Here is a 144179-nt window from a genome sequence, read left to right as displayed (position 1 = left end):
TTAATGTTTGTTGTGTTTAAATATATTTTAAAGTCTGTTTTTATGATGTTTTAAAGTGTTGTTAGTGCTTTTGTTTACCGCCCTGGGCTCCTACTGGGACAAAGGGCAGGATATAAATCAAATAAATAAATAATACAAATCATGAATAACTAACAAATGAGAGAAATCCCCAGAATTACAACAAAGATAAGTAAGATATAAAATAAAGGTGGGTGTTTAGCATTACCATTTTGTAAAGATTTAAAAATTATTATTTTTTTTATAGCTAAGCCACTCAAGCACAGGTGCTCTAAAGTGTTTTTTACAGCAAATACAAGCACTTCATTCTCCCATAACAATGGCCCAGCAAAAAATGAACAATTTTTTTCTTTCCTTTTTTTATTTTGTTTTGATTTTAAAGGACCTGAATTGAAGCACCCATATTCCCTGTTCTTGCACTCGGGTCCTGCTTGCGGGCTTCCCCCAGGCACCTGGTTGGCCACTGTGAGAACAGGATGCTGGACTAGATGGGCCACTGGCCTGATCCAGCAGGCTCTTCTTATGTTCTTATGGAGGAAAGCAGTTGCTTGAGTATAGTCATCCACTGAAACCAGGTCATCCCAATGCAAGGAAATGGTATGTTGCCAGTCACATCGAATCAGAGTAGTCCCATTAAAATTAGAAAGGCTAAAAGTGGAATCTGAAAAGTTCCCACCCAGTCCCTTCCTATTTATCCTTATGCACCTCTTCACAATCCAAATGTTTTGCTACTCTAGATACTCTTTTTAGCTTATTATCTCACGACGTGATTCCACCCTATTTGGAAACTTGAAGTGAGTATGAGGACATCATGGTATCACATAGTTAATGAAACTGAACATTTTGGTCTGGACCTGTGTTCTTGGTTGCTCACCTCATTTTGGTACATTCAAAACAGCGCCTGCTGCCTTCCAACAAAAGACTGTCCTCTTTGGGAGATGAGTGTTGAGGGATCTAGTGGAAGGAGATACACACTGCATTTTCCAAACAGCCACACGTAACAAGGGCACCATGGTGGCTACCCTGGGCTCCTGCTGGGAGGAAGGGTGGGATATAAATCAAATAATAAATAAATACCGCTGTATTAGATAATGGGAATGGGGGGGGCAGAGAGAGAGAGAGAAAGAGAAAGGTTGTTTAATCTCCAATGCCTACTTACATGAAAAGTCTGAGACTCAGAGCTCCAATGTACTGACATTCTCTTTGCCAGACATCTGGCAGCCAAAGGTAAAGTACTACCCTATACATGATTGGAGATGGTCTACTCTGGTACCATGGAATGCCGCCCTGCATGGCTTTATTTATACTGGTGAGGTCTTAATCAACACAGTATCTTAAACAGTGTCTGCTTGTGTGGCCAGTGAAGTATTAAAAATTAAATATAATTTGTAAATTTACATATTGTAATTTCACAGCTCATGGTATCATTTAGCAGAGATTAATTCTGATGCGTTCAACAGGATTATTGCATTATCCTGAGAGCATCACAACTTTTCACAGTAACATATTGATTTGTTTGTCTTCTAGACAGTGGGGTGTTGTTTTTCCCTGGTGGTATTTGCCACTTGACTTACCTAATGCATTTCATGTATTCTGCTACATGACATCCACAGTAACAATAAATAAAATGATAAAAATTTGATTTTCCAAGCATTTCATTACCATATGTAGACAGAAATTATCTAAGATTTATATTATGAACGCATTTCATTAAAGTAATTACACTCTAATAAAGTAATTTATTTGTACGATAGGCCTTATTGTCTCTGTCACACGAAACTATAATATTCTAATTGTTTCTGTATGTCCATCGTTTGCATTCCTGTTATACTGTATGGGTGATATACCCAGTGATGTCCCATCCACTGACAGAAGGCATCAAAAAGCTGAACAGGGGGAGAGATAATTTTTGACAATTCCCCCTCCTTCCTGAAGCTCTCCCCAAATGTACACCCCACATCTACTCCACAGGGTTGGGGCAAATCTCTTAAGCAGATTTGGGGAGGAACAGGGAGATGCAGCGAGGAGGAGAAATCATCAATAATTGCCTCCCTCCCTGTTCCACTGTTGGATGCCTTCCATGATCCATCAGCAGAGGGGACAACAGTGGATATCACCCAATGTGTTTAAAAGCATAAAGATTATCAGTATGCTATTTACATGTGCAGCACTATGATGTTCATCCTCCTGTGAATGATGGCTCAGTGATTGGCAGAGGTCTGCATTCCAGCACCTTTTCTGTCTGCTTTCTTGTTTATATTGAATTTGAGAACAAGTGTTTTGCTCCCAATGAACACAACAAGAAGAGACCCTTCCTGGAGCCAGAAAATCTTAATAATTATAGGCTGGTAGCAAATGTTCCATTCCTGGACAAGGTCCTTGAGTGAGTGGTGGCAGGCCAGCTCCAGACACTCTTGGATGAGACCGATTATCTGGATCTATTTCAGTTGGGTTTCAGGCCTGGTTTTGGCACAGAAACAGCCTTGGTCACCCTATATGATGACCTCTGTCAGGAGAGAGACAGGGAGAGTGTGACTCTGTTGATTCTCCTTGATCTCTCAGCAGCTTTCACTACCATCGACCATAGTATCCTTCTAGGAAGTCTGGCTGAGTTGGGAGTGGGAGGGACTGCATGGCTCCTACTTGGCAGGTCGGCTCCAGAAGGTGGTGCTTGGGGAGCATTGCTCGGCACCCTGGACTCTCCTGTATGGGGTTCCGCAGGGATCAGTTCTGTCCCCCATGCTGTTCAACATCTACATGAAACCATTGGGTGTGGTCATCCAGAGCTTTGGAGTGCATTGCCATCAGTATGCTGATGACACACAGCTCTATTTCTCCTTTTCATCTTCTTCAGGTGAGGCTGTCAATGTGCTGAACCAGTGCCTGGCTGCGACAATGGACTGGATGAGGGCTAATAAACTGAGGCTGAATCCAGACAAGACTGAGATGCTGCTAGTGGGTGGTTCTTCTGACCGGATGGTGGATGTCCAACCTGTCCTGGATGGGGTTGCACTCCCCCTGAAGGAGCAGGTTCATAGCTTGGAGGTTCTCCTAGAACCATCTCTGTCACTTTAGCCTCGGTGGCACGGAGTGCCTTCTACCAACTTCGGTTGGTGGCCCAGCTACACCCCTATCTGGACAGGGATAACCTGGCTTCAGTTGTCCATGCTCTGGTAACCTCCAAGTTAGATTACTGCAATGCGCTGTACCTGGGGCTGCCTTTGAAGATGGTTCAGAAACTGCAGCTTGTGCAAAATGCAGTGGCCAGATTGGTAACAGGGACCAGATGGTTTGAACATATAAAACTGATTCTGGCCCACTTGCATTGGCTGCCTGTATATTTCCGAGCTTGATTCAAGGTGCTGGTTTTAACCTATAAAGCCTTACACAGTTTAGGACAACAATACCCGATGGAATGCCTCTCCCGACACAAACCCACCCATACACTAAGCTCAACATCAAAGGCCCTCCTCTGGGTGCCTATTCTGAGTGAAGTTGGGAGTCTGGCAACAAGGGAGAGGGCCTTCTCAGTGGTGGCCCCCAAATTATGGAATGATCTCCCTGACGAGGTGCACCTGGCGCCAACACTGTTATTTTTTCAGCGCCAGGTCAAGACTTTCCTCTTCTCCCAGGCATTTTAGCATGTGTTTTTCAATTGCTTTTTAAAAATGTGTTTTTAAATTATTATATTTGTTTTTAATGTTTTAAATTGTTGTAAACTGCCCAGAGAGCTTCGGCTATGAGGCGGTATACAAATGCAATAAATAAATAAACAAACAAACAAACAAACAAAGTGGTTTAACCCTGTGCAGCTGGAAAGTGATGTCTGTACAATTTTTTTCTGGAAAAGGAGCAGATTCACACTGATTTGTGTCTGATGACTCATATAACACTCTGATTTACTGGCTGTGAACACCAAAAACAAGACAAAAACGAGCACATATTCTCATGTCATGGGCTGCGAAAAATGTAATGTTAGTGTGAGAAACAACGGTTCTTTCAGAGACCCACAACGAGACTATCAGTGAAGCAGTATTAAAGCTTTATTATACGTTCTTGCAAGAGCGGGTGTCCACAAGGTAGGCACACCCAAGTGACATTGGTACAGTTCTTTTATCCTATAGCCCGACGTTTCATTCCCTCCCCTGTTTCCTCATTGGTCGAGTACTCCAGGGTTACAAGCTATCCGTGCCGCCTATTAGTCTTGCAGGAAGTCTCGCCTTTGTTTACATCTCCCATTACCCATATTTTAATTCCCCCATACTCATATTTATTATTATCCATATTTGGTATATCTTCCTCCCTCCTAGTATCCCCCTCCTGTATCAACAGACAGAGCAGAACTTAACCACAAACTGTCTATGCTGCACCTGTTTCCTGGTGTTAGTATCTATTCTAGTTTGTTTCTTCTTGCCCTACTTAGCTATATTTCTTTACCCTTTTCTAGCAATTAACTGAGATCTATGCAAGGTTACAATGTGTAATATATTCTGTAAAAGCAACACATTTTATACATATCACATTAGCATTTCAGAATGATAAAAGGTGGACTTTGCTGGACTCTTAGTAGATGGAAACACAAGGGGTGGGGGGACAGAATGTGGAGTTGTATCCATATCATCCACAATGTAGATGGACACAATTAAAGTTTCTGAATGGGCAAAGGTCATCCACTCAGAGAAGGAGAAATACTGTGGTATTTCCTGTCCATCTTTGGGATACCTTCCCCACTGAGATATGCCTGATGCAGATATTGCCTACCTTTCCACACTTGTTAAAGTCATCTTTTGTCTTTGCACAGGCTTTTTTAGGAGGCTGATGTAATTAGGCCTGTTGCTTTCTGATTAATCAGAATTAATATTGCAAAGTTGTGTCTGTGTATTTATTTTAGCGGGAAGTGTAATATCCCTATTTAAGGTCTCAGCTAAGTGGAAAGGTTGAACAGTCATGTTAACGAATTCCATTTTTTTTTTCTGGAGAACTTGTGATACTGCCCTGAACCTTATCACAGAGCTTTCTTTTTCTTTCTTTTTTAAAAATGGTGTTTGGTAATTTCTGCACCAAAAGGGCTAGGCTCAAGATAACTATATGCATTTGATAGGGGAGTTATGGATGCTCTACTGTGAGGGCATAATATAGACTGCTCCCCGATAGGTGGGTGCCATAAGCAGAATGCAGCTTTATGGATGTCAGTAAAATGGAAAGCTCCAGATCACTAAAGCAAATGCATTAGATACAACAATACATGGGATGCACACCTGACACCCAACCCTTCCCTGCCAGATCAACCCAAAGGCCTATCTGTCCGAACATTCTGATTCCCACAGTGCCCACCCAGCCAGATGCCTATGAGAAGCCCACAAGCATAACAGGAGCACAATGTGTTTTGAGCTCTGACAAGGCCATTATTTGCACTTGTTAGCAAATTTTTCATCATGTTTATTCAACATTAATTCCTTATGCACTTCACCATTAAACCTGTAGCTAATTTCTATAAAAATCTGAAGGCCCACAATTCCAAAGCCGAAAGTATTCCATGTTAGGGGAAGGGAAGGCTCAATATTTATCATGAGACAGATATGAATAATAAACCATTGTTCTTTTTGTCTCATAAAGACACACATTTCTTGTTTACATTTACATTTTCTTTCTGTGTCCTCATGTTAAGGAAATAAAACATTCTTTCTGGCTCTCATTTATTTTAGATATTGTCCTGATGTACAAGGTAGAAAATGGAATTTCACACCTCTGTGGTTACCTCAGGCATGCTGACAGCCTGATAAACAACGTTCTATTTACATGTAAATATGGTGCATTTAGCAAAATTAAGTTATAGCCTGGTCATACTAGCTTAGGTAAAAGAGTATTTCCAATTACTGGAACAGGAAATAATTAGTACTGGGTCATTGGGGGAGCTGTCTCATTCTTTCCATTTTTAAAAAGACAAATTTGTAATAAGTTAAATGGAATCTTTGCATTTGGACCCACTTCTAGATATATGTTGGATGCTTACACATAAGTAACAGTCATAAAAAACAAAAAAGGCTACCACAGTGACAACAAAATTTTCAACACTATCTTGTCTGTTCAAGGTGGGTCATGACATACAAATGATAAATCAGATTCTGCTTCATGAATAAACCCGTAATCCATAAAACCTGTGATTTTGTGTTCTGAAGTGACAGTCATCACTATTTGTACCTTGGCACAAATCCATCCTTATTTATTCACTAGTCAACATTTGCTTTTGTTTCTACATACTGTGAGGAAAAGGATAACTATATGATTTTATCTGTAATTGTTTCTATCCCAACAACACAACTAGCCCTTTATTAATGCTGTCATATAGTTAATGAAGAGAGAAGCTCTTGTTCAAGCAAACCTTCAATGTACAATCGATGAGGCTGATAGTATTTGGGTCATATACCCTGGTCTTAATTAATATCACCTAGCCAGTGGTGATGCCTTACAAGAGCCAAAGAAAGAGGCAGTTCTTTAAAGTAGGGCGAGAGAGGGAGGGAGGGAGGGAGGGAGGGAGAGAAGCAACTAAGGGACTGAGAGAAGGAAAAGAGGCAAAGATTACATAAAGATGATAAACAAATGCAATTGCAAATACATACCTAGCATGGCTGCTAAATTGAAGACATTGCAGAAGTAGGTTTTGAGGAATGAAGTGGAATCAGAGCTTGGAAACGTTACTTTTTTGAACTACAACTCTCATCACCCCCAGCCAGCATGGCCACTGGATTGGGCTGATGGGAGTTGTAGTTCAAAAAATTAATGTTTCCAAGCTCTGGGTGGAATTTTAGGAAGAAGTAAAACAGCAGTGGTAACTCATCCAGATGTACCATGGCATCCCTTACGTCTTATGGCCTAAGATATACTATTCCTTGATTGGCCAGCTCCATGCCATGTCACTGACCAGGGGAGGAGATGGCCAGAGTGAACCTGAGATGGAACTGGGTAGAAAAGGAATTCTGGGAATAGGGATGCTTAAGGATACCTTTCCATCTGCATCTTTAAGTGAACTGACCTGAATCATATGTTTGGGGAAAATACACAGATTGGAACACAGCTATCCTTTGGTTTTTTCACACTACTTCAAAGTTTGCAATACCGCTGAAATAATGTACTAAAATGCATATAAAATTGTATAAATGTGTGTTTTAGGTCAAAATGCATACAAGCATTTTCTACATTTTTTGTAGAAAATTAAGTACAAAAATAAGCAACTGGTTGCTGAGGCTATGAAGGACCGGGGCTGCCACCATTTGCATGCCTTCGTCCACAGCAAGCAATCCCGGAAGTTCTTCCCTGTTCAGGTATTTGGCCTGTTTTATTTATTGTCTCCATTACCTGGAACAGGATCAGGCATGGTAGGAGAAAATAGTTTATGGCATCCAAGACCTCTAGAGAGTCTTTCCTGCTGAAGTGCTAGAGCTTTGGTTACTTGACCAATGCCTAGTCTTATGACCAAAAAGCTAATAGCTGCATCCCCCTGTGGACAGGGATCAGGGTAGTAGGATCAAGCTGTGTGGAGTGTTATGCTGCTATCCTCTTCCCACTGATCACCCAACTTTCAGCATATGCATAACTCACCTTCTTCCTATCTTTGGCCTCCCAAACTTGTGTATGCTGGTGAAGTAAATGAAGTTGTGGCATTGCTTTCAACCCAACAGGGTATTGGCTCAGTTCTTTCCCCATTTCTCCTTATAAAGGCACAAATCTAACATTTTCAAGGATAATGCAATGTGATGTAATTTGGGGCAATATACCTGCATACAGTTATTTCCTACCATTTTCATGGGGGCATCATGGGGAACAGAAGTTCATATGTGCGGAAACGGTGGGGGAGTAGTGACATGTCCAATGTCGTTCATTGTTGCATCACACCATGCCATTTGTGTGAATGAAATTTAGCACAAGTTGATGGTATATCGATCAAAAGTTGCAGTTCCATAATGCAACAGGAACTGCAGTGTGAAAGGAATGTTAGAAATTGGGAGAGAAGTGCTGACATTACAATCAGGAAAACTAACACAATAAACCCCATGTCTGAATGTAGCCTCAGTCAGATCTGGAGTTTTTCTCCTTCTCTCATAATACTAGAACCCAGGCCTTCCAATGAAGCTCAATGTTGGAAGATTCAGGACAGACAAAAGAAAGTACTTTTTCACACGGTGTATAGTTAAACTATGGAATTTGCTCCCACAGGAGGCATTGATGGCTTTAAGAGACAAATTCATGGATGATAAAGCTATCAGTATGCTTCTGAATACCGGTTGCTGGAAACTGCAGGAGGGGAGAGTGCTATTGCACTCAAGTCCTGCTTGCAGAGTTCTCATAGACATCTCTGGGAACAGAATGCTGGACTAGATGGGCCATTGGCCTGATAGCAGGTCTTAAGAACCGGGGGGGGGGGTTAAGAACACCTGTTCTGTTTCAAAAGAAGAGCATCACACCAAATGAGGATGGGCAAACCTCTAAGAATGTGCTTCTGAAGAAATATGCCATCATTATGGAGAAATATTAGCATATCAAATATACGTTTACTGGAATTTTACATTAGTCTTCTCTAGTCTTCTCCCACACAGTGCCGAAGATATGCCACACATCAGACTGCAGCACTCTGCCTGCCGCTGTCTTTCTAACAAAGATAGCCCCACTTAAAACAGCATTGCTAAAAGCCATATAAATCTCCAGAGGCTTCTTATACTCCTGGAGTGATATGTCCTGTCCAATTATTGGCTTTACTAATAGGTCTAACCGATTATAGCGTCTCTCACAAGACATGATAAGCACTGGAACATAGCTGTCAGGAATGGCAGATAGAGTGCGCACCCTGTCTAGATAAGAAACCACAACTATCTAAAATAGCAAGAGCATTGACAGGTAGTTTCATATCTATATAGGACAACCTTCATGTTTACCTGTGCTGCAAATTGGCTGAAGGGTTGGAGGAGGATTTTGTTTAGGGGCATTTTTACACAAACCACCCTCATTTGCATTTCCCTGACTATTACATGGATCGGAGTATCACTGCACACTTGTCCATGTTTTGTCACATGGTAACGTTTGCAAAACCAAGCATAAGATTGTTCTCCTGTAAGCTTATGTCTGTCACTTGCAAATCTTAATATGGCTTGGTTCCATTAAAAATAATAATTAAGAATTTTTAAAAACCCTGCTTTTCTTATTCATGCTCTTTATCAGCCTGTCTTTCAGCTAGGTGCCCAAATTTTCACATCCATATTGGGACTAGTCTGTTTCTGGGCACAGTTCAAAATTATGCCCTTTCAAGCCTACATGGCTTGGCACCAGATTATCTGAAAGACCATATTTTCCCATACAGATCTTCCTGCGCTTTAAGGCCCCATGTGCACCATACATTTAAAATAGTATTATACCACTTGAAACAGTCATGGCTTCCCCCAGAGAATCCTGACAACTGTCGTTTGTTACGTAAAGGTGCTGCTAGTTGTTAGGAGTCCCTTATTCCCCTCACAGAGCTTATTATTATTATTATTATTTCCATTTATCAATTGCTTTATATAAATAAAGTGTCTCAAAGCAACTTGACAAAAACAAAATACACTGCATAAAAACAATGTAAAACCATTTAAAAACAAACAATACAAAATACATAAAATTCCCCTCCAGCAACACATCCTATCCACCCCACTAAAAGATAAGCATGACCATAGGACACTTAAATGCTAACTGCCTGAGAGAACAAAAAAGTTTTAGCCTGGCACCTAACGACTGTCAACAATGGTGCCACTCGCCACTCTGGGGAGAAACTTCCACAGACTGGAGGCCCTCCAGATGTCATATCAATCCAAGCCAGCATGGTCAGGGAGTAGCTGCAGTCCAACAACATCTGGAGGGCCACAGGTTCCCCTTCACAAAGCAAAACAAATAAGTTATCACATTGAGCACAGCACAATAGTGGCAAAGGCAACAACCCTGGCAGAACTCCAAAACACTTTTGTTAGTTTAGACCCACTGATACTCCATGACCCCATTTGTTAAGTGAGGAGGATTATAGTGCATTTACACTGAGGAATTCAAAGCCAACTCTTAATTCGACTAAACTCAAATTAAAGTGGAGTCTGTGGAGATTCAACAAAAATAAATTTAGCGAGGACATCTATCTCAGACATACATTTTCAGAAGATACGTATTATATTCCACCATAATGAAAGTGAATTTTGTTCATCTGCTCATTTTATAAACCACCCCAACATTGAACTGACAGGCCATATAATGCCTGCCAAGTCTCTTTGTCTGAGCAGTTACCAGACATTCAGGATAGATTATAGCCCTGGAAGAGCAAGACAAGGGATGCTAGCCTGCCTATTTACTGAAACATCAGTGTGGATGTAGATGTTCATTCAATCCAAGTATGAAGATACAGCCAGAGCCATTAATCTTTTTTTTAATTTGTGAGAACATCTTGTGCCACAAAATAACAGTAATAATTTAACTTAGCCTGATTCTCTGAGCAAAATAAAAAGATATACGAGTAATAATGCATACCTAATTGAAATGGAGACAGTTACAGCTTCATCTTAAACATATGCCTGCAATGTTCATGTACTGTCAGACTGTAAGATGTTGTGTTGGCTGTGCAGTAGCCAGCTATACACCTTCCCCCCTCAGGCTGCAATCCTATTTTTGCTGACTTGGGAGTAAGTTCCATTGAACTCTACATGGTGTACTTCATAGAATCATAGAATAGTAGAGTTGGAAAGGGCCTATAAGGCCATTGAGTCCAACCTCCTGCTCAATGCAGGAATCCAAATTAAAGTATACCCAACAGGTGGCTGTCCAGCTGCCTCTTGAATGCCTCCAGGGTTGGAGAGCCCACCACCTCCCTTACTTCCAAGTAAACATGTTATCATAGCTGCTGCTTGTAATCCTATGTTACGCAGGTTATTATTATATTATTATTTATTATTTATTAGATTTGTTAGATGCCCATCTGGCAGAGATTAGTCTGCCACTCTGGGCGACATACAACAAAAGCACAAATACAGTCCATATAAAAACACAGAAAACATTAAAAGATTAAAAAGTTAAAAAAACCCTAGAATTGCACTCTGACAGCTGATTAATAGTTCATGGTGGTTGGTTGACTCATCACTAGAAGCCAATGCTTAGGACATGGTCTCCTGAACTTTATTTATTTATTTATGAATCACTTCCTGTGGAGCATTGCAAAGAGATTTCATAGTAAAGGGCAATAAAATACATATAACACAATTAGAACAATTTCAATTCCAAGTTCACAGATACTAACTGCAAATCTTTTTGTGCCTTTGAACGAGATAACCATCCGAGTTTGGAGAAGGTGACAGGAGAGGGGAGTAATCAAGAGAGCAGGAAAACATGTTGTTAAACATCTACGTGAAGTTACTCAGTGAGGTCATCCAGGGTCTTAGAATGAGGTGTTTTCAATATGGTGATGACACCCAACTCATTTCTCTTTTCATCTGACTCAGATGAAACTGTGCAGTTGCTGAACCATAAGTAATGGACTGGATAGAGGCCAATAAAGTGAAGTTCAAACCAGATATGACAAAGATACAGTTGGTCTGTCTGCCCTAGGAGTAGCATTCAACCCATTCAGGGTGGGATTACAATCCCCTAATCATGTTAGTAATCTGGTGCTGTGGTTTGATCCTTATCTTTGTAAACCCAAGTAACTCCCATGACACAAAGCACAATTTAACCAGCTGAGACTGGTGCACCATACAGCTGGTCAGTTTTCTATTCAATGGTAACATCCTGTTTGGATCATTGCAAAGCATTGTATATAGGACTACTTTTGAAGATAGTTTAGAACCTGTAGTTGGTCCAAACCCTCCTTTGTCTTTAACTTGTACATTTGTATGCACTTTGTTATTTTAAGTCAGTGCTAGTTGCTTTGAGAGGCTTTTTCCTGATGCAGCTGGATGGATGGATAAATATTGTACAACTACTGTCACTTGATCAGCTAACTACATATATGAATCTGCTATTACCAATTCCTCTTTCTCACAATTCAGCCATTTCATACAACACTTTTGAACCAGAAATTGATTTCTGGGAAGGCATTGTTACCCTTACCTGGGCTGCATTCAGACAGCAATTTATTCCATTTTCCTGACATTTCCTTCCCTAATAACTTCTGCATTTTATTTGATTTTTCACATGACATAAAAGCCACTTCTGGATATCTAGTGGAATATAGTGGACATTTAGAACTTATTTCCATATTAATTGCTTCCAGAAAAAAATCCATTTGCAACCCCATTAACCCAGAAAATCATGGGAGTGAAGTGATGAAATCTGGGGCAATATACTGGCATTCAGTTCTTTCCTGCCATTTTTGAGGGTGATTCATGGGGGAACAGAAGTGTGCATATGCAAAAGGCTCGGGTAGTAGTGAGATGCCCAGTGACATTCATTATTGTGTCATACCACACCTATTAGTGTGAATGAAATTTAGTGTGACATGGGAGTTTGTTGTTGTTATATGCCTTCATGTCAATTACGACTTATGGTGACCCTATGAATCAGTGACCTCCAAGAGCATCTGTTATAAACCATCCTGTTCAGATCTTGTAAGTTCAGGTCTGTGGCTTCCTTTATGGAATCAATCCATCTCTTGTTTGGCCTTCCTCTTTTTCTACTACCTTCTGTTTTTCCCAGCATTATTGCCTTTTCTAGTGAATCCTCTCTTCTCATGATGTGTCCAAAGTATGATAACCTCAGTGTCATCATTTTAGCTTCTAGTGATAGTTCTGGTTTAATTTGTTCTAACACCCAATTATTTGTCTTTTTCGCAGTCCATTGTATGCACAAAGTTCTCCTCCAACATCACATTTCAAATGAGTTGATTTTTCTCTTATCTGCTTTTTTCACTGTCCAACTTTCACATCCATACATAGAGATTGGGAATACATGGTCTGAATGATCCTGACTTTAGTGTTCTGTGATACATCTTTGCATTTAAGGACCTTTTCTAGTTTATCAGTCAAAAAGCCACAGTTCCAGTACTGCAGTGTGAAAAGAGTGTTAGAAATTGGTACAGAAATGCTACCATTATAATCAGTAAAGCCAACGCAATAAACTTCATGTCTGAATGTAGCCCTGGTAGTAGATATATACATGACATTTGTTATTAATTAGTTCACAATGTGTCCTGCTACCCACCATCTCAAGCAGATGCATAACAAAGGCATCTTAATATTTGCCATACTTTCATCCCAACTTTGTCACCAAAGAAAGGAGGAAAGCATATTAATTTCTATATCATTCCAATTCTCCTCATCTTCTCCATCTTTAAGGAGACCAAAGGATGGATGCAAGAGTTTCCTTGCATCTCACAAGTCTGGGGATGTATGCAACATTTCAGCTTCTTGGTCAGCATTTACCCAGCTGAATGATCAAGGTGCTGGAGTAACTCCCCTATGAAGAAAGGTTACAATATTTGGGGCTTTAGAAGAAAAATAAAGTAACAGGTGTCATGATGGAAAGGTATAACATTATGGTGTGGAGAAAGTGGATAGAGAAAAGTTTTTCTCCCTCTCAAAAAACGTAAGAACATCTGGCCATACTATGAAACTGAATGTTGGAAGATTCAGAACAGACAAAAGAAAGTACGCCTTCACACAGTGCATAGCTAGATTATGGAATGTTGGTGATGGCCACCAACTTGGATGGCTTGATCAGTGGCTACTAACTCTGATGCCTATGTTGGAGACAGTATGCTTCTGAATACCAGTACCTGGGTCCCACAAGTAGGGAGTGTGCAAGACTTCATTATTGTAAATGCTTATGTGTATTAATGATAACCCTCACAAATTTTCCTTTAAAAAAACAACATGATTTTTATCAGTGTTGAAGAAACTCTGTGAGAGTCTTATGGATTTGCTGTTCATTTTCTTTAGATTGCTAATGCCCTCTTGTGGGCAAAAGCTACTACACAGCCTGTTCTCCAAGATGAAAAGACACAATTGATGTTTTCATTTCAATCATGAAGCATTTTCTGATTTCCATTCCTCCCCCCCCCCCAGTAAGTACACAAATTAGATTGCAGTTTTATGTTCTTACTCTCTTGGCACCTGAGAACATCTCTGTAGATTTTGAAGTGGATATGAGTATCAAAAATTTATTCACAGTCCTATTTTTGGCAAACATTTCAGGAATATCTTACTCATCCTGTCCCAAAGGTTGGTATTTTGTCTCACAGCACCACTCACGGTGAGATCATTTAAATAATTTAAATTATAGTGACTTGCAATATCTTCAGTCAGGCGGAAACCCAAACCGAGGGGTGGTATCTGATTAAATCATTACTCAAAGTACACCCACTGATTTGAATGGGTCTATTCTGAATATGACTTAGATATCACCCATACCCTTTGAAATCAAAACCAGCATTCTAACAATTCATATAGAGAGAGTGATTTTGAGTGATGTGCACATGTATTCAGGGGTTGTTTAATGTTGTAAAGAGCAACCACAACCAAACGTATGCTGTTTATGTACAGCAGTGTAGAATAATTGAGAGCCATGATGGTGTGCCTGTTACCGTACCCTCATGGATAGTACTGCGGTGGCAAACCTGTGACTGGATTATATCACTAGACTTCAAGTAGAGAGCAGTTGTTGTTGTTTTAAAACCCAGTACATAGAAAGCCAGCGTATCAGGAAGAGAACTAGGCCCCCCTGAAAGGCTAGTCTTTCATATGGAGTGAAATATACATTTCAAGGAGCATTCCATTTTGTGAGCCTCCACTTGCAGTTTGAGAGGTAGTACAGCCCTGGATACAAATTTACAAACACTGTGAAAATTAGAACCATATCCTATTGAAGCAAGCTTCTGGTCTGAATCACAGCCATATCAATCAACCACAGCACCATATATGTCCGACTTATTACAAGCATGTTAAATTGTAACATATCTAGGATGTGACCATAAAATATCTAATGTACAAAAAATATTAGGTTGGTGAATTGGCTATTATAGATGGGAATGAAGTCTTTCCAGAATTGTTTTAGAAAATAATGCTTCTGCTAACTTAGTAGTTATTCTTCACAAATCTAATGGTAACGACTTTGGAGACATCAGTGTCTCAGATAGCATTTGGATGTAAGTTCTCTGGTGGCTTTCATTTAAATCCTGTAAGACATACACCATACCCCATAAAAAACTTTTTCTAATGACAACAAAGCCATTTCGGGTTCCTGTGCTCCATCAGTTCCCATTTTTAAAAGTGAGAACAAGGAACTTTTTTGTTGAGCATCATGATTGCTAAGTTGCAGTTTGCTGTGTGAAAATGCTCAAAGTCTGTAGCCTGGTTTCATCTCAAGATTAAAGTCATTTATTTTCAATGAGCTCTTCATATTCATCACAGAAGCCATCATTTGTCTGCTTTTTAAAATATATCTTAGAAGTAGTATGCATTCTCTTGAGATTTATGTGGGACAAATGTTGCTGTGGGAACACTGTTCCTTTATGCAATTACTTTTGGAGCTATTTCACCTCCAACAGTCACCTTGGAATGGAAAATACATCCCCCCCCCCAACATAAGCATTGGCAATCACATGCACACACCCTTGCTGTTCTAGCAGCAGTAAGAAGAGTAGGAATGTATAATCATGATGAACTGGATATAATTATTTTCTTAAGTAAACCTGGCCTACTTTGACTAGAAGCCACTTCTAACTTGCTTTCAGGTGATGTGTTTCCCATAAGGATAACCAAGGAGCAACCAAGCTGTTTTGGAATTGCAGCTTGACTGCAGTCTGTAAAGATATTTGCACAACCCTATTACATATGAATCTTGTAAAATGGTCCTTGTACCATCCTTGCACTACCTGAACACAGAAATCTATCATGCTTGAATGTGCTATTATTATTATCATTAACATTAACATTATATATTAATATATACCTGAGGGAGCATTCAAACCAGAGCTTGGAAAAGTTACTTTTTTGAACTACAACTCCCATCAGCCCTAGGCAACATGGCCACTGGATTAGGCTGATGGGAGCTGTAGTTCAAAAAAGTAACTTTTCCAAGCTCTGATTCAAACATGGAATATCCCTAGGACCTGCAGTCTAAAGAGGAGCAAGGCAGAAAGAGCTGAACCCCATGTTTTTGCTGAGGAAGCCGCTCAGTTTGTATCCTGCAAAGAAGGCATTGCCAGGGAGATGGGCAGAGTTGCTTGGTTCTGCTGCAAAATGTGCAGAGTGGTTGCAAAAGCTGAAATAGATTCTCTGCCATCTATATCAGTCATGCACAAAGAGGCATAAGTGTTATCTAATGCAGTGAAGGGTAAGTGAAAACACCCACAGAACCCACCACTCCCATGCTGTGCTGGTGAAAAACACTGATCTCATCTATGCCAAAAGTCTCAGACAGTATCTTAGCTACTTGACCTCCATGCCCCTGTGAGGTTTAGAGTCAAATTGTGCATCAACTGTTTCTTTAGAAGATGTCAGAGTTTACATTAATATCCAGATGCAAATGTACATGTATTCAAAAGGAATACCTTTGAATACACATACATTGATGTTATACTTACAAAAAGCAAAATCTAACTTATACCTATCCACATGAAAAGCCAACGCAGGAGCCTCTCTTCTCTCAGTCTTCAGCTGAAAAAAAATACTTTCTCAAAAGCAAGAGAAAGTCATGGGGTCAATTGAAAACATATGTTGTTGCCTACTTGACACCAAAAGACAGACTTGAATTTTGTTACTTGACATTCATATATTTCCCCAGTGAACTGTTTCCCTCAGGTTGAAGCTCACTGAGGATTCTGAACTGTGCTTTGTTCCTTCTGACTGCACTGCCCTTTGTGCAAGGAAAGTATGTTTGTAACAAAAAAAAAATAGGACAGACTGTCTTTCGAGGACATGGCCTGCGGTTATAGAGAGGTAAGGATTTTAAGCAAAGACTGCTAGCTTATGGGGCTCAGAATCACTTCTCTCATCACTGTTTGTGGGGAGGAACAATTCTCACAGGGCTGGCCCTATCATTAGGCAAAATAAGGTGACCATCTTAGGCAGCAGTGGCAGACCTGAGGCTCTCCTCCTGAGCCACAACCCTATTTTCTTCTTTTGCAAGATAGAGCTGTGTGTGCCACACCCTGCCCTGTGCCCTGTAAGCTAGCCTGCTGCCCTCAAGTGCAATGGTGGATACAGTCCTGTCACTAGTGTTGAAGTAAGATTCAACTGCCAGTCCAGTCATTGTCTATACCTTGAATGGGGAGAAGGGAATGCTATCTTGCCCTTTTCCACAGGCAGCAAAATGTCTTAGGTCACGGGTTTCCAAACTGTGGTCCATGGACCACCAGCGGTCATCCACAAGTTTCATTTAGGTGGTCCACAGTAGGTCTGTGGATTTGTGGTTGAAGATGGGAGACAGCACATCCATCACATTATTCATATTAATTTTAATGGTATTTTATTGTGTTTTTTATTTTTATATTGTATTTTATTGTATTACAATTTGAATTCTATGGAATTACAGTTGCTACAACAGGCAGAAAAATAATTAAGTGGCCCACCAAGACCCTCAGCCATTTTTAAATGCCCCATGGGGGAAAAAGGTTGAGAACCACAGTCTTAGGCTAACCCTGCTATCTCATCTCCTACAAGAACAAGAAGATCTTTAACCATCATTATCATCATCATAATCTATTTATTTATTTATATTGCGCCATCAAATGCACATGGCAAGGTACATAAAATGAAACAATAAAAACGAGTCCCTGCCAAAAAGGCATACAATCTATGTAAAATAAAATAGGGAAAAACAAAGGAAGGGAGGGGAAACAAATAGAAGATAAAGTGAGGACTGCAAATGCACATTTTAATGGGCCAGCCCGGGTAATATGAATATAATATGCTGAAATCATTTACATCCGCTTATATTTGCTTACATATGCTTAAGATTGGCTGAAATAGCCTATAAAGTCTGCTACATGCATATGAGCCAAATAGTAAGAAAGGAGTAGTTTAAAATTGCCTCCCTTTTCCTCCATCTCCTGACTAAAGCTGTACTTTTCCTATGAAAACAACTGAAACAGACATAGAGGTAAAATGTCTGGGCAGACAGCCAATGTGTTATGTTAACTATCAACTTGAAGTAAGAGGTAGCTCATTATATGGCATGGCTGATACTTGCAGACAGGGCAAAGCAGACTTTCCAGGGAGATGAAAATAGGAGACTCACTGGGAGCATCTGATTAATGACTTGTTGGAGTGCCTGATGAGTTTGCATAAAGAGAAGTAGTAAGGAGGCACCTAGTGCTGCTTCTGCCAGGCAATAGCACACCTTCTTTTAGATAAAAAAGTGTATAAAAAGCCAGGTTGTATAGAACTCAGGACCCCTCAGCTCTGCTGACCCCATGGGGCATTAAGAAGGCAGGAGAACCATCCATCTATCCCATCCATGACATCTGATGGGTGATGTATTATGTCATGTATTTCCATGTAACTTTGGCTCTGTGATATGACTTAGAGTTTAACTCAATCCTTCATCTATTGTAACTCATTTTAACGAAGACGTGCCTTCAGGGTCTTTTACTTTGATGTTAAATGGATATCCAGCAACTTCTTTCATGCTGATATATATTTCTATTTTTCTGTTTTTGCAATGATGGCTAAGGCCACATAGAATGCATTTTATTAGTTGTAGTGTACAAGGTATGAATAAATAGCGTATATTATAAAGACTGTTCTGCTGTCTGAACTCCCAAATAGAAAATTTCTGGTACCTCCCAAGACTCAAGAATTCTTGAATGGGGTCTCCTCTATTCTCTGCCTACATTAGATGACTGTTGTTGATAACCTGTGAATGTAGGTGAACTAACATTTGACATACAAGGACTCTATGTAGACACAGAGGAAGGGAGAAAGTAAGAACCCTTGAACCTGTGCATTCACTAGCAAGGGAGACTGGACTTGCTGATATCAGAATGCTCTAAGTATGCAAATTATAAAAATGTAACAACAACAGCCTAAGGCGACATTCCAAATGCTTTGGAAAAAGAAAGGTTCTCCTGTCCTGGCATTTCCAATTACACAGGGTATGAAGGAAAAGCTGCAGATGGCTGAAAAATCTACGGGAGCAGCAAAATATCCCTCTTCTCCAGTGACTGACATTCAGAGGTATGTCACCTCTGGTTCTGGAGCCATCAACCTCCAGAACCTCCAGTTACATGTATCTCAGATTGTAGGCCTGGAAGACTCCTGCGTGAGACCATGGAGAGCTCCTGTCAGAGTAAACAGTATGGAGCACAATGGACCAATGATCTGACACAGTATAACACAACTGTGTCCTATGTCCTATAGCTGGCTCAGTAATGCTGAAATTCATACATTTATTTCAAACACCTTGATTTAATCTCAGCAGTTGTATGTTGAGGCACAATAGCTATTATACACCTCTAAGCAACCCCATTAGAAGTTCCAAACACTAGTTTTGTATTCACTCAGGTTGTGCACAACCCTCAGTGAAGACAAAGAGAAAATAATTTTGTAGTGTTGATATTTTAAATTGGTGCTGGGAAGGACAAGTACTTGCAAGACAGAATACTAGAACTATATATTCACCTCCATCATCAAATGCTACCATTGCCAAAATCCACAGAACTATACAACACATTAAGAACACAATGTCCACTGGTTCAACTACCTTTCAAAGATCCATGCCTTCGCATAATAGCAGTACAAAAGATCTGGCATGCTATCTCACATGCTTAGGTTTGGGGAAAGGAAGGAAGAGCTAGGCTAGCAGCCATGCTCCTGTCTCCAGCCAACTTTGTGGGCTGGCTGAGGTTTGGTTCTGAACTCATATAGTCCTGCCCAACACCTAGGTCCAGTGCTATGGGACCCAAAACCATGATCTACTGTTGATCCCTCTGAACCAGAACTTGAACCTTTCAAGTTTATACACTAGGAATGGGGGATCTGATAGCCTTCCAGATGTTGTTGGACTTCAACTTCCATCTTCCTTCACCACTGGCCATGCTGGCTTGGCTGACGGGACCTGGAATCCAACAACACCTGGAGGGCCACAGGTTCTCCACCTATATTATACACAGTGCATATGTTGCTTGAGATAGTTGAGGAACCCAGGATTGATGATACCTGGGATGTGATAGTGTTTTGACTGTGCCTTGACTGTGCCTTGACTGTGCCTTGACTGTGCCTTCAGTGTCAAGTTGATCTGTTATGTGTTTATGGAGTGACATAAATGAATGGAGGGACGAGAGGTATAAAAAATGAGAAGATCACAAGGCAGAAGGTAAATCAGTAAAGTTTTCTTTCCCTGACCAGAGCATGCAATGCCACCACAAAACATCTTGAAATTTTGGATTCCCACCTTGAGTGGTTCCAGGTGGGTGGCATTTAGGTTTTAGAGGAAGGCAATGACATTTGGCTGGCTGCAGCACCTCCCCTCACCAACATCCACATTCATTTCTCTGCTCCACAGTCTCTTGTCCTTCAAATCTCATTGGACTGTTTAATCCCTAAGTGCATAGAACCTCTCCTGCCCACTAGACTTGGTGTCATTTGTTTATGCCTTCGGCACTTCTTCCCCTTAGTTCTATCTCTTCTTCCCTTCTTTTCCTCATGACTCTGTCTGTCTGTCTGTCTGTCTGTCTGTCCATCCTTCAGGTTCCTATTTCTTTCTCAGAGTACTGCCTGCTGTGCACCCTGTTTTCAGTCATTCCATTTCTGGGGTCTCTATCCTTTAAATTTCCCTGCTTACTGCACCCCCTTCCCACTCCTCTTCCCAAGGCTGCATCTCCTTGGTTATCCACATAACCCTACCTCCGACCATCATGAGAACTTTTGCCAGCCCAAATACAATTCACTTCTCCTCAAAGACCTTACACTGTTGAGATTTCTAGCAATTTCTAATGCCATACTGATTTACTACTAAGAGAAAAAAATTCTATATGAATTGTGTATCTCATAAAATATACAAAACTGAAGCTTTTGATATTTTCATGTTTCTTCCTGAAGCTTTTGTACTACATTGGTGAACATAACATCATTCCAAAGTCTGCCTGTCCCCACTGTTTGCAGTTTTCTTTTTGGACTTCTGTACACTCTTGATATCCTTGATTCAAACATTGTATGCTTTGTTAGACCATTTTGGTCTTAAGTTTCTTTGTGATCAAATATGTATAGAATTCTAGAAGCATGGGAGTGGGCAAAATATTGCACATGTTTGGTACTAATATGAGATTACAGACAATTTAGTCTTTACTACTTTAAGTGTAAGCTCCCCACATAAATTACAGCTCTCATCTGCATAAAGCATATGTTTAGTGGTGCAATCAAGGTGGCAGTGTGCACTTCCTTAAAGTCCTTAAAATCCTGGCATGTCTGTGTGATTGCAAACAAATGTGCCTGTGAAAGAAAAATATGATATAAGCAAATGCCTCTGAAATACTCTTGAGTTCTAGGGGCAACTAAGCACTACCAAGAAAAGTGTATACAACCATTTAAAATAATATATAGCTAAGGCAACCTGTGAAATGTAGACTCCCTGTGCCATTTAAAATCCTGTACGAGCAGGTTTCTAAGGTAGAAACACACTGACTGTCCTGCCGGTTCCAGTGTATCTTCACTGGAATGGGGGTACACTACTCAAGTCAAACCCCACCCCTTGTTACTATGAAACCTGGTGGGATCAGCTGGAGTGCGTTTCTTTTAAATTCAGCTTCAACCCGTTCCCCCTTGTGGCGTGCCTAATGGAAATGCTTTGCTGTAGGTGACTTGTGCGTTCACAACCTAAGGCTGGGTACACTATACATTCCTGTTTACTTTGCATCCAGTGCACTTCCACTTGGGAAGTGGAGTACACATGACATTAGGCCCAATCCATATCTACCCTGTATCCAGCATCTATCCTGTTGTTTCTTATGAAATATTGCATTTTGATGCATTTTTCCCCAAACCAACTTCAATCCAAATTGAGAAAAAGAATGGCCTAAGCTATGTATTAAGCTAGTAATGTAAAAATGTAAATGTACTGCCTTCAAGTCGATTCTGACTTATGGTGGCCCTATGAATAGGGTTTTCATGAGGCTGAGAGGCAGTAACTGGCCCAAGGTCACCCAGTGAGCTTCATGGCTATGTGGGGATTTGAACCCTAGTCTCCCAGGTAATAGTCCAACACCTTAACCACTACACCACACTGGTTCACGCAGCCAAAATCATGCCAGGAGCCTATGTGAACAGAAAAGGCTTTCTGCTGCAGACACTCAATTCCCAACACATGGAGGGATATGGGAGCGGCAACAGAGGTGGGTTGCATGCCCACTCCCTGTGCCCAATTACATGAGGGGGGATGCCTGAAGAGGGCTTCAGTTTATGCAGGGTGCCACCTAAACATGTAAGCCCTTCCTTTTCACTATCCTGTGTAAACAGAGAGGGAGCCCATTATGCTCTTGAAACTAAACTCCAATACCGACATTTCCTTGGGAGTGCACACTGCAAGCAAAGGACTGTAGCTGCAAACAAGCTGTCTTTCATGGAAGCTTGTCCACTATTACTGATCAGTTAATTGAAAAATCCTTCCTAGGTTTCTGAAGAATTTGTCAAAACTATTGTTATTCACCACATCTTCAAAATCTGCCAAGGGTCTATTTAATTAGAAAGATGATAGAACAGAGCTGGGAACCTGTGGCCTTCCAGATGTTATTGGACTGCAGTTCTCATCAACCCCATCTAGCATGGCCAATGGCCAAGGATGATGGGAGCTTGAGCTCAGCAACATCTGGAGGGTCTCCAGGTGCCCATCCCTGCAATAGTATAAGAACTTTAAACTTCAAATTAAACCCTGTTTCTAGGTGTCATGAGGACAAAACAACTAAAATTACAGGCAAACCTTCTCAGAACCCCACAGCCTGATGAGTTCTTGCATGACTAGAATATTTTTAATATGATCTCACTATTTTCTGTCTTATCCAGTATTCTGCTCAGCTGAGTGCTACTTTCCTATTTGTAAAAACTGGGCAGTCTAGTTGATCAAGGACCAGATATGACTGTGAGCCACCTGAACACAGCAATTAATCCCAAACCAAGTCTAAAAACCTTGTAACAATAACCTAATACGGATTCTCATCCTTTCAGACAAACATTAAAGCCACAATCCAATGTAGTTAAGCACTCTTAAACCCATTCATTTCAGTGGCCTTGAACATGCCTAACTTTGTACTGGACTGAGACCAAAGAAATTACATAAATTACCCCCCCCCAAAGAAGTCAGAAGCAGTATTCTCTCTTGGATGTTACATTTGTTCTCTTTCTTGCAATTTCCCATATTTTAAAAATACATTGTTCACCTTGTTCCTCTTGTGATATCAAAGATCTTACACATCATTTTCAAGAAGCTTTCAATCACAAGTGTGTAACAGAAAGTCAGTTTTATAGCATTTAGACATGGATCATGAGTTATGCATAAAAGAGTAATGTTATCTATATGTGAGATACCAACAGATAATTCTTTTTCTAATTAGAAAAAGAATATATCCAAGACAGGAGACATTGGGTTCAACTTTTGCTGTATTCATAAATAACACATTAGGATGGTGTGCACACTTTATTTCACCATCTCCACACCTTAGGCCTGCTACCTGTCACTGTTTCTGCCCCTTGCGTTGCAGTCTGACACTAGGGATAGAAAGATCTGTCTGTTTAGATTCTCTTAGTTTCTCATTTTTTCAATGTTAAATTCAGTTCTGTACATTTCCACAGCAATCTGCAATTTTTTTTAAAAAAATGAAAATTTTCCACCATTTTGGTGTGAATTTCTTCAAACAAACACATTTTTGTAGGCAGTTTTGACAAAGGTACACAGTTTTGCAAGCCATTTCTCATATTTTCATGTCTTTTCCCACATACTTTTCACTCATGCATTCATTTTTATGCACACTTTCCATTAATATATGCATTTTTGCAAATGTTGTGTAATTGGCAAACTGCATCCCAAAATTCTAATAAAAACAAATTTGGACGGATGGTTGTGTTTCAGTTCTCATATTGTTTTGGAAATTGTGAATTTGACACATTCTGCTTGAAATACAAACTGAACCGAAATTCTCACCCATCCCTATGTGACACCAATGAACAAATGGAGCAGGCATTTCTGGGGAGAGGGGGTAATCACATGGTAAATTTCTGCATGCCAGGCCGATGTCAAAAGAACAGAAGCAGGCCTCGTTTAAAATAAAAGTCTGACAACTCTAATCATAGCTAGATAAGCTGGGACCAGTATTAAGGCTGCAATTTAATAGAAAAGACTAGATGGTGAATAAAGGCTGCAATTTTATGGTTCTACAGAGATCGGATGTCAGGTCTCCCCCTCTCGACTGCTGCAGAAACCTCCAGTGCTTGGTCCAATGGACACTGGAGCTCCAATGTTGGTAAGGCCAAAAAGGGACAGGATGGGATGTGTCTGGTGGGGATCCAGAAATGTCTTGTATTTGAAGGGTGCAAAGCTGTCTCATAACTGGGAGGAGAAATCTCTCCCAATTCCTATTCTCCCATTGTTCCCAATGAGTGGGAGAAACTTGTTTGAAGGGGTGGGGTGGAATCTGCAAAACAGATCTTACATGCACCTTACCTGCATGAACCAAGCAGGTCTTTGGATGGGTGGTAAAACTGCCTTCAGATGTTCCACCTACCCTCCAGCTTTAGAACTACACAGCAAAAAAGGTTATAGTTATTTATTTTAAAATATGTTACACCACCTTTCACAGGCGATGCACAGTAAAACATTCAGGATAGAATAAAAACAATGAACACAGCAGCAATAAACTCAAGAAAACTCAACATGCCGGTATTAATGCTCAGTAAATCCTGGGAGAAGAAGTTAATTTTTAGCAAGTGCTGGAAACCAAGAAAATAGGTGCTTGCCTTATCTCAGCAGGGAGCTTGTTCTGTATCTCTTCTTTATTTACATTAAGTAAAAGGGCCAATCAATTCTAGCCCCAACTGAAGGTCAGCTGAGTGAGGGGGTAGGATGAGTGTGGAAGGGTCTCAACTGGCAGGGAGGAGCTCTACTGACTGGATGGTCAGTCCACTCTAGGGGTCCTCAGTATGGCAGTGTTTCCACTAGCAGCAAGGCCAGAGCTGGGTAGCAAGGCTCACACCCCTGACAATCCCCTTAACTATGCTATCCTGATGCTAGCATAGTCAGTTTTCCTCCAATTGGTTTCAATAAGGAGAAAAATGGGGGGCACCACCAATGAGTGGGAAAGGGGGAAGAATTATCCATCACCTCCTGTCCTGGCCAGAGAAAGCCAGCAGGACCTTGGAAGTGGTAGATCATCTGCCACTTAATTCCACCCACTGACTGTATGTAAGATTTCCCTGAGAACAGTCAGTTACTTGCATTAGAGATGGTTGCCTTGTCTATGAAAATTTATCATATATCTCCTCCTGAACATTCACAGATCATAGTCTTTCAACAAACCAAAACAACCCTTAATTTGGAAACTGAAATAAATTGTACAAAGTGTGGGACTAAGCTACATTCAGAGATGACTCTAGACAATTCCATTTTGCTTATAAGGTGGCAATGTTGTATGACCATTTGCTACCCAGATCCTTACATTTATCAGAAGGACTAGAGACAGGCAGTGCTAACTTCTCCCTGTCTCGGAAATCTTGAAATTTAGAATCCCCCCCCCCACACACACACACAATCTGTCTTTAAAACATTCAACTTGTTCATTAATCTTTTAATACAATTCTGATTTCATTTTAGAACTAGCCTTTTTACAAGTGATAGACTGTAATGCATTACAAGAGACTTAATTCTTGTTCATTCTAAAAATTAATGTAATCACTGCATATTCAGTCCTTTGTACAGGTTTCATTGCTAATGCATATCATCTGAACAGAGCATGAATATGCCCTGATTACATCCACTTTTGGAATGAATAGAAAGTGAGTCTTAAGCTTACTTGTAATGCTATTAATTATCATTGATTTATTGGTCCTTCTACACTGGTAATTTTGTTAGAACAACTCAAAAGAATTTACCTGTGAACCCTTTTACTTCCAGCACCATTGTGTCTTCACAGATATTGTTCACATGCTTCACCTGGAGTCTTTCATCAGGCTATTGTCATCAGACACCTGACTTAAATGCTCCTCATACAAGGGGTGCAATTCTCTCATCTATGTTGTCCAAGTGCAGCAGGAAAAAGGAAACAAAGAACCATTTGAGGTCAGGCGTTCGTACTTCTCAGAACAACCATTGATTTCTCAAAATGTTTAAATCTGTCATATATCCTTGGCTTGCACTGATTCCCTTTGGTACCCCCCCTTCCCACATGTGTGAATCATGTAAGAGTCATCATGCAGAGAAAGAGGCTGTGGAACTCCACCTCTGGCCCCATCCCAGAAGTCATCTAGCTCCTTCATTCCATCCTGAAGGTCCAAGCATTAGGCTTAGATATCCGCAAGTGAAAGTCTATGCTAGCTTATACCTACAGATTCTTTTTTTTTTTTAATAATTTTTATTCAAATTTTCATACAACATACAAAACTAAACATTCAAAGACAATACCTACCTACAGATTCTTAACCTCAGCCTGAGGTCCATATGTTAGGTGTGCATAAGCTTCCTCTGCAGACATCAACACCTGACATGTGGACCTTAGGGGTGCAACTGATGAGCCATGTGATCTCAGGGTGGCTCAAGGCACAGTCCCATAGGTCCTTTATATGAGTTATGTTCCTAAACACAATTCATGCATGAAGAGAGATATAGAAGGCTGTCATTGCATGACACCATGTTTTCCTCAAAGCAGCCTTCTCTAGGAAGAACCAGTGAGTCACATCTAATCATGCAAGTATTTATTTTCGTTACACTTGGAGGAGGTTCCCCTTTGTTTAAATCTTTGCCACAGTTTCCCACACTACCGTACAGTTGTCAGAGTGAGGCTCTATGATCTCTTCAGACAGTAAGATGGCTGGCTTGAAAAATAATCCTTCCCAGTATGTTCAGGAAGAGGTTCTCCAGAAGAAGCCAGGTCAGATCACTTTCAAATGAGTCACAAGATCAGCTGCTATGAAAGGCTGCTGGACAAAAGGCACTGGCTTGTTTAGGCTGGTTATTTATTTGGAAAATGTATAATATGTTTCATCAGAGAGCTGTTCAAGTGGGGTACAAATAAAACTGTAGAGAAAACATGGCTTAAACCACAAACCGATTTAAAAAATAGACATAATTCTGCCATCATTAAAATAGAATTCATTAATAGGCAAAAAACTGTGCTGTTTAAGAACATACCTATAGCCCACAGATATTTCTATCAAACTTTAAAAAACAGGGAAATTGGGCAGCTATAGTGAATGCACCAGGGCAGCAGGAGACCTGAACTCCTCTCTGAGATATTATACTGCCCTACAAATTTGTCAAAATGCAAACACAATTTGGGTTGGTCTTTCACAGTCCAATGCACTTCCTGTGTAGCTTGGAAAAATTTGGTGACATGTACCTCTGAGCAGATGGTGAGTGGTGGCAACACCTGCCATCTCCAAAGATGAATTATATTTTTGTATGTTTGTTGGTGTTCTTCTTACTTTGTTTCTTTCATGTGTTACTACTGTTTCTATAGAGAATCTAAACAAGAAAATTTAAAAACACATCTTTAAAAAACAATTTAAAACAATTTATCATGGCTTCTCTCAATGAATCCTGGGAAGTGTAGTTAGTGAAGGGTGCTGAGAGTTGCTAGAAGATGCCCTGTTCCTCTCACAGACCTTCAATCAGAGTGGCTGACTGTTAAACCAGTCTGGCAACTGGAGCTCTGTCAGTGGAATAGGAGTCTTCAGCACCCTTCACAATCTACACTTCCCAGGATTCTCTGAGGGAAGCCATGACTGTCTCAAGTGAAACCAAAATCTGGTGTGGGTGTGGCACCCTGATTAGCCAAGCCAAACAGCTGCGAGTCTGGCTTTTAGAACACTGACAGTTGGTTCTTACTGAGCATGCCCGACACTATCATTCAGTTCAATGCAAAATTTCTTAAATTAATTAAAAATCAGCCAGGCATTTTTTAAACCTTTAAACTGCAGAAGATGAAGGTCAGAGTATGGGGCAAGGTCAGTAATAGGATTACAGGTACTCTGTGAACATGGCTGAGTTTTAATTAATTTCTAAAAATTATGAGAACTCTGACAGAAAAAAGTCCAAAAGGGGTCTGGGTTTTTCCCCCTCTTTTTTTAGATTTTGAACTCTCTATACTCTCTGACTGTTTTGTGTATCGCCATGAAAATTAAGGGGGTTGTTAAGCAAGCGTTTCTGAGTTCAGGACTATACGTTTTGTAAGGTTTTGTTTTGAAATGAGCTTATGGGAAGCATCAGAATGGCATGGGGGTATTTTCAGTTTAACATTACAGAATGTGAAAAATCCATGTTGCCTATAGTATACAGCCACTCTTGTGACTGTATAATAAAATTAATTAAAACAAACATAAGTAACTAAATAACATGTCTGGGTAGGCATGTCTGGGTAGGCATTTTTGCCAAAGCTAAAATGTTTTCAGCAGGGATCTAAAGCAATATAGCAAGATCACCTGCCTGATGTCTGTAGGCAGGGAGTTCCAAAGCACAGACTTAAAGAGTTGATTCCTCGCACATGCAGAATGGACATTATGTGGCTCTTGTGAAAATGCAAGTTCCGCAGACTGAAGTGATCAATAGGCATGTGTGGGGCAAGGTAAGTTGCTTTCTAAGGAGACAAGTAGCCCTGTTCTGCTTCTTGCCACTGGCTCCCCCATCCTTTCTCCACTCTCTGTGCCAGCTACTTTTGAAGCCCTCTACTCTGCCTTCTTATCTCCAAGTAGCCATTTGGGATGAAGACAAGTCTCTAGCAGACTCACTGTGCTCGGTGCCTGGGCATGTTTCCTTGCTATGAAGCTAAGGGACAGCCATGTAACAGCCATAGGCTAGGGATGTAAAAAGGAAGTGATTTCTGTTCCAACCTGTTTTTGTCACAATCTGTGCCAGTTGCGTTCCACTGCAGTTTCCACCAAATAATATGTTATTTGTCTTGCTGTCCATTATTTAATGTAAATTATGTAATTTACATAACTGTTTATGTAACTTACAATTATTTCAATATAAAGGAAACGTCCAAAGAATGTTAAAAAAAACATTGTCATACTGCTCTGGAACCAATTAGCTACAGAGGTGGTGGGCTTTCCAACACTGGAAGCATTCAAGAGGCAGCTGACAGCCACCTGTCAAGAATGCTTTAAGTTGGATTCCTACATTGAACAGGGGATTGGACTAGATGGCTGTTTAGGTCCCTTCCAACTCTACTATTCTATTATTCTATGATTAAGAACATAAGAAGAGTCTACTGGATCAGACCAGTGGCCCGTCTAGTCCAACATCCTGTTCTCACAGTAGACAACCAGATGCCCATGGGAAGCCCACAAGCAGGACCTGAGTGCAAGAGCACTCTCCCCTCCTGCATCCTGACAACTGGCTTTCAGAAGCATCTTGCATCTGACTATGGTGGCAGAGCACAGCCATCATGGCTAATAGTCATTGATAGACTTATCCTCCATGAATTTGTCTAATCTTCTTTTAAAGCCATCCAAGTTGGTGACTATCACTGTCTTTTGTAGGAATGAATTCCATAGTTTAACTATGTGCTGTGTGAAGCACTCTCTTTTGCCTGTCCTGAATCTTCCAAAAAGATTCTATGACATTATAGTAAAGCCAAGACAAATTTCAAAACAAAACAAAATTTTGAATTTCATAGGAAATTTAAAACAGGAGCTTAATGCTGCAATCCCCAACAGGCTTATAAAGCACCAGTAAGAAAAAGCTGAGGATTATTTTTTTTAAAAAGATTGAATTAATGGAGGCTGACTGTGCAATATATAACAAAGAGATATGTAAATGTAAATGTAAATGTAAATTTAATTTTTAGGTCGCCTATCTGGCCGAAGCCACTCTAGGCGACGTACATATTAAATTCCAATAAAATACAATAAAATACAGTAAATACAATAAAATATGATATACTCAGCAATAACAAAAATAACAACATATGCAGTACATAACAACAGGCATTCAATATGTAAATTAGCCCACCCCAGCGGTCCCAAAGGCCTGTCCAAACAGCCAAGTTTTTAAGGCTCGGAGGAAAGTATCCAGGGAAGGGGCATGCCGAAGATCGAATGGGAGGGAATTCCAGAGAGTGGGGGCCGCTACTGAAAAAACCCTCTCTCTAGTCCCCACCAACCTAGCTACTGTTGTTGGTGGGATTGAGAGAAGGCCCTGCGTGGCTGATCTTGTCGGGCGGCATAATTGGTGATGCTGGAGGTGCTCCTTCAGATAAACTGGGCTGAAACCGTATATGGAATAGCTGTGAGTAGAATGAATTATCCATTAATGCAATAATGTAAGGTAACATTAAAAATGTTATTTTAGATGTGGATAAGCTATGAAATACATGTATTTTCTTTTATTTAAATATATCCTGTTTGGGAGATTTACACATGATGCATTTTGAATTTTTAGAATCTATAAGCAATGCACTGATAATATGAAGTCACATTATGCTGTGTATAAATAAACTATATACAATAAAGAGGACATTAAAAAAGAAAGAACAAACTCAGTAACTTGCAATTTGTTTTATTGCTTTACTAAACTGAGAGTATTTTGGGGTGCTAGTAGTATACAGGTGCTTTTTACAGATTTCAAGTGGCTCTCAAAATCAGCACACCATCTACATTGTTTCAGTAATTAGGAAGCTGAAATACGTTAAGCTCCTTCTAAGCTAAATTCATTTATTGACCACATGGTGGCATAACTGATCTCTTTTTGGCCTAGCAAGGAAAACATTCTTTAAAAGAACACAGGTGGTTGTTGTGGAGAGTGGCTGTGTCCAGCAGGTGTCTCTTCCTAACCGTATAATAATCCTTGGAATGCCTGACAGAGAGCCAGCCTTTTCAAAATTTAGGCTATCTTTATGAAGAGTTGCTTACATCAGGAGTTTTACAAAAGACAATATGATGCCGAAAATACAATCTAGCCCGACCCATTGTTCCACACTAAATTCTCCTGTCATTTCATTTGGATTTTCAGCCCAGATTTATGTCAACAAGGATGGACTTAAAGAAAATGTTGTTGGGCTACAAAAACCAATCATCCCTGATCATTGGCAATGCTGGATGGGGCTGATAGGAGTTGGAGTCCAAGCCAACAACATCTGGAAGCCTACAAGTTCCCTTACCCCACTCTAGTGTAAATTAGAGAAGGGGGTTCTGCTGCTGGGCACTAGCTTGAGGTGAGCACAGGAAGCTCCCTTATACTGAGCCACACCATTGATCCCACAGCAAATGGCATGGTGGGGCAGAGGCACTTACCTGACTCCCAGCATATGGGTCACTGCTCTTTATGAGGAAAGGTGGGGCAAGGTGGTGAAGAAGCACCTCCACCCCACCACCCCACCACATCATCTGCTACTGCATTAGTCTATCTAGCTCAGTATTGTCTACACTGACTGGCAACAGTTCTCCAGGGTTTCAGAGTGGGGACATTCCCAGCACCTGAAACCCTTTCATGGGGTAAATGTACAAAATGCATCTGCAGTCTTGAGCTTGCACATCTCCCCATGCAAATTAGTATGACTAAGCTTCCCTTTAGGCATGGAAGTGCTAAAAGCATATGAACATGAATCACTTGACAGCACTGGCCATATTATCGAAAATGGCTCAGCAAGTACATAGAGTTGGGATTTGGACTGGAGCCTACTTCTAAGATTTCACTGCAGGAGGAGTTTATATTTATATGCGATAAAATAATGTCAAAAGGATAGAGGCTGCAATCCTATACACACATACCTTGGAGTAAGCCCCATTGAACACAGTGGGCTTTACTCGAGTAAATATGCACAGACTTATGCTTCAACCATAGGCACACTCACCTGGAAGTAAGCTCAGATGAATACAATGGGACCTACTTCTGAGTAAACTTGCATCAGATTGCATTATATGATAGAAATGAAAGGCAAATCAGTCTGAAACAATCACCATTTGCAATTTAACAAATGGGGGGGCGGGATTCCAATCCAGTTCCTATGGCACTGAAGACTATACCCTGCAACATTTTAGGTATCTCCCTAGAAGATAATTAAACCTCACTGATTTTGCATTTAGGCTGACACTTACAGGAGCAGATCTAGTGTCAATAGTACAATATCCCAATCCACATAACTGACACAGTGAAGTAGCTGTGCTGCAAAGCAAAGGGCAGCATGTCTATGAATTAGCTTTTTTTCTTTTTTCAGGTTAGAAGAAAACATGGGCTGTGGTGCTATAAAGGTGGAGTGCACAACTGTCAAAAAAATTGATCCAATGTGTGACATTCCATCAGCTAAAAACTGAGCAAACCTGAGCAAGGCATATACATTGTCCCACATAATATGTGAAATTATTCATACCAGGGGTGGGGAGAGGGGATGCTGTATGATCTCCATGTGTATAGCTTACATGCAGGAGTGATTGGCAAACCAGCTCAAGAATTCATGCCCATAGCAAATTTCTTGAGAACATGAGGAACATTGCACAGAGCAATGCTCCCCATAGTGTTATGATACAGAGGACATCAGATGGGTTCTGCGAATTATGCTGAAATGAAGAACATGAAACATATGCAAAAATAGATGGCTCTTGAAAAGAAGGGACATTTGGTATGCTAACCGTGCTCAGTGCTATAATTTGGAACTTTTCTGCATGCAAATAAGTATTACCTAAAACCAATCCAATCGGATGGCAACCCAATACTTGGATTCCATTGACCTTAGTACTATCGATTAAACAGGGCTAATAGCCAAATACTCTGGCTTAACTGGTTGGTGAATGTACTAAGAATGTTTCAAAAAAATGACTTTCTCAGACTGCTTGGTTTTCAGAGGCAGGTCTATTCCTATAGTCACACAAAGCTGGGGTAGTCTCCCCCACCCTCCATCCTAGCTCTCATACATTTCTAGTACTTGCTGCTGCCACAGAACTGTTTTTAACCCCACAGCATATATAAATAATGGTGATATAATGGAACTTGAATATAGAACTTGATAGATGCCTTACAGCTTAATTAGCTTTTGAATTTTGATCACATTTAGGTAGCTCAGGTTTCATGAGATTATAGTGCTACATATTTTGAGAATGCGGAAATTTGGAAGGAACAATTAAAATATCTGAGTTCAATCAGAAAACGGTCAATTATATCAGTGTGTTATAATTATTTCCACACACACCTAAGACAATGGCCTAGTCCTTCCTTCCTTCCTTCCTTCCTTCCTTCCTTCCTTTCTTCCTTTCTTTCTTTCTTTCTTTCTTTCTTTCTTTCTTTCTTTCTTTCTTTCTTTCTTTCTTTCTTTCTTTCTTTCTTTCTTTCTTTCTTGTCCATGTCACTGGATTTCTTGCTTTCATTGATATTGTAAATCCTATTATGACTTTAGTGTTGACACCACTAAACGTTTTGGCTCCATCCAGAAACAGTTCTACATATCTCCTATTGAAACCAGGAGGACAAGTTAGTTATGACTAACATCAAATGCCATCATTTCAATTTCCTCTGGACAGGGGTCATTGGATGAATACAAAGCATCAATCCTTGCTCAGCACTGTCAGATATCAGTAATGGTGACTAATTATTATAAGACTGTTTTCATGCCATTGTTAATTACAGTTTTCAAGTAATGATCAATGCTGCTGATAACTGGTGATTGAATAGCAGATGGAATTGTAACTCTGGTGTGTGCACTTATTTCCCTATGTTTGCTTTCCCTGAGTACTGTCACTGGCCCCTTTCCAGAGGTTAACAATCAGAAGCTGTGCAACTTCTAAGAAAAAATAATGATGCATAAATCACCTAAGTACTCAAGATGTATCATGCTGTTACTTCATTCTTATATGAACAATAGACAATTTCCTTTTTCAACCATACTCTCATCTACCTGTTCAATATTACCTGTTCCAGTAATTTGACAGCAAAATAGATACCTAATTATAACCAACCTTCAGGCTGCAATCCTATACATACTTTATTATTAATGAGTAAACATGCACTGGATTGGGTTGCATGAGTCAAATAGTAGTTTGTGATGTTAAACATTTATTTTTCACCTGAATCTTAATTTGTGTCCTGAACAGAGCTTGGAAATAATTAGTTACAAGTAACAAATTACTTGTAATTCATTACTTTTTTGAGGAACGAGTGGGTTCTATATTGATTGTACTAGAACAAGGAGTAACTTTATTACTTTTGTGGAGTAATTGTAATGTTTCCAGCATTACTTACGGGCATTACTTGGGGGGGAGCAGGGAAAGTCTTCTGGCTCCTCTGATTTGTGGATGAAAATCATGTGCCTCAAACTGGGCTTCTGTGCAGCATCAATCCTCCCTCATGATCTGTGGGTGGGTGGGTAGGAGGCGACGAGAGAGGAGGTGGAGAGAGAGACAGGAGTGAAGTGGAGAAAACAATGGATGGTGGTGGAGAAGAATGGAGTGGAGGGAGAAAGGAGCAGGAGGGCAAGAACATGGATGAAGGAGGCAGCAGCAGAATGGAGATAAAGAACTGTGGAGGTGAAAGATGACAATGTACGTGTGTGTGTGTGTGTGTGTGTGTGTATGTGTGTGTGTGTGTGTGTGAGAGAGAGAGAGAGAGAGGGAGAGAGAGAGAGTACTGTGTTTGCACTTGGCACACAAAGTGGCCTCCACCACCCTCTATGGCTACTGTGCTGCATTTGCAGTATTTTAACTTTCTTGCATTCCAAGGGAAAATGTTTGCTTGGGTGAGTATTCCTTAGTGGCAGGGCAGGGTCTGGGAGGTGGTTAAGTGAGAGAGATTATGCTTGCTGGCTGAGGGGAGAGGGTTGCACTTGGTTTGACATGCAAAGATCTGAGTAGTGGCCTCTGCCTCCCTCCCCACCTCCCTTACCAGTGGAGAGACCAACATTGCTATCTTATGGATAAAAAGATTTATTCTACTACCTCTGTATGTGTGTGTTTATTTTTAATGTTGTTTTAGGACACTTAGATGTGCAGCAGCCAAGGCTAGCACCTTGTAGGCGTTTTTTTTAAAAAAATAACTGAAATGTAATTGTAGTGATTACTTTTGAAAAAAGTAATCAGTTACTTTCAGAGCAATTGTAATTGTAACAGTAATTACTACTTTTTTGGGCCATGTAATTGTAACTGTAACTTCTCACTTTTTAAAAGTAATCTTCCAAGCTCTGGCCCTGAAGACAAAACCAGAACAAACTATTTAAGGCCAAGCGTGAGGATGAGGCAGAACTGGATATTCTTTGTTTTAGATAAGATCTCAGGTCCTCAGTTTACCTGCGTTACTTCATCATAACACACACACACACACACACACACCTTATCCTAACAACATCATGCTCTGCCTTTCCCTTCCTCAGCTCCACAGCATTGACTATCACTGGCAGAACAGGGAGTGTAAAACGTGATGGTTTGACAGTGTGAGAGAAGTGATCCTACACATTATGGGAGAAGAACCCATTTTCAGTGGCATCCTCATATTGAACTGCAGCTCTGCACTATGACAACTTCGTTTCCTGAAGATGCTCACCTTCTGGCTATTCTGACCATTCATTATAACGCTTTGGCATTCCTATTCATTTGCATGTTCCATCCTTGTTTGTGCTATAAAAAACACCCCCAATAACGTTATCAGCACATCCGTGTAAACAGGAGAATAAGCAATGTCACTTTGGCCATAAAAATGAAGGTGTGACCTGTTCCCTGCATTCAATTTAAGCAGAACAGTTCAACTCAGTCCTTCAGCCACCCTTCCAAGCTGATGCAGCCAACATGAGTTTCTATATCAGCAGGTAGCAAATGGGGAGGGGATTCTTTCTGCCTGTACAGTTAGGACTGTGTTTGGAGTTTCCTCTTTCCACATTGGAAACTAAGCCTAGGCCCTAAGAGTTAAGCTCAGATTTGTTCTTTTTCTTCATCAGTGGTAAACAGTAGATTGAGAAAAGTCATTGGTCAAGGGTGGAATTCTAAATGTAATGGTGGGTGGAGTGGGTTGTCAGTAGTAATATTCACTAATAGGCAAAAAACCTTGCGGTTTAAGAATGTACCTATAGCCCACAGATATTTCTATCAAACTTTAAAAAGCAGGGAAATTGGGCAGCTATAGTGAATGCACCAGGGGAGCAGGAGACCTGAACTCCTCTCTGAGATATTGTACTGCCCTACAAAGCTGTCAAAATGCAAACACAATTTGGGTTGGTCTTTCACAGTCCAATCCACTTGCTGTGTAGCTTGGAAAAATTTGGTGACATGTACCTCTGAGCAGATGGTGAGTGGTGGCAACACCTGCCATCTCCAAAGATGAATTATATTTTTGTATGTTTGTTGGTGTTCTTCTTACTTTGTTTCTTTCATGTGTTACTACTGTTTCTATAGAGAATCTAAACAAGAAAATTTAAAAACACATCTTTAAAAAACAATTTAAAACAATTTATCATGGCTTCTCTCAATGAATCCTGGGAAGTGTAGTTAGTGAAGGGTGCTGAGAGTTGCTAGAAGATGCCCTGTTCCTCTCACAGACCTTCAATCAGAGTGGCTGACTGTTAAACCAGTCTGGCAACTGGAGCTCTGTCAGTGGAATAGGAGTCTTCAGCACCCTTCACAATCTACACTTCCCAGGATTCTTTGAGGGAAGCCATGACTGTCTCAAGTGAAATTAAGTCTGGTGTGGGTGTGGCCCCCTGATTAGCCAAGCCCAGCAGCTGTGAGGCTTTTAGAACACTGACAGTTGGTCCTTACTGAGCATGCCCCACGTTATAATAGGCTTCCAGCCAAAATTTCTTAAATGAATTAAAAATCAACCAGGCATTTTTTAAAACTTTTAAACTGCAGAAGATGAAGGTCAGAGTATGGGGCAAGGTCATTATTAGGATTACAGGTACTCTGTGAACATGGCTGATTTTTAATGAATTTCAACAGATTATGAGAACTCTGGCAGAAAAAAGTCCAAAAGGGCTCTGAGGTTTTTTTCTCTCTTTTTAGACTTTGAACTCTCTATTCTCTCTGACTGTTTTGTGTATCGTCATGAAAATTTAGAGGGTTGTTAAGCAAGCGTTTCTGAGTTCAGAACTATAAGTTTTGTAAGGTTTTGTTTTGAAATGAGCTTATGGGAAGCATCAGAATGGCATGCGGGGGTCCATTGCAGAATGTGAAAAATCCCCACTGGCTATAGTATACAGCCACTCTTGTGGCTGTAAAATTCTGTGGATACTCTTTTCATTGGTGATTGTACATGCTAAGGTGATGTCTACCAACATCTCAATTTACCGGATTGAAAAGCTGAGACATTTTTATATTGTTCTTTAACCAGGCAATAGCTGTCGTTGTCTAAGATCAAGCCCTTGATAACACAGTGGGGTGGCTTTATCCCAGATTTTCAGGAAGCTGGTGCAATGCTTGGCTTCCGAATTAAAAAGAAGCTGGATAGTCCATACAAAATACTTCTGCCACTAGCTTTCTGAACAAAAAGAGAGGTCTGCTTTTCAGTTTGATTTGCTTTTGACTGTGATCTTGTTCTTCAGCCCACATCTTCCTTTCTGGCATTAAGATATCTCTGGCCATCTTCAGCTAAGCAATCTGTCCCTCTGAATGTGCTGTTTATGCTGACTCAGGTAGACCTCATACAGACTCACCCAGGTTTGTTTGTTTTTTTACAGAAAACCTCAGTCAGTTAGCAACATTCATGTTCATGCCATTTCAAAGCCATGTAATAACATGCCTTGCACCCAGTGCCCGACGCCATTCATTTTAGCCCCACCGCTTGGCTGACATGTCAAAACTATGTGATTTATACTGAAGTCTGAATAGAGGAGCCCAAGGGCCTAACTCACCAAGGTATTACTACACTGCTATACTGGCGTAACTACATCTGGCATGAGACAATGGAAAATGAGAGTATTTATGCCTTTTGTGTCATATGTACAAGCCTATCTCATTGTCATCTGGTATAAATGAACATACTGTCATTTCTCCTGAATGATACCTACAAATAAAAGATTTAGACTAGCTTGATGTAGAGTTATTTTCTGCAGGAGAAGTTCCAGGACTTCTGGAAATTAGTTATAGAAATTCAGCAAAAGGAAACACATTTCAAGTACACCATACAGCAGAAATATTTTCTTAATGTATTTTGGTGTTACTGGTAGTCTGCTGGGGAATTTCACACAATCCATCAAGAAAGGAGTAGGTGACTGGGTTTTACGACCTGGGAGCCCAGGGTTCGAATCCCCACATAGCCATGAAGCTCACTGGGTGACCTTGGGCCAATCACTGCCTCTCAGCCTCATGAAAACCCTATTCATAGGGTCACCATAAGTCAGAATCGACTTGAAGGCAGTACATTTAGACGACTAATCCTACTAATGTATATTTAGCACCAGCTACATGGCAATGCCTGTGCAGAAGACAGATATGACACAATTTTGCCCAGTAATCTAACAGTGACATTCAACAGTTACTTACTTTTGGAAAGGCCTGTAGCTCAGTGGTGGAACATCTGCTTTGCATGCAGAAGGTCCCAGGTTCAATTCCCAGCATCTCCAGATACAGCTGGGAACATGCCCTGTCTGAAACCCTGGAGAGCTAATGCCAGTCAGAGTAGACAGTACTGAGCTAGATAGACCAATGGTCTGACTCAAGCTACCTGTATTCCTATGATCTTTGAATAAGTCCCATTTTATTCTGAACAGATAAATAAGGTTTAGATGACAGTTTCCAGTAACTGCAGCCAGCATGGGCAGTGATCAGGGATGATGGGAATTGTAGTTTGACATCTGGAGGATCAAAGGTTCCCTAGCCCTAGTGTAAAACAAGAGAAACAATGGTGAAGAATGTAAATATAGTTTCATCAAGAAACTCTGAGGTTAGAGCAGAACATGCTGAAGGTCAAAGCAATGGTGAACCAGGAAAAGTGCTCCTGAAGAAGGAGATTTTAAGCTGGGATTTCAGGGATGAGAGAAGTCAGTTGACACCCCAAAGCAATGTAACTCTGCACTCGGATGCATATTTACTTGGGAGTAAACATGCTTAGGGCTGGGCTTTACACTTGCACCCTGTCCTGATCCAGCCACTGTACTGAATAGACCATAGTGAAAAACAAAACATAACACCTATGCACTATGTTACTGGAAAAACACACTCAAGTTTCTTCAGCACAGGTGTTTAAAAAAAATCAGTGTATACCTCTCATGGATAGATACTAGTCTTGGAGTCTGTTAACATTTGAATCTCTACATGAAAGCAGATAACTTTGTTTCTGCACTTGTTTTGGCATCTCCCAGATAAAGAAGTTATGCAGCTTGACAAAGCACTTTGCTCTTACAAGTCTTAACAGAACCGCAGATATTTTTTTTTCCATGTCTCCATTCTAACCACCTGTTGCAGAGAAGGCTGGGGTGGTCTAAATGCAACTTCCCTCCACACTTCCTTCATTCTATACATATATAAAACACTCAGGTTCCAAATGCATTCAAAAGTGAAAATAGCTACCTTGGAATTCATTACAAATGTTAAACAGGATGGATTTGTGCCTCTATTGTTCAGATCCTGTGTATGCCTGTGGGTTTGTCAGTAGTTGACGCTGTTTGACAAAAAAAATAAAAATAACTGAGACTGGTATGGTGTGAACACCACAAACATGTGGTTTATCAAGCTACCCCTACCTAGCACATAAACCAATCCTTAGCATATTGTACACTACTTAAGATCACACAGGAATAATGTTGTCTTTCACAACTGAAGCTAAAGAAAGTGACTTTCTAAACAATCCCTTTAGGAAAGTGGAGCTTGATTCTGCTAGGCTCATATTCTTGCCTATCCTTTGTGGATCCCTCAATCCCACTGAGCTAATTGAAAATACTGGCTGCAAATATTTAAGTCAGTGCTAGAGCATTTCCAGGAGGCTCAACTTCCTTCGGGGAAGGAAACATGTGACATTGCACTAAGAAATGTGAAAATTTTATTCAGCCTCATCCTAATGCATATTTACTCAGAAACATTACTTATTCCTGAGGAAGTGTGCACAGGGTTGCATCCCTTTTGTTCACAACACAGGGATTCTGCAGATCTCAATGACTGCCTTTCTGTTTGACTCTCAGATGCTGTTTTGGTGTTGGGGCGGGTTGCCTTACAAAATGAGCCTGATCCAACTAATAGTGCACTTAAAACCGATTTACACCAATGGGACTTAAGCACAGCAAACTTTAGTTGGATCAGTGCCATTATACCTCATTCCCAGTTTTTCCATGGCAAACATAAGATATTTCCTTAATCTATGAAACCTCTAAGCTAAACTGCTCTTCATTTCCAAAAATAGCAAGTCCCACATGACAAGCCAAAGATTCTCTTGTTAGTGTCTTAAAACTGGTCTGTTTGTCTTGGAATAACTTACCCTCTACCCTCTGCCCCTAAAAATGAACAGTTTGTCCTTTGCATTTTCATTATCACACATCTGGGAAACATGCTTGTTTTGGAAAGAAATAATTTTTACTTGTTGGATGGTCATAGCAAACTCTTGTTCTCCTGAGAGGGATGGGGAAGTACAGTGAAATCTAAACTTCTCTCTTACTGAACCTGCTTGAATTGAATTTGTAGGCAGAAAATCTAAGACATTCACTAGGCTCCCTCTGACAAGACAGTCTTCTTCCTCTGTTCTTCACAGCTATCCCAGTGGGAGGAGTTGAAACCTGACCCAAGTCCTTACCTCCTAGAAAGGATTGGATCCTCCTTGCTAAGAGCAAGGAATACGTATCTTGGCCAAACAGGCTGAGTTTGTAAAAGAACTTCAGCAAATCAGGAGTGATTGGATGAAAAGCAAACCCCTGACCCACCCCTCCTGCACCTGACGAGGGGGTATTTACAGCGCTTTGCGAGGAGTCCCGGCACTACATAATTTTACTGCATGGGGTAAGCGGAGGAGACAATGCTATAGAGGACCAATGTGCAACTAGTGAGTCTGTCTGCAGTTGCCCAAAAGCCGGGGACCGTTATTCTGCAGCTGAAAGGAAGTTCAGGAAGAAGGCAATCCTGCATTTCAAAATGCCACGATCCTTCTTGGTCAAGAAACATTTCAACTCTTCCAAAAAGCCAAATTACGGTGAACTGGATACTCACACAGGTAATTCAAGACTGAAATCTGCCTTCAAGCCGGAAGGGCTGCTCTTGATGTGGGACTTGCCTGCTAGTTTTCATACACTGGTACAAACTTTTAACAAACTTTTTTTTTGCAGCGTCTCTCTCTCTCGCGCTCGCTCGCTCGCGCTCTCTCCCCCCCCCCATATGTCAATGCCAACAGATTTAAAACTTCAACTGTAGGAGTTTGCTTCGCTGCTAAAAATAAGTTTACTCTGTGTTGCAAACAAGTGGTTTTGGAAATGGAGGAGGATATTGTAGGAGGAGATTTTGCTGTGGAATTTCCTCTGGCTACAGCAGAGCTTTGGAGAGGAAAGTTCCTAAACTGTGGCTGAGACAGGACCTCTTAGTTTATGGTGCACAGTAAAAAAAGTTATGTCTACACTACAGCATGCTACAGTATCAGAGACTTACATTCATTCTTTATGTTTCACTGGAGCATGCTTATGTCACTTTGATTTCATCACTTCCAGTCTCTAAGAGTGTTGGTTGGGTTGTATTGTATTGATGTTATACAAAGCAAAATCTCAGTCATCTTAAAATGATTCTCTTTTTTCCCCTTCAGTGATCATTTCCCCATACCTTTATGAGAGCTACCCAATGCCTATCATTCCACAGCCAGAGATCCTGAGCTCAGTCGCTTACAACCCCATCACAGTGTGGACTACAACTGGGCTGCTGCCTTCTCCCTTACCCAGTGACCTCTCACCTCTCTCTGGATACCCGTCCTCGTTGGGAAGAGTCAGTCCACCTCCACATTCTGACACTTCATCCAAGGATCACAGTGGCTCAGAGAGTCCCATTAGTGATGAAGAAGAGAGAATTCAGGCCAAGCTTTCAGATCCCCATGCAATTGAAGCAGAGAAATTTCAGTGCAGCTTATGCAATAAGACCTATTCAACTTTCTCTGGACTGGCTAAACATAAGCAGTTGCACTGTGATGCCCAGTCTAGGAAATCTTTCAGTTGTAAATACTGTGATAAGGAATATGTGAGCCTAGGAGCTCTTAAGATGCACATCAGGACCCACACTCTACCTTGTGTTTGCAAGATCTGTGGCAAGGCTTTCTCGAGACCATGGTTACTTCAAGGACACATCAGAACTCACACTGGTGAGAGAAGAAACCTGATTATGTATACCATGTATTGCTATAATGATTTCATTTTTAATTTGTTTTTCATAGTGCTTTATGATCAATTTCATGTTCTCCAGTTATTAGCATTAGCACAGACAGTTTGCTCTGCTAAATGTTTTCCAGACTTCTTTTCTTTTTACTCTTATATGAGCAGGCCAGATTATGTACTGGTGAGATGTTCTTTGGCTTTACAGAAGTTAAAAGTTTGCTTCGGCAAGCTGTCACAAGACAGGGATCCATCTGACCATAAGAATTCCATGCTTCAACATGAGTGTTGGAACACGTTTTGGAAAGAATGCAGGAGTGAAGTAGAAAGATCAGAAAGCAAACAGAAATGAAATGGGGGGGGGAGAAGCAAACAGAAATACCAGGTTCCCAACAGTAATCTATACAGTCAAGAGTTGTGTCCAGACAATGCCTACAGTAAACCCCCTTAGTCAGCATATAGGCACAGAATCCATTTTATACTCTGATCAAACATGCATTCTTGGAAATGAATTCCATTGAAACCAATGGGGCTCAAATGTAAGAAATGTGTACTGTAGGCAGCCAATTAGAAGAACTGGTACCTTGATCCGAGACACAAAGAGCCTGGTCCCATATTGTCTCTGAAGAAAATCCCAATGAAATAAATGAAATTTAACATAAAGTAAGAATGCGTAGGATTGCAATTTTAAATGGAAGCTTCATTGATAGTGCAGCTGGCTTTCAAGTAAATGGGTGTGGGAGCATAGATGACTGTGGTTAGGTTGCTGCAAGTTGCAGTCCAAAGCTGAAGTTTTATATACACTGTTACCTGGGAGTAAATCCCATTGAACTTAATACAAGATGAATGTAAGTGTGAGAAACAAAAGTCAGTATTAAGACAGAATGCACTGATTCCAATTCTTCGTATAGAAATAAAATCTGACTGTCTTCGAGACACTAAGCACCCTAAAGTTGCAATCCTGTATACAGTTATGTGGGAGGAAGCGCCTCTGAGCATAGCCAGCCTGATTTCCAAATAGGATCTGGCTGCATATCCATGAAGTCTCACTATGTTTAGCAGAACTTACCTCCATGAAAAATACACAGGATCAGAGTACTTTGTGCACTAATTGCAACCTTTTTATTGATCTTGTGCAAGTGATAGATTTGAGTAGTCTTGCAGCTCCTAGTCCTGTACCTGTTCCAAAGAAACAGGGTACAATGCTGAAGCATTCAGTCTGATGGGAGTTCTGCCGTTCACGTCAATGGCATGTAAAGTACAGCCTTAGGCAGCAGTAGGCATTGCACAGGATACAGTAAATGAATGGAAGGAACATATGGAAATACTGGGTGGAGCCCAGCCTTCAGGCTCTGGCTGCACCTGCTGAAGCAGAAAGTGTCAGCAGCTTGTCACTCAATACACCATGATTCCTGCAAACTCTGAGAAGTATGAAGTAATGAATGGTCAGCCTATAGTGCAATGAACAGGACCTTTAATAATATATAAATTCCCATTGCCATGTTTTCGCTTCTGTGCAAACAATTTGCCCCACTATACAGAAGTTCCTGATTTTAGCTTTAAAATGGTTAAATCTCTTTTCTGAATTTCTTTCCAGGAGAGAAGCCTTTTTCGTGCCCTCATTGTAACAGAGCATTTGCAGACAGGTCAAACTTGAGGGCCCACCTGCAGACCCATTCGGATGTGAAGAAATACCAGTGCAAAAATTGTTCCAAAACTTTCTCCCGAATGTCTCTTCTGCACAAACACGAGGAATCTGGCTGCTGTGTAGCTCACTGAGTTTGCCTGAACATTTTTGTACTCCTTTTCAACAAAATAGGAAGAACCTGCCCCCACCACCCCAGAAGTGTTTTATCTTCTACTTCCCAACTTGCCAACTCCTCCGGAAGGTGCAAAAAACAGCAATTTGCTTTTTTGTTCAATTGCTTAAGCATGACAGTTGTGTGATACAAAGGAAACCAAAGCATTTAAAATACAGAAAGAAGTAAATGCCAAACGGACTACCTTTTTTTGCTAAAATTTACATTCCAGCCAAACAGAATCGCCCAAAGAAGTTTTATTTTTACAATAACAATAATCAAAAACTAAGTTTTGCCAAATACCAAATATCACACACAGGTGCTTTTCAGTGTCCTCCATATCAAGTCAGTAAGTGACAAATAGGACTGGTTGATGGTATCGTTTATAGAAAAGCATACTTCTTAATCAGTCACCTGAAATGTCTTCAAATTGCATAATTCAATGAGGAAGAAGAATGTATGTCCAATAGTTTGCCATGACTTAACCGTATGTACCTTTGTAAAACTGTCACAGCAGACATTCCTGAGTGCATACTTGATACATATTTCATTTTTTAAATTTATTGTGGTTGTTAACTTGTGTTGTTTTTTTTAAAAAAACGGGAATAAGTGCAAGAGTGAGGGTTGATGGGATTTTGACAATGGATTTCTTAAGAGCTTTTTTTCCTAAATGCACAAGGGAAATGCAATATCGTGAGCAATACCCTCCAAGTGCCTTTTTTAAAAATTGATAACTTTGTTTAAGTATATGGACATAATGTAAATAGTTCTATTTTTATATGACTGAATGTGTTCTGAAGCAAAATGAAATATTATCTATAGACAAGTCTATAGGTATCTTGAAGAAAGTGTGAAGCCAAATGTCTTATACTGTTTTCTAGAAATAATTTTTTGTACAATAAACATTTTGAAGTAATAGTTGTGTAGTTTGTCCTAAATTAGGCTGATCAAAAGTCCCATCTGCACCTTCCCCCAACACACACAGAGCTCTTGTGCTGATTGTCAGTGGAAAATCCTATGTGGGTGGGGATCTCTGTGTAGAGACTGAATTCACTGTAACCAGGGCTATGGGTTTTAGCCTGCATGGATGAGGACTGATCAAAGAATAACCTCCAAAGTTCTGATGGAAATCTCATTTCTGCAGTTAAACAAATCTGGGCCATGCCAGTAACTAGATATTATACTGCCTTGAAAATTAATGTTTGCTTCTTTGGGTTTCCTGGAGGAAAGGCAGTAGAATATAAGCATAACAGTAAATCCTGAAATCCATTCCCAAAAATTATAGCAAACTGATGAGTACTTTTCAGGAAACAACTTTCATCTTAATTACAAAAGATACATAATTTAAAGATGAGTAAAAATATGTGTTCCAGCTGAACTCTAGTCTCACACATCAAGCAGTCAAAGGATATATCAAGCCAGTTTGATGGCTCCAAATGAGATTTGCATGCAAATGTACATTGAGGCACTACTGCATTTACTGTGATGGGTGCTTCTGCTTTTCACACTTGGATTTCCCTTGTTAGTGCACAGCTCGCTGATCCTCAGACTAATTTCTTGCATGTGAATGCTTGATTTCACATTTGTGAGCAACAACTTCCAACTTTTTTTAATCATATATCCATATTTTTAAAGTAGCCTTTCGAATCAGTAAGTAGAATGCTTTAAATCCAGACTGTTGTAAACAACATGACTTTGCTAGGAATCCTCATGAAAGGGATAGCATTTTTGCAACTCAACATGCCTGAGATATGGTAAGTAAGCCATGTTGAATTGCAGTGGATGCCTAGTAAGTTGGATCTGCTCTGTTTCTTCACAGAGGATGCGGTTGTAACAATGCTGTAGTCACATCTGTAGATGTGGTATGCAGATACCCTCACTTCTACAGATACCTATCGGACTGAGGAGCTTGATCACTTTGTATGCAGGCTCAGTTTCAAGATGCTAGCAACAGCACTATGTTCTAACTTGTACCTTTTATGCTTGAAATGAGACACTCCATTACCATCAAAAGCACTTTGCAAATCATGACATTAATAATAATTCCCATTGTAGTGTCTGGTCTTCCTGTAATCATCAGAAAGATTATAGTGTGGTCCTGCCAAAATTAAGTACTTCGAAGTCTCATTGATTTCCATCGAAGAGATTTAAGCATGTGCCTAATTTTCCCATTTAAATAAGTAAAAAAATGGTTAAATGGTAACCTAAGTCTTTGCATTTCATTCTTTTTTCCTAAATGCAAAAAATGCATTATTTCAGTGATCGTTGCAATGACCTTGTAAGGTAGGCCAATTATCCTTATTATTGCATTTCTATTCCATTCTTCCTCTACAGTGCTCAAGTTGGCATACCTGGTTCTCCCTCTCTCCATTTTATCCTTGCAACAACCTTGTGAGATAGCTTAAGCTGAGACACAGTGACTGGCCCATGGTCACCCTGTGAGCTTCATGGCCAAATGGGGATTTGAACCCTGGTCTCCTAGGTCCTAGTCCAACACTCTAGCCACTTCACCCCACTGACTCTCATAACAACCTAGTAAAATAGGCCAGAATAGTCCCCACATTGCATATGGAGAGATGAGACTAAAAGATAAGCAGCTTGCCTAAGATGATGTAGAGTTGAAAGTGGAGCCCACCTGTCTCATAGCTCATGCTCTTAACTGCTCTGCCCTAGCACTAGTAGAAGGAATGGCAGTAATCAAAGAACTAGCAGTCCCATCCTAACACCAACCACACCCATTGTAAATCATGTAGAGGTTTGTGCTGCATTGCAGCAACTGCTGTGGCATCTTGTGAGAGACAAATGGACAGAGCTTGCCTTCATTTCCAATAAAGTAAGGGGAAAACCCCTGGCCTTAAGTCCCAGAAGGCATGCAGTGCTAGTGGTGGTGCCTACTGCTACTACTGCACAGGCAGGGAGTGGTGGAACCTGCTCAAAGGTCCCAGGGGTTTCCAGGCTCAGGCTCTCAGCAAACCTTTCATTAGAAAGCTTACCAGAAACTCTAAACCACAAATGATTTTTAAAAACATGCCAGTGACTTGACTTGAGTTTTCCAGGATTTGACTTTGTCATTGTGGAACAATGAATGACATGAGCAAATCCTGTATCAGAAGTGTGAACACTTTTATGAGACCTGGATCAAATTACATAGGCATGAGTCAGGGCCACGGCATCTGCTCTACAGTGCTAAGAAGAGTTAAAATGTAGGTCAGTAAAGAAAGGAGATGAGGCTGAACACAAGCATCTGGTTTATTCAGTAAGATGTCATTTCATTACAATCACATTTCTGGTCATGTGGCCTATAAGGGTACCCTGCTGCAGGCAGTTGTGACATCCCCATTTGTTACTATGTTAACAGGTAATTGCGGTTAGAGCAGGGCCTAAGTAGAGATGGGAGAGTACATTTTAATGGGGCATGGAGATCCAGACCCTCCACCCCCAATCCAGGTTGTAATTCCATTACCATGAGGTGGGGAAGTGAGGCTAAATTATAGTCATCATACTTAGAAATATTATTTATGGAAATTTATTTCCCTGCATCTATATATCAGTTGTGCAGATTGTGTGAATTTTGCTAGTGCAAAGGAATGTTAGAGCAAAACAGGACAGACTTGTGATGGGCAGGAAAAGCAGGCAGCTGCCTTCTACTACTCCATGAAGCCAGGCCTGTAGCCAGGAGGGGGCAAAGGGGGCACTGCCCCCCCGAACTGTGCTTTGCCCCCACTAGGATTTTTTTGGGGGAAATTGTCTTCTTAATTTGTGACATGACAGACAATGACAGCCTTCATTTAAAGAATGATAGCTTGTTTTGAGAACAGGAGCAATTTAATAATAGGAGTCTGAAAAAAAATAGTGAATAAGGCAGGGCGAGTGCACAACAAAAGCCTCATCTGGAAGAGCCCCATAAAGTCTGGTCATTCTAGACTTTCCCTGACCAAGGGTGGATTTTTCATGATCACAATCACCCTATAATTGCTTAAGTGATCCTGTAAAAACCAGCCTGTATGACACCTGAAGAGTTAAATATTAGAACTTTGTAATATGGGTGGATATTCCTTGGCATGGCGTTTCAGTTTCAGTTTCAGTTTGTGTGCTCTATCCAGCCAGCAATAAAGTAACATGTTTGGTTGCTGTGAAAAGTTTGTTTATTCTGCAGTTTTGTAAGGAGTAGAACAGTGCTTATTGCTAAACGGTGAAATACCGGGAAGACTTAAAGTGATCTGAAAGTTACCCTTTACTCTTTTAAAGCACTCACTGTGCACTGCTCACAGTTATAATGGCTACTTTGTTTTATTTTTCTTGATGGAAAAGAATGAAAAGAGCCTAAAAAGAATAGGAATATTGCTGTATATATTAAGTTAGCTAGCTGGCTGACCACCTGGGCTATAACTCAGGCCTCATTTCTGATTTTCCCAATTAGTGCAGCTGAGCATTATGTCTTTTCTGGTTTCTAAACAGTAAAATCAATCCAGCAACCAGTAAAAATATCCCAATCACTTTCCACAATTAGTTTCCACTTGCTTAGCTAGACCTTTATGTAATAGCCACTTAAAAAGTTTTTCCTTGATTGTCCAACAGGAAGGAAAATCTAAAGGTCAGAAACAAGACTAGATGGAGGGACTCTCAAGGAGGAGTTAAACACACCCTAAAGTATTTGTTTTCTCTCTGCCCTTCCTAAACTTGAAGTATGGACGAGTTTGATTTTCTAAAACTGGGATAACTAACGTAGCATCAAAGCGAAGCTCAGGAGCTCACTGTCATTACCAAAGTAGTTCAGTTCAAGAAGTAATGGAACACAGAGACATACCACAGGTTAAAGAAGATTGTACCTGTAGGTAAAGTCAAGCTTTTGGGTCTGGTATTCCTTGGGATCTCTCAAGAAAGGGTGAGACAATTCAACAGATTAAAGTTCATTCACGTAAATTAACACAATCTCTAGACAGAGGAGGAGGGGGAAGGTCACTGCCTTTCCCTCCTCCTGGCCTGGATCTCCCGTCTTCTCCATGATCTGGGGGGACTGGCTGGCACTATGAGCTTCTGCCCCTCGAATGCCCCACCTAGAAATGTGGCTGCCCCACCTAACAGGGCTGCATGAAGCCCGTCACTAAATTGGATAAGTATTTGAACTCATTTGTGTCTGTAAGCTCACTGAAATTGGTTTTGAGGAGAGACAGAGAAGTATCACAATGTCAGTCTTCTGTACAGGACTTTGAGGAATATCTGTTCCTGACTGCAGTCAACTGAAGCAACTGGAGACCTTGTAAACTGAGTTGCGAGGCAAGAATCCTGGAAGATGATCAACCTCTCCAAAGTACTCACTACTTGGATACCAAGTTGCCTATATACCTACAAGTTACAGTGCAAGAAAAGGCATGTAGTAGCACAAGACTATGATGACATCTAGATGCCTCCATAAAGTCAGGTCAAAAGAGATCACCAGGGTAGATGTAGCAGGTGGGAAGTGCTGCTGGAACAAAAGCTTCTCCCTTGGCTTCAAGAGCAAGGACAGGGTCTTTCTGCTTAAGTTAGACCCAAATAACAGAAGTCAGCTGGAACACTGGCTTAATGTTAGTTCATGTGAGTGTGGGCTGGCCAGGACTGCTCTGGCTAATTCCTGTCGCACAGCACTGGAGACATCAACATCTGAGGCATGGCTTGGAATGAAGATCTAGTTTGGGCATGCTGAAAGTGAGACTTTGGTGAGTCACAGAGGCAAAAAATATCAAAGAGACAGGTGGAAGCATGGATATGGGTAAAAGGGGAAAGGTCATGAGGAGAAGAGATAAAGCTGTGTGTCACCAATTAACAGGTGGCATTGAAACGTACATATAGCATTGGTCAATTTTGTGAATACACCAGTAATGATTTGAAACGAATGCTGATGAAAGTTAAAGAGGAAAGCACAAAAGCAGGACTATAGCTGAACGTCAAGAAGACTACAGGAATGACAACAGAAGATTTATGTAACTTTAAAGTTGACAACAAGGACATTGAACTTGTCAATGATTATCAATACCTTAGCACAATCATTAAGCAAAATGGAGACAATAGTCAAGAAATCAGACGAAGGCTAGGACTGGGGAGGGCAGCTATGAGAGAATTAGAAAAGGTCCTCAAATACAAACATGTATCACTGAACACTAAAGTCAGGATCATTCAGACCATGATACTCCCGATCTCTATGTATGGATGTGAAAGTTGGACAGTGAAAAAAGCAGATAAGAGAAAAATCAACTCATTTGAAATGTGGTGTTGGAGGAGAGCTTTGTGCAATAATGACTGCAAAAAAGACAAATAATTGGGTGTTAGAACAAATTAAACCAGAACTATCACTAGAAGCTAAAATAATGAAACTGAGGTTATCGTATTTTGGACACATAATGAGAAGTCATGATTCGCTAGAAAAGACAATAATGCTGGGGAAAACAGAAGGGAGTAGAAAAAGAGGAAGACCAAAGAAGAGATGGATTGATTCCATAAAGGAAGCCACAGACCTGAATTTACAAGATCGGAACAGGATGGTTCACGACAGATGCTATTGGAGCTCGCCGAGTCATAGGGTCGCCATAAGTCGTGATTGAGTTGAAGACACATAACAACAAACAACAATTTGTGAGCACATTGCACTATGCCAGTGATGCCTGCAGGAAAAGGCATATGTTTAATTGAAAGCAAGTGTGTTGAGCTGTATGGCAGAAGAGAAAGCCAAAAGATTAAAACTCCAGAGTTACCACCAGCCAACCTTGATGGGCAATGTCCAATCCAAACTCTGTTGGCCAGAATAATCCAGGCAATGAACCCTCTTCAAGATAATTTGTTCCCTCTCTCACAATTGCATTCCACCAGTTGTATTGAGTTGTATTCAGCGTAGCTCTAAGTCAAGTTCTTATCAGTGCAAGGATTACTGTTACAGCAATGAGACTTCCCCTTCCTCTCCCCATATGCTCCCTAATCTGTTCTAGGGGTTCTCCTAATTATCCAGAGCAAATTTGGGAAGCTTGTGGGGCACACATGGGGGAGGAGAAGAGGGGAAAGTCCAATTGTGCCAGCGGTAATCCTTGCGCTGATGGGATGAGTTAGTAGAACACCATCCTTTAGCTGGACAGACCTAGGGGTTGAAAGATGTTGTATTTTTATAGTAGTATCAAATTGCCATCATCACTCCCTTTTGCCATCTCATGCAAAATCTGATAGATGTTCTGGCCACAAAAAGTTGTGCTTGCATTACTGTGGAGGTGGAGCAAAAAACCTGCTGTTGGATTTTCCTGTTTCAATACTGGGCCTTAAAGTATAAGTCAGTTCCTTCCCCCTCCCCTGTTTTTTTAATTATTATTATTTTGCACTGTAACAAGAACTCAGAAATAGGAATGTGATATGACACAGGACAGCAGGGAAAGACAAATTTTCAGTAGAATGCTAAAATGTAAAATGACAAAAGCAGAAAAGATGGATTTTATCTGTCTGCAGTTTTATTTTCCTCATGACTGCTTTAAGCGAAGAGACCAACCATATGTTGTAACACCTCTGCAGTAACTCAAAAGGATTGCTGTGACCTTTGCTGCTTCAGCCAGGCTGATTAACTGCAGATTTCTCTTTCCTAATATCAGCTGACCAGTCAGCCTCTATGATTCTGCTTTGTTATTTTATTTTATTTTTTTTAATGAGAATTATACAAGGATCTTTTGTGTTCCCCCTTTCATAGGGAAAATAATAAAATAATAAAGAGGGAATGGGACATTAAAATAAAATATCTTTCACAATTAACTTCACATTTTTTAAAAAAATGTAAGAGGTCTACTGCAGCAGATCCTATTTTCTAGCAGTGATTTTTTTAAAGGTTTCTAATTTCTCAGTAGTAGTCCCTTCCTGAAACTATACAAATACCTCTCTTATAGGGTCTTTCACAGTGAAAAAAGCAAACTCTCTTATTCCAAATTGTCAATAGGGTCATATTATCTGACAGTAAGTAATACTGCAACAAGTGACCTGCAAAAAAAAGCCATATGGCAAAGGCATCAATATGATGCCTGTGGGCACAGCGATGTCTTTCAGGTCTTCCGCTGACACCAGTGAAGCCTCTGAATGACCCCCACCCCATTGTTTTTGAGGTGGTGACAGTGTTTACCTTTTTCTCCCTTGAAAAGTATATAAAGCTGAAGGAGGAAGTTAGAAGAGTGGCACTCTTTCACATTGCCTCTTTCAACTCTATGTGCTTTTCAAGTCTCATTTTAATTCTGCTGAATCAAACGTTTACCCAGGTCACTTGGAAAAGTGGTGTGTGCACTTTCTCTTTCTGTGTCATTGGGGGGGGAGCTGATCCCAGGTAACAGGAAAAAGAAATGATCAGAGGCGTGGCACCCATGGCACTCTCAAAAATTCAAATGTGCCCACGGGCCCTGCAGTATGGAGTGCTCCTGATTAGGGTTCCAGCAACTCCATTCCCTTCCCTTCCTCCCTCCCTCACACCAAACAGCCAGTAAGCATTCTGTGCACAGGAAGCATGCTCTGTCCTCATCATCATTGTGCTCTTTTGGGGAAGATTGCCCCCCTTAGGGTATTTTTTTCTAAAGATTTTTGCTCTTCTGAAACCTTGGGGCTCCCCTAATTTTAATATTTCCCTCTGGTGCATGGAAGGAGCCATTTTGGCTATATAAAGATTGCAAAAACACAAAACGAAGAGAACAGGCTCAAGTGTTCACTAGTACAAGACTTTTTATGGTAGCTCTATGCATTTCAGAGTGGAACTCCTTCAAAAGCTTAACAATTTTAGAAGTTCTTAAAATTTAAAGACACATTCTTAAAGTCTGAACGGCTCAAGAACCAACTTTAAAAAGTGGCAGAACAAAAGATATATTCTCCATATCTTCATTAAACCTCCAAATTTTAAGAACTTGTACCAGTGAGCACTGGAGCCTTTTTCCTTGTGCTATATAAGGATTGCAGTCAGAAAACTGAGATCACTACTAGTATGTGTGGGTGCGCTGAAGGCAAGCATCTCACTTGGGTCTTACTTCATGTGCTTCCATCCATTTTTTTTCCTTTTAGGTGTTGAAGTATAACAGTGCAACCAATCAGTGGATCCTAAGGCTTCTACATGCAACCAAATGCTTGTTGTGGCCTGGGAGGAGATTTGAGGGGGCTTTCCCAAAGGAAATGTGGCTTATTGTCCATATTGCTGGAGTTGGCAGGGGCTGTAGCTGGGAGAGAGTGGCTTATGACAGCTCTACAGTGCAGTTCACACTGAATGCTACAGATGAGGCTCAGTTTACAACAACCTTTCTGTGTTGCCCAGAGCAATCAGACCCCAATTACATGTTCGAGGTTGGGCTTTATTATTACAAGGGACACTGCATTAGAAAGACAAGGAAAAGTTTAAATACTTTGGGATTATTTGCTATCCTCAATTCAAAAGTCATTGGAGCAAACATTTAAGCAAAGAAGGATTTAAGAACCATTGCAAAGACCCAAGAATTAATTATTTGTGTCCCAGCATAAACATACATTTTGATGGCATTGTCTAAGTTACCTTTTGAGTGAGGGATAGCAATTGTTGGGAGAAGCGCTCACCTCACAACTGATGAGGGGTGGATGTGTGTATGCGTGTGTGCATGCTCAATTGTCTTTCATTTTGCAGAGCAAATCATCCACTGGCACCAGTCCCGTAATGCCCTGTGAGTGCCAAGGTTACTGGAAAATGGCAGGTGGGCTGGTTGAGAGGATAATACTACCAGAAATGTTCAACATATAAACATTGAAGTCTTGTACAACAGACCAATACAGCTCCTCATTATCTGGGATGATTCTGCAATAGACTAACCCAAATTAGTGTTCTAACATTAATCCTGATGCAAGCATCCCCCACTAGGTCCATGTGGGACCTGCCTTTGAAACTTTTCCATATTAGAAGATCACAGATTAATGCTTATCGTTTCCGTGTTCCCAAGATTCTGTCTGGACTTAATGGCAGTGCTATTCATCTTCATAATCTATGTATATCCTGTTCCTAAAACTCTGTGAACATTATCCAGGAACCACAAACAGGCATAATATTGGTTAGAAACTTTGTAACTCAGGCCTTGGCCTTCCTTCTCCTTTGCATATTCCAGATAATGAAACACTCTCACATAGCAGCTTTTGACAGGAAGTATGCACTATACGTGTATTAGGGTTGGAATGTCACACACAGAGTGAATTTTAAAAGATAGGCTGAGAACAACTTCCTCTGTTTCCAAAAATTCCAACAGCAAGTAATTAAAACATCCCATTTCCTTTTCTGCCTGTGCCCTTTCCCAGTTGAGTGCAAGTCTGTGTATGAATTTCATCAGTGGTGAAACTTGAAGGAATTATTTCAGCTGCCTCCACACTCCTTCTCCTCTCTGTCTCTGGATGTTTGGATTTCATATTTCCTTCTCTGCTCAGTTGCTTTGTGGGCAATCCTCGTGTTAAAGGAAACATTCCTCTCTCTCTGTGTGTATCTATATATCTGTCTCTCTTCATAGATATAGATACATGCTTTATTTAAATATTTTTTCAGTTCCAAAACAGCAAAACATTAATCAACATTTCATTCACCAACATTACATTAAGCACTTATTTTAAACTTAACCACCAATTTTCATTTACATACTATCTTTTCAGAATCACCAGAGATCAAATTCATTGTGGGGGCCATAGCTCAGTGGTAGAACATCTGCCTTACATGCAGAAGGTCCCAGGTTTAGTCCCCAGCATCTCCAGGTAGGCCTGGGAAAGATTCCTGCCTGAAACCCTAGTGAGCTGCTGCCAATCAGTGTGGACAATACTGAGTTAGATGGACCTATGGTCTGAATCAGTATAAGGCTGCTTCCTATGTTCCTATTGGAAATGCGACATTGTGTGTTTTTGTGTTTATCTCGACATATACCAAAAATGGAAACCATTTCCCTAAGAAATCATGCTTGAAATCATGATACAAGCAAATACTTTTTTCATTATAAGCAATTCAATATTTTGCCAAACCATGTCTTAATAGGAGGTAGCCAGTAGCAGATGGCATGGGGGGAGCGCCACCATACCCCTCCACTGTACCTTCCAGTAAGGAGCAGCAATGTAACTGACTGGAGGTCAGATGAGCTCTACCATGCCACCCGCTACTGGAGATAGTTGAGGATGTTGTCATTGTAAAGACAGCTGCAATTAGGCTGTTGTTAATGAAAGGCCTATTAATTCACATTATGTACTTGTGGGAGGAAGAGGAGATTCTTCACGGAAAACTGCCCCCCAATGTTTGGCTGGCATCATAAGCATGTGTGTGCATGGAGAGAATCTGTGTTTTTTTTAAATGGGCTGGACCTGAACTGGACCTTTTAGTTGTTAGGGTGGGAGGCATAAGAAATTTGTGGTGGCAAACTGCCCCAAGAATGGACTAGGCTGGACTAGACCTTATTTATTTATTTTTATTTATTTAAAGTATCTGAAAATTTGATATGGGTTTATACATGATAATTAATCGCCATAGGGATAAGAGCAAGAACATCATAATTATGTCAATTAAAACAAAAAGCTTAGGAGTACTTTGTAGAAGACCAGATGTTTATTTTCTTTCTGAATCCAGAACCGAGTCTTTCATGACGAGGACTGGGAGAGAAGGGAGCAGGAGAGTAGTTGATAACACTGATATCCTGGGCACTTGTGGGGTTGTTGCACACTTCCAGCCCCAATTTCACTTTGAGTGGAGAGGTGGAACCTGTGTAAATGTGTTTGATCAAAAGGAGAAGGAATTTTGAGTTAAGCAAATCTCTTCTTTTATAAAAACCAAGAGACTTACACATACTTTGTATGAATGTCTGAACCCCCACACCAGTGGAATCCTGGAGGAACCTGTAGAATGCCCTGTTATAGTATTCAGAACTGATCATGTGTTGTGAAAGACTCCTTTTTCTAACATTTTGGCTTCTTGTTTTTCCCCGTCTGCCATATCTTTTTCTCTGAGTGATAGGAACTTACAGTTTATTTATTTATTTATATCCTGCCCTTCCTCCCAGCAGGAGCCCAGGGCGGCAAACAAAAGCACTAAAAGCACTTTAAAACATCATAAAAACAGACATTAAAATACATTAAAACAAAACAACTTTAAAAACATTTTTTAAAAGCTTTGAATACTTTTTTTTAAAGGTGACAAACATTTTAAAAAAAGGTTTAAAGGCATATTAAAAAGCAATTCCAACACAGAAGCAGACTGGGATAAGGTTTCAACTTAAAAGGCTTGTTGGAAGGAAGGTCTTCAATAGGCACGGAAAAGATAACAGAGATGGCGCCTGTCTAATATTTAAGGGTAGGGAGGTTTACAGGGTAAGTGCCGCCACACTAAAGGTCCATTTCCTATGTTGTGCAGAACGGACCTCCTGATAAGTGTTCTTGCACTCGGGTCCTGCTTGCGGGCTTCCCCCAGGCACCTGGTTGGCCACTGTGAGAACAGGATGCTGGACTAGATGGGCCACTGGCCTGATCCAGCAGGCTCTTCTTATGTTCTTATAAGATGGTATCTGCAGGAGGCCCTCACCTGCAGAGTGCAGTGATTGACTGGGTATATAAGGGATAAGACAGTCTTTCAGGTATCCTGGCCCCAAGCTGTGTAGAGCTTTGTACACCAAAACTAGAACCTTGAACTTTGCCCGGTAGCAAATGGGCAGCCAGTGCAATTCTTTCAGCAGCAGGGTGACATGTTGGTGATACCCTGCTCCAGTCAGCAGTCTCGCCGCCACATTTTGCACCAGCTGCAGCTTACGGACTAACCTCAAGGACAGTCCCACATAGAGCGCATTACAGTAATCCAGCCTGGAGATTACCAGTGCATGGACAACAGTGGTCAGGATATCCTGGTCCAGAAATGGCTGCAGCTGACTTACCAGTCAAAGCTGTTAAAAGGCACTCCTAGCCACGGAGGTCACCTGGGCCTCTAGTGACAAAGATGGATCTAGGAGCACCTCCAGACTATGGACCTGTTCTTTCAGAGGGAGTACAACCCCATCTAAAGCAGGCAACTGACCAATTATCTAAATTTGGGAACCACCAACTCACAGCACCTCTGTCTTGCTAGGATTCAGACTCAATTTTACTGGCCCTCATCCAGGCCACCACCGAGTCCAGGCAGCGGTCCAGGGCTTGTATGGCCTCTCCTGATTCAGATGTTATGGAGAAATAGAGCTGGGTATCATCAGCATACTGCTGACACCTCACTCCAAATCTCCTGATGACCTCTCCCAAGGGCCTCATATAGATGTTAAACAGCATGGGGAACAAGATGGTACTCTGTGGCACCCCACAGCACAACTGCCAGGGGGCCGAAAGACAATCACCCAATGCTATTCTCTGAAATGAACCCTGGAGGTAGGATCAGAACCACTGTAAAACAGTGCCTCCAATACCCATCTCATCAAGTCAGCCCAAAAGGATACCATGGTCAATGGTAACAAAAGCCGCTGAGAGATCAAGTAAGAGTAACAGGGCCACACTCCCTCTGTCCTTCTCCCGATAAAGGTCATCCATCAAGGTGATCAAGGCCGATTCAGTCCCGTAACCAGGCCTGAACCAAGACTGGAATGGGTCAAGATAATCTGTTTCATCCAAGAGTACTTTCAATTGCTGTGCCACAACCCTCTCAATCACCTTCCCTAAAAAGGGAGTATTTGCAACCAGTCAGTAATTGTCACAGGGGTCCAGGGTGGGCTTTTTCAGGAGCAGTCAGATCGCCACCTCTTTCAAGGCAGCTGGAACCACTCCCTCTTGCAATGATGTGTTGACCACACCCTGGATCCACTCAGTCAAACCACCTCTGCAAGCTTTAATAAGCCAAGAAGGGCAAGGGTCGAGAGGAAACATTGCTGGCTGCATCATTGCAAGCACCTTGTCTACGTCAGGCCGCATCAACTGAAACCGTTCCCAAGAAGTTGCAGCAGACGTTGCACTGGACACCTCACTGGGGACTACAGTAGATGTGGATGGAACATCAAGACTGCTACGGATAGTTTGCAGGATTGGTTTTATTTTTAAAAAAAGAAACTTGGGGACTTTCCCAGGAGGATCCCTCCGCCTGTGCAGCTCTGAGACGGGCTCCCGTCTTAGATGAAACTTTTTCAGCTTTTAATTCAGTCAGAAGGGTCTTTTCTGACTGGGGATAATTTCTTCCGGATAAGGAAGAAACGTGAGATTTCCCACATAGCTTTGTCGTGATAGTTGGAGTCTGGAATTCGTCAGAATTGTCTGCGAAAGAAAGGCTTCCAGCTGCCCAGACGGAGCGAGGATTTCTATGCTAGCTCAGCTGAATAAGTGACCCATTTTTTTTTCTTTAAAGAACAATGGACAAACAGGCAAGCATCCTCCTGTCTATGCTTATCATTTTCTTATCTATACAGCTAAAGAGATTTGTCAAAGTAACAGCAATTAAGATAACCTAGGTGAGTTAAGACTTTCCTTCTTTACTCACGGAACTAAGGGGGAAGAAAATAAAAATAGCCTATCTTTTTTTTATTGCAAAAAGCTGATATGGAAAATAGCATTTTAAAGATTACAACGGATGAGGGATTTCTGATTGGAATCTTTTTGATTTATAAGGTTTTTGTGTAATATATGCATGGAACTATTTTTCCTGATCTACTTTTTTTTTTTTTTGACAAATCTGCTCATTCTCTCTGCTACTAGTTATTTGGACGCTGTGAACTAAAGCTGTTTTTGCACTTCTGGGCATATAAGAGATAAGGGCTGTCTAGCGTGTGACGTCAGTTGGTTGGAAAGATTAACTCCTTTGTAACTGGATAAAGAAATAAACTGCTCTTTGCTTGGGACATTGAAAATTGAAGGAGTTTTGGTCCTTTGGCTTTAAGAATGACAATTAAGAAGATCATGGATGTACAAGAAGGGACTTTATCTTTAGACATGTTTCAGAAAATAATGAATGAGATTAAGTCAATAAAACAAGAACTGAGAAACAATAGACAAGCGTGGAAAATTGAATTTCACGAAATGAGACAGGAGCTGAAAGAAATTCAGGATTCTATGAGAAAGGAGAATAAAGATAGATCTGGAAAACCAAAAAAAGATGAAAGAGAAATTAAAGGCAAGGTTCAAACTTTGGAGATTGGATTAAATATGGACATGAAAAAAGATTTGGATTTCCTGGCTCTGACGGATCCTGGAGACAAATATTACAGTTTGGAACTCAGCGCTGTCCCTGAAGGAATTGAAGAGATTGGAGATAAAGATATTATCGGTTCAAAAAAATTCCTGGACTGGAAGGATTTGATGAAACTTGAAATGGAGAAAGTTAACAGAATTAATCCCTGTTTTGTGTCAATGGAAAAATCTTCAAGAGATGTACTAGTGTATCATGTGGAAAAGAGGAACAGAGATGCGGCTTTGCAGCAATACTTCAGTGATATGTTTGGATTTGATGGCAAGAAAATATCTGTGATGGAGGAAATTCCTATCAGACTTTTATTATATGACTATGACAGCAAGATTTTTGGATGCGTGGAGATGGAAGATGGAAGATGGACCTAATACGGATAAAGACAGAAGAGCGATTTGAAATTACTGGACTTAGTAGACTTGATGCGTTGGATTAATTGACATGTTTATTTAGAAAAAAAAAGAATTGATTGACATATATCTCAAGGATTGGAAACTTCTCTTTGACTTTTTGTGGAAGATTAAAATGATATGATGTTAATGAGATTTGAAACCAATTAAGATAACCGCTGGAGGAAGGTGATTTTATAATCTATTAAGAGATAGGTTTGTTATATATTATAGATTTATAGCTGAACTATGACAAATCGGAAGTCAATATTTCTATATTTTTTTCTCTTCTTTTTTTATTGTATTAGTTATTGATTTGTGTTTTTTTCTTTTTGTATTGTTTTGGTTTTGAAAATTTGAATAAAAATTAATTGGAAAAAAAAAAGAAACGGGAGATCTTTAGGCAATAATTATTATCCATGATACTGCTGCGACAGCAGCCAGAATCCTTTCTGAACCCAAGCAAGACACTTTACAGTTTAGTTTGGTGCCATATGCAAAACTAGAATGATTAAGTATCCACAGTATGTTTGCAAGGGAGGATGGGAAGAAAACCAAAACTTTGCCACTCACCTATGACCTCGTTGGCCACACTCCCATGGCAGCCCAACCAGGTCTAGTGAGCACCAGCCACCGCAGGTTCCACTACTGTTCTTGAGTGGTTTAACTATCCATCTGTCCTCCCGGGGAACTCTGGGAATTAAAACTCTTTGAGGGGAAGTGGGGTCTCCTAACAACTTGCAACACCCTTCACAAACTACACTTCCCAGGATTCTTTGGGGGAAGCCATTAATGTGGGATAAAAGTGGGATAAATGTATGGTGTGAATGTGGTCTAAGTCACTGTTCTTCAACCTTGGGTCATCCCAGCCATCATAGCAAATGGCCAAGGATGATGGGAGGTGTAATCCAACATCATCTGGGGACCCAAGGTTGAAGAACAATGGTCTAATTAATCCATCAGAAAGATAAGTGGTTTCAATTTATTGTGAAACCTGTAATGGATTATATAAGGTCCATTTATATAGCTAAGGATCCTTGCCCAGTATCAGTTTACATTTGGGCAGCATGGCCACCAAATATGTAAACTCGTTTCTCCTTTTCCAATGTTTGTTAGGATATTTCTTTATTTAGAATTCATTTTTACCAGGGTATGATACCATGTTATTACTTTAACAGTGCAATCCTGTACATTTCTACTCAGAAGTAAATCCTATTGAGTTCAATAGGGCTTACTCCCAGATAAGTGGGTATAGGGTTGCAGGCTAAAAGTACTTTCCTTGATACTGATGGTGAAAAAAGGAGGCATGAATTCCAAGTCTTTATCCTCTGTATATATTTCTCTGTCCTTAGGGACACATAGATTAATGAAGAAGTCAAAATATGAGAATGTTGAAAAAGCCCCTGCCATTTGCAATAGGTTCCTGGGTACAAGGAATTATCTGATATTTCAATTAAACTCAACCAAGATTTCAGGACTCCATTTTTCAGGGTTCACTGTTTATCTCCTTCATTAACACACTGTCTTTATTTGCTGGTGGCTTTTCTCCATTCGCTGCACTTAAGGTGTCTGCATGCAAGAAACATGCCTATTGTATCCCATGTATGTCTTGGATACAGACAGAACAGGAGGTCTCCAAGGGAGAAGATGCCCAGTGTCTCCCAGCTTGAACATTTTTGTCTGGCCTAGCTAGTTTGCCTACAGTGTTGCAATCCATGGGGAGGCCTTAACCTCTGAAACCTGCTGATTTAAGAATAATTGGCCAGCATGATGCCACTGTGACCAACAAGTGGAACAAATAAAATTATCCACCATTTCAGTACTCTGATTGTTCTGTCTCACTGCATGACTCCATGAGTCCCCTAGAGGAACTGACCTGCTTATAATAAACAAATTGTTTTCTGGGCTCCATTTCCAGTGCCTGCAGGGTAACTACCAGGAGACAGTACCAGCCTGTGTTGACTATATTTAGTGCTGTTTTCATTGGAGGATTCCAATGGTAGGTCAAAATCTTGAAGCATAAAGTTGTTCAGTCTTCAGAACTCAGATTTGCAACAAACTGTAAACAAAACCTTTACTGAAACCAGTTACAGAAAATGAAAGCATGTTGAACCTTGAAAGTTGTTAGAAAGCCACTGGCACTAGAACCAGATGCCTTTGGATCTTCAATCAGCTTCCCCATGTAGTGAGCTACAAGAGGTTCCTGAGCAGAAGATTCCTTGGTTATACTGATACAGGTGTATAATTACCTTCTGCTTATACCTTCTTAACAGGTGAGGTTCTTATTTTTCTCATCGTGTGCACAGGTTTGTAGTATCTACCAAATTTATTCCTAATACTGTCATTCTCTTGCCATTGTGCTGTCCTTATGTGGGAACTGGATGTCACAATTAATATTAATGTGTATTACAGCTGAAATTGTCACTAGTTATCTAGCATCAAAAGAAATCAAGTTCATGACTATCAAAATCACAAAATTATGATTTCTAAATGCAAATGTGCTTCCTGGATTGTAGAGAAATGTATATTTGAATGTATTAATTCCAAAATATCTTTGATGGCAGCATCTCAACAAAGATCCATGGAAGCTAAACATTCATTTGAGTTGCTCACTGTCATATTTTGAACGCTCTGTCCATTTAACATAAACAACTATACCTGTTTTTCTCTGCCAAATGCTGAGGGGCATGATAAATTTAAAGTAACTTCAATAGACCTGGTTTAAATACACATTAGGGTAACTCAAAGCAGATGATAAGAGTGCAGGCCAAGTATTCAGTAGTTATTGGGAGGGAATAGACACTTTCCATGTTTCACACAACTTTTTGACACACTATGTTACTAGGCAATAAATTAGGGCATTCTGCTAATGAATGCATTGCTTGTGGTAAAGCTCCATCACTTGAAACATGATTCAGCAAGACATTTGATTGGGTGCTTTTTCTGAACACCATCACATGGGTGATTACTTTTCACACACTAGAGCCTTAAAAGAGAAAAATATATGTATAAAAGAACTATGGAATGCTTTAAAAGAAATGGGGGTGCCACAGCATCTGATTGTCCTGATGCGCAACCTATACTCTGGACAAGAGGCTACTGTAAGGACGGAATATCAAGAAACTGACTGGTTCCCCATCAGAAAGGGTGTGAGACAGGGGTGTATTTTATCACCCTCTTTATTTAATCTATACGCAGAACATATCATACGGAAAGCAGGATTGGACCAAGATGAAGGAGGTGTGAAAATTGGAGGGAGAAATATCAATAATTTAAGATATGCAGACAGTACCATACTACTAGCAGAAACCAGTAATGATTTGCAACAAATGCTGATGAAAGTTAAAGAGGAAAGCACAAAAGCAGGACTACAGCTGAACGTCAAAAAGACTAAAGTAATGACAACAGAAGATTTATGTAACTTTAAAGTAGACCCTCCGTGGCGCAGAGTGGTAAGCGGCGGTAACGCAGCCGAAGTTCTGCTCACGGCCGGAGTTCGATTCCAGCGGAAGGAGGAAGTTGAATCTCCAGTAAAAGGGGTCAAGGTCCACTCTTCCATCCATCTGTGGTTGGTAAAATGAGTACCCAGCACTGGGGGGTAAAGAAAGGCTGGGGAAGGAACTGGCAATCCCACCCCATATATATGGTCTGCCTAGAAAACGTCGCAAGACATCACCCTAAGAGTCGGAAACGACTCGCACTATAAGTGTAGGGACACCTTTACCTTTACCTTTTAAAGTTGACAATGAGGACATTGAACTTGTCAAGGATTATCAATACCTCAGCACAGTCATTAACCAAAATGGAGACAATAGTTAAGAAATCAAAAGAAGGCTAGCACTGGGTAGGGCAGCTGTGAGAGAACTAGAAAAGGTCCTCAAATGCAAAGATGTATCACTGAACACCAAAGTCAGGATCGTTCAGACCATGGTATTTCCAATCTCTATGTATGGATGTGAAAGTTGGACAGTGAAAAAAGCAGATAAGAGAAAAATCAACTCATTTGAAATGTGGTGTTGGAGGAGAGCTTTGCGGATACCATGGACTGCGAAAAAGACAAATAATTGGGTGTTAGAACAAATTAAACCAGAACTATCACTAGAAGCTAAAATGATGAAACTGAGGTTATCATACTTTGGACACATCATGAGAAGACATGATTCACTAGAAAAGACAATAATGCTGGGAAAAACAGAAGGGAGTAGAAAAAGAGGAAGGCCAAACAAGAGATGGATTGATTCCATAAAGGAAGCCACAAACCTGAACTTACAAGATGTGAACAGGGTGGTTCGTGACAGATGCTCTTGGAGGTCACTGATTCATAGGGTCGCCATAAGTCGCAGTCAACATGGAGGCACATAACAACAACAACAAATCAGTCTTTTAAACATGCCTGCAAGTTACTGTTATGAATGAGACCAACAATTCATTTTATGTGACTTATTTAATTGTTATGTGACAACAACACAGTGCACAGTGTATATTTCTTTTGATTTTCTGCACTGTTGTTTTGGTGTATAATCAGTTGAGATAAATGTGTTGTGTTGGTTCCTTAACCATAGCAACATTAAGGATTATGATGCATTTCCAGAAGTAGATGAACAGCATTGATATAGAAAATGAAACAACCACTTTATAAATAGTAATTATTATGGTTATTCCAAAGGTGCAACCTGATGACAAACACCCATAAAGGATTCTGATTCCATGCTTTATTGTGAGATAAAAGTTGTGGGAAGCAATGACCACAAAACAGAAAGACTATGTTGAATGGTGTTTATATTAGTGGTATTCCAACCATTAATTCTATGTCATAAAAAGAAATGGCAGGAGTCTCCTTATGGTGAGGTATCCCTGATATACTTTCTCTCTCCACTTCCTGTGCAAACTCCAGTGCACACTTAGATGGTGCAAAAAATGTTTAACCCACTTCATTGTTGACACAAAGATGTATATATATATTGGAGATCTGTATAAATTTTGACAACTTCATTATAACTGAATTTTAAATTGTTTTTATATTGTTTTAAATTTTAAAATTGTGTTTTAAATTGTATATTTGTTTTAATGTTTTTGATTGCTGTAATCCGCCCAGAGAGCTTCGGCTATGGGGCGGTATACAAGTGCAATAAATAAATAAATAAGAGGTAAATGGATAATTTCTGCTTTTAAAATCCTAAATTTTGGCTATTCACTCAAACCAGTCAGTAGTGTATAACAATCAATGAAACTTTGTATGAACCAGCAAGAATGGATTGCATCATTTTCATTTGGCTACTATCAATTTCGCCTTCTTATTTATTTGTTTATTTTATGCCACTTTCCCACATAAATGTGCCCAAAGCAGCTCACAACATGAAACAAAAATTATAAATCAATACAACATAATAGTCTAAATGCCAATTCATTTCAAAACATAATATGACAATCCAATAAATCAGTTATGATACTATGGATATAACATTTTAAATTCATTATAAACAATCATTAAAACATATCAGTTGGTATCAATCAGTTAAAATGTATACACCAGAATCAGATATGCTAAATATTTCCAGCGCAAATCAAATATTGGCAATGATATAACCAGCGGTCCATACATGGCAGTACTAACAAAGTGCATGACATTTTTTTCATAGAGGTTAAAAACAGAAATACACACAGTTCCAAGTAGCTTGATCATACTGTAAAGTGCACAAAAATCACCTTTAGTTGCATTTATGCAATTGATCCTAAACATCTTAAACTTTTAAGATCTTAAACATCTTAAACATTTAAATATAATTCCCCCTATTCCTATAGGCTTAACATTCCATTGTGAAGTATTTATATGAATGTAATGCTACACTTAAAAGTCATCATAATGCTTAGGTGATAGTAGTAAGCTATAGATGTAAGTGGATGTATTTTAGAACTGGCAAACTCTGTGCTAACAGTAGTAGTATTAAAAACCATTGTTATATTAGCAGTAAATAATTATATAGGTAGGCTATTAACAGGAAAGTCCTACATGTATTACGAGAGTATAGAAGCCTTTCTATATGATGGATTGAAAGGTTGCAGAAGCTATCCCTACTGCTGTGCGTCTACAGCATTTCCTAAAAATGCATTTTGATTGAGACTACTTCATGTACTAGGCTGTTTCATCAATCTCCACAGGATATATTTAATTGATCTCCAAAGAGTACATTTCTCAAAGAGGTGTGTATGAGACCAGTCTGTGCTCACAGTGTCCTTCTTCACAAAATCTCGCTTAGCTATTAAGACAAACCAAGCTACCCCATCTGAGGCAAAAGGAGTCATGGCAGTCATACACAATCTCACTTTCTATTCTATCTGTGCCTGCAAAAGCTTTGGGGAGGCCATACTGCTTCATTTCCATCAGTACTTGCTGAAAAAACAACTCTTCACTCCAAAATGTTCTGGGGAGCAGGGATTGTCCTGCTTTTGTTGTGCTATATCCCTTATGGACAGCAATAATGTGGTAATACTGGGGAAGGATTGCAGAACTAAAAAGCAGAATAAATCCATCATTAATGCACTATTATTTTGTCAAGAAAATGTTGCATAATACACCCACAATTAAACACCAGTTTGGAGGTGTCCTGTATCTAATTCTGGCCTTTACTGACAATTGTCCTGATTCACTTTCAGGAAGATTATATGACAACAAGGTAAGCCAAGCCTCAGGCTTTGGCTTGGGGTGCCAATTATGGGGTAGAGCATGCATCCTCCTGCCCATGCTCAGCTCTCACAGGATTACCCATAATCCTGGGCAGTCTCACAAGAGCATCCAAGGGGTGGAGCCAGACCTGTACCTTTAAAAGGCCCCAGCCTACTGAGCACCAGCCTCTTTCTTCAAGTGCAGCTCACCCTCACCCTCCCTCAGTCACTGAGTCACTGAGCGTCACTGCACTGTGTTTCACTGGGTTGCTGGTTGACGGGACCGGATAGGAATTTTTCCTCTCAACAAACCTGGCCCCACTACTGAGCACATTTTTTCACCTATCCCTTAATGGTTCACTATGCAGTTGTTAGGTCTTCATTCACCTCTGTCACAGCTTTAGGCAGAAATGGCATTGGGCAGGATCAATCATAAGGGGGACCCGCCATAAGGGGTTCAATGGGGTACACAATGGCCATGCCCCTGGCTCAGGAGGGGCGTTGCATCATCCAGCACATAACCCCTCCCACTGGTTGGTCAGCAGGACCATAGGTGCCTTGTGTTCATGGGTTTATTGTGGGCCAACTCCCAAGGTAGTTCCCAACTGCTTGACTCAGCATTCCTGCAGCAAGGGCTGCCAGAATGAAACAGATCCTTGCCCTACTGACATGCCAGCTCTGCTTTACTTGCTCTAATCAATACAGTTGTGGCCCTACTTCACCCTTAAACCTGTTTCTAGCTCTGTTATTCCTGTTGCTGGGGGGGGGGGGACGTCATGCTCCTACCACACAAGCATTCACTCTGATTTGCTTGCACGGTGTTTATACCCCTTCCCATTAATATTCATTTATCCTACACCTTTCAATGCATTTCCCCATCACTTTCTTAATTGCAAAATATCCTTTTTTTAAAAAGTGCTTTTTACAGACTGCTTTCATCCGCTTTAATTGTGCAAACATAAATTTCCCATAGGTGCCCAAATCTCATCCACAAAATGTTGAAAGTCTGGAGGCAACTCTAGGACTGTGAATACAGTAGTTGCCTACAGCAAAGCATTTCCATTAGCCACAACTGGAAGGGGAACAGGTTGATCTGCAGATCAGTTGCAAAATCTGCTTGAAACTGTTTTAAAAAATTGGACTCAAGCTGATCCCACCAGGTTTTACAGTAACAAAGGGCAGGGTTTGACTAGCATCACGTGCCTCTGTTTTCAGAAGACTGGAACCAGCAGAACAGTGAGTGTGTTTCTACCCTAGGTGGAGTAAAGTTTTGACTTGGTATAAGGCAGCATCCTAAATTAATGTACTTACTATCATTCCTCAGTGGGGCTTCTCCTTGCAGCAGGTAGTTACTGCATCACCTATAGAGAAAAGAAGTGTTCTGTTTTTCTTTGTCAGGGAGCTTTAGCATGTCTGAGTATGTGGTCAGTGTTCTATTTTGTTTGGCAAGGTGAGCCTGAGCCTCAGATAGCACTTCCTACAGAAACTGAATGTTCAGTGCCCACTTTAAGACAGTTGGACAAACGGCCCACCCTCACCTAAGCTGCTTGACATCTGGCTCTCTAGCTAAGCTGAAAAGCATCTCATGACACTTACATGATTGGATGAGATCATAATCATATGCTAGAAGCCATTAGCCCAGAACTGGAAAGCAAAACAGAGTGCATTATGTTGCCTGCAGAATGTACCCATTTAATAGAACTAACACAGCAGACCAGGTTCAAACACCAGGGAACATCTGGCTAGTATTTACATCTCCTGTTTAATTTGGATGCTGGAGTTTAGTTTTCAAGATGGCAGTAGAGAAACAAATTGAGCCCATCACTCTGTTGCAGTTTAGAAAAGCAAGCTTTGTTTATACTTTCTCATATTAATACCTCATCCACTTAGCCAACAGGCCCCCTGAAAAATATACCTCAATCACACAACTCCCCTTAAGTAACAAAGCTGTAATTCAGTGTAATGCTTTGTTGATGAGAAGAGAAAGGGATTCAAGTAAACTTTAAGTATTGAAATGATGAGACAAAGTTGTCCATAAGAAACTGAGCTATAAAGTTGCACAATTTTATTGGTGCCTGTTGAGAAAGCCAATGGAAAGCATAAGGGGTCCAACCTGCTTCCATGTGCCATTAATGTCAAAGGCATCAACAGGAGTCATTTTCACTTTTTAAAATGATGTCCAGTTTGTAAAAAAAACCATGCAGTTAGGAAGGTGAGGGCTTTGTACTGCAACCACCGTTTCACAACGCTTCTGATGCTAAGAAAAGCAAGTGTAGATAGAATTTCATTAAAATCCAGCATCTGAAAGCAAAGTTGGCCATGTGACAGTACAATGAGCTAAGATCCAGGATGCTCATGTTTATAAACAAATGGCAGCAGACTCAAAAGATTACACGAGAGTTCCAAGCCCAATGCTACAACCCATTACTAATTCAAGAACCTGGAGGTGCAAAACTGGAGGAAGACATAGTACAGAGGGGGAGAAATAATTCCATGTGGGCTCAGAAGCTATTTATTTCAAGGTAAAGGACCAATAGTAAAGAAAGAGCATTTCTCTCACCTAAGTAACCTCAGCACATACTAAAAATATATGCGGACTGGCCCAAGGTCACCCAGTGAGCTTCATGGCTATGTGGGGATTCAAACCCTGGGCTCCCACGTCATAGTCCACATTGGCTCTTGCTGATAAGTAGTATAGTGGCAAATTCAGAAGTGCAGGGTACCTTCACGATAGTCATAGCTACTGCCCCTTCTAAGATTACACCACCTTCTAAGATTATAGAATAATCTGGCCAGGCTTGAAAACTGCTTTCTGCTTCTCACTGTCACCATTTGACTGTCATTTCTCACACTCAGATATATTGCTTGAATTGCTGAATTCAGTGTCTCCACGTTTATCTCCTGCCACTACCAAACTGCTTGATGATGTAGATAGGATGTTATCATCAGGATTCACTGTCTCTTCTTCTGCAATTATAGGATTCTCACTCTCTACAACTTGTCTTGGTTTTTTGAAGTAGGAACTAATAAAGACTTGCTTGCAATTGACACTCACTGGATCTTGTCTCAGTGGCCAACACACTTCCCTTTCATGCTGATTGGCTTGTAGGACGCTGGAGACATAGGGAACCTGCTGGGATTTAGCTCACAACAAAGAGATCTAAGACCCCTGGGCACCCAGATGACTGTACTCCTGGTGCTGGTGATATCACTAGAGCCCCTCCAGATGTCCCTTTTGTTGTGCATTCATGATTATTTGTGCTCATGATTGCATTAACGGCAGTTATATGCAATTCCACTTTCAACACTGTTTATGCCTGCGAAAGGTTCAGGATGGACATCCTCCTTCATTTCTAATTGGTGCATGTCCTAAACCACAAATGTTCAGGGGGTGTTTGTTTTGTTTTGTTGTTGGCTGTTCTTTTTTGTTTGTCCCACTTTGGTTGCACTGTAGTGAAAATGTGCCCATCCAGGCTATAATAATATGAGAGCACTGGGTAAGCATTACAGAGCAACTAATAAAGCGGAATGATGTATGGATGGTTCAGTACAAATCCACTAATGCACTATTAATGCATCAATGACATGCTGCAGAAAACACCTGCAAAAATAAAATCAGTCTGGTGGGGTCCCTCATCTTAAGGAAGTTCTTTTCAAGGCTTTTCAGGGTTGAAATTTTACTATAGTAGCAATTTTACTATAAAAGATAGAAGTGGCAGTGATTGCTTTTAAGTTTCAGGTTTTGTTTTCTTTTTAAATGCCCCTCATTTACTGATATATTGCCTTAACTTTCATTTCATTTCTGGGCTTCACCATGGCAGAAAAAGATTGCTAGATGAGGAATAAATCTTTGCAGTCTGTTCCTCCTACACTATACTGGCATCAGGATTATATAGACATCCTGCCCATAAGCATTGACACTTAATGTGCTCAACTGATGGGAGGGAAATCATTAATGGCAGACCTGGTGGACGTATTTGTTTTGGACCAAATCTTTGGGATGATGCAGTTGGGCTATAACTGTTTCCCTGCTGCGCTCTCTTAACAAAGAGGCAAGGTGCTGCACGTTCTCTGTCAAAGTGACTAACAAGCCCTCTTGTCTAGGCTTGAGCGTTCATACCTGTTTTCAGTTCCTTACATACTTTTGGCTCCCCCACCTCCCTAGCCCTACATTAGAGCATTCTGATAGAGGTTCTCGGGAAACAGGATGCCAATTGGATAATCAACAGGAAACAAAGCCTCCTCAGAAAAGATAGCAGCCTCAGGGCCGTCTAATTACAAGTCCCTGCACTGCTTGAAGTTACTCAGCTGACATGCCTGAACTGTGCAAAGACCTTCAAGTGAACTGTTATACAAAGCTCCATGTATCACATGGTTGTGAAGCAGCTGCTAAGTCTCATTGTAAATGAGGCACAGAGATGATAAGTCACATACCCTCCTGCTTAAGGGGAGGGGAGGAACCTTCCTTAGGCTGTGGCGTTGTCGGCTGAGATGAAGCTTGGGAGGTGGAAAGGAAGTGGAAATTGGGACAGGAGTAAAGAGCTTGGCAAAGATGTTCTAGACTAGAATCCTACGTTGTTTAAGCCCATCTCTTTGTGTCAAGGGATTTGCTAGAAGCATTTTGGTGTTCTTCTTACTTTGCTTCTTTCCTGTGTTACTACTGTTTCTACAGAGAATTTAAACTAGAAAATTTTATTTCCCTCATTATTCATCCTAGAAATCTGTCAAATTTATTTTTATTAATTTCAAAGCCTTTTTATTGGTCAATGCCATACGATGGTGAAGATAGCCTTTTGTGTTTCAAATTGGAGGTTATGTTCTGTTTTTATTTTGGGTGCATTAACAGTTGGATCTGAAACTGCAGTTTGATGTAAAAACAGACTGATTCCAATATGTTGCTACTTCAGCAATGACTCTAGCTGTTGGGAAAAAGAGGTTGCATGTTTTCAGCCTGCTATGTTTAAGCCACTTCATTTAAGGCAAGGTGGGCACCGTCAATTAAAAACGCAGAGCACACCTAGCATTTTGCTAGAATATATTTCACCTCCCCCTGTTTTATCTTGTGCAAATTGAGACACTCCTAAGGTTCACTGGAGACTATTCTGCAGAACAGTCAGTGCCATTATTCCACAATTGTTTTTGGAGCTTTTTTTTAGTGTTGCAAAGTGTTGCTGTGCTTCACATATTCACAGAAACAGAAGCAAAAGGGAATAATTTCCTATAGGAAACTTCACTAAAATTGCAAAGTAAATCAGACATATTTAAAGTGACCATCTGGACTATATGAACTGTCCTAAAAATTTTGCTTCCTTCCTGCTATAATGAGATAAGCACAGCACATGTCTTGTTTCAGTTATTTGGGCTGATTGCAAGTGTTGCCACCACTCAACATATATATGCTCAGAGGCACATGTGACCAAACTCTTCCAAGCTACACAGCAAGTGGATTGGACTGTGAAAGACCAACCCAAATTGTGTTTGTATTTTGACAAATTTGTAGGGCAGTACAATGTCTCAGAGAGGAGGTCAGGTCTCCTGCTCCCCTGGTGCATTCACTATAGCTGCCCAATTTCCCTGCTTTTTAAAGTTTGGTAGAAATCTCTGTGGGCTATAGGTACATTCTTAAACTGTAAGGTTTTTTGCCTGTTAGTGAATTTCTCTGCTTTTTAATCTGGGAGGTAAGAAATGGGATCCTATGCATGTTTGCTGAGAATGGATTGATCATCTGCATGCTTATTGAGTTTAGTGGGATTTAACCCCCCCCCCTGCAATCATGCTTAGAATAGGTGAAACTGACTACTGGGGATGAGGAGGGGAGGGGGAGGGGAGAGGGAGGAGGAGGGAGGGGAGGAGGAGGGAGGGAAGGAATGGCAGATGGGAGGAGGGGGATGAGAGCAGGCAGGGGGGAGGGGAAGAGGACAGGTTTAATCATTTGCATGTTTATTGAGTTCAATGGGATTTACTCCCATGCAATCATGTTTAGGATAGGTAAAACTGACCACAGGGGATGAAGAGGGGAGGGGGAGGGGGAGGTGAAGGGAGGGGAGGAATGGCAGAGGGGAGGAGGGGGATGAGAGCAGGCAGGAGATGGGGAGGAGGACAGGTTTGATCATTTGCAGTTTTATTGAGTTCAGTGGGATTTACTCCCATGCAATCATGCCTAGGATAGGTAAAACTGACCAGTGGGGAAGGAGGGAGGGCTAGAGTGGGCAGGGGAGGAGAAGGGAAGGAGGGGAAAGGCAGGTCTGGTCATTTGCATGCTTATTGAGTTCAATGGGATTTACTCCTATGAAATCATGGTTTGGATAGGTAGCATCTGTCATGAACCATCCTGTTCAGATCTTGTAAGTTCAGGTCTGTGGCTTCCTTTATGGAATCAATCCATCTCTTGTTTGGCCTTCCTCTTTTTCTACTCCCTGCTGTTTTTTCCCCAGCATTATGGTCTTTTCTAGTGAATCATGTCTTCTCATTATGTGTCCAAAGTATGATAACCTTATTTGTCTATTTTGCAGTCCATGGTATCCGCAAAGCTCTCCTCCCTCTCAATGGTATTTACTCCCATGCAATCATGCTTAAGTTAGGTAAAACTGACCATGGGGAGGAGGAAGGGGAGGAGAGGGAAGGGGAAGAGGGGTATGGGGATGGGGAGGGAGGGGCAAAGGAAGGGGGAGGGAAGGGGCAATAGGGAGGGGATAGGAGGGAGGAGAAGGGAGGGTGGGTTTGATCATTTGCATACTTTTTGAGTTCAATGGGATTTATTTCTGTGCAATAATGTTTGAAAATGGAAATGGACTGCCTTCAAGTTGATCCCAACTTATTGTGACCCTATGAATAGGGTTTTCATGGGAAACGGTATTCAGAGGGGGTTTACCATTGCCTTCCTCTGTGGCTGAGAGGCAGTGACTGGCCCAAGGTCACCTAGTGAGCTTCATGGCTGTGTGGGGATTTGAACCCTAGTCTCCCACATTGTAGTCTAACACTGACCCAGGGGAGGGGCAGAGAGGGGAGGAGATTGGGTGGGTGGTCACTGGGCAGAGGGAAAGCCCCTTTCCTTTCCAAAAGGTAAACATTGTGAACAGTATCATTGCTTTTCAGTATCATTGCTTTTCAGTTAGTGAAGGTCTCTGAGAGTTGCTAGGAGACACCCTGTTCCCCTCACAGATCTTCAATTAGAGTGGCTGACTGTGAAACCAGTCTGGCCACTGGAGCTCTGTCAGAGGAACAGGAGTCTCCTCTCAGCACCCTTCACAAACTACACTTCCCAGGATTCTTTGGGGGAAGCCATGACTGTCTCAAGTGAAATCAAAGTCTACTTTGGTGTGGGTGTGGCCCCCTGATTAGGCAAGCCCAGCAGCTGTGAGTCTGGCTTTTAGAACACTGACAGTTGGTTCTTACTGAGCATGCTCCGCATTATCATTGAGTTCCAGCCTAAATTAATTAAATTAATTAAATATCAGCCAGGCATTTTTTGTTAACTTTTAAACTGCAGAAGGTGAAGATCAGAGTATGGGGCAAAGTCAGTAATAGGATTACAAGTACTCTGTGAACATTTTTTTTATTTTTTATTTATTAATTGCATTTCTAAACCGCCCTATAGCAACAAGCTCTCAGGGCGGTGTACACAAGATAAAACCACAATTAAAATACGAACAAGTGTGGATTATAAAACATATTTAAGAACAGAATTAGAATACAAAATTAAAATAAAAATTACAATTACAATTAAGTTTAAAATTAAAATTAAATTTAAGCTTAAAATGCCTGGGCAAAGAGGTAGGTTTTTACCAGGCGCCGAAAAGATAACAAAGAAGGCACCAGGCGTATCTCATCTGGGAGGGCATTCCATAATTCGGGGGCCACCACCGAAAAGGCCCTAGATCTAGTTGCTGTTCTCCGGGCCTCCCTATGAGTTGGGACCCAGAGAAGGGCCTTAGACGTCGAGAGCAGTGAATGGGTAGGTACATAGCGAGAGAGGCGTTCCATCAGATATTGCGGTCCGATGCCGTTAAGGGCTTTATAGGTAAGAACCAACACTTTGAATCTGGCCCGGAAACATATTGGTAGCCAGTGCAGTTGGGCCAGAATAGGTGTTATATGGTCGAATTTCTTCGTCGCAGTAAGAACTCTGGCTGCAGCATTCTGCACTAGCTGAAGTTTCCGAATCGTCTTCAAAGGTAACCCTACGTAGAGTGCATTACAGTAATCCAATCTAGAGGCTACCAGAGCGTGAATAACTGCTGATTTTTAATGAATTTGAACAATTATGAGAACTCTGACAGAAAAAATCCAAAAGGTCTCTCTGGGGGGTTTTCTCTCTTTTTAGACTTTGAACTCTCTATTCTCTCTTTTGTGTATTGCCATGAAAATTTAGAGGGTTGTTAAACTAGAGTTTCTGAGTTCAGGACTATAGGTTTTGTAAGGTTTTCTTTGAAATGAGCTTATGGGAAGCATCAGAATGATATGAGGGAGTATTTTCAATGTAACATTGCAGAATGTGAAAAATCCACGCTGGCTATAATATACAGCCACTCTTGTGGCTGTATGTGCTTAGGAAATACATCTATCCTCCCAAGTGTTTCCTTGCAAGCCCCAGGGTTAGCCTCCTGCACTTTCTTAGCAGTGTCATTCATGTGCCATGTTTGGACATCAAAGGTGTTTATAGAGATGTTCTCACTGGCTGCCCCACAATTATGGTCAGACTACTTTTCCTTTGGAAACTCATGAAAGCTAGAGCTTAAACATATTTCAGAAGCTACATAACACCTTTTTTTTTTCCTCCTGGGGTTGGCTTCAGGAGATTGGTATTAGGATCATCGAGGGTCAGAAGTTTTAAATGTTTTTTTTAAGGTGCTTAACTGGGTATTAATGAATTAAAATCCTGTTCTTCCTTTGAGGAGCTCAGAGAGGCTTGCAGGGGGCTCGCAGGCACGAATCAAAAGAAGGCCTGCTTAGCTTTGTCAATGCAGGGACGTTGTGTGCTCCCAGACCATGTTCCTGAATATCTTACTTTATTTAGAATCTGTCACAGTTCAAACTGTGCCTTCAGCCTGGGACAGGCTATACATTTAAACAAACCACTCTCATGTTTTGTGTTTAACCTTTGCGATGAGAAAAAAAATGTTAGCCTGCTCTGATTGGCCTGGGACTTGGAAAAGGGTGTCACATCATCTTCTATAACGTGTGGCAAAATTTGATTGATTGCATCATTTGTGGATGTTCTACTAGACCTCTGTGCCTCCTTATGATCCATATCACATAACATTGCCCTCTGCAGACTATTGGGTGTCATATGCTATATTGAAGATTCTGTCTAATTTTAAGGCAGGGGTGGGGAAACTATGATCCTCCAGATGATATTAGACTCCAGCTGTGGGAGGTGGATTGCTGCAGATAGGGCAGCACTTGTAGGGAGCTTCCCTTTTTGGGAGCCTACTATGTAGGTTGTTGATAGCCCTAGGGTGGGAGAATGGGGCTATCAAGAGGTGTGGACCAGGGTGTGTCTGACTACCTGCTAGAGTTGCTATTCTCAGTCTTCCTGGCTGAGAGGTAGATAGGTTCAGGAGTAAGGCATACACACCTTGTGTGGTAGGTAGGGATGGGGGAGAAATTCAATTCAGTTTGCATTTAAAGCTGCATTTGTCGAATCCGCACTTTCTGAAACAATATGAGAACTGAAACACAGCCATCCTTGGAAATTTGCACTTACACAAAAAAATTTATGCACCTCTCCAACCTAGCAATATTTACAAAACTGCATATATTAGGGCAAGGTGTGCATGAAATGACTATATTGGTGAAAATAACATAAGAAAATGCATTGTATTAGGATACATTGCTCGCAAAAAGTGTATAATTAGTCAAAACTGCATACAAAAATGGATTTATTAGGATAAATTTGCACCAAAATGCTTAAGATTTTTCATGAGGATTTTTTTTTTAAATTACAGATTGTTGAAGAAATGTGGAGAGCCAAATTTAAGATTAGAAAAATGAGAAATGGAGAGAACCAAACTAGACAGATCATTCCATCCTTAGTGGTAGGTAGAGTGCAAGAAGGTACCAGTTGGGCTGCTTCTAGGTGAATACATGGAGGATGTTTGTTATGTGCTGATGACTACTACACATGAACTTTACAGATTTATTGGATTGTATTTATTATTTGTTCTGTCCTGTGTTTTAGGATTGGCACTTGCTATTTATTTCTTTGCTGACATAATTATTGATAGTTAAATTATTTACTCTTTTTGTAAACTTTACAAGCACTTTACTTAATTGCTACCACAGTCTTTGCTCTTTGGAAAATCATTGCAACTTAAATATTGAGTGTATATCTGCACTTGCGCTTGGATATTGTTTTATGCACTGGATATATCTGTATCTGCTATATGAATTACTGCAATTGGAGTGAATGCCTACTGTTACTTGTGCTGCAGCATTTGCATTTTGTTCATACTGCATTTTAGTACATGCTAGGTAGGATACACCTGGGCTGGTATTAGGTATTTTGTCCTCTTCCCTACAATGTGCCTGCTTGGATATACTGTGGTAGGACAGTAATAGGGGCACCCCAGTTACTATAGTCATAGGCAGAGGGAGGCATGATAGTGGAGGATAGACTAGTCAGGTGAGGATTTCTTAGATCTGTCCCCCTTTTCTGGTATTTCCCCATCCCACAATATATATGATGCTCTGTCAACCAACCCTCCAGCCTGGTGATTTTGCTTTGGAGTCCCAGGTCAGTTGATAATAAGATAGTTCTCATCCACGTCTAGGATTACCAACACCTGGGTGGATGAGATGGGTGGGCCTCGGTGGATCCAGTGAACTGGTGCAGCATCAAACAAGGCTGGAGATGAGGTGTTTGCCATGTTCCGTAAAAATGGCACCCTTCTCACCAAGAGACCTACCTGCTTGGGGGCTGAGTTCAAGATTTTGTGCCTGGTGTTGGACAGAGACAGAGTAGGGATACTGTTGGCATACCAATTACCTCATTGCCCAGCAGCCTCCCAACCAAGCTAGCGGAGGTAGTCTTGGAGGTGGTGTTGGAGGACACACACACACGCTATTGTTTTGAGGAACTTCAACATCCATTCCAAGGTTTCCTTGAATGGCACAGCTCAGGATTTCATAACAGCCATACCTCAATACATCACTTTCCCAACACATATTATTCTTGATCTGGTCTTTGCATTGGGGCAGAGATTAGGTGGTCTGGAATTGGAAGGGTTGTAATGATCCTTTTGTCATGGTCAGACCACTTTCTATGAGATTTGAACTGCTAATCTGCAATACCTATTCAGATGGTCTACCCCAGAGACATATAGAATCCATTTGATTCCTGAATTGCTCTGACAGGATTGGTGATCTTTTTTGGGCCCTGGTCTCTCTGTGGAATGATGAGATGGAAGGGCCAATGGCACAATAATTCATAAGTAACCTTTCCAGTGCTGCAGAGACCATGCTGCCCTCTGGTTTTCTGGTTTGTGAATGGTGAAGCAGTCCAGACAACTGCTAAAGACCAAATGGCATAAATCTGATTGCAAGGATTATCAAACATGGATAAGAGCACATTTATCATTTCTCCTGTATGGCAGTGAAGGTGATGGGACTGTGCTGCAGGGATGGGACTGTGCTGGGACCATCAAGGGGCAAGCATTTCTGCCTGCCTTGCCCCACCCCTCTGCCTGGGCCTTGTCAGGAGGAGCTGCAGGCTGAGAGGTGCTGCTGCAGGGATGAGACTGGGCTGGGACCATCAAGGGGCATGCTTTTCCATCTGCCTTGCCCCCCACCCCTGCTCTTAGTGACGTTTTTCTGGGGACTGCCCTTTACCAGGAAGATGAATGCTTTTGGTTTGCTGCTCCTGTTTTTTAGAGATGTTAGGACTTTGTTAGTTTGATTTTTTTTTTTTGTAAATTGTATTGTTTTTATTTGTATTTTGTATTTGTATTTTTTTGTGTGTGTAAGCCGCCTTGGGGGCCTATTTGGCTGATGGCGGCCTATAAATAAAACATTACATTACATTACAAAGAAGGCTTACCTTTTTCCTTTTTTTTTTTTGGCCTCCATTGCATCTTCAAGTAGCCATCCAGTGGAGTGGGAAGAGGACTACTGAAATGTAATGAGATTTTAGAAACTAAGACATCTGCTGTGAAAAGTTTGCAGGGCACTTTGAGGGTAAAGTCACTTGCATTCATGCTGAGCTTTATGCTACTATTGGTACAGTTCCTGGGGAGGTGTCCAGCACATCATCTTGTCAGGTGTTGTGAAATTGGTTTCAGCTTTTGCAATATGAAGATGTGGACAAGGCACTTGGAAGTGTGTGGCTGACTACATGCTCTCTTGACCATTGCACTTATTGCCATCCACCCACTTGGCTCCTGAGCTAATTCTCCTATAAGCAAACTGTTTAAATCAAGCTCATGGATTTGATATCCCTGTTATTCTTTGTTGAAACTTAATGGTTTTGCTTCACATACTCTGGCATAATGATTTTTCATGCCACATTTATGACAAATCTTTCCAAAAGCTGGGGAATTTTTATGCTTATGCACTGTACTACAACAAGAGCACTTATATCTCTAGATTGTGACTTCTCAGGTCTAAGAGCCTGTACTGGAATCCCCTCACAATCTTTGCCAGTTACATGTACTGCATGCAGCTCCTTGCCATATGTTGAGAAACTTGACATAGTCTGTAGCTGAGCTCTTGTTATTTCATCTATATGACATATTTCAATTGCTTTCTCCAGAGTAAGACCAGGGTCCCTCAGCAGTCTTTCCTTTAATTTCTCCTCCTTCACACTAAACACGATCTTATCCCCTACCATATCATTAAATGCCGAACCGAATTCACAGTTACTAGTTTTAAGTTTAAGTTCAGTAACAATCTGTTCAATGATATCTCCATGTATCTGTGAATGATTCCAGAAGGAATATTGTTTGAATACCACATTCTTACAAGTAGTACAATATATCCTAAGTTGCTCAAGACCTTGTACTATATCTTTTGGGCCCTCTTCAGTGAAAGCAAAAGTATTATAAACTGCCAGTGCTTCTTCTCCCACACAGTGCAACAAAATAGCTACTTGCCGTTTCTTAGAGACATTATCCACTCTAGCAGCAGTAAGATATAGCTGAAAAGCTTGCTCCCAGTGTTTCCAGTTCTCTGCCAAATTACCTTGCAAAACAAGTGGAGGTGGAGACCAGAATGAGTCCATGTTTACAGCTACTAAACTAATAAATGTGTGCAAAAACACACCAACAACCCTCAATTGCAAAGGAAAAGACATCCAAATCCGACTTCTGACACCATGTGATGCTAGGCTATCAAGAAAAGCACTCCAGTCTCACATATGGGAAACAGGTTTAATGGAAAGCTCAAAGCATAATCTAAATAGGGAATGCTAGACAAAGCACTTGGCTGATTAGATACTTCTCAAGTGTGCTCAGCAGGCACACTTAGAAAGACATTACACCACAGATACAATCCAGACAGAAGGAGTTGAATGAGTAAGTCCAATACGTGGTGAACATATTTTTGCACAAGGGGTGGCACCTGCTGCCTTTAAAGGGGTGATAGTGAACCATTCCTTAAGAAGACTTCCTTGTATCTGAAGGTTTCTAATAGCTACTGCCCAGTCACAACTATCCTCTTCTTATGGAAGATGCTGTTGGATTATACGAACATAGGAAGCTGCCTTATACCATATCAGTTCATGTGTCTATCTAGGTCAGTGTTGTCTACACTGCCTGGCAGCAGCTTTCCACGGTTTCAGGCAGAACACATACCCAGCCCTACCTGGAGATGCCAGGGATTGAAGCTGTGACTTCCACATGCAAAGCAGATGCTCTACCACTGGACAATATTGTTGTTTTATCTGCCCTTGTTTCATGATATTGTTGCTGAAGTTGTGTTTTTTAATTTATTTTATTGTACCGTACCTAGGATCACTTTACAGTGAAGGGTGGGTTAAAAATATATATCTAAATAAATAAATATAAACTATCATCAGCCCCAGCCAGCATGGCCAATGGTCAGGGATGATGGGAGTTGTAGTCCAGCAACATCTGGAGGGCTGCTGGTTAGCTAACTATTCCTGTGTTGAGGGGTCGCACATAAGATACTTGATGGCCATACAAATCTACACTTTTGATTATATTTAAAAGGTCACACCTAAACCAAGCTTAACTCTTCTAATTCAGGATAAAAACTAGTCTAAGTCCAAGTGGCTTTAATTACTTGTTCCAAAGGGTTCTGACCTACCACAGTACCTCAGAATATCACGCAAAGTAGTGTTAGCCAACAATAGTACACTCTGTCTGGGTCACGTAGCCTCATCACATCCTTATGCAAAATGAATTTTGTCTTCCCCTGGAGAAGATCCCTGTGTTTAATTATCTCACTCTTGCCTTGTGTTTATTTTACACCGCTTGTTTTAATCTTAAGGATGCCATGGAACAAAGCTTTGGTTCCGATAGTAGCACCATATGGGAGCAGCTGCTTGGGGGTTAGATTGTGTGCTGATCATGAAATGACTTACATCTTCCTTTCGATGGAACAGCTTTTATGCTTTGCTCTTAAACCTGAAGTCACGTCAGTACAAAATGATAATAAACATGTCTAGAGAGATGTTTCCAGCTCAAAGCAAAAGTCTCTGTCCGTGAACTCTGCTCATATTCCATTTCCATTTCATAAGACAGAATGTTGGCATCTTCCAAAGAATGGCTTTAATGTGAAGAAACTGCAGTTAGTTTTCAACAGCCTCTTCCTTTTGCAAAAGTTTAAAGGTTTCAAATAATGTCAGAAACATTGCTAAATGAAGTGAAAAATTATATTTATTTACTCATGTATTTCACACACAAAAAAACCCTAATTATAAAATGAAAGTAAATATCAAGGACATGAATGATCTATCCCCATTGCAGGCATAGCACAGACAGGGTTCCCTTAAGTCTCAATAATGTTTATAATGCTCAATAGGGGATTATGGGAAATTAGAGGTCTGTGTGCTCCCCCAGTAGCCTCATCCAGCTGTCTGTCTCTGCACAATGCTTGTTACTAGTGCACTCAAAGGGTCAGGAATGGGGCTTTATTAAGTAGGGAATAACATGCATGTACTACACCTGCAGAGGATCTAGAGGCCCCAATTCTTGGTAGAGTTGATGTAAACCTTGTCACATAAATTCTAAGAAAAAAATAGGAGTAGCCTTTTTTGAAGATGGAAAAATAGTGCAAATGTATTTTAAAGAAATTGTAAAAATAGTAAAAACACCTACAAAAATATAGCAGATAACTAAACCTAAAAAATTGTCTTACCCCTTATATACCCAGTTGATCACTGTGCTCTGCAGGTGAGGGCCTCCTGCATCTACCATCTTATCAGGAGGTCCATTCCACACACATAGGAAGCAGACTTTTAGAATTGTGGCACCAACACAATGGAATTCCCTCCCCTTAAAAATTAGACAGGCGCCATCTCTGTTATCTTTTCAGCGCATACTGAAGACCTTCCTCTTTCAACAAGCCTTTTAAGTAGAGACTTTATCCCAGGCTGCATCTGCACTGGAATTGCTTTTTGCTTTGTTTTAATGTTTAATGTTTTAATGCCTCTGGCTTGTGAAAGCAGCTGCGGCAAAACAGCCAACTTGTATCCGCACCGAGGCTCTGAGGCACACTGGGGCTGGAGGTGGCTGCCTAGCAGGCAAGCCAGCAAGCCAGCAAGCCAGCACACTTCTCCTTGCAGTTTTTATCTCGCCACTTGGCCAGAGGCTGCTAGAATCTGCTGACTATAAATAGCAGAAGCTACTGAGTTATTGCGTGCCACAGACCGGAAAGGAAGGAAGGAACGCAGGAACACAGGTGAGTTGCTGTCTCCTCGCCTTGACGGGGAGGCAACCAGTGTCTATAGCTTCTGCCCACTTTCCTCCTCCTCTGGCCTGCTGAGCAAGTTGGAGCCTGTTGTGTGGAGTAGATGCCACCGTGACCTGTCCTCCTGAACATCTGCTCACATGAATGTGAGAGACCAGTAGCTGGTACAACTCATGTAGAAAGCTACACTACTGATTGCTGGGTGTGCCAGGAGCCCTCATGTCCTTGCCAAGCTGCTATAGGATGCTGGAGCCCCTGATGGAACACTGAACATCATCCATGGACAACATGCAGCTGTGAATTTTGTTTGTGACCATCCTGATATCAAAGCCATCAGCTTTGTGGGATCTAATCAAGCTGGAAAATATATATATGGAAGGGGTTCCAGGAATGGCAAGAGTGCAGGCCAATATGGTAAAACTATGCATCTGTGTTGACATCTCTGTTAGTAGGAAAGCTGTTGATGATCCTGAAAACACTTTTAAAATAGTGATAATTTTAATACCTTGAGTTGTAATTCTGATGTTTTGGTATTTCATTTGAAAATGGCAAACTTTGAAATCATTATTGACATACAGTACATTTTAAATATGGTTGACCCAAGACCTTTAAATATATATACAGCAACTCTTAATTCTCTAGCAGAAAATTTCAAATATGTAAAAAGCTTTTTGTGACTCCCTTTAGTCCTTGCTTTATATTGGTAACACAGCCGTATTTTCCTTGAAGGTCTGAGACTATATAAACTAGTTGTTTAAAGATTAAGGTTTCATTCATGTTTATGTACTGTATATGGATATTGTTTATGTATTTTGCTTTGTAAATTAATTTGATATGTTTTTTATTGTACCTTGTGTATTTTATTGTAAACCGCTTTGAGATCTTTTAGATAGTAAGCAGTCTATAAATGGAAATAATAATAATAATAATAATAAATGTTTTAAAGTCTTTTATTTTTAAGATGTTTTAAAGTGCTTTTAGTGTTTTTGTTTGCTGCTCATTCTGGGAGGAAGGGCGGGATATAAATTTAATAAATAAATAAATAAAATAAATAATAAACACTGTTTATATATAATTCAGAGTTATCCAGTTGTGACTGCACTTTATGATTACCTTTTTTTTTTTTTAAGTAGCAGCCAGGAATGCAAGGGAAAAGTCTATACTTAATGGAACCCAAGAAGTACAAAAGCAAAAGGAAGCTGCATTCACTGGAAAGATGAGAGAAATTCTTCCTCACTCGTCTCTACTCCAGGTTATCCTTTCTTTCAGACCTAGAGGTTTATCTCTCTTTCCTTTTCATTTTCTTTATACTTTCTCAAATCATTTGCTCTACTGGCACTAGCCTTCTAGTAAAGCCTAATTCTATCTTTCTTTCTGCTCCCTGTTAATTGAAATCACCTCCCACCTGGCAACTGGCATTAATCTATCTCCCTCTTTTACTACCTTCAAAGGGCTCTGTGAGATCCAACTCTTCTTAGGGCTCATCCAGATGACTGCAAAATGTGTGACACGCCTGCTATGTGTGTTCATTATTTTTCGGTCATCCAAATGACGTCTTGCGCTATTACGCATTTTCGCAGGTTAAATCCGCTCCTTCCAATACCAGCAAAAATGAGATTTGCTGTTTAAAATCGGGAATCATCCGCTGCGCCTTCAGGAGTTAGGATGCAATACCGCGGACTTTACAGCTGATGGGCGGTTCTTGGGCGTTTCCCTTTATCCCTTCTCCTCATTCCAGCCAATCACGTATCTGTACTTTTGTGCATGTGCGAGAATAAGCCCGGGAAAATTGAACCAATCATCGCAATGGTGGGGTGTTGGGGGGGGTCTGCAACTACTGCGCAGATGCATTTTATTTTTTGCCAGCCTGCAAACTGGGCAGCTGCTCTGGGTGAGATCTGCAATGCACAGCAAGCGAGAAAGGGGTGGTGATCGGTTTCAGCCTGTCTCGAAAAACTTTGTCAATTTCATTCTACTAGCTGGGGGTTTTGCTTCAAATCAGAAAGGCATACATTCGTTTAAGTGTAATATCGCAAATGCAAACAAGAAAAGGGCTTCTGGCCGGTTTCAAGCCTGCTCCGGAAAGCTTTGTCAATTTCATTCTCCATGGGAAGGAAAGGGAGCTCAAGGCTGCCTGGGAACTTTCCCCAAATCCCCAACTTGCAAGAATCTGCTTGGTTCCACAGTAGTAACTGCAAGGCACATTGCAGGCTCTGGTCTTGGTGGCCTTGAATGTAGGGGTGGTTAGCAGGGAAGGGGAAGGAAGGGCACCCTGCCTGCTTCACACTTGCCCTGGGCTCAGAGCACTCGCAAACTTCCAGAGCAAAGGAGATCGGCACAGACCTGGCCCTGGACTCCACGCTCTACCTGGCTTTTAAGAGCACTTAGGTTTTTTTTCCCTTTTCTCTCTCTCCCCCTTCTTCCCTTTTATTTTGCCCCTCTTAAGGATGAAAAGAGTGTTTTTTGCTCTCTGCAGAGCTGCAGAGCTGCTGCTAATGCCTGCTGCCAGTGCTTGTTAATTTCACACTTAAGTGGAAATTGTTTCAAGGGAGCAGATACATTGTATCCAAAACAAAATAGCTGCAAAGCATAATAATCTGATCCCTTTATGTCCATTTTGCAGAGCTGTTGCTGCTGCTGCTGCTTGTTAATTTCACATTTAGGGGGAAATTGTTTCGGAGTGAGCAGATACATTGCTCACTCACCCTCCTCTAGATCCCTCGCTCGTCCTCCATTACAGCAACTTAAATTCAAATTTCCCGCTCTTGCATCCAAGCACCTGCGTGTGCTTCGGTGCAGGGAGCACACGTCATATTCTGTGGACCAATTGGCTCATAGGGGCGGAGTTAGAGGTTGGACTTTGGGGAAATCTAGAAATAATGTTTGATGTGTGGCCAAAAAAAAACAGTGGTTTTCTGGACATTTTAAAAAGTAAAAAAACAGGCAAAAAAGCGGGGGGGAAACAGAAGTGAGGACTATCCAAGCACAATGCGAATAGGCAAAATGTGGATTATCCAGGTGAGTTTGGATGAGCCCTTAGTGGTGGCTTTCCCTGACTGACAACATTTTTGTTTTAATTCCACCCCTCCCACTTCTCTCTGATCTGTCCTGATTTATAGACTTAAAATCCTGATGACAGGGCCTGGTTGATTTTTTAATCATTGTATAATGTCTAGCATAGGTGCAATCCTATTCATAAAAGTAAGGCCCACTGATTCACTCCTAGGTGGGCGTGTATAGAATTGCAGCCTTAAGTGATATTTTTAGTATCTATCATCTATCTTCCATCTATCTTCCATCTATCTATCTATTTAATAATTTGATTTATATCTCACCCTTCCTCCCTGCAGGAGCCCAGGGCAGCAAGTAGTTGTTCTTCTGCTGTTGTTGGCTAGAGTGGATGAAACTGAATATTTCCTGATGGAGGAGGTCTTTGGGTATTTATTTATTTTTGTTTGAGGTAATGCATTATACAGCTACAAGAATAGCTGTATACTATAGCCAGCATGGATTTTTTTGCATTCCATAATATTAAATTGAAAATACCTCCCATGCTTTCTGCTGCTTCCCATAAGCTCATTTCAAAACAAAACCTTGCAAAATTTATAGTCATGAACTCAGAAATGATTGCTTAACAAAAATCTAAGTTTTCATGGCAATAACCAAAACACTCAAGAGAATCTGGAGTTCAAAGTGTAAAACAAGAGGGAAAAAAATCTAGACCCTTGTTGATCCAGACACTTTTTTCTGTCAGTGGTCTCATAATTTGTTGAAATTAATTAAAAATCAGCCATGTTTGTGACTGAAATCAGCCAGAGTACCTGTAGTCCTATTGCTGACCTTGCCCCACACTCTGACCCTCACCCTCTGCAGTTTAAAAGTTAAAAATGGCTGGTTTTTAATTAGTTTAACATTGAAGTCTATTATTTAAGTCTAACTGAAGTCTAATTTAATTACTTTAAGAAATTTAACATTGAATTTATTTATTTATTAAATTTATTAGTCGCCCATCTGGCTGGCTGTCCAGCCACTCTGGGCGATGTACAAAATAAAAACATACAAATACATTAAAGCATTAAAAATCTCAACAACAATAATAAAACCTAACCCACCCCAAAAGCCTGCCTGAAGAGCCAGGTCTTCAAGGCCCAGCGGAAGCTCATCATAGAGAGGGCATGGCAGAGATCATTTGGAAGGGAATTCTATTATAGCACCAGACATGCTCAGCAAGAACTGTTAGTGTTCTAAAATCCAGATTCACAGCTGTTTGGCTTGACTAATCAGGTGGCCACATCCTCACCAGACATTTATTCCACTTTCGACAGTCATGGCTTCTTCCCAAGGAATCCTGGGAAGTGAGGTTTGTGAAGGGTGCTGAGAGTTGTTATGAGACTCCTGTTCCAAGAGCTTCAGTGGCCAGAATGGTTTAATAGTCAGCCCCTCTTCTGGGGTTGTGGCTCTCAGAGGGGAATAGGGCATCTCCTAGCAACTCTCGGCACCCTTCACAAACTACACTTCTCAGGAGTCTTTGGGGGAAGCAATGACTGCCAAAATGAAACAAAGGCTTGGTGTGGATGTGGCCAGGGAGAGCTTTGGTTTAAATTTGGTTGACACACTACATGTGTTTGCTGTAGAATAAAAAGGTGAGGAAAACCCTGAAAAAGAATGATACTGTTCACAATGTTTTCCTTTCGGAAAGGAAAGGGGCTTTCCCTCTGCCCAGTGCCCACCACCCAATCTCTTCCCCTCCCCCTCCCCTTCCTGCCCTCCTACCCCCTGCCCCTTCCCTATGTCAGTCTCACCTATCCTAAGCATGATTGTACAGGAGTAAATCCCACTGAACTCAAAAAGCATGCAAATGATCAAACCTGCCCTCACCTCCTTCTTCTTCCTATTTCCTCCCTTTTGCCCCTTCTCTTCTCCTTCATTTGCCCCTGCTCCACATCCTCTCTCCCCTCCTCCTCTTTCCCCCATCCTTCCCTCTCCCGTCCCCTCCACCTCCCCCCCATGCAGGGCCGGATTAAGCTGAGGAGGGCCCATCCCATCCCATCCCATCCCCCTGCTTCACCTACCTTTCCGCTTTTCTTGCGGCTGCGCGCACTGCGCATGCATGTTTGCCATCAATCAAGATAGCGGCCGAGGTTTCCCTAAGGGGCTGAAGCCTCTGCCGCCATCTTGGTTGATGGCAGCAATGCGCGCATGTAGCATGCATGTGTGCCATCAACCAAGATGGCTGCAGAGGCTTCAATCCCTTAGAGAAACCTCGGCCGCTATCTTGATTGATGGCAAACCGCAAAAAACAGTGGAGAAAAAGGTAAGTGAAGCAGGGGGATGCCAGGCAGTTTGGAAGCTCTTGTCCCATGATCCGCAGCTCCTGTCCTACTTCCATGGATCGTGGGCCCCCAAGAGCTCCGGGCCCCTAGGCTTCAGCCTACTAAACCTAATGGATAATTCGGCCCTGCCCCCATGGTCAGTTTTACCTATTCTAAGCATGATTGCATGGGAGTAAATCCCACTAAACTCAATAAGCATGCAAATGATCAGACCTGCCTTTTCCCTCCCCCTCTCTCTCCCTTCCCCTCTTCCTTCTTCCTCCTCTCTTGCCCACTCCAGCTCTCCCTCCCTTGTACAGGATCCCATTTCTCACCTCCTGGATTAAAAAGCAGAGAAATTCACTAATAGGCAAAAAAAAACCTTGCGGTTTAAGAATGTACCTATAGCCCACAGATGTTTCTATCAAACTTTCAAAAGCAGGGAATTGGGCAGCTATAGTGAATGCACCAGAGGAGCAGAAGGCCTGACCTCCTCTCTGAGATATTGTACTGCTCTACAAATTTTGTAAACATGCAAACATCATTTGGGTTGGTCTTTCACAGTCCAATCCACTTCCTGTGTAGCTTGGAAGAATTCGGTAACATGTGCCTCTGAGCGTATGGTGAATGCTGGCAACAACTGCAATCAGCCCAAATAACAGAAATGATATGTGCTATGCTGATCTTATTTTAGCAGGGAATAAGCAAAAATATTAAGACAGTTGATATAGTTCATATAGTCACTTTAAATACCTTTGATTTACTTTGCAATTTTAGTGAAGTTTCCTATAGTAAATCATTCTCTTTTGCTTCTTTTTTTGTGAATATGTGAAGTATAGCAACACTTTGCAAAATTTACACTAAAAAAACTCCAGAAACAATTGTGGAATAATGGCACTGACTATTCTGCAGAACAGTCTCCAATGGACATGAGGAGTGTCTCAGTTTGCAGAAGATAAAATAGTGGAAGGTGAAATATATTCTAGCAAATTTCTGGGTGTGTTCGACGTTTTTAATTGACCATGCCCACCTTTTCTTAAGTAGAGTAGTTTAAGCATAGCAGGCTGAAAACTTGCATCTTGCGCAGGCCAAGTTTGTTTTTTCCAGTTCATTGCTTAAGTGGCAACATTTTGTAATCAGTCTGATTTTACATGAAATTGGTTTCAGATTCAACTGTTAATGCACTCAAAACAGAAATAGAGCATAACCTCCAGTTGGAAACACAAAAGGTTGTCTTCACCATCATATCACATTGACAAATGAAAAGGCTTTGAAATTAATAAAAATAAATGAGGCACAGATTTGTTGTTCACATGTTGTTCTGTGTGATGCAGCGAACCCAGTTGGCACAAGAGATTGCTAAGAGTATCCCGGTTAAAGGATTTCAGGTCCGGTAGAGATTCAGACGCGTTAAAAGGTTTAAGAGTCTTTATTCCGAAAGACATTCAGTTACAAGAATCACAAGCTCCAATACAACCCCCACTCTTTGCTTTCGGTTTGCCCAGCGCTTATATCTCATTCCGTGCCCTTGCTCAGCAACATCTGCAGTTTGGCCTTGGCACGAACACATTGCTGGCTTAACCCCACAATTGTCTGTTTTACTGTCCTTGTGGAAATACATTGCTTCTGAGCACACAACAATTTCTAGGATGAATAATGAAAGAAATAGAATTTTCTATGTTAGATTCTCTGTAGAAACAGTAGTAACACAGGAAAAAAATCAAAGTAATAAGAACACCAACAAACATAAAAAAAAATGTAATTCTCCATCTTTAGAGATGTAGTCCTGAAGCAGGTGTTGCCATCATTCAGAGGCACATGTTACCAAATTCTTCCAAGCTACACAGGAAGTGGATTAGACTTTGAAAGACCAACTCAAATGGTGTTTGCATTTTTACAAATTGTAGGGCAGTACAATATCTCAGAGAGGAGGTCAGGTCTTCTGCTCCCTTGGTTCATTCATTATAGCTGCCCAATTTTCCTGCTTCTTAAAGTTGGATAGAATTATCTGTTGGGTATAGGTATGTTTTTAAACTGCAAGGGTTTTGGACTTCCGGGAAGGGTGACTTCGCTTGTGCCTGCTTTTGGGACGGGCTCCCGCCTCAAAAGAAGCTTATTCAGATATAAATCAGTCAGAACATTTTTTTTTTTGACTGATGAAATTTCTCCCGGGCAGGGAGAAACGTAGAGATCAACCTCAAAAGCCTGTTTTTGTTGGGAGGACTGGATTTCATTAATTTATGAGATAAGGTCCAGCCAACAATGCCGGACGGACTTTCAAACAAGCTCTATCTGCTTAAGCGATACGTTTATCTTTTCTTTAAAGAGAGAACGGACTAACAGGCAAGCACCCTTCTTTCTATTATTTTTTTTACTTGGTTTAAATTGTTGCAGCAAAAGGAGATTTGTCAGATTGATCGGCTTTGGACAGCTTCTGGGTGAGCTATAATTCTTCTCTGTTATCCACGAAATTAACAGCTTATCTCTGTTTCTGTCGCAAAAAGCTGTCCTGGAAGTGCATTCTAAAGATATACACAGAAGAGGGATTTCTATTCCTGATTTCTATTCCAAGGAATATTATATTGTCTGGGACTATTCTCTTTTTGGTCTATTTTATTTTGACGAATCTGCTTCTTCACGACGCCACTAACTGTTTTGATGCTGGGAACTAAGTTTGTTTTGCATTCTTGAACATAGAGAGATAAGGCAGGTTGCTCTGTTTATACTGTGATGTCATCAAGCCTGGAATATTAACCCAATTGTTGCTGAAATAAGAAGTGGTTTTTCTTTATTTTTGTTTTGCTTTGTTTTCGTGGTTTTAAAAATGGCAATCAAGAAAGTGGCTGAGAATCTGGAAGTAACTATGTTTCAGAAAATAATGGATGAGATTGAGATAACGAAACAAACCCTGCGACAGGGTAGTAAGGAGCTGAAAATTGAACTGAGCAAAATGACGCAGGAGTTTAAAGAAATAGGGGATCCTGTGAGAGAGGAGAATGAGATCAGAGATGAGAAAAGAAAAAATAAAGGGAAGATACAAGCCCTGGAGATTGGAACAAATGTGGAATTGGAAAAAGATCTGGAGTTTATGGATTTTAGAAATAAAATCTACTGTTTGGAATTTAACGTTATCTCTGAAGAAATTAATGAAGATATTAGAGATAAAGTTATCAATGGCTTGGATAATCTTCTGGACTGGAATGATGTGATGGAGCTTGATATAGAGAAAATCTATGGAATTAACTGCAGCCATGTGACAATGGAAAAACTCTTAAGAGATGAGCCAGTGCATTTTGTAAAAAAGAAGAACACAGATATGACTTTACAACAGTATTTCAGCAACTTATTCAGAATGGATGGCAAGAAAATATTTGGGATAGAGGAAATTCCCATCAGACTCTTATTATATGACTATGGCTACAACAGCAAGATTATTATGGAATACTGATAATGGAAGATTGGACACTGAAATTACTGGACTTAACAGGACTATTGAAGATGGAAGATGGAACTAATAGGGATAATGGAATAATGGCTATTGAAATTATTGGACCTAACAGATTCTGATGAGATGGATTAATCGAAATGTTTATTTGGACTATGGTTATGACAATAAGATTATTATAATTATTAATGAGATGGATTAATTGACATGTTTATTTGGAGAAAAATTGATAGATATATTTCTTAAAGAATTGAAACCTCTCTGACTTTTTGTGGAAAGAATAAAGTAATGTTTATGAGATTTGATGATTAATTAAGATAACTACTGGAGGAAAGTGATTTTATAATATGATTTAAGAGACAGGATTGTTATATATTGTAGACCTATAACTGATTTGATATGTGACAAATGGGAAGTCAACATTTTATTTTTTTTTTTGTTTAATCATTTTTGTTTTGTTTTGTTTTTTGTCTTTGAATGTTTTATGATTTTGTTTTCTATGTTTTATGAAAATTTGAATAAAAATTATTGTAAAAAAAAAAAAAAAATTCAAGCAAAAGCAGCACAGATGAACCGAAACAGAAAAGGTGGATCCCACAAAAAATACCTTCACTATAAAAAGCTAGAATAAAGAGGTGCATCTTTTTGAAGCTGTAAAAAAAATAAAAAAAATAAAAATAAACTGCAAGGGTTTTTTGCCTGTTAGTGAGTATAACTATTTTGATGGTTGTGTATTTTGAATGGCAAAACAGACGTGGTTGCTTCAGCAGTTGACCACCTTTTCAATGGCAGCCTCCAAGGGCTGACTAAGACATCTGAGAAGGGCCATGCCTCAGTGACAGAGCACATGCTTTGCATACAGAAGACCATAGGTTCAACCTGCAGCATCTAGCTTTAAAAAAATCTCAGGTCCCTTGAACTGCTATCAGTCAGAGTGGACAGCATTTGACTAAAAGAAACAGTGTTCTGACTCCTGATGAAACAGTTTTGTATGATCATGAGCATGATGTCCATGTGGAGAACCCCAACCACCATCTCTTTGGGGTGGCATTCTGTGTGGCAACCATAATTACTGTAACCCTTTTACCACTTGTGTTAGTCTGAGAGTCTCATACACAAAGAATCTCCACCCCACATATTTTTGCCAGCCACTGGTGCTGATTTTGAATATACTAAGATCAGGCTGGTTTGTTTGTTTGTTTGTTTATTTGATTTATATCCCGCCCTTCCTCCCAGCAGGAGCCCAGGGCAACATTTACATGATATGAAGCACACAAATGTTACAGCTCCTAACATCATGCAAAAGCAGTATTTGCAGCAGCTTCCATGTTAGGGTTGCAATATCCAAAGCATCCTAAAAAGTGTGTTGAGTAGTGCCTCAATAATAGTATCGGGCGGTGCAGTAACAAAATAAATAATTCAGAATCTGGGTTTGTCCTGAAGCAATCACACAAGCTTTTCACCACATCCTCAGAGAGGGGAGAAAGTCAAAAGCACATTCTGACATCTCAAAACATTCATGTGAATTGGACCTCGCACCAGTGCAGATAAAGCGTGATGACAGGAAACAGCTTTCAAAAATCAGGCACCAAAGGAGGATTAGGCAAATTTTCACAACATTATTTTAAGCCTGTCAGTGGCATAAACAGGAAATTGGATGTTAGTCCCAAAATTATTTCTCTTTTGTAGAATCATACAGTGTGCCAGATGGTAAATGCAAGGGAAAGTTTACATATGCCACATTGCCATAATTAAGTTGCTCCATATCATTAAAATAGAAATAAACTTTACATGTAATGCAAACTAAACCACCACATCAAGAAATTAATACTGTTCTTTGGAATTCTGTGCCATAACTTGCTAATGCATCAACTAGCATTTTTAAAAATTGATTTAGCAGTTACAAACAAAGTACCTGGAAGGCACCCAAGATGGTGACGGTCTGGAAACTATAAGAAATAGTTTCTATAGTACTGTAAGAAATGCTTAAAAGAGCTGGGTGTCTTTAGCCAGGAAAACAGAATATTAAGGGGAGATGTGATAGTTGTCTTCAAACATCTGAAGGATTTTGATGCAATCAGAAAATGGAGTGGACTTGTTCTGTGTGGTTCCAGAGGTTAGGACTAGATCTAACAGATGGAAAATTACAGGCAAGCAGATTTCTAACATCTGGAGATGGTGTGCTCCTCCTTTGCTGGAGGTATTTAAGCAGAGCCTAGACAGCCATCGGTCAGGGGATTGGACTAGATAAAATCTAAGGCCCTTCCAACTCTAAAATTCTTGATAATACATCTTTCAAAACAGTAGAAGCTGAGAGGGTGGAGTAGGGTGGGGCATCTTCACATATCTGGCTTCCCAACACAGAAATTACTGCTGATAACCAAGACAAGAAGGAGTGAGGTAGTGGGAAGGTCAACAGCAGAGCCAATCCAACACTCCTACCAATGTGCCTGCACCATGTCAGCCTCCCTGCCACCTCTCCACTCCCCTCCCCTTCCCTCCCCATTAACTGGCAGTGACCTCCACGTTGGGAAGCCACGTAAGTGATGATGCCCCACCCTGCTCCACCCACCAGCCACTACTATTTAAAGCAAATGACTGAACAGTCAGTACCAATATTCTTTCTACATGTACACATGAAAACTATTACCTTGGCTTGATTTTTCCAAGAGAATAACCTTCGCTAGCTTAGGGATGCTTCTGAAATTCTGCTCGTCTATGTTTCTCCCTGGATTCTGGCATTCCAAATTGCCTTGTTTCTGAAGTGGTGCATCAGTTAAATGCTGCACAAAAAAAGTATCGATGTAGTTCTACAGTTATTTATATATTTATTTACAACATTTTTATATTACCCATTACATTATCTGGCCAGGGTACAGATATATGATCTCTCTCTTTATACACACAAACGTATACATACATTAGGGGGGCAGAACCCTCTTGCTTGCTCGCTCGCTTTGCTTGCCAACACCCCCCAAACATTCCCCAGGCACCTCCACATACACACCAGGCACCCCCAAACACACATGGACACTCAGACAGACAGACACAGAGAAACATGCTCTCTCTCTCTCTCTCTCTCTCTCTCTCACACACACACACACACACACACACACACAGAGCCCAGGCCACACACCACCACCCCAAACACCCTCCCCAGGAACTCTCTCTCTCTCACACACACACAAATACACAGCCCCTCACAAACCACTCCCTTATCCAGGCACTCACAAACCTTACCAACTTCCCATCTCTCAGGCTGTCACCACCACTGCCCTGCCTCAGCCCCCTCCCCCCAGCCTGGAGCAAAGCCGCTGCCCTGCTAGGGCGCTTACCTGCCTCTTGCTGAGGCTGCTGTTTCCATCACTGTGTGGGAGCTGCTTACCAGCCCCCCCCCCGGCCTTGAGCTTAGCATGGTTCAGCCTTGCTTGCTTCCCCCCTGCCCCCAGCCTTGGAAAACTCAAATCCTTTCAAAAGAGGAGTGAGACAGGAACTATTTCTGCCTCCTTCTCAAACACTTAGGGAGCAATTCAACATGGTGGAGGCTGCCAGAGATGGAGCCAGCGGAAGGGAAGGCAGCAAAAGAGGCCGCCACATCCTACCTCCATATAGGATCTGCTGGGAGGAAGGATGTTGGCTGCAGCAGCAGAGCTCAGTGGAAGGAAAAGAAAGTCACGTTTCCTTCTACCACCCCTTTTCCCAGTGTATCGGCTGCTGGGAATGAGGACCACAGGACCAAGCTGAATCGGCTTCAGGATGCATCATAAGCCCTCCATCCCTCAGTTCCACTCCCAACACACTCCCAGAATGCCCCTTTCTTGGGCCTTCTGCCAACTCCACTTGCTCTGGTCTTGGCCGAGCCAGCTAGGCCCCTGCTTCAATCAGGTGGTGGCGGAGTTCCCCGGCTGCTGCACTGACATCCTTCCTCCGTTCTCCACCATATCCTGTATCCTCTCATCCTGGTGAGGATGTCAGTTGGCATGTGCCCTTAATACCAGATAATCAGAAGGGTAAATGAAACAATAAAATAATATTCTCCCCACCCCCTAATTACCATAGTTTCCAGCAGGCAAGGATGAAAATGCCTCTAAATCAAACCAATGTTTAGCTTTTTTCAATTAAAATTATTTGGGTGTTTTGCAAATAATTTTGAAAGGGTGAAGCCTAAAGGTGTAGATATATAGATACAGATACCATGTCAAAAACCCATTTTCAGTGCAGTACCAGTCTCTCAGCTCTTCCATTTCCCATGAATAACTATGGCTGTCTATTCTAGTCAATCTAGTCTAATTATTGATTCTTTCTTCAGGCAAACCAGTTCATTCTTCTGCGGTTCTCCAGTTCCCAGTCTCTGAGACAAATGTCAAGTAAGTCAAGAACTCCAAATGTGGCTTTGAATTCTATCTCCCTTCCAACTCATTTTAATCTCTATTTTATTTTTATTTCCTCATTTAACTAAATTTGTATACTGCTTAAGTGTAAAATTATACACAAGAGTGATTTGACCGAGGGTGCTTCCATGGTGTTTTAAATTTATCTTTCTAGCAAAAGGGTGTGTTTGTAATAACAAGATTATGATCTGCACATTTAGTCAGAAATAGAATTCCATTCAGGTTGCTATTGCCCACTCCTTCTTTCCCAATGGTTTCTGGCCATAAATCAAAATCACGCCCAACTCTTGCATTGAAATCGCCCAGGAGGATAATTTTATCCTCCTTAGGTATCTCTGATAAGATGGTGTCCAGCTGGGTATAAAAATTTTCCTTGATGTCTTCATCAGCATCTAATGTTGGTGCATAAGCACTTAGAATAGTTGCCTGCTGGTTTTTGGTGAGTTTTAATCGGAGAGTTGAGAGTCGTTCATTAATGCCAGTAGGAACATCTGACAAGAGCTTCACAAGATCATTTTTAATAGCAAAGCCTACTCCATGTATTCATCGTTCTTGTTCAGGCAGTCCTTTCCAGAAGAAGGTGTAACCTCCTTTTTCTTCCTTCAATTGTCCCTCTCCTGCTCTTCGAGTTTCTTTGAGTGCTGCTATGTCAATATTAAAATGTCTCAACTCCCTCACAATGATGGCAGTCCTGTGCTCAGGATGTTCACTATCTGTATTGTCCAGTAATGTCCGTATATTCCATGTTCCAAAGTTCATTTGCCTTTTGCGACCGCTAAGTGGTGACCCCACTGGACGCGGTGATCCAGTCAGGGAGAGAGATGAGGCAGACTATGTTTAGGGCACCTTTTCTAGCCCCCTCCCCATATGGGGTGAGCAGAGTGGATCCTGAATAGGACTGCTCAGTCGTGGATACAGTTGCCGAACTACTCAACTGCCTCGGTCCTTGAGCCAGGACGACTGAGTCTGTATCCACTGCCCATGTGCCAGTCCATGACTAGGGACTTCCGGATTTCACAGTCCTGCCCCCATTGCCATTCGCCTATCGCCATGGGACTTTTGGTTTGGTTTGGTTGGAAGACGTCTGTGTGTGAATTTGTTTTATGTGGGGAGATCAGTGCATGACGATCAACACACAATCTTGACAGAAAAAGACTTTGATCCAATGGCATGGATACCATGATGATTGGAAGTCTTTTATCTGCTGCAGCCTTCATCCGCCTTCACAGCCGTTGTAACATACACATTGTTATCCTCCGCCTCTTCTGCCATTGAGGACTTTCTTGGATTGTTCTTTGTCTGGTTCCTCTCCCTTGACCTTACCGCCATGGGTGACCCTGCTGGGAGTACATGACTCCCAACGGCATCACTCACAGTGTTCACTGGAACGCGCAAGCCCACTTACCAGTGCAAAGTGACAATCCAGCGAGGGGCTGTGGAACTGTAGGTTGTTAGGGGTGCTGGGAATTGCAGCTGCCTGAGGTATAAACTGCAGTTTCCAGGATTCTTTGGAGGAAGTCATGTGCTTTAAATGTATGGTGTATAAACAGATCGAAACAACTAAGGTGCAATCCACACTGAAGCCCCTTTGGTTGGTTTTCTCCAGAAACAACTGCAAAGTGCATCAAACCACCACCACAATCACATATCCCCCCCCCCCGAAACTGAAGATTTGGGACGGGAAGAAGGGTAGTTAAAGTTAAGCATGGCTACACAGGTGCACACTGAGAAGCAGCATCCAAAAATAATTATGATGGCCATCCAGTCAGAGAGTAACATGGAGGATAAAACGTCTTTTCCACAGATTCACTCCCATCTCCCTGAGGTTGGAGTTTAAAGATGGGACAGGGAAGAAAGGTGGGGGCAAAGAGTGCCAAAGCTGTTTGCAGGATCAAAGCCACTCACTCCCCACTGACAATAATAAGAGCACACAGCTTGTGCACTTGGAAATCCACAATGAAAGGTCAATACAGTGAATAATAAGTCATAAATGTAATCTGAAAATTTACAAAATAGAGAGGCAAAAGTGCCAGCTTGGGGAATATACCTCACAAGTAAACACAAAGCAGCAGTATGCGGGAGTTGATATGGATTGGATCTAGGAGGACCCAAAAGCCTGATTAAACAGAATATTCTAAGTAAAAATAGTGTAATAACACCCAAAGTTGTACACCACTATTCAATCCACGTTGGAAAAATTGTCATGGCATATGTAGTAAAAGGGGTTTGTGTTCACAGTTGTGGTCAGACTGCCCTTCACCACCAGTATCATTTTTGAATGAGGAAAAGGAAAAACAGCCAGCCATAGGCAGAGTAGTCATGCAAGCAGACCTGTAGCTAGCACACCTGAATGTCCTCCTTGCCTCCTACAAATTAAGTCTCTTCTTCATAGTGGCAAATCATGCAAGCCATTTCTTTAAGACAAAAGGTGCATTCTGATGTGCATGGGTTTTGCCCAATGGTGGATAGGGGTGAGTGAATGCATCAATTTCAGTTTCTCATTTTTCCAATCGTAAATCAGTTCTCCACATTTCCACATCAGTTTATAATTTTTTTAAAAGTGCTTATAAAAATCCATCAGCATTTTAGTTTGAATTTCTCCTAATATATATGTTTGTTGCAGAGCAATTTCCCCTACTATATTACACATTTTTGTATGTTATTTTCATGAATATATGGATTTATATCCACAATTTACCCTAGTATATTTATTTTTGCACACATCACTTGCCTGAGAATTGCATTGCAAAATTTGGAGAAGTGTGAATTTCAAAGGATGACAGTCTTTTGGTATGCATCTTGTTTTGGAAAGTGCAAATTAGGTAAGTTTACATTTAAGCAGTTTACTGCAATGTGTCCAAAACTGCTTGAATGTCAAACAACTCTCTGCTAATGTAGGCGATTCACTCATGTTATCTGATACATTACATCACATTGTACAGTGTAAGATTGCATTGCATAATTACAAACAAAAATGCAATAGTTACAAGAAGCTGTCACAGGTGTTTCTTGAATATTTTGCCAGAAGGAAGATGTGTGCCATTAAACTTCCTCCAATACTCTATAGAAAAAAAAATGTTGGCACAATTGCCTCAAATAATTCCTTCTCGAGCAGAGACCACCAATACTTCAAAACATCCATTGCAAGTATATTGCCTTGTAGCATTTATCTTCTTAATCTGTCTCCATATTTCTTGTTTTTATGTTGCATTTCAGGTATGAATGAATGATCAGACTATTTCAAGATTGTCACTTTTTTTACATGTTTTCACTCATTAGCATGTTTCATCCAGTTTCCATTAATCTGTAGTGTTGGGTGTTTTTTTTACTTTGCACAAAATTTTGTATTTAAATACACATTTCTAAACATATTTTCTATGGAAATACACATATGAAAACTCTTTTTGGTTTATTTATTTTCTGAGCCAAGAACTATGTCAGAACATACCTGAAGTGTGAAATCCAGTCTACTATTAAATTCTGATCCACACCCTTGTCTGAAAGTCTGTTCATATTGGAATTCACAAAGATCAAATTCCTCAAGCATACCTAATTTCTAGTGTTCTTCTGGAATTCCTGAAAACCATTTTTAATGTTCAGAAGTTCCATTTTTCTTATTCATGTATGATGGCCTATGAAACTGTAGCAGAGAATCCCACAGCAGTTGAGAAGTTCTATTCTTCACCATTCTGTTGGGGTATTTACCAGTGTTCAAAAATGAATCACATTAAGTACCTAATGTTTCCTTGGCAAATCTCATTTCAGTAATGGACTTGGTTGCCAATTTTTAAAAGAGGAAGGAGCAGCAATTATCCATCCAAAAACCTTGATGAAAGGACAAATAAGGGTCAATTCATGTACCCCTTTTTGCACAGGGACAATTGTGATTTGACTGATCAGTGTGCAAAGTTAATCCAAAGAATTAAGCTGTGATCCCACACAGAGTTGTTAATACATAACTTCAGTAGAAGGCAGTGGACAGACTGGTGGAAAATTCCAGAGCAGTTTAGCGTTAGCATACCTATATGGTCAAAAAACAGCCATTTTATGCCATTTGAACAGTCTCCAGTTTGGTTCAGTGATTAGAAAATTAATTTTTGATCTGGGAAACCTGGATTCCAGAGTTTCACCTGTGCCTTGTGCAGCTTTTGGGCTAATACTTGACCTTAATTCCCTACCTCCTCAAGCTCTTCACAATGTTAAAAAAATGGTAAATAATCAATAGTGGTATATTTTACATTTCTGGAAACAGTTTTGCTGGAATTTATTTTTTTATTAAATTTAGATCCCGCCCTTCCTCCCATAAGGAGACCAGAATTCTTGCTTTTCCTTTTCCAACTAATAATAAATGGAAGCAAACATTGTACTCTCCAGTCAGATGTAATGCAAAAGAGAATGAAAGGCTTTACAAGGCAGGGCCAAACCAGACATAACATTGTTCACGTCTTTAGCCCTTGCATGGCTGATTTTATTTTCATGAAGTAGTCAGTGTGGGGAGGCACAGCCTCGGTCAGGACCACAGGGTGCAGAGAGGGGAAGAGTGAACCCTTTGCCCCCAACACAGTTCTGATCCATATTGTGGACCTACATGCCATTTGCAATGGGAGAAAAGTGACCTTTGAAAAGCCAGTTTCCCATGTTCCTTCCCAACACAACCCCAAATTGTTGTACCAAATTTGCCCCACTGCAAAATGCTCTGATGTAACACAAGGCAAAATTTAGCCTGAAGGATCCAGTAACAGACATCAGATAGTCAGTTGTACTTCAAAAACATATCTTATCTCATCTGTAGTGAAGCATATCAAGCCTTCCGGGTGGTCATGTCCTGGCTTGAATACCATTTGCTAAGAACAAACCTCTATTGTTCAATTTTGCATCCCATGGTTCTCATAGTAGCCATTTTTTGGCAGGGTTTCCAAAAGCAAAACCTACATGGAGTCAAATTGTTTAATTAAATTAGCCGATGCTAAAAACCTTCCTTTTTGATGGAAAAGCCGCATTGCAACTCATACTGCATTGACTGGGTAGCCTTCTATCCATAAACCCCATTTCCTAGATTTCCTCATCTTCATCCTATCTCTATGGGCTGATTAACAGATTCCCTATCTTGCATATCTTGCTTATACAAGTTGTCCTCCCTGTCTCAGAGTATACACTTTAAACAAGAAAATGTAACATCTGAAGTGGGTGCTGGCTGTCACTGACTAGCAGCACTTTCTATAATCCTGGAGCCTGGGGAAAGATTAGACATTGCTGCCAACCAATAATTGTGAACCTCCCAACTCACAAAGTTTTGATGATGACAATGAATTTCATTTATTGAATTTCCCACGAGGCAAGTGTTGTGAGCAGTTGGTACAGTGCTCACTTGGGACATCCAGGACCACTTACATTACAAGGTAATGCCTAAATTGGTCATATCCCATCAAAGTTCACATGAAGTCTTGGGCCACCTCACCCTGTGAGTTGGATGTAACTGGCTCAGTGCAAAGAGTAATTTGACAAGTGCCTGCTCTTCCACTTGCCTTGTCTCAACATTTATTATTGCTTGGAAGCAGTAGTACAGAGCTGCATCAACTGTTCTCAGTAGAATAGCTTAGGGATGGGAAACCTGTGGCCTTCCAGATATTGTTAGACACACACCCCAAAACTCACCAGCCTCAGCCAGCATGGCTAGTTGTCAAGAATGATGGGAGTTGTAGTCCAGCCACATCTGTGAGCCCATAAGTTCCACATCCCTGGACTAGAGACTCATCAATGGTCATGACTAAACTCCTCATCCTATCATCTGCTCTGTTATTCTCTGAAGCAGTGCTTCTGTGTCAATGCTGCCACTATATCCCTGTCCTGTCCAGCACTGGGAGCTAAAATCCTAGTTGTATGAGCCACAGAAACTCATATTGTCCATCTAGCCTTTAATGTTACCTGAGAAATTGGAGTCTGGGTTTTTTAAAATGTTGTACTCAGTCTACCCTTTGACTTCAGGGCAAGAGACAAAAACTGAAGCAAATGAATATGTAAACTGAAATGTGAAACTCTTCATAGTGGATAACCCTCAGTCATGTCTAGAGCCCTCTTCAGGTACTTCCTTCCTTCCTACAATGGCTGTGGGGGGGGGAGGGTGGACAGGGGGTTCTTGCAAGAGTTAAAAGTTCCACAGATCAAAGCAGTCAAATAGGCACATAGTGGGCAAGCAATCCCTCACTTAAACTGGTCCTTTATATACTCATAGTAAGACCTTGAACCTGGCCCTGTGCAGAACTTTGAGCAGAGGTGTAATATGCTGGCGAGATCTCATGCAGTAGCATTCTGCATGAACTGCAGCTTCCAGAACAACCGCAAGGAAAGCCCCACATAGTGCACTGAAGTAATCCAGTATTGAAGTTGTCAATGCATGGACTACTGTGGTCAAGCTATCCTGGTCCAGGAACAGCTGCAGCTAATGCACCAGGAGAAGTCAGTAGAAGGCACAGAGGTCACCTCCAGCGACAGATGTTGATGCAGGAGAACCCCCAGGCTGTGTATCTGCTCCTTTAGAGGGAGTGCAATCTCATCTAGGACAGGCAACAGGCCTACTTATCAGACATAGGAACCACTCACCACAGGGATTCAAGCTTAATTTATTTGCCCTCATCTGCCCACCACTGTATCCAGGTACTGGCCCAGAACTTGCACAGCCTCTCCTGATTCAGATGTTATAGAGAAACAGAACTGAGTGTCCTCAGCATACTGTTGGCAACTTGTCCCAAATCTCCTAATGACCATGCCCAACAGCATCATATAGATTTTAAATAGCTTTCGGAATAGAATAGTGCCAGGGCACTGAAAAGCACACTCTGAACTAGGCCCCAAAGGAAGACTGGAACTACCGTAACTTTTTATCCTAAAAATGTGCAGCTAGTTGATTACAGAAGCTCCTTGAAGGCTCCAGGGATCACTGGCCACAATGGAAGTCAATAACCTCCAGGCTACCCAAAAGAGATCCCCTAACTGGCTGATTGAGGATGCAGTGCAGGCTGTGATGTGCACCTTTTTTTACTGTCCCCACTGACATGATGGGCACAATTAATCAGATTTCATTAATCTCTGGGGGGAAACCATCCAAGAAGACCAACCTAACACCCTTGCAGGAAGAATTGCCACCACCAATCCAAACTTTATCAGATGGTGACCCAACCATGACAGTAGGGTGCTATGTACGCCCCCCATCTTCAAAACCACCCCTTACATTACTCAGGACAAAGGCTATACTGAGGGTGAGCCCTGTGTGAGGCGTCCTTCCCTGGCTCTCCCTGTCAGGTTCCTACCTGCTCGTGGTTACTGCCTGTCACTAGGCACCACCAGGGACTCCACCAGTCCGGACTGTCCTTTTTTATTGTTTCTCTCCCTGCTCTAGCACAGATCTCGACAGATCCCCCTGCTAGGCAACCACCAGTCACGTCCTAATACTAGTATTCCCAGAGACTCTGAATACTGGTATTGTTATTCTCTTCACCGCTGCCACCATTTGTTACAGTTTCCCTTCAGCCTTGGTCATTACCTTACCCTCCCTTCTGGTCTGTGAAACCCCAGCCAAGGATCAGGCCTTTGGCAAACCAAATTAAGTATTTATTACAGATAACAAAGCTAACAAGATTAACAAGATTTCCTCTTAAGGCACATAAGCATATGGTTTTACTCAATACTAATCCGAACTCCACCTCCCTCCTGGCAAACAACTCTCTAAACCCCACCAAGCAACCCACTCAGTTCTCTTCTCCCCCCCAGATTCCACTCTCACTCTTCCTTTTATACGTTCAGCCATTTTAAACACTCAGCCAATCATCTCGCATTCTACTGCCCATTCACTCCCCCTCTTTCACTCCACTTACCATGTATCTTCTAAACAACAACACTTACCATATATACATTAATATAGGAACATCACATTTCCCCCCCCCCCTTAAACAACAGCAGAGTATTATTCCTGTTCCAGGATTTATACGACGCGTTAACAAATAAAAGTCTCTATGGGGAAAATGTCTTTCTTTGTTCCTCTGTCTGGTCATGTCACTGCAGTCCCAGCCACTTGCCTGGAAAGTCCATCGGCCAGTACATTGTCCTTGCCTTTTATGAACTGGAAGTCCACCTGATAGTCCTGTAGGGCCCAGGACCACCTCTGCAGCATAGTGTTATGGTTTTTCATAGTCTGCAACCATAACAAGGCCCGATGATCCGTAGTCACTGTGAATCTTCATCCCCACATGTATGGGCGCAACTTGTTCAGTCCCCACACGACCGCTAGGCACTCCTTCTGGACCGACAAATAGTTTTTCTCCCTCGGCGTCAGCTTGCGACTCAGATACGCCACTGGATGTCAGGTGCCTTCTCTCTCCTGTAGCAAGACGACTCCCAGCGCCAGGTCCGATGCATCTGTAGCCATGATGAATGGTTTCTCATAGTCTGGTGCTATTAATATGGGTCCTTGGCACAAGGCTTGCTTTAGTAGATCAAAAGCCTTCTGACATTCATCCGTCCATACCACACGCTCAGAACACTTCTTCTTTGTTAATTCATGCAAGGGGGTTGCTATTTCCCCAAAATTTCTCACAAACTTCCTATAAAATCCAGCCACACCCAGAAATGCCCTTACTTGTTTTTTGGTTAAGGGGATCGGCCACGCTTGTATTGCCTCCACCTTGCTCCATAAGGGGGTGATTTTCCCACTCCCCACCTTATGTCCTAAATAGATTACTTCCTTTAGTCCAAACTGGCATTTCTTAGCTTTTATTGTGAGGCCTGCTTTTCTTAAGGCCTCCAATACTGTTGTCAGGTGTTGGACATGCTCAGGCACCGACTTGCTAAAAATGGCCACGTCATCGATATAGGCCACTGCAAAATCTGACATGCCTCGCAACACAGTATTGATTAGCCTCTGAAATGAACTTGGTGAGTTCCTTAGTCCCATGGGTAAGGTCACAAACTCATATAACCCATCTGGTGTACTGAAGGCAGTTTTGGCTCTGGATTGCTCGTCTAGTTCCATTTGCCAAAATCCTTTACAGAGATCTAGTGTAGAGATAATGGTTGCTGCCCCCAATAACTCTAACATTGCGTCTACCCTAGGCATAGGATACGCATCTGGGACAGTAATTTTATTGATTAGCCGATAATCAATGCAAAACCTTGTCGTTCCATCTTTTTTCGGAACCAGGACAATACTTGAGGCCCAGGGACTGATGGATTCCCTGATCACTCCTAATTCCAGCATCTCTTCCACCTCCTTTTTGATCTCATTCAAAACTTTCCCATTCACACGGTACGGAACAGATCTGATTGGGGCATGATCTCCAGTATCAATGGAATGTATAACTATACTGGTTCGGCCAGGTTTGTTGCTAAAGAGATTCCTATAGGTTTTCAAAACTCTCAGAATCTCCTCTTCCTCCTTCACCTCCTCTGACCATTCCACTTGATCTACCCCTCCTTTGTCTTTGCTTTCCTGTACCAAATCTGGAAGTTCAGGCCCACTTCCCTCAGGGAATAAGGTAACTTGCAACACCTTTGCATCCCTGGTATGGTAAGGCTTCAACATATTTACATGAACCACTTTGCTTTTGTTTAATTGGTCTGTGGTAATTACATACGTCACTGTGTCAAGCCTTTCTCTTATGGTATATGGTCCTTCCCAGTTAGCCTGTAATTTGTCATGTTTCCTGGGTATGAACGCCATAACCATATCTCCCACATCATACACACGTTCCCTGGCTGTTCTGTCATACCAGTAACGTTGCTTCTCCTGTGCTTGACTCAAATTCTTTTCCACCACCTCCATCATTGATGTTAATTTATTGTGGAATTCCAATACAAAATCTACTACAGATGTTTTGTACTCTCCCAGGGTTCCTTCCCATGAATGTTTTGATAGTTCCAAAGGTCCCCTCACTTTTCTAGTGAACATGAGTTCAAAGGGTGAGAAGCCTGTTGACTCCTGAGGGACTTCTCTGTATGCAAATAAGAAGCATCCCAACCGTTCATCCCAGTCTTGTGGGTGATCTTGAACATAGCTTCTGATCATGCCCTTCAAAACGCCATTGAATCTCTCTGTTAACCCATTAGTGGCGGGATGGTAAGTAGTGGTCTTTAGATGTTTTAGACCACAACATTTCCACATACATTGCATCACTTCTCCCATGAATACACTGCCTTGATCCGTCAGCAATTCATGAGGGAAACCCAGCCTCATAAAGATTTTTAATAAAGCCTCTGCCACTACAGGGGCTTCCACGGATCTTAGTGCTTCTGCGTCTGGGTACCTGGTGGCAAAATCCACCACCACCACTAGATATTTCTTGCCATGCCTTGTGGGTTTGGAAAAAGGGCCCACCAAATCTATTCCCACTCTATAAAAGGGTTGTCCAATTATAGGAAGGGGCTTTAAGGGTGCCTTAGTCTTTACTCCACTTTTTCCCACCTTTTGGCATATTCCACAGGATAGACAATGTTGTTTTACATCTTTGGAGATGTTTGGCTAATAATAGTGTGCAGCCAATCTCCTCTTGGTTTTTTTTATTCCCAGATGTCCTGCACATGGGACATCGTGGGCTACCTCTAGCAATCTGGTTCTGTATTTCCTAGGTACTATTAATTGCTTCACTGGTTCACATTCATCCTTTCTCTCAGCAGGCATCCACAGTCTATATAAAATCCCATTCTCACACACAACTTGATTCCTCAGTTTGTCAGTGAAAGGAATCTGTTGGGTCAGAGCTTGTTCCTTTATCTGCTTCAGACTTATATCTTTTTGTAGCTCTTCCCTGAATTGATCTGCCTCATCATTATCAGAGACCACTTGATACAGTTTGTCTCCTTCAGCAGGCCTGCTAGTGGTTGCTATGGTGACCTGAGGCTGGTTAACAGATTCCACCCTGTTTGTTTCAGCCCCCCTCAATATGGCTTCTTTTTCTCTGCCAATTTGCTGTCTGGTCACTACATAGATCTTTCCTTGGGCGCCCATTACATCCCTTCCCAGTATTACTGGTTCTTGTTGCTGGGCATTAATGCCTACTTTATATCGGCCCTATCGGCCTCTCCAAGTCATATCCACCAGTGCCACAGGCAAACTTTCTGGTTGACCCCTCACTGCTTGGATAGTCACAGTTTCCTGAGGTAATATTACCTCAGATTTTATTAAATCTGGCCTCAGTAATGTCTGAGCGGCACCAGTATCAAGCAATGCCCAATAATTTGCCCCTTATACACTCACTTCCTCTCTCAGACTTGAATCAAGGTCTGTTACTTCTGTCCAGTTTATCTGGCAGAACTGAACCTTTTTCGCTATTTCTAAAGCCTTGGGCTCTGTTTTCACTGTCCTTGTCTGAGCAGGATTACTAATGGGGTTGGCAACCTCACATTGAAAACGTAGGTGCCCCAGTCTACCACATTTGTAGCATAATTTCTCCTCACTTTTAGGGTACACAGATCCACTCTGGGGTGTCCTGTGCCCTTCAGATTTTACTGGAGGACTCACTCACTGTGGTACCACATCCCTTCTGCCAGCATTATATGGTCTGGGTTTAAAATCTCTTGATGTTTTCCCCACCCAGCCAGTTCTGTTGGAGGCGAAGTGATCCGCCATCTCTGCGACCTCCTGCACCGATGTAGGGGAACGGTCTTTGACCAGGAGCCTTATTTCTGGTGGTAACTGATGGTATAATTGATCCAATATCATGAGGTTTTTCACCTCCTCCACAGACTGAGCTTTTGCACTTGTCAGCCATTTCCCAAATATGTCCATCAGTTTTGCCCCCAGCTCCACGAAAGACCTCCCTGTCTGTATCTGGCAGTTTCTGAAAAGCTTTCTAAAATAATCAGGCCCCAGTCTGAATCTTTTAAACACTGCTTCTTTGAATTCAGCATAGGTGACGGGCCTGTCTGAGGGGAAATATTGGTATACCTCAGCCAATTCCCCTTTAATCAGGTTTGATAAATACTGCATGTATTTATCTTCAGGTAGCCCCCACAACTGAGCTGCTTTTTCAAAGTGCTGAGGTAAATTTGAGGATCTTGACCAGGCTCATAGACAGCAAAGTCCTTTGGAGTAATTTTTATTTTTGCTCCATCTCTGTCCTTTCTTGTTTCATCAGAATGAAACTTCTCTCTTTCCAATTTTAATATTTCCCCTTGTATCTCCGCATCCACTCTCATTCTCTCAGTTTCCATCCTCAATCTCTGTTTCCAACTCCCTCTGCTTGTCTTTTTCCTCAGCCTCCATCCTCAATCTCTCAACTTCCAACTCTCTCTGTTTGTCTTTTTTCTCAGCCTCCATCCTCAATCTCTCAGCTTCCAACTCTCTCTGTTTTTCCTTCTCTGCACCTTCCATCCTCAATCTCTCAGTTTCCATCTTCAACTTCTCTCTCAAGTACTCTATATAAGCAGGATTGCTTAAATATCCTTCTGGGGTCTCTTCCCTGACCAGTTGTTTTTGCTGGGCAGTAGCAAATCCTATAAGTGCTACCCTCAATTCATCTACCCCTTTACCCTTGTGAGGTAAATTGAATGTTATGCACTTCTCCACCAGCTCCTCTCTTTTCATTTTTATGTATTCAGCCATAGTGTTTGAGTTCACTCACTCTTTGCCACACACTCTTTGCCAGTCACTCTCACAAGGTTCGTATCTGGATTCTCTGTTGTTTGTATCCCACCGCTACCACCATGTGTGAGGCGTCCTTCCCTGGCTCTCCCTGTCAGGTTCCTACCTGCTCGTGGTTACTGCCTGTCACTAGGCACCACCAGGGACTCCACCAGTCCGGACTGTCCTTTTTTATTGTTTCTCTCCCTGCTCTAGCACAGATCTCAACAGATCCCCCTGCTAGGCAACCACCAGTCACATCCTAATACTAGTATTCCCAGAGACTCTGAATACTGGTATTGTTATTCTCTTCACCGCTGCCACCATTTGTTACAGTTTCCCTTCAGCCTTGGTCATTACCTTACCCTCCCTTCTGGTCTGTGAAACCCCAGCCAAGGATCAGGCCTTTGGTAAACCTGCTCAGGGGGTTGAATTGATAACCATATGACGCAGGCTCATAGTTGGCATAGATGCCATGAAGTCCTAAGTTGGCCCAATAACAGCCTCTCCATTAATATTAAAGCAATCCAGGACAATCTTTCTGGGGTTCCAACACCATGCTACAGACCACTTCAACCAGCTTGGTCAGGGAGGCCACTGCGCTGCAGGATGGTCAGTACACCAGCAGCACCCCCAATCTGTCTCTCTGGCCCAACAGCAAGTACAAATCCTCTAAGCCTATCCCAAGATCAAGAAGCTTTCTGGTAAAGAAGATACACCTCCTATAGACAATGTCTTACCCATCCCCTAGGTCTGACCTGGTGTTGCATCGAGTACAAGGGTGGGCACAGCTTAGGCCCATGCTGCTGACCCATCCAGGTCTCAGTGGTATGAGCCAGGTCAGCCCTTCATCCATGATCAAGTCATGGATTAGCATGGTCTTATTACAGTCCAAACTAGCATGTAAGCTTCAGAGGTCTCAGTGGATAAGCAACCAGATACCTTTGAGGGAGTGGAGGGGCTAAGATGGTGGCTGTTTATTTATTTTATTTATTTAAAAAGTTTATATCCCGCTTCAGTTCCAAAGAATTCTAAGCGGCCAAAAAAAAAAATAGTGCAAACACATTATACAATATACAATATATAAAAAAATATAAATTATCTCTCACATTACAATTCAAAAGCTAACCGAAATAAAAAGGTCTTAACTTGGCGACGAAAACTAATTAAAGAGGGGGAAGAACGAATTTCCTGCGGAAGAGAATTCCAAAGAGTTGGTGCTACCACCGAAAACGATCTATTCCTAGTACCAGTCCGATGAATTTGGGAAAAAGAAGGAATATTAAGGCCGGGGTCTAATGAAGATCTTAAAGAACGAGCAGGCTCATAAAACGAAATACGATTTGAAAGATAACTAGGGCCTGAACCAGATAAAGCTGTAAATGTTAAAACCAGGATTTTAAACTGAACTCGATAAGAAATTGGAAGCCAGTGTAGTTGTTTTAGGAGCGGAGTAGTGTGAACTCGCCAACCTGCTCCTATTAACATCCTGGCAGCCACTCTTTGGACTAATTTCAGTTGACGAAGTATTTTAAGGGGAAGTCCAGTATAAAGCGAGTTACAATAGTCTAACTGGAAGTTGCTAAGACATGGGCCTCCAAAGTCAAGGCCGAATCCAGAAGGACACCCAAACTACAAACCTGGGTCTTTAGAGGGAGTAAAACTCCGTCTAGTAACGGTACATTCCCTATTTCCAACTTGGTTCGGTGCCCAACCACCAGCACCTCTGTTTTATCTGGGTTCAATTTCAGCTTATTCTGTGTCATCCAGGTCTTAACGGCTGTTAGACAATTATTTAAAGGAAGGATGGCATCTTTCATATCCGGAGGGAAGGAAAAATAAAGCTGGGTGTCATCAGCATATTGGTGAAACCGAATTCCAAACCTCCGGATGATCTCTCCCAGCGGTTTCATGTAAATGTTAAACAGCATCGGTGAAAGCACCGAGCCTTGTGGTACTCCGCATGCCAATGGCCAGGGATCAGAGCTAAAATCCCCAAATAGTACTCTCTGTGATCTGCCCTCCAAGAAAGAGCGGAGCCACTGAAAAACAGTGCCTCGTAAGCCCATCTCGGAGAGGCGGCCCAAGAGAATGTCATGGTCGATCGTGTCAAACGCTGCTGAAAGATCAAGAAAGACTAACAAAGAAACTTTCCCCTTGTCTAACTCTCTCCAGAGGTCATCCACTAAGGCCACCAATACGGTCTCAGTTCCATGACCCGGCCTAAAACCAGATTGAGATGAGTCGTAGTAATCTGTCAGCTCCAGGAAACTCTGGAACTGAGAGGCCACCACTTTCTCAATAATTTTACTTTAAAAAGGTAAGTTGGACACGGGACAGAAACTATCTAAACTGGAAGGGTTCAAAGAAGGCTTTTTAAATAAGGGAATGACAATTGCTTCCTTTAGGCTGCCTGGAAGGTGGCCTTGTTGGAGGGAAGCATTGATCACCTCACTGATCCGGTCTGCGAGTCCCTTTCTGGACTGTTTTATAATCCAGGAGGGGCATGGGTCTAGTGAACACGTGGTGGGTCTCATCCCTTCCAAAAGATTATCTATATCAGCGGGATGGATGAGCTGAAATGAGTCTAAAGTGGAAGAGCAGATAGTAACTGTAGTAGAGGGCACAGCATCGATTACAACATTATTAGTATCAAGATCAGAATGAATCTGGGCAACTTTAGTACTAAAATATGTGGCTAGTTCTTGACAACGGGAGGCAGAATGATCGAAATTCGGCTTATGTTGGTCTTGATTAAGCAAGTCCTTAACCACCCAGAAGAGTTCCTTTGGTCGGCTGTCGGCAGACGAAATGGCAGCCGAGAAAAAGGCTCTTTGTGCCGTAGATCTAGATGTCATATAATGCTTCAAAAAGTTCTTGGCCTGAAGTTGGTCAAAAAGGCTCCGTGTCTTCAGCCAACGACGCTCTAAGCTCCTGTAAATCCGTTTCATATCTGCCAATTCCTTAGAAAACCATGGGGCCACCTTAGATCGAGAGTGAGTAAGTGGACGTAAAGGGGCAATAGCATCTATAGTCCTGGACATTGTATTATTCCAAGAATCTACTAAATCAACAATGGAGTCACTAGTTCGAGGAACAAAAAATTTTTCAGCAGTAGATAAGAAAACAATTGGATTTAATAACCTTTTTGGGCGAATCATTTTTAAAGGATTCTTTCCTCTAAAAGGAGTATGTAATGGTGGTATTTTAAATTTAATCAAATAGTGATCTGTCCAAAGTAATGGGCGAATAGATAAATCACTAAGTGCCAAGTCCTCTTCATCCAGGCCAGTATAAAAAACAAGATCAAGAGTATGACCAGCTCTATGTGTGGGTTCCTTAATTAATTGAGATAATCCCAAGGTGGTCATAGTCGTCACAAAATCACGGGCCGCACCATATAAAGAGGAATTGACATGAATGTTGAAATCTCCCAATACTAACAGGTTGGGGGACACCAACATTAGTTCCAAAATCAACTTCGATAGCTGCTGCAAGGCGGTCATAGAGCAACATGGGGAGCGATAGATCAGTAAAATTGCCAAACCATCCTGGCTGCCAGATTTTAGACTAAGCGCTTCAAACCCAGGGAGAGATGGAAACGGCACTCTAGTCAGAGAGATAGTCTCTCTGTATATTATTGCTACTCCACCTCCAGGATCCTCAAGTCTGGGTTGATGTAAGGCCAAAAAGCCAGGCGGGCAGAGACTAATCAAGTTCACTCCGCCAGCCTCCTCTAACCAGGTTTCGGTAATGCATAATAAATCAGCTTGTTCATCCAGAATAAGATCTTGAATAATCACAGATTTCCTATTTACAGATCTTGCATTAAGAAGCAGAATCTGGGATCCAAAAAAATTATTTGGGAAAGAAGTCTGTCTCTCCTTTTGAGCTAATTGTGCAGGGGTTAGTAAGTGGCGATATGCTCTACCTTCCTTGGGGCGGTCATATGGTGTTAACTGATTATACTTCCCTCTACCCGATATTGTGGGAATGGGGTTTCTATCAAAGACCCTCGGTAAACATCCACCCCGATTCTCCGGGGAGGGAGGCATACAAAAGGAGGTCAAATCTAGTTGTGATGAAACTCAAAAGCGAGCGGCATCAGATTCTGATAAAGATCTATATCTAAGAGGGTTTGTATGAGGTTGGTCCCCAAGAGAAACAGAAAGTGCCAAATCCGTCATAGCGATTTTTTCTGAGGAGCTATAGGCAATTTCGGCTACTGAATGATGGTCAGAATTTTTTGTACTCTGTGACAACCTGGTATTCTGCAACAGCCTAAGGAGATTATGCAGGTCATGAATGATGTCTTGTTGAGCCATGTCAGAGAAACTAGGGAATTTAGTCACTAATTCTTCAACATGGGGCCCTTGGAGTATCAGAGGCTGATCAGCTGGCTCTATTTGTTTAGGGTACTCAATTAAAAGTGGGGATACAGTGGGCAAAGACGCCGATACTTTATAATCATTACAGTTGGTTACGGAGTCCCTAGAACTCATCAAAGCATCTAGGCTAGGGGGAAGTGAGGAAACAGCACGATCCTGATATGATTCTCTGAGAAGTGGTGATTGATCACAGGAACTCACTTCTGGCCGCTTAATGATCAGGGGGGAAGGAGTCGCCGAATTTAAAAAATATCTATGTACAGAAATACCTCGCTCCCAGAGCCAGAATTTCTTGGCTAAAAATAAACTGACCAATTTACAAGATACAAAAGAAAACAATACTGTAGACTCAGTGGGAAAATTAAACAAAACAGTAATCTTAACTAAATCTTTAAGATTAATTGGACCAATGTGCCAAGATTGAAATAATTTCAAATAGTACAATTTTAGATTATGCGGTTGTACACAGAAACTAGGGTATGGTAGGTGTGAGAGAACTATTGAATTCTGCTGGAGTTGTAAAGACCAACAATATATAGATTCTTTCTTTACAACAATTTGATTCTGCTCTGTTGTCTGTGTCTTCATAGGGGAAGGAAAAGTACCCCCCGAAGATGGTTGTAATAGCGGGGGAGGATGCTTTGTCGGAGATGTCACACCTGTTATATGAGCTGAAGAAGATGGCTGTTCCATTGGTGTGGTGGCTGTCTTACTCTTGCTGAACAAAACTGGTGCATAAGATTCTTCGGAAAACCATTTTAACCATTTGGGGTGGAAATCCATAAAAGCTTGGAAAGAGAGAATGAAACTTCCTCAGTGCTCTATGGAACCTGGTTCTCTTTACAATGACTGACTTAGCTGCCAAGGTTTTGCATGGGAAACTAATTACAGCCTCGTATCATAGGAGGAAGCAGCTGAGTATAATAAGGTTTGTTTTCAATCTAAAGAAAATTGATTGCCTAGTTTAACAGCCTTTTTTCAGACCGGGTCAAACATTTAAATTCTTCTTACACTAGAAAATTGTTTTGTGATACATTATGCTAATTTCAGACTTCCTTGGCCACAGAAACCTGCTCCTTAGTTGCCAATTAATTACACAGGAGATAAAGTGGTACATCCGTTCCTGTTAACGAATGCAAGATTTTGAACCTTGTCAAACTGTCCTACTGACAGAAGTGAAAGCCTGAAAGTTCGAGTAATGAATGCACAGAGGGACAATCCCACAACCAAATTAGCATGTTCAGAAAGTGCATTGAATAGAGGCATGAGGAACTCATCACACAGGGAAAACTCCAGGAGTTAAAATGAAGAGGGGGTGGGAATCAAATAGAAGTCTATAGAGCAACTATGTACTGATTGCTTTAGATCACTGATATACTACTTTTTCCATGTTCATCCAGTACAAGGCAACTAAGGTTGTAATTACCAATCACTCCTATACTTACTATACGCTGTTGGTTGTGTTACCACTTCGACTTGGGATCTCCAACATGGTACCCATGAGGGCCAGCGTGCCCACCAGAGAGGTAAGCTTGCCTAAGAGTCCATTGAAATAAGTCCTCTTATGCATGTGTAGATAGTGTTTTGGATCTTATCCATGCGGTAGCAATTGTCCCAGCTCCAGTCAACATGCTTCTAGGTAGCCCATGCAATGTGCCCAACAAATTAAATGGAGATTTTGTTTCTAAATGGGCGGCTGTTTTCAAAGCCTTATTCCTGGAAATCTTCTCTGTGGATCCTATTCTTACAAGGCCTTGCCATCAGTAGCTTTTCCTCTACCTGGGCTATTATTTTATTTATTTATTAAATTTATACCCCACCCTTCCTCCCAAAAGGAGCCCGGGGTGGCAAACAAGACACTAAAAAGACTCTAAAATATCTTAAAAACAGAATTTAAAATATATTAAAACAAAACATCTTTAAAAACATCTTAAAACAAAAAAAAGTTTTAAACATCTTTTTTTAAAAAAAAAAGCTTTAAAAACATCTTAAAAAGCAACTCCAACACAGACACAGACTGGGATAAGGTGTCTACTTAAAAGGCTTATTGAAATAGAAAGATTTTCAGTAGGTGCCGAAAAGACAACACAGATGGTGCCTGTCTAATTTTTAAGGGGAGGGAATTCCAAAGAGTAGGTGCCACACCACTAGAGGTCTGCTTCCTATGTTGTGCAGAACTATAAAAGCAAAAGGTAGATGTATGGGGCAATAAATACTCGCTAAGGTAAGCTAGCTGCAGGTGAGACTCATATTTGAATTTTGCAACTCTGCAGAGCATTTTTATATCTCCCTTGGCAGTTTGATTCATTTCACATTTAGTCATTCATGCCCCTGTGTTGAAAATTATATGAATTCAAACTACTATGGAGGATATTAAAAATGACTTGGCAGGCTTCCACTTTGCAAACCCCATGGCAGCAGCGCCTCATCATTTCAAACGTTTCTGCTCGGACCAGTGCCACAAGATACACAGACATGCCCAACAGTTGATTTCAGGCTTTTTCATGTTGTGACTTAACAGTTTAATTACACTGAAGAGTTCCATATGCATGAAAGGAAATGCCACATCGACTGTACCAAGTAAACTAATAATAATAATAATAATAATAATAATAATAATTCTGATCATAGGAATATTCATTAACTTTGCAATATATCTGACCATCGGAGAAAAATAAGAAGTGGAAGAAACTTTCAAGAATTATTCTAAATTCAGTAACAACAAAACAAAACAAAAAAAGCAGCAATTTATCTTTCCCAAATTGGGAGCTGAATTTGCATGTAGTTAGTTTTTTGTGTGTGTTTTTGTTGTACATTTCTAAGATGTATTAAATCCACAATGATGCTACCTATGTACAAAATTGAACATACAGCTTGAAGAATATAACACTGATCACAGAGGACCAATCATAGCCCTAACCTATGAGCCACTGTCCAGAATCAACAGCTCGTAAAAACTGAGTGACAAGATGTCAGAGCACAGTGGTACAGTTAGGGGTAATTTTAGACTCTGGACATAATGGTCTTACAGCCTCCCCCTCCCATTTTAGATGATAACACATATTACTTCACTTACTTCAAAATGTGATAAATCAGCCCTGCTGCACTAGGGGACCCCTCCTGCTCATTCTGCTGCATGGGATCCTGGGCTTCTGCCTCCAAAGTCCTGCCCTGATGGCACCACTGCTAATGCAAATGCAGGGGCAAGAGAAATCTGCATTGTTCCAATTCACAAATGCTAGAATTTATTTATTATTTATTTAATTAATTTCTATCCCACCCTTCCTCCCAGCAGGAGCCCAGGGCGGCAAACAAAGCACTAAAACACTTTAAAACATCATAAAAACAGATCTTAAATACATCATAAAAAAAGATCTTAAAACAGCATTAAAACATTTTTTAAAAAACTTTTAAAAAGGGTTAAAACATTATTAAAAAACATATTAAACAATTCTGACACAGATGCATAATTGAATCTTATTGTCAGTGATGGTATAAGAGCAACCATCAATATTTTGAGCCAGTGTTTTCTCTAACAACTGTGCAGGAACTAATTCTGTTCAGCACAAGGCAAAGGATGCATGATTAAGAAAGTCAGGACTGGCATTTTGTGCAGAGATGAACAACATCCCTACACACACAAACACGTTCCCTGGGTTCGATCCATGTTCAAAACAACTCAGTTATTACTGTGGCTGTTTAGAGCATTTTTCAATCTCACTGTGCTCCCAGTGATGTCATCAGGCATGTAATGGGGGTCTGCATCCTTTTCTCCAATCCACCGTGAGCCTCCATCCCTTCTGCTTCCCACATGGGAGCCCCACATTGCTTTCCCCAATCCCCCCAATATGGTCTGCCATTACAACAGTGACCCATGGCACCTCGGGAAATGTAGTTTCCTCAGGGTGTCTAATGCACACATTGAAGGAGGGAGGGAAGGGTAAAGTGGGTAAGTGAGTCAGGGTGAAAGAGAGTTGGGAATTCTTGTCTGAGTCGGGTCACAATATTCATACTAAAGGTGAGCATTAGGAGATACACATTCCAAATTATGAGTGTTGGTGACATTTCTCATTGTGTGGGAACTAAATGCTAATAGATTGGCTCAGACTCTCCTGTGTGATTGTTAAAGATGCATCCAGCATTATTACCCACAGTCCTCTTCTACCTCTATGCAACTATTTGCAAACAACTAGTCACCATGAGTAGAAATGTACAAATCAATAAATAAAATGTATTGAGCCAGTCTACTGCAGCATAGATAAGCAGATCCAGTTCCACATAGCCTGCAGGCACAGAAGCCTGTTTCTGTGTATGCATCTCCTTTGCTGGATTTAGGGATGGGGTTCACTGCCTAGTTCTGATCTGCTTGTATTCCAATAGTTCGTCATTCCATCCCAATCCACCCTTTTTTGTTGTTGTTCCCAATTGCTTTGGCACTCGCCGATTTGATCTGCTGGCATTTTGTTTTTGTTTTGCTTTTTGGTTGTGAAAAAAATATTGGGTAATTTTTAAGGTAAATGCCTATGTAAATGATTACGGTGTTCCACATGGTTTATTTTTTTCCAATTTATCACACCTACACACTGTTACAAATTCATCAACTTAGATACAATTATGAAGATAATTACGTAAAATCAGGGGGAGATTTTTAAAAATTCATGCCGATTACAGCTGCAGCCCACTGCAAAAAAACCATGCCAATTACAGCTGCAGCCCACTGCAAGAAATCAGTGCCAATCTGAAAAGATAGCAGACAGTCAAATTCAGTCAGAATCCAGTACTAAGTCTGATTTCGCAGATTTTCTCTCCCATCCCTAGCTGGATTGGAACAACAGTCACTAAAAAAAATCAGGAACATTAAACAGCAAGTGTGACACAGATAGATTTATCTCTGCTGGGTGAAAAAGGGAAACAATCATGTTAGCAATGGGCAGGGGGATCAGCCTATTTTACCACTTAGACAATTACAAACTACCTTATATATGAATTCAAAAAGCCTGCAATACTATCCATGTGTACATATAAAACAAAACTATATTGTAAATTTACCTCTTTCTTTAAAGCCCAACATCAAGCCTGAGATTGCTTTGGACTGGATAGTCCAAGAAGAATCGGTTTAGTTTAGGGTTTCGTTCTTTTATCATTCATTGGACAAGCTTTTCAAAATGCAATTCAGTACATTATTTTAGAAGTTATGATCCATGTGCAGCCCTTGATCTGGGAGAAGAACTCCTCTTGATCTCAGTGAGAAATATGAGTACCAGCAGGAAACTGACTAGAGGGCTGAACAGGCCTTTTCCATCTCTAATTTCCATGATTAAAGTGTAGGATCAAAGGCACTATAAGGCTCTAAGTATAACCACATTCACAGAATGAACCAGGTTCAAGGACTAACACATTTTAGGAAGTGAGAGGGAAATGCCATTATAAATTTATTCAGACGCTAGCTTTCCCCAGGATTCCCCCCCCATTCTTTTTGTTCTTTTGACCAGGTCACCTATGAACTGCTGAGCTGGCAAAACAGTTTATAGGATCTGGTGCAAAGACTGCTGTGATTGTGACTCATATTTCTGTAGCACTGCACTAGGAATGTGAGCTGTTTGAGGATGCAGTTTTAGAACAGAAATGTTTATTGATACTTCTGCATTACAACCAGCCTCTATTGCCAGATAAAGGGTAGGGGCTCATTTTCAGGTTTCACTGAGAGCCAGAGGGTGGGCAAGGAGAGATTCACAGTAAGGTTCAAAGATACACATGCTGTTAGATGCATTAAAAATTAAACATGCCTCTCCAAAATATCTATTTTCAAATCGTTTAACCAACTCATGGTATTGGGGACAGAAGGAAGAACATGCAGGTTTCAGACATACCTTGAGGTGATGCAAATATATAACAGCTTTCTGAAAAAACATTGCAGAAACTATCAGATATATAACAGAAGAAACAGTATCTTTACAAACGGAAGCATTGTTACAATTTATACAAAAATCAACCTTTGATAAACAGCTTGCTTATTATGGCAAGGATAACAATCGCCAAAAACAAATGGGAGAAATAGAACTTACCAACAACAGATAAATAACTTTGAAGTGCTTGACAGACTTTGATGATGATAAAACCTACTCCCTTCAAGAGCCTCTGAGAAAATAAGACAATCCACACTAATGGGACAATTGAAAACTCCTTGAGATATACTGGAATAGAACTATAATTTATGAAGAACTACATAAAGAAGCATTGAATGTTGGCACTTCCAGATAAGAGTGCTGTGGGATTTGTGCTCCTCAGGTGTGCAAGTTTTTCACAACATGCATATGACATCATGGGCATCAAAATGCCAGCCCATATTTTTATCCTCATTTAGTCCAGATTTATCCTTTCTGCAGAAAATCTGACAAATTAGGGGGGGAAATTGTTGCCAAAGGCCTGTTTGTGATATGTGGTTGACATGTTTGCGATCTGAAAGCACCCCAAATATTTGTGTTTATATAAATTGTATCATCTTTTCTGGTGAAAATAACCACATATATGTATATTTTTTTGTTATTTGTGATGTTTTTTGTTATAGTTTTAAAAAATAACAACTGTATAAAAAAATGAAGTGAAACAAGCAGAGTATTTGGAGGGCAGTAGCTGTGGAATAATCTCAAGGAATAATCAAGAGTGGTAATTCACTAATAGGCAAAAACCCTTGTGGTTTAAGAATATACCTACAGCCAACGATATTTCTATCAAACTTTAAAAAGCAGGGAAATTGGGCAGCTATAGTGAATGCACCAGGGCAGCAGGAGACCTGACCTTCTCTCTGAGATATTGTACTGCCCTACAAATTTGTAAAACTGCAAATATAATTTGGGTTGGTTTTTCACAGTTCAATACAGTAGCTTGGAAGAATTTAGTAACATGTGCCTCTGAGCATATGGTGAGTGGTGGCAAAACCTGCCATCTCCAAGAATGGAGAATTATATTTTTGTATGTTTATTGGTGTTCTTCTTACTTTGCTTCTTTTTTGTGTTAGTACTGCTTCTACGGAGAATCTAACCTAGAAAATTATGTTTCTCCCATTATTCATCCTAGAAATCTGTGTCAAATTTATTTTTATTAATTTCAAAGCCTTTTTATTGGTCAATGTCATATGTTGGTGAAGACCGCCTTTTGTGTTTCAAATTGTAGGTCATGCTCTATTTCTATTTTGGGCACATTAACAATTGAATCTGAAACTGCAGTTTGATGTAAGATCAGACTGATTACAATATATTGCTACTTAAGCAATGACTCTAGCTGTTGGAAAAAGCAAACTTGGCCTGCCCAAGATGTATGTTCTCAGCCTGCTATGCTCAAACTAGAGGAAGACAATGGTAAACCACCTCTGAATACAGCTTACTATGGAAACCCTATTCATAGGGTGGCCATAAGTCGGAATTGACTTGAAGGCAGTTCATTTTCCATTTCCATGCTTAAACTACTCCACTTAAGGAAAGGTGGGCATGGTCAATTAAAAACGCAGAGCACACCTAGCATTTTGCTAGAATATATTTCACCTCCCCCTGTTTTATCTTGTGCAAACTGAGACACTCCTCGTGTCCGTTGGAAACCATTCTGCAGAACAGTCAGTGCCATTATTCTACAATTGTTTTTGGAGCTTTTTTTTAGTGTTGCAAAGTGTTGCTGTGCTTCACATATTCACAGAAACAGAAGCAAAAGGGAATAATTTCCTATAGGAAACTTCAGTAAAATTGCAAAGTAAATCAAACACATTTAAAGTGACTATCTGACCTATATCAACTATTTTAATATTGTTGCTTCCTCCCTCCTAACACAAGATCAGCATAGCGCAAGTGTCTTGTGTCTGTTGTTTGGGCTGATTGCAGTTGTTCCCACCACTCACCATATGCTCAGAGGCACATGTTACCAAATTCTACAGCTACAGGAAGTGGATTGGACTGTGAAAGACCAACTCAAATTGTGGTTGCATTTTTACAAATTTGGAGGGCAGTACAATATATCAGAGAGTAGGTCAGGTCTCCTGCTCCCCTGGTGCATTCACTATAGCTGCCCAATTTCCCTGCTTTTTAAAGTTTGATAGAAATATGGTTGGCCAAAGGTATGTTCTTAAACTGCAAGGTTTTTTGCCTATTGGTGAATTTCTCTGCTTTTTAATCTGGGAGGTAAAAAATGGAATCCTGTGCAAGTTTGCTGAGCATGGATTGATCATTTGCATGCTTATTGAGTTCAGTGGGATTTACTCCCCTGCAATCATGCTTAGGAAAGGTGAAACTACAGGGGATGGGGAGGGGAAGGAGGTGGAGGGGAGGTTTGATTATTTGCATGTTTATTGAGTTCAGTGGGATTTACTCCCATGCAATCATAAGAACATAAGAACATAAGAACATAAGAAGAGCCTGCTGGATCAGGCCAGTGGCCCATCTAGTCCAGCATCCTGTTCTCACAGTGGCCAACCAGGTGCCTGGGGGAAGCCCGCAAGCAGGACCCGAGTGCAAGAACACTCTCCCCTCCTGAGGCTTCCGGCAACTGGTTTTCAGAAGCATGCTGCCTCTGACTAAGGTGGCACAGCACAGCCATCACGGCTAGTAGCCATTGATAGCCCTGTCCTCCATGAATTTGTCTAATCTTCTTTTAAAGCCGTCCAAGCTGGTGGCCATTACTGCATCTTGTGGGAGCAAATTCCATAGTTTAACTATGCGCTGAGTAAAGAAGTACTTCCTTTTGTCTGTCCTGAATCTTCCAACATTCAGCTTCTTTGAATTGTCCATGAGTTCTAGTATTATGAGAGAGGGAGAAGAACTTTTCTCTATCCACTTTCTCAATGCCATGCATAATTTTATACACTTCTATCATGTCTCCTCTGACCCGCCTTTTCTCTAAACTAAAAAGCCCCAAATGCTGCAACCTTTCCTCGTAAGGGAGTCGCTCCATCCCCTTGATCATTCTGGTTGCCCTCTTCTGAATCTTTTCCAACTCTATAATATCCTTTTTGAGATGAGGCGACCAGAACTGTACACAGTATTCCAAATGCGGCCACACCATAGATTTATACAACGGCATTATGATATCGGCTATTTTATTTTCAATACCTTTCCTAATTATCGCTAGCATGGAATTTGCCTTTTTCACAGCTGCTGCACACTGGGTCGACATTTTCATCGTGCTGTCCACTACAACCCCGAGGTCTCTCTCCTGGTCGGTCACCGCCAGTTCAGACCCCATGAGCGTATATGTGAAATTCAGATTTTTTGCTCCAATATGCATAATTTTACACTTGTTTATACTGAATTGCATTTGCCATTTTTCCGCCCATTCACTCAGTTTGGAGAGATCTTTTTGGAGCTCTTCACAATCCCTTTTTGTTTTAACAACCCTGAACAATTTAGTGTCGTCAGCAAACTTGGCCACTTCACTGCTCACTCCTAATTCTAGGTCATTAATGAACAAGTTGAAAAGTACAGGTCCCAATACCGAGCCTTGAGGGACTCCACTTTCTACAGCCCTCCATTGGGAGAACTGTCCGTTTATTCCTACTCTCTGCTTTCTGCTTCTTAACCAATTCCTTATCCACAAGAGGACCTCTCCTCTTATTCCATGACTGCTAAGCTTCCTCAGAAGTCTTTGGTGAGGTACCTTGTCAAACGCTTTTTGAAAGTCTAAGTACACTATGTCCACTGGATCACCTCTATCTATATGCTTGTTGACACTCTCAAAGAATTCTAATAGGTTACTGAGACAGGACTTTCCCTTGCAGAAGCCATGCTGGCTCTGCTTCAGCAAGGCTTGTTCTTCTATGTGCTTAGTTAATCTAGCTTTAATAATACTTTCTACCAGTTTTCCAGGGACAGAAGTTAAGCTAACTGGCCTGTAATTTCCGGGATCCCCTCTGGATCCCTTTTTGAAGATTGGCGTTACATTTGCCACTTTCCAGTCCTCAGGCACGGAGGAGGACCCGAGGGACAAGTTACATATTTTAGTTAGCAGATCAGCAATTTCACATTTGAGTTCTTTGAGAACTCTCGGGTGGATGCCATCCGGGCCCGGTGATTTGTCAGTTTTTATATTGTCCATTAAGCCTAGAACTTCCTCTCTCGTTACCACTATTTGTCTCAGTTCCTCAGAATCCCTTCCTGCAAATGTTAGTTCAGGTTCAGGGATCTGCCCTATATCTTCCACTGTGAAGACAGATGCAAAGAATTCATTTAGCTTCTCTGCAATCTCCTTATCGTTCTTTAGTACACCTTTGACTCCCTTATCATCCAAGGGTCCAATCGCCTCCCTAGATGGTCTCCTGCTTTGAATGTATTGATAGAATTTTTTGTTGTGGGTTTTTATGTTCTTAGCAATGTGCTCCTCAAATTCTTTTTTAGCATCCCTTATTGTCTTCTTGCATTTCTTTTGCCAGAGTTTGTGTTCTTTTTTATTTTCTTCATTCGGACAAGACTTCCATTTTCTGAAGGAAGACTTTTTGCCTCTAAGAGCTTCCTTGACTTTGCTCGTTAACCATGCTGGCATCTTCTTGGCCCTGGCGGTACCTTTTCTGATCTGCGGTATGCACTCCAGTTGAGCTTCTAATAGAGTGTTTTTAAACAACTTCCAAGCATTTTCGAGTGATGTGACCCTCTGGACTTTGTTTTTCAGCTTTCTTTTTACCAATCCCCTCATTTTTGTGAAGTTTCCTCTTTTGAAGTCAAATGTGACCGTGTTGGATTTTCTTGGCAATTGGCCATTTACATGTATGTTTAATTTAATAGCACTGTGGTCACTGCTCCCAATCGGTTCAACAACACTTATCATGTTTTGGATAGGTAAAACTGACCATGGGGAGGGAGGCCTGGAGTGGGCAGTGGAGGAGAAAGAAGTGAGGAGGAAGGGAGAGGAGAGGGGAAGGAGAGGAAAGGTAGGTCTGATCATTTGCATGCTATTGAGTTCAGTGGTATTTACTCCCATGCAATCATGGCTAGGATAGGTAAAACTGACCATGGGGGAGGAGGGGGAGGGGAGAATAGAGGGAAAGAGGAAGGGGGAGAGGGGAGCAGAAGGAGAGAGGGGTGAAGGAGGGGGTTGGAAGGGGAGGGGGAAAGGAAGGGGAGGGAAGGGGCAAAAGGGAGGTGATGAGAAGGAGGAGTAGGGGAGGGCAAGTTTGATCATTTGCATGCTTATTGAGTTCAATGGGATTTACTCCTGTGCAATCATGCTTGAAAATGAAATGGACTGCCTTCAAGTAGATTCTGACTTATGGCGACCCTATGAATACGGTTGTCATGGTAAGCAGTATTCAGAGTTAGCCTTCCTCTGAGGCTGAGCGGCAGTGACTGGCCCAAGGTCACCCAGTGAACTTCATCACTGTGTGGGGATTCGAACCCTGGTCTCCCAGGTCATTGTCCTAGGACAAGTAAAACTGACCATGAGGGAGGAGGAGGGGAAGGGTGGAGGGGAGGAGGAGGGGGAGGAAGGGATTGGAAGAGGATGGGGGAGGGAAGGGTGGGGTGAAGGAAGGGGGAGGCAGGGGCAAGAGGAAGGAAATAGGATGGAGGGAGGAGGAGAGGGCAGGTTTGATCATTCGCATGCTTTTTGAGTTCAGTGGGATTTACTCCTGTACAATCATGCTGAGGATAGGTGAAACTGACCTGGGGGAGAGGCAGGGAGGGGAGGAGGAGAGCAGGAAGCGGGAGGGGGAGGAGAGTGGGTGGGTTGGCTCTGGGCAGAGGGGAAGCCCCTTTTCTTTCCAAAAGGAAAACATTGTGAACACTATCATTGTTTTTCAGGGTTTCTCCACCTTTTTATTCTAAAGCAGGCACATGTAGCCTCCCACCCAAATTTAAACCAAAGCTGTCCCTGGCCACATCCATACCAGACCTTTATTTCACTTTAGATAGCCATGGCTTCTCCCAAAGAATCCTGGGAAGTGTGGTTAGTGAAGGATGCTGAGAGTTGCTAGGACATGCCCTGTTCCACTCACAAAGCTTCAGTCAGAGCGGTTAACTGTTAAACCAGTCTGGCCACTGGAGCTCTGTCAGGGGAACAGGAGCCTCCTCTCAGCACCCTTCAGAAACTACACTTCCCAGGATTGTTTGGGGGAAGCCATGACTGTCTAAAGTGAAATAAAGGTCTGGTGTGGGTGTGGTACCCTGTTTAGCCAAGCTCAGCAGCTGTGAGTCTGGCATTTAGAACACTGACAGTTAGTTCTTACTGAGCATGCCCGACACTATCATTCAGTTCAATGCAAAAAAAATTAAATTAATTAAAAATCAGCCAGGCATTTTTTAAAACGTTTAAACTGCAGAAGATGAAGGTCAGTGTATGGGGCAAGGTCAGTAATAGGATTACAGGTACTCTGTGAACATGGCTGATTTTTAATTAATTTCAACACATTATGAGACCACTGACAGAAAAAAGTCCAAAAGGGGTCTGGTTTTTCTCTCTCTTTTTACACTTTGAACTCTTGATTCTCTCTGACTTTTTTGTGTGTTGCCATGAAAATTTAGAGGGTTATTAAGCAAGTGTTTCTGAGTTCAGGACTACAAGTTTTGTAAGGTTTTGTTTTGAAATGAGCTTATGGGAAGCATCAGAATGGCATGGGGAGTATTTTCTATTTAACATTGCAGAATGCAAAAAATCCATGCTTACTATAGTATACAGCCACTCTCATGGCTTTATAATAAGTGGTAATAATGAAGAGAATACATGTATATGTGACTTTCTCCCATCCTAAAAAGAGGCCCTCATGTAGAGCGCAGTTGGGTTCAAACCTATTGTGTAACCCTGAAATAGGTGGAGAGGAATATATTTTATTTATTTATTTATTATCATTATCTTTACCCCGCCCTTTTTCCCAAACTGGAACTCACGACGGCTTCCAGATAAAAGCACACATATAATTAAAAACATACAAAAGTCTAGATTAAAATCAAATTAAACAATTTACAGTATTAAAACCATTCACACATACAGTTAAAATAATTCAAACTCAGTTTAAAATAATACAGATAGGCAACAGCAATGCAGCACCCTTCAAGACCTGTCCTTAACAGCTTTCACTTCCAAAGGCTTGTTGAAATAAAAAAGTATTTGCTTGCCGACGGAAGGACTGCAAGGAGGGGGCCATTCTTGCTTCCCTAGGAAGGGAGTTCCAAAGCCTTGGGGCAGCCACCAAAAAGGCCCTATCTCGCGTCCCCACTAGTCGTGCTTGTGAGGATGTAGGTATTGAGAGAAGGGCCTCTCCTGAGGATCTCAGGGCCCGGGCAGGCTCATATAGGGAGATACGGTCTGACAGATAGCCTGGACTTAAGCCATATAGGTCTTATATTATTAGTTCATCTGGTTCAGTACGACTTTTTGGGGTTTCAGATAGGTAAACTCTTCCAGTCCTATCTGGAGATGCCAAGGGTTGGACCTGGGACCTTCTGCATGCAAAGCAGATGATCTAGCACTGCACTATTGCCCTGCTGTAATATGGCATATAGGGAAAACGACAAGACGGGAGACAACTAGACAATTGGCAGGAAAACACAATTTAAAGGGAAAGGGTGCTTAACTTTTCTTGTGCCTGCTACTGCTACCATGCACATCCCTTCCCATTTTCCTCTCACAGTAACCATGTGAGGTATGTTAGGCAATGAGAGAGAGAGAGAGAGAGAGAGAGAGAGAGAGAGCTTCATGACCGAGTTGAACCTGAGTCTCTCAGGACAGTCCTAGCACAGCATTCTAATGACTGTACCACACTGGTTCTGATACCTCTGAGGCAGAATGTGATTTTTTTCTTGCTTTCTAACCTCCTTTACAGGTGTGTAGTCCTGTCAAGACTCTTTGGCACACTGTCCTATTACTTTTTTTTGGAGGCAGCTCCCTCCAATCCATGACACACATACCTGCCGCCACAGAGAAGGAGAAAGCAAAAGGGGATGGCCCCCTGGGCTGAACAATAGAGTGGAGGCCTCAGCTACAGCCTCCCAAGCAGGGCCAGACCACGGAAGAAGAGGAGGTGCCACACCATGGGGCATGAAACAGGCTGCAGGTTGGGATGGGTGAAAAATCTGCTTACTTCCACAGTTGGAATTAAGGAGATATTTGCCCACTACAGATTGCAACCTGTCCCTTGTGCTGTGGTGCAGCGCCTCCTCTTCCTGTTCCTCTTCTTCCTCCATGGTCTGGCCCTGCTTGGGAAGGCTGTCCCAAGGCCTCTGTTCTATCATTTGGCCCAAGGGGGCTCCTCTCCGGATCCTTCTTTTCCATGGTGGCAGGGCTGGTGGTGGATTGGCAGCGAATCCACAGCAGTTTAAGATCCCATCACTAGCAGGTTTCTTACTCAAGTAATTGTTCAAGTTGCTCAACATGGACGAAGGTGCTGATTTGGTGTGCATGACCAAGACCTGGGTGGGTGAGCTGGGAGGACTTGATCTGACCCAGCTTTGCCCACCTGGATACTCAGTGCAGCACCAGCACAGGCTGCAGGGTTGGGGGGGAGAGGAGTTGCTGTGATCCACAGAACTTCCATCTCTGCCACCAGGAAACCACTCTGTCTTGGAGCTGGCTGTGAGGCCCTGCACCTGATAGTTGGGCCAAGGAGACAGGAAACTAGGGTTGCTGCTGGTGTACCCGCCACCCTGCTGCCCGGCAGCTTCTCTGACTGAGCTGGCTGAGGCCATCTCGGCTGTGGTATTGGAGGAGCCCAGAACAAAAGTCCTGGGTGATTTCAATGTCCATGCTGAAGCTGCCTCTACTGTTCCAGCTCAGGACTTCATGGCCTCCATGACAACCATGGGGTTGTCTCAAGTTGTCACTGACCCAACACATAGGGCAGGGCAAACCCTCGACTTGGTTTTTGCTCCAGATGGAGGAAGGGGTGGTCTGGAAGTAGCGGGGGTGGATGTCATCACATTGTCATGGTCAAACCACTTTCTGGTGAAGTTTAGTCTTGTAGTTTTGATCCTTGCCAGCAAGGGTGGTGGACAGATTAAGATGGTCCTCCCCTGGAGACTAATGGAATCCACTGGATTCCTGAATGCCCCAGGGGAGTTCCCAGTACATAGAGCAGGTAATCCTGTTGAAGCCCTTATCATGCTATGGAACAGTGAGGTGCGTTGGGCTCTTGACACGGTTGGCCCCGAGTGCCCTCTCCGGCATTGTAGACCCTGGTTTGCACCTTGGTACACCAGTGAGTTAAGGGCAATGAAAAAGGCTGGACGATGGTTAGAGCACAAGTGGCGAAAGACATGCTATGAGGCCGATCAGGCACAAGTAAAACATCATAACTGTGCCTACTGTGTGGCGGTGAGGGTGGTGAAGAAGGCCCACTTCTCTGCCTCCATCACATCCTCAAGTAGCTGTCCAGTGGAGCTTTTCCATATTGTCAGAGGTCTGTTGATATCAGCTCCAGGAAATGGAGTCTTAGACCCTTTGGAGGCCCACTGTGAATTGTTTGCAAGGCACTTTGAGGGTAAAGTTGCTCGCCTCTGTAGCAGTCTTGATGCCCCATCCACATCTACTGTAGTCCCCAATGAGGTGTCTAGTGCAACATCTGCTGCAACTTCTTGGAAGCAGTTTCAGTTGATGCGGCCTGATGATGTAGACAAGGTGCTTGCAATGATGTGGCCAGCAACGTGTCCTCTCTACCTTGGCCTTTTTGGCCTATTAAAGCTTGACGAAGGGGTTTGACTGAGTGGATCCAGGTGTGGTCAACACATCATTGCGGGAGGGAGTAGTTCCAGCCACCCTGAAAGAGGGGTGATCTGACCGCTCCTGAAAAAGCCCACCCTGGACCCATTGGTCTGCGAAAATTACCAACCGGTTGCAAATACCCCCTTCTTAGGGAAGATGATTGAGAGGGTTGTGGTGAGGCAATTGCAAGTACTCTTGGATGAAACAGATTATCTTGACCCATTCCAGTCTTGGTTCAGGACAGGGGGAGTGTGACCCTTTTACTCTTACTTGATCTCTCAATGGCTTTTGATACCATTGAACATGGTATCCTGGGCTGACTTGGTGAGATGGGTATCAGAGGCACTGTTTTACCGTGGGTCCAATCCTATCTCCAGCGTCATTTTCAGATAAAAGCATTGGGTGATTGTCTTTTGGCTCCCTGGCAGTTGAGCTGTGGGGTGCCGCAGGGTACCATCTTGTTCCCCATGCTGTTTAACATCTATATGACACCCTTGGGAGAGGTCATCAGGAGATTTCGGTTAAGGTGTCAGCAGTACACTGATGATACCCAGGTCTATTTTTCTGTAACATCTGAAGCGGGAGAGACCGTGCAAGGCCTGGACTACTGCCTGGACTCAGTGGTAGGCTGGATCAGGGCCAATAAACTGACTCTGAATCCTAGCAAGATGGAGGTGCTGTGCGTTGGTGGTTCCCGAGTTCAGATAATTGGTCAGTTGCCTGCTTTGGATGGCGTTGTACTTTCTCTGAAAGAGCAGGTCTGTAGTCTGCGGGTGCTCCTAGATCCATCTTTGTTGCTAGAGGCCCAGGAGACCTCAGTGGCTAGAGTGCCTTTTACCAGCTTCGGCTGGTAAGACAGCTGCAGCTGTTTCTGGGCAGGGATAGCCTGACCACTGTTGTCCATGCACTGGTAACCTCCAGGCTTGATTACTGTAATGCGCTCTATGTAGGGCTGCCCTTGAGGTTGTTCTGGAAGCTGCAGCTGGTGCAAAATGCGGTGGCGAGACTGCTCACTGGGGCAGGGTATTGCCAACATGTCACCCCGCTGCTGAAAGAATTGCACTGGCTGCCCATTTGCTACCGGGCCAAGTTCAAGGTTCTAGTTTTGGTGTACAAGGCCCTATTCAGCTTGGGACCAGGATACCTGAAAGACCGTCTTACCCTTATATACCCAGTCGATCATTGCACTCTGCAGATGAGGGCCTGCTGCAGATACTATCTTATCAGGAGGTGCATTCCACACAACATAGGAAATAGATCTTTAGTGTAGTGGCACCTACACTGTGGAATTCCCTCCCCTTAAATATTAGACAGGCACCATCTCTGTTGCCTTTTCGGCACCTATTGAAGACCTTCCTCTTCAATAAGATTTTAAATTGGGACCTTATCCCAGTCTGCTTCTGTGTTGGGATTGCTTTTTAACATGCTTTTAAAACTTTTTTTAAAAAAAACCACAATGTGTTTTTCACTTTTTTTAAAAAAAAATCTTCAAACCTTTAAAAAAATGTTTTTAAAGTTGTTTTGTTTTAATGTATTTTAATGTTTGTTTTATGATCTTTTAAAGTGTTTTTAGTGCTTTTGTTTGCCACCCTGCGCTCCTGCTGAGAGGAAGGGTGAGATATAAAACAAAAAATAAATAAACTGTCCAATCCCTGTTAATGAAATTGATCTGTGAACAGTGCAGCAAGCAGAGGACTTCATTGCTGAAGATAGCAAACGATTGCCGTTCAAAGAAAGGTCATTGTGACTGCACCTCCACATCCAGGCAAAATTATCTACAGCTTTCTGGATTATAATATACTATTAGTCACCTCTTAATCTGAGCTGATGCAACCTTGTGGTTAAATCTAAAAGCTGGAGATCCCTGGCTGAAACCTCACTCTGCTATCAATTCACCCTCAGCCTCATAAGAACCTAAGGAGAGCCCTGCTGGATCAGGCCAAGGCCCACCTAGTCCAGTATCGTGTTGTCACAATGACCAACCAGATGCCTATGGGAAGCCCGAAAGCAGGACCTGGGGGCAACCGCACTCTCCCCACTTGTGTTTCCCAGCAACTGGTATTCAGAGGCATCCCACCTCTGGTACTGGCTGTAGCATACAGCCATTATTGCTAATAGCTACTGATAGCTTTAGCCTCCACCCAACCCCTACAATATGGGCATAATAATACTGGCCTATGGTGTACAGGTGTTGACAAGATTGGTAAAATATTCCTGAAGAACCACTGTAGTATAGCATATAGAATATTAAAACCCTTGCTGATCCCTGAAGCTCACTAGGTGATCCAAGAGCAGTCATCACCTCTCAATTTGGCTAACCTCACAGGGTTGTTATGAAGATAAAATGGGCCAACTACATGGACCTTGGATAAGTGGAATGGTAAGTGTTTGATAAATAATATTGTGAGAAGTGATAAGCACTTTGTAGATGGACTAACTATAAATGCTAATGTTTATTATGCTCTCAGTGCCAAAATGAAAACAAAAATACACATAAAATTTATGTATTTAGATGCTTATTAACTCCCCACAAAACTTATCCACAAGCAGTACTACATGCACTCTTGGATTTTTAGATACAAGGTGCTGATTCATATTATATTTGCATTGGATCAAAGTGCTAATTTAAGGTTTCTGTGAAATCCTGTCTTGTTTTAATGATACATTCCCTGGACTTTGGGGTAAACCCTAGGCACATTGGCATAAACAAATTGTAAGAAGATAAAATAAATTGTGAAAAAAGGCATTTAAACTTCTGTTGCAACCACACCATAAAACATATAAACAGAGAATCTGGTCTTTTTTGGTTTCTTCAGCAATGCATATTAATTTGACTTATAATCTTCCATATCTTTTCCGGTACTTTCAATTAAGGAATTGTTTGAGAAACAGCAAATTATTGAGCCTATTATTGCCATTTGATGGATTATAGAGGAGTAAGGATGCTGAAAGGTCAGATATCTAATTTTATAAAATAGTATCTTGAAAACAAATATATCAGTCTTGTTGGATATGTGGGGAACTTTGACATTAAATATTGGCAGAATCTGGAGAAAAATATGACAGCTTCTGTTTGATGTGTGCTACTTTGGGACAAAGCTTTTATAAGTTAACATGTTCATCATATTTCACAGCTCCAAAAATTAAAAGAATATATAAATGGGACATGCAGGAGAGAATCTGTGTAACTTTTAAAAAGCATTAAAAAAACAATTCTAGGGGTCATTGCAGAAAGCACTGGATGTTTGTTGCTATTAGATCAACCAGCTTTTTTTCATATTCTACAAAGATAGCCAAGAAGAAAACAAAACCAGAAGCTGATCTGTTGACTGTGAGAAGGATCTGAACGAATGAAGGATTTTGGAAATAACCACAATGCAAACACTTGCTATTCATGTAAATAAGCCATTGAGCTTCCAGGTGATGCTCTTAATTATTATGAATATGATCTGGCCTCTTCTGTATGTGAAGGCTGAAGCTTGGGCCTGGGAGTTTTACCATGTGACTATCAACTACCAAGAATGGTAGTAATTTATAAGCAGCTACTGATAAACCACCTCTGAATACCTCTTACCATGAAAACCCTATGAGTATATCCAAAACAAAGAAAAAGATTCATAGGGTCGCCATAAGTCATACTCAACTTGAAGGCATATAACAACTGAGGCAGCTAAATACTGCGTCCCGCTGCTGCTTCCTCCCCTGTCCTTGAGTTTTTATGCCACTGTGGAAATAGTGACAAGAGGCAAGCCTATAGGCTCTTGCCTACCTTACTCTGAGGTAGTCCTTCCTCAGACTGAGGCATTATGACCGAGGCAAAATGACCCCAGACAGCCTAACAGGAGTACTATTAGGCACTTTGCTGCAGTGCAAATAGTGTATTTCCCCCCCCCCCACTGACCACTTGAAAACTACTGAGGGTCTTGGCGGACCACTTAATGATTTGTATGCCAGCTGCAGCAATTGTAATGTGCTGTGGTATATGCTGTTTGAACCTTAATTCTATTTTATTGGGTCTTTTATTTCTTATATTCAAGTTGTAATATAAGAAGCCACAAAAATCCAATTAACAATCAATGTGAATATTTAATGCAATGGATATGCCACCTTCAACCACAGATCCACAGACTTGTCACAGATCACCTGAATGAAGCTCATGAACCACTGGTGGTCCATGGACCACAGTTTGGGAACCTCTGGTGTATAGTTGAAACAGCATTTGTCACAGTGGGGACACGCTCCAGGGCCACCTCCTCAGCTTCTCACCTTTTCTGACAAGGGCATTGTCAAGGAAAGGGACCTTTTACATATCATCTGCTTGAAAGGGAAGGGCCACAGCTCAATGGTAGAGCATCTGCCTTGTAGGCATAAGGTCCCAAGTTCAAACCCTGGTATCTCCAGGTAAGGCTGGGAGGGACTCCTGCCTGAAACCCTGGAGAGCCACTGCCAGTCAGTGTAGACAATACTGAGCTAGATGTTGGCTTTTGTGCGTTGTTGTGTGAAACAGCATACATTACGTTGGAGTTAAGTTGAGCAAGAAACATCCTCAGAGCATGTTAAGAGTCTTTATTAAGACATTAGGGCCATAGGCTTAAGAGTAAATACATGTAGAGATTCTTCTCACCCCCCTTCTGGTTCATCTCTCTCCATAGATAAAAACAAAAGCACAGCCTCTCAGCTCAGAGGCATAATTCAGAAGAGCAACAACTCACATAAACTCTGTTACAACTTTCCCAGCTGATATCAGATGGCTACCATAGCAACGGCCCTGGCCGTCCGTTCCCAGACAGGACATAGCCATAACTCACCCCTTAACCACAGTTACGTCTTCACACTTGCAGGCTTCATGGAAAACTACTAGAGACAGTAATGCCCACTGGTCACCAGCCCAACAGCTTCCCTTTTTTCCATTAAGACTGCAAAATACACATGAAATACATCTCCATAATACATAGTCATACAGTCATACATTTCTACAATACCTCTTGCAATACATTTCAGTACATTGCATTTTCAGTTCAGTACAGTTCAAAAGTATATCTCAGTACATAGCAGTACATTTCAGAACTTTATTCACTCAAACTTTGGTTCATTCCAAGCCTTGTCACCAGTTTGCCACATTTCTCCTCACACAAAGGCTTGGTCATTATGTCAGCCACCATGTTGTTAGTGTCACAAAATGTTAGGTTAACAAACCCCTGCTGCACACAATCCCTTACGTGAAAGTATCTGACACTAATATGTTTTGTTCTCTTGGTATGAGCTTCTGATGTGGCTATCTTAATGCAGGTCTGATTGTCTTCATATACAGTAATCGGAAATTGCATATCAATGCCTATCTCCTGCATGAGCATTGCGAACCACTGTAGCTCATTACAGGCCTGTGACAGGGCCACGTACTCGGCTTCTGCACTTGATGTTGCAACCACATTTTGTTTCTTGCTGCTCCAGTCAATGTATGACCCGTGCCACATCACAACTATGCCAGAGGTTGACTTACGACTGCTCTGCTCCTCTGCATGATCTGCATCCACAAAACATTCAAGATCTCCTGTCTTTGCTCCTGACAAAACCAGACCCTTTGTCTTCGTGCCTTTCAGATAACGCACTATCCTTTTAATCCCTTGCCAGTCAGCCTCTGAAGGATGCTCTACCTTCCGGCTTAAAATACTGACTGCATTACATATGTCTGGGCGAGACACCTTCACCAAATATTGCAATTTCCCTATTATGCGCCTGTACTTCTCAGGATCTGTACAAGGCGTCTCCTGCACATTCTGTTGGAAAGCCACAACCATTGGAGTCTTCACAACATTGCATTCTGTCATGTTGCATTCTTCTATGATCTGATTTATTTTACTTTCCTGACTCAATGTTATGCTTCCGTCTTCTGCACGCACAATATCCGTGGCTAAATAGTGTGTGACAGGCCCCAAATTCTTTGTGTCCACCTGCCTGCCCAGTTGCTCCCTTTGATCCCAAGGTTCTTCTGCAACTTTAATGCTTCTGCTCATAATTAACTGCTGTGTTTCTGGACACCAAACTTTGAAATATGCATTCTCTTGTGCTCTAGGTGCACGTTTGCCACGTCTCTTACCCTGTGGCTTGTAAACTCAGCTGCGATGCACTCTTTCAGGCATCAGCCTGACTGCATTACATGAATACTGTGGCTGTGTGCTTTTAACAGCTGTCTTCTTACAGCTCTGGCGATCATTCCCTTTCCGCCCCATTAAACTCAAGGCATCAGCACACTTCACACCCACGGTCATTTTAAACTGCCCTTGTGTCATGAAACCCTGACAGACAACATTTTCTCCTCTTTGCACCCAACATTTTCCTTTATCAAACCAGACTGAAAATTGACAACTCACCAGTTTTCTCACTGATAAAATATTATGAGCCAAGTCCGGAACAAACAAACAGTTTGTCATAATTCCAAGCTTGTCAAATTTAATCAGACCTTTAGCTTGCACAGATTTCCGTGATCCATCAGCAAGTAACACAAAGTCCTGCTCATCTGTAGACGTGTAAAACAGACTCCTGTCTTTAATTAGTATATGTCTTGCTCCGCTGTCGACAATAAAGTTAATTTGTTCCAAGTCTTTAGACTTCTGTTTACAAACAAAGTTCACACTGCCTTGCTTCAAGCCTCCGTCCCTGGAGTTTCGCTTGACTGGACAATCGCGCTGGAGATGTCGACGATCTCCGCAAACAAAACAAGCCTTCAACCTCTGTTGCTGCTCCTGTTTGTTTTCCTGTCTGCTTTTGGCAGCCTGCTCCGGTTCGGCATATTTCTCCTCCTTCCTTCTGACAGCTCCCACCGGCTGGGCTCTCAGCGCCTCCTGCCTCCACTGCCATTCCTGGGACAATTCCTGCAACGCGTCCCACATCTTTTTAGCCGATGGCTCATCTCTCACACACATCAGTTGAGAATCCGATAGAGCCAAGATTATAAACGCCTGCGCCCTCTGGTCTCGACGCTTCCAGGCCGCGGTCGGTACCGCCGGGGGGTTTTCTTCAATCACGTCCCATAAATCCTCTGTTATCAGCAAAGCCCTCATCCTCGGCTTCCAGCTGGCAAAATTCTTCTCATTAAGTCGTTCCATCGGCAAGCCTCCCCCAGACAGGTTTACAGCCATGTTGCTCACCTCCGTCTGGTTCAATCAATCAAGCTGCCCTCTCTGGAACTCCGTCTGCCTTTCAGACCAGCAGTAATGCGCTGTGGAGCGTAACCATCCTCTGCTACCACTGTTGGCTTGTGTGCGTTGTTGTGTGAAACAGCATACATTATGTTGGAGTTAAGTTGAGCAAGAAACATCCTCAGAGCATGTTAAGAGTCTTTATTAAGACATTAGGGCCATAGGCTTAAGAGTAAATACATGTAGAGATTCTTCTCACCCCCCTTCTGGTTCATCTCTCTCCATAGATAAAAACAAAAGCACAGCCTCTCAGCTCAGAGGCATAATTCAGAAGAGCAACAACTCACATAAACTCTGTTACAACTTTCCCAGCTCTATGTAGGAGTGGTGAGGGCGGCAAAAAAACAACATTTCACCGCCACTATTCAGTCATCTCTCTCACGCCCACGGGAGTTTTTTAAAGTGGTTCGTGGCCTACTTCATCCAGGCCTACAAGATACGGCAGATACATAGGTAGCTCGATGTAATAAATTTGCTGAACACTTCCAGCATAAGATCTCATGCATTCGCCAGGACTTAGACTCCTATTTAATAGCAGTTAATCCTACTGAGGTGTCCAGAGCACAGTCTTGTCATGTTTTGTTGGATGAGTTTCAGTTGGTTCAGCTCGAGGACGTGGACAAGGTGCTTGGACAGTTTCGTGCGACCACTTCGGTACTGGATCCTTGCCCCTCTTGGCTAATTAAAACTAGCAAGGAAGGAACAGTTGGCTGGGCCAAGGAAGTGATTAATGCCTCTTTACGAGAGGGAGTGGTCCCTGGCTGTCTGAAAGAGGCGGCAGTGAGACCACTCCTGAAAAAACCTTCCTTGGACCCAGAGGATGTCAGCAGCTACAGACCAGTAGCCAATGTTCCGTTCCTGGGCAAGATCCTGGAACGTGTGGTTGCTGACCAGCTCCAGGCGCTATTGGATGAAACCGATTATCTAGATCCATTTCAATCGGGGTTCAGGCCTGGTTTTGGCACTGAGACTGCCTTGGTCACCCTGTTTGATGACCTATGTCGGGAGAGAGACAGAGGGAGTGTAACTCTGTTGATTCTCCTTGACCTCTCAGCGGCTTTTGATACCATTGACCATGGTATCCTTCTGGAGAGGCTTGCGGAATTGGGAGTTGGAGGCACTGCTTGGCAGTGGTTCCGCTCCTACTTAGCGGGTCGTCTCCAGGAGATAGTGCTTGGGGAACATTGCTCGACACCGTGGGTTCTCCAATGTGGGGTCCCGCAGGGTTCGGTTCTGTCTCCCATGCTTTTTAACATTTATATGAAGCCGCTGAGGGCGGTCATCAGGAGTTTTGGAGTGCGTTGTCATCAGTATGCTGATGACATGCAGCTCTACTTCTCCTTTACATCTTCTTCAGGTGAGGCAGTCGACGTGCTGAACCATTGCCTGGCTGCGACAATGGACTGGATGAGAACTAACAAACTGAGACTCAATCCTGACAAGACTGAGATGCTGTTGGTGGATGGTTTCTCTGATCGGATGGTGGATATATACCCTGTCCTGGATGGGGTTACACTCCCCCTAAAGGAACAGGTGCGTAGTCTGGGAGTCATCTTAGACTCTTCCCTCACACTTGAGGCTCATGTAGCCTCGGTGGCCCGGAATGCGTTCTACCAACTTCGGTTGGTAGCCCAGCTATGTCCCTATCTGAGTAAGGAGGACCTCTCATCAGTGGTACATGCTATGGTAACCTCGCGTCTGGACTACTGCAATGCGCTTTACGTAGGGCTACCTTTGAAGACGATTCGGAAGCTACAGCTAGTGCAAAATGCAGCAGCCAGACTGCTAACAAGAACTAAGCGGTCTGAGCATATAACACCTGTGCTAGCCCGTTTGCACTGGCTTCCAATATGCTTCCGGGCCAGATTCAAAGTGTTGGTACTTACCTATAAAGCCTTATACGGCGCGGGACCACGATATCTGTCAGAACGCCTCTCCCGATATGAACCGGCCCGTATACTACGGTCTACTACGAAGGCCCTCCTCCGGGTTCCGACTCATAGGGAAGCCCGGAGAGTGGTGACAAGATCTAGGGCCTTCTCAGTGGTGGCCCCCGAACTATGGAATGGTCTCCCCGAGGAGGTGCGCCTGGCGCCGACACTATCATCTTTTCGGCGCCAGGTTAAAACCTTTCTCTTCTCTGAGGCATTTTAATTCCTGTTAATTGTAAATTATTATATTTTGATTTTAGACTGTACAGTTTTGTGTACAGTTTTGTGTTATTTTTATTGTATTTTTAATGTTCACCGCCCAGAGAGCTGTTGCTAGTCGGGCGGTATATAAGCTTAATTAAATAAATAAATAAATAAATAAATGATATCAGATGGCTACCATAGCAACGGCCCTGGCCGTCCGTTCCCAGACAGGACATAGCCATAACTCACCCCTTAACCACAGTTACGTCTTCACACTTGCAGGCTTCATGGAAAACTACTAGAGACAGTAATGCCCACTGGTCACCAGCCCAACACTAGATAGACTAATGGTCTGACCAAAGGCAGCTTCCTATGTTCCTAAATTGGAACATATTCGGTATGAAAGGACAATACAGGTTTGTTGATTCTTCTGAGACAAGGTGTCGACGAGGAAAGCACCCATGTAAACATGGAGTGGGTTACTGCATAACTGACAACCACAACAAAATAGTCTTTCACTCCAGGGACGGGGCTTGTAGGGAAGGGGAAGAAATTCATTTAATTTGCATTTTAAAGCAAACCTAAATCTCACTTAAACTAACGCAAGCTGGAACACAGCTATCTTTTCAAATTCACACTTCTCTGAATTTTGTGATGCAGTTCTTTAAAAAGGTGTATAAAAAAGCATGTATTAAGGAAAATAACATCCAAAAATGTATGTCATTAAGGGAAATTGCTTGCAACATTATGTATATTAAACAAAATTGCATACAAAAATGCATATATTAGGAGAAATGCCCACAAAAATGTGTACAAGTTTTGTGCAGACTTTTTTCTAAACAATGTGCAGACTGATAAGGGAAAGGGTCAAACTTCACTAAGACTGGAAAAATTGAGGAACTTAGTGAAACCAATAATATTAATTGATTTGGCCCTCCATTTCCCACATATTTTTACAATGTGGAGATTAATCTCCCAGTCAGAAGCACATGTGATGTGTGAAGGGCAGCAGCCGTTCTCAAATGTTTTTAAACCATTTATAATTAATATGTGGAGAGGAGATGCCCAGTGTCCTGCTCCTGATCTAAATGTGTTAAACCAAATATCTGAACAGAACCTGAACCAGCTTGTACATGTATAGGCTATATATGTGTGTCCTGGTACCATGTCTTTTGCAGGATCTGAATTGTGGTCATAATCAGGTAGGAATGGAAATACTTCACAACAGGAATTATTTACAGAGGAATGCATTACCACATTCATCTATAGTGTCTGAAACTCATGTGAATAGCCAGAAGTGATATTCAACTAGACAGACTGTAGAATGCAATGCATCCAGGCATAATTTAAAGGTCAGGATCTCTAACTCTTTGTGCCTCATTGACAAGATCCTAGCAGCCACATTGTCCCAGTACTTTTCCAATCTCTCTGTCTCTCTCTTCCCCCTCCCCCGTTTTGTATTTCTCTTGCATTATAGTATAAATTGCCAGGACCCTCTGCTTAAGGCAATGGAAATACACTGGTCTAAAAATGTAAGGGGGAAGAGAAGAATCAACCCTTTAGTCTGTTAAACTAGGTCAATGAAACCATTTGTAAATACTGAAAACTGCAGTCCATGCCAGGACTTGTGCAGCCAAAAGGCAGCGATACCACAAAGCAGCATGGAACCACTCTAGGAAAAGAAACACTCAGAAATCAACTGGATCCACAGGGAGGAAATAAACATTCATATCTCAGGACATTACTCACAACCAATTTTTGGCTATCAGGATACTATACTATACTATACTATACTATACTATACTATACTATACTATACTATACTATACTATACTATACTATACTATACTATACTATACTATACTATACCTCACTCTCTACGTTTCCATTAGCCTATTTTCCCTGCAGGTTGAAAAAGAAAATAGAAACTCAACATTCTGGCACATCAGGTGAAGAAACAGAGAGTTTCAGCCCAGAGGGGCTGGAATTTTGGATTTCGGTTTCCTTCTGTAGCGGTAGTGTACAAGAAAAATAAAATAATGGAAACCTAACTCCAGTGAGTGAATAAATGAATTTGGAAAGCATAATCTAATTTGCTTTTGGAGTGCCTGAAGTTATGAATGGTTATTAACTGGTTTTTGAAAAGGAATGAGATCAGAATCCCTAGGGCAGCCTAACTCAAACAGATTTATCAGCAAAAAAGCAAACTAAATATAAATAGTAGCAAACTTTAAGTGCTGTTGTTAATTCAAGAGAGACAAGGCTTATACTGCAGATCCTCATTTCCATAAATAATGCCTAGTCTAGATTCTTTCTTAAAGAAGAGCTAGCCAAGTAGTCAAACTACAGCGAACTCAGAATTAGAATCCGTTAAGTCCAATGTGTAAGTAATAGCCATATTATCATGGACAGTTACACAGAAGACAGTAAAGGATTACAGCAAACCATAGTCTAATAAATACATGGGCATGCACAGAAGGGAATTTGGAGGGATGGATCTCTATTGGCCATCAGGTCTTAACACAAATTGCAATGCATGCAACAATTACTACACTATAAAACACTGCAGATCCATTGTCCAACTCTGCCTCATAGGACTTCAGCAAGGGTCAGGCCAGACTCCAGGTTCACCATGCAAGTTCATCTGCAGTAGTTTGAAAGTATAAATGCAGTGTCTGTGACACAGGTGGCAGTGGTGGGCAAACTTAGGTAAGTTTTCAAGAGCAGGTGACCCTGCTGAAGCCCTTGTCATGCTGTGGAACAGCAAGGTTCGTTGGGCTGTTGACACGGTTACCCCCGAGTGCCTTCTCTGGCATTGTGGAGCCCGGTTTGCACCTTAGTGAGTTAAGGGCAATAAAACAGACTGGACGACGGCTAGAGCACAAGTGGCAAAAGACATCCTATGAGGCCGATTGGGCACAAGTAAAACATCATAACCGTGCCTACTGTGTGGCGGTGAGAGCGGTGAAGAAGGCACACATCTCTGCCTCCATTGCATCCTTAAGTAGCCATCCAGTGGAGCTTTTCTGTATTGTCAGGGGTCTGTTGACATCAGCTCCAGGAAATGCAGTTTTAGACCCTTTGGTGACCCACTGTGAATTGTTTGCAAGGCACTTTGAGGGTAAAGTTGCTCTCCTCCGTAGCAGTCTTGATGCCCCATCCACATCTATTGTAGTCCCCAATGAAGTGTGCAGTGCAACATCTGCTGCAACTTCTTAGAGCTGTTTGAGTTGATGCAGCCTGATGATGCAGAAAAGGTGCTTGCAATGATGCAGCCAGCAACGTGTCCTCTTGACCTTGGCCTTCTTGGCTTATTAAAGCTTGATGAGGGGGTTTGACTGAGTGGATCCAGGTGTGGTCAACATATCATTGCAGGAGGGAGTGGTTCCAGCCACCCTGAAAGATGCGGTTATCTGACTGCTCCTGAAAAAGCCCACCCATTGGTCTGTGACAATTACCAACCGGTCACAAATACCCCCTTCTTAGGGAAAGTGATTGAGAGGGTTGTGGTGCAGCAATTGCAAGTACTCTTGAATAAACAGATTATCTTGACCCATTCCAGTCTGGGTTCAGGCTTGTTTATGGGACTGAATCGGCCTTGGTCGCCCTGATGGATGACCTTTATGGGGAGAAGGACAGGGGGAGTGCAACCCTTTTACTCTTACTTGATCTCTCAGCAGCTTTTGATACCATTGACCATGGTATCCTTCTGGGCTGACTTGACGGGTATTGGAGGCACTGTTTTACAGTGGTTCTGATCCTATGTCCAAGGTCATTTTCAGAGAAAAGCATTGGGTGATTGTCTTTCGGCCCCTGGCAGTAGTGCTGTGGGGTGCCGCAGGGTACCATCTTGTTCCCCATGCTGTTTAACATCTATATGAAGCCCTTGGAAGAGGTCATCAGGAGATTTGGAGTGAGGTGTCAGCAGTACACTGATGATACCCAGCTCTATTTCTCTCTAACATCTGAATGGGGAGAGGCCATGCAAGCCCTAGACCGCTGCCTGGACTCGGTGGTGGGATGGATGAGGGCCAATAAACTGACTCTGAATCCTAGCAAGATGGAGGCGCTGGTGGTTCCCCAGTTCAGATAATTGGTCAGTTGCCTGCTTTGGATGGGGTCATACTCCCTCTGGAAGAGCAGATCCGTAGTCTGGGGGTGCTCCTGGATCCATCTTTGTTGCTAGAGTGCAGGTGACCTCCGTGGCTAGGAGTACCTTTTACCAGGTTTGGCAAGTAAGACAGCTGTGGCTGTTTCTGGACTGGGATAGCCTGATCACTGTTGTCCATGCACTGGTAACTTCTAGGTTTGATTACTGTAAAAGCTCTATGTGGGGCTGCCCTTGAGGTTGTTCTGGAAGCTGCAGCTGGTGCAAAATGCAGGAGCTGCTCACTGGGGCAGGGAATCACCAACATGTCACTGCTGAAAGAATTGCACTGACTGCCCATTTGCTACTAGGCCAAGTTCAAGGTTCTAGTTTTGGTGTACAAAGCCCTGTACAACTTGGGACCAGGATACCTGAAAGTCTGTCTTATCCCTTATATACCCAGTTGATCACTGCGCTCTGCAAATACCATCTTATTAGGAGGTCCATTCTGCACAACTTAGGAAACGGGCCTTTAATGTGGCAGCACCTACCGTCCCATTAAATATTAGACAGGTGCCATCTCTGTTATCTTTTCGATGCCTGTTGAAGACCTTCCTTCCATAAGCCTTTTAAGTTGAGACCTTATCCCAGTCTGCGTCTGTGTTGGAATTACTTTTTAATATGTTTTTAAACCTTTTTTTTAAGATGTCTTGAAAGCTTTAAAAAAATGTTTTTAAAGATGTTTTGTTTTAATGCATTTTTTAAAGTCTGTTTTTATGATATTTTAAAGTGTTTTTAGTGCTTTTGTTTGCTGCCCTGGGCTCCTGCTGGGAGGAAGGGCGGGATATAAATCAAATAAAAAATAAAGAGAGGGAGCTTTGTTTTCTCTCCCTCTGAATGTAGCAGGAGGGACTCACTAGCTTCCCCTTTTCCTACAGGGTAGAGGGGAAGGGGCAATGCAGTGGGGAGACGGGCATGATGTCCCATCTGGCGACCTGCTTCTGGAGTGTAGGACTATGTGATTATGCTGACTGATGGTCATCTCTCCAAGGAGAGACAATCCACAATTGCAGCCCAGGTATGCCAGACTTTCACCTCCCCTCAGCTCTATGGAAGATTATTAGGTAAAGTTTTTTGCATCTTATAATTATTTGCCAAACAGGGGACCCCCAATACTTCATGTCCCAAAGGTGTATCAGATGCCTTTTCTTATGTAACTCCAATCTGGATTTGAAATATATCAAAAAGTCTGTAGAGGAGAAATGTCTCAAAATGGAGACCCAATGTTGTTGTGTTGGAGATGCAGAGCAATACATGCTGATATGCTCCATATATTTTGTTCTTGCCCCAGAATAAAGACCTTCTGTAAATTAAAATCATAAAAGGTTATGAGCTACCAGAAAACACATTAGTAACCCTGCTTCGATATGTCAAAGATCTAGTCTTATTTGGTCATAAAAGAAATGAAATGGACTGCCTTCTATTCCAACTTATTGCAACCTTATGAATAGGGTTTTCACGGTAAGCAGTATTCAGAGGTGGTTTACCATTGCCTTCCTCTGAGGCTGAGAGGCAGTGACTGGCTCAAGGTCACCCAGTGAGCTTCATGGCTGTGTGGAGATTCGAACCCTGGTCTCCCAGGTCGTAGTCCAACACTCTAACCACTACACCACACTGGCTCTCTATTTGGTCATAGGGAAATGATAATCCATCTGTTAAGAGCAGAGCTTGGAAAAGTTACTTTTTTGAACTACAACTCCCATCAGCCCCAGCCAGCTTGGCCACTGGATTGGGCTGGTGGGAGTTGTAGTTCAAAAACGTAACTTTTCCAAGCTCTGGTTAAGAGTGGCATGTAGGACAATGTGTTTCAGTTGCTGAGGAAATCCCAAAGTCCAACATTAGAGGAACAGATTTTGAGGACATGGGAATTAGTAAACATGGTGAAACTAACACATATAGTCAGGGTTAGGGAAGGAAGACAACCCAAAAATGTATTTATTGGGGGGGAAATGGAGCATGTTTGTTATGTATTGGTGTAACAGGATTCAAGAAAATATCCAGCCATATATATTATTAGGAGTTTTGTAAAATATTCAGATGTCAGCTTCTAGTTCTGTTTTTTTGTATTTATTTATTTATGAGTCCTCTGTATATTAATATATTAACATAAATTAGCATGAATCTGTTGCGCGTGTGCGTGTTTAGATCATACAAGGATGGAATCCAAGAGTTGCATAGAACTGACCAACAGAATCTAATGTACATGAGAGAAGGCATCTTCTTTTTGTCACTTCTTTCCTATCTTGTGCATGGTTATGCTTCTAGTTATTGGTTTTTTACAGTTTTCAATATTTATTATGAAGTTAACTGTATTACTGTTTCAGCACATTGTATGCCAACTACTGTATCCAAATAAGGCATAGGAATAAAAAGGTTGGGGAGAGGAAGTATTCAGAGAATGAGTGTTTCAAAATGGAGACCCAAGGTTGTTGTGGCTCTGGTGTTCTGGTCCAAGAGAGTACATGTCTACCCATACCTTGATGATTTCCTGGCAAGCTCCTCATTAATGGAAAGACTCCTGAATAATGTCCAGCTGATGTCCAGTGAGAGAAAAGATCCCCTCCAAGCATCTCATTCACATCTTCAGCACTCAGGAGGGAATGGCTTG

The 144179-nt window shown here is 41.6% G+C and overlaps 1 protein-coding gene and 2 long non-coding RNA genes across 4 annotated transcripts; 1 reads left to right on the top strand and 2 right to left on the bottom strand.

The window, feature by feature from the left end:
- Positions 1–30066: 30066 nt before the first annotated feature.
- Positions 30067–41488, bottom strand: LOC133371276 (uncharacterized). Its single transcript, XR_009759296.1, has 3 exons — positions 41256–41488; positions 39633–39723; positions 30067–30439 (listed from the first exon to the last, which is right to left on the bottom strand). It is a non-coding gene; the product is annotated as an uncharacterized LOC133371276 (long non-coding RNA).
- Positions 40731–45109, top strand: SNAI2 (snail family transcriptional repressor 2). Of its 2 annotated transcripts, none has more exons than XM_061598494.1 (3): positions 40731–41259; positions 41839–42384; positions 43992–45109. In XM_061598494.1, the coding sequence occupies exons 1-3, from the start codon at positions 41181–41183 to the stop codon at positions 44171–44173; spliced, it is 807 nt and encodes a 268-aa protein (XP_061454478.1). In that variant the 5' UTR covers positions 40731–41180; the 3' UTR covers positions 44174–45109. The 2 variants fall into 2 exon arrangements, with proteins under 2 accessions (XP_061454478.1, XP_061454480.1); XM_061598496.1 differs by having other exon boundaries at positions 41251–41339.
- Positions 45110–55743: 10634 nt separating this feature from the next.
- On the bottom strand, positions 55744–117718 carry LOC133372125 (uncharacterized). Its single transcript, XR_009759458.1, has 4 exons — positions 117474–117718; positions 78449–78519; positions 67723–67772; positions 55744–55918 (listed from the first exon to the last, which is right to left on the bottom strand). It is a non-coding gene; the product is annotated as an uncharacterized LOC133372125 (long non-coding RNA).
- Positions 117719–144179: the final 26461 nt, after the last annotated feature.

Source organism: Rhineura floridana, chromosome 1, assembly GCF_030035675.1.
Source record: "Rhineura floridana isolate rRhiFlo1 chromosome 1, rRhiFlo1.hap2, whole genome shotgun sequence".
Lineage (NCBI taxonomy): Eukaryota > Metazoa > Chordata > Lepidosauria > Squamata > Rhineuridae > Rhineura > Rhineura floridana.
The sequence above is the reverse complement of the archived record's forward strand: the minus strand, read 5'-3'. Positions and strand labels throughout refer to the sequence as shown.

What these genes read in the sequence shown, in the direction of transcription:
- SNAI2 (XM_061598494.1), top strand. Translation starts at nt 41,181, where the DNA reads ATGCCACGATCCTTCTTGGTCAAGAAACATTTCAACTCTTCCAAAAAG. An exon ending in TGAACTGGATACTCACACAG is followed by an intron (nt 41,260 to 41,838) that starts GTAATTCAAGAC and finishes TTTCCCCTTCAG; the next exon opens with TGATCATTTCCCCATACCTT. An exon ending in ACACATCAGAACTCACACTG is followed by an intron (nt 42,385 to 43,991) that starts GTGAGAGAAGAA and finishes ATTTCTTTCCAG; the next exon opens with GAGAGAAGCCTTTTTCGTGC.